Source organism: Lissotriton helveticus, chromosome 5_1, assembly GCF_964261635.1.
Source record: "Lissotriton helveticus chromosome 5_1, aLisHel1.1, whole genome shotgun sequence".
Classification (NCBI taxonomy): Eukaryota; Metazoa; Chordata; class Amphibia; order Caudata; family Salamandridae; genus Lissotriton; species Lissotriton helveticus.
Window position 1 is genome coordinate 1,906,150,402 of NC_136065.1, and position 144,179 is coordinate 1,906,294,580.

Here is a 144,179-nt window from a genome sequence, read left to right on the forward strand (position 1 = left end):
CAGTAAACGAGAGGGCAGAATGCAGTATCAAAGCATCAACAGGGCATTGTGGAGTACAGAACAGGTACATCATAGGCAGTAAACGAGAGGGCAGAATGCAGTATCAGAGCATCAACAGGGCATTGTGGAGTACAGAGCAGGTACATCATAGGCAGTAAACGAGAGGGCAGAATGCAGTATCAGAGCATCAACAGGGCATTGTGGAGTACAGAGCAGGTACATCAGAGCAGGTAACGAGAGGGCATAATGCAGTATCAGAGCATCAACAGGGCATTGTGCAGTACAGAGCAGGTACATCAGAGCAGGTAACGAGAGGGCAGAATGCAGTATCAGAGCATCAACAGGGCATTGTGGAGTACAGAACAGGTCCATCAGAGGCAGTAAACGAGAGGGCAGAATGCAGTATCAGAGCATAAACAGGGCATTGTGGAGTACAGAACAGGTCCATCAGAGGCAGCACGTGAGAGGGGCTAAGTGCATCAACAGTCCATTGCACAGAACAGGCCCATCAGAGGCAGCACGTGAGAGGGGCTAAGTGCATCAACAGTCCATTGCACAAAACAGGCCCATCAGAGGCAGCACGTGAGAGGGGCTAAGTGCATCAACAGTCCATTGCACAGAACAGGTCCATCAGAGGCAGCACGTGAGAGGGGCTAAGTGCATCAACAGTCCATTGCACAGAACAGGCCCATCAGAGGCAGCACGTGAGAGGGGCTAAGTGCATCAACAGTCCATTGCACAGAACAGGCCCATCAGAGGCAGCACGTGAGAGGGGCTAAGTGCATCAACAGTCCATTGCACAGAACAGGTCCATCAGAGGCAGCACGTGAGAGGGGCTAAGTGCATCAACAGTCCATTGCACAGAACAGGCCCATCAGAGGCAGCACGTGAGAGGGGCTAAGTGCATCAACAGTCCATTGCACAGAACAGGCCCATCAGAGGCAGCACGTGAGAGGGGCTAAGTGCATCAACAGTCCATTGCACAGAACAGGCCCATCAGAGGCAGCACGTGAGAGGGGCTAAGTGCATCAACAGGGCATTGTGGAGTACAGAGCAGGTACATCATAGGCAGTAAACGAGAGGGCAGAATGCAGTATCAGAGCATCAACAGGGCATTGTGGAGTACAGAACAGGTACATCATAGGCAGTAAACGAGAGGGCAGAATGCAGTATCAGAGCATCAACAGGGCATTGTGGAGTACAGAGCAGGTACATCATAGGCCCGCTACTTCCCAGGATCTAGCTCCAGCTGAGACTGCAAAACCTGCAGAAAGGACAAAATTAGAAGAAAATTACACGGCCCCACGGTGGGGCGAGGAGCGAGCCTGGGAGCGCGGGCACAAAGAGGCCGCTTCCCGCGCTCCCCAGGCTTTTAACCCTTTCGCTGCCGCGACCCCGCCCCCTCGCCCCGGAAGCACACCAGTACTTCCGGGGCGAGGGCGCGGGGCAAGCGGCCCCGAAAGGGACGGGGTGTGGGAGGGGCCGGGCCCGCCATGCTTGCGTGGGGGCCTATTGGCCCCCCCTTGTATGACACTAGCCCAGTAAAATGGACGCCCTGTAAAAATACTCTATTAGGCGACGGGTGTAGCACAATACGATAAAAAAGAAAGAACAACATCATCGTGATGGTTGCTGAGGCGCCTTCAGAGAGTGATTTAATGGTGATTTCAATTCAGGCCTTAGGCTTATAATGATGCCTATGCCAAACACTAATCTTATGAAGATTTTTGAATAGATACAACTGGATTTGTCTTCATATTTTAGCTTGATTTTGTCTTTGGTTAGTGCGGCCAGTAGCACAGAGGTAGCGTGTCAACTCTGCACTTTGTTTCATCTGCTAGGCGCATACACACAGCCGGAAGTAGTGCTACGTCCTATGGTTTACGGTTCTAAAAACTGTTGTCTTCACGTCTTCCTGTCATGTAACATGGCGCCATCGAGGTGAGGTTTTCTTCCTATCACTTTATTATTAGTCTTTATGAAAAATAAAAGCTACTTCCTGCCAGACCCAAATATAGGCGAACAAACCCCCCCACCGCCAAATGGGGCAGATTAAAACACACAGCAATCAGTGTACTAAACATAGAGGTAACTCTTCAAGGTGAGTGTGCTACGTCGATAAACAACATTTGTTTTCCAGAGACTGCGCTGGGATTTTCAGCATGTAGACGTAATTCTTGCATATTTTTACTCAGGAGCTCCTGCTAGAGTGAGTGGGCACAGAGCTAGGAAATGCCAGGTGGACAGATGGCACAGGGGCGACGAGTACAGGTGCTGGTGATACATTCCGGAATCCGGAGCAGCTTGCAGGGGCGGGTGACGAAACACGGATGCTGTCGAAAATAGTCAATTTGCTGAGAAGGCAACATTTATATGAATGGGAACAGTTGCGTTTTTCGTTTTTTAGGTCTAGCTTGAAAGTGCATCTGTGAGTTGACCAGCTGTTACTAATTCTGTGAAATATTCATAGAGTGGGCATTGGCTTCAGCCAGAGGAGTATCTTTATCTTACCTCATGCTATTGGTATCATTGAGTGCTTGGTTTGAGATGCACGAGGGACTACTTTACATCTCAAAAGCACACTGAATCATCACACATGAAATTATTTATCTCATAGCTGCATTGCATATAGAAAAGAATAATTTGCTGCATTGTTTTTACGAATATTTTAGTCAGGACTTGAATACAAGCCAGACGTCTTGGTTGCGCCAATGGATGTTATTCTTGTTGGGTTACATTTTAATAGGGTGCAAAACATGATGGCTAACCAGGAAGGATTGCCTCAGAGCAGTGATCTTCAAACTTTTTAATGCCCCGGCCACTCCAGTGTAAAAAAAAATATCACTGCCCCCCCCCCCAACTAAATTGTATTTTTCTCAATTATTCTATAACATTGACAATCTTTGAATATGTATAAACATATTCAAACATCGCTGCTATCTGTTTTAAATATGCAATCAAATACAAGATTGCCAACATACTATTCTGGCCAGCCAGGTCTCATTAAAGTGTAAAAGTATCATTCACTGGTCCTCCTCCTTGGACCACCACTCCCAGTCATCATATGAATGACAAAAGATGTTAGTGGAGGACCATTACAAAGTGGCCTTCTGCCCCTCGGATTTCTTTCAGTAAGAACAAAGCACTGTTATCAGCATGATGATTCTCTTGGACAGTGCCTGGTGCCCACCCTGGGATCCCACCCAGTTTAAAGACCTCTGTCTTAGAGGGTTCATGTCTTGTTGTTAATATAGATCATACAGTGTCCAATAAAGTGTAATAATCATATCCACCTGCTGTGTGAATAATAACACACACTCTCTCCCTCTCTCTCTTTCTCTCTGTGTATGTATATATATATTCACTGAAAAAACCATAGGTTATAGACCATATATAGTTAGGAATTAGCATTTACAAAACCTTATTTTACTCACACAAAACCATTGAAATTCCATATATAGTTAGTTGCACTAACTATATATCGCGCACCCGCAATCCACTGCTGATGATGTCACATATTACATCATTCATGACATGGTCAGTGACATCACTGATGACATCACTGATGACATCTCAAATGACATCACTGATTACATCACTGATGACATCTCATTTGACATCAATGGTCACATCACTGATGATATCATTCATGTGACAATACAATGCATCTCCTCACCCTTTAATCTAACCTCTGTTACACCCAGTGTTAAATACAGAATATAATTTTTTAAACCATTGACACACCAATACTAGTTACTACATACGCACTCACTGATTCCTATGTATACACACACATTCACTCATTCACCCATACAATCATTCATACATACAATCACTCATCTTTACAACACTATCATATGCACTCATACACCTATACAGACACTCACACTCTGCCACTCATCCATGGAGTTACTCACACACCTAGTCAGTCCTGTAAATAATCAATCACACTTCCATTTTCTAATCTATACAGTTAAACATAGAGTACCTTACATTTTCAAACATATACTAACACATACTTACTCTCTTATACAATCATTGATACAAGTACACACTGATCTGCACAGAGTCACACATCTCCCAGCCAGCCACACACACACTCAGTCTCCCATACAAATACTTGGACAATCAATCAATAACCCATATAGTTACTCATATAGCTACTGATCAACACATGCAGCAGTTTACAGAACAACAGACATAATGATGCACAAATTAAGACAGTTTAGTCACTAACCCATGCACTCAGTGAGACACATTTAATCACTCACTCATACAGTCAGTCACGCACCTACTAAATCCTTCATCCAGACACTTATACATCTACTCATTCTTCAATATGTAAAACATATTTAAACTTTACAGAAACACACAGTCACTGGATGATGTCATCAGTGATGTCATCAGTGATGTCATTTGAGATGTCATCAGTGATGTCATCAGTGATGTCACTGACCATGTCATGAATGATGTAATATGTGATATCATCAGCAGTGGATTGCGGGTGCGCGATATATAGTTAGTGCAACTAACTATATATGGAATTTCAATGGTTTTGTGTGAGTAAAATAAGGTTTTGTAAATGCTAATTCCTAACTATATATGGTCTATAACCTATGGTTTTTTCAGTGAATTTTCAAGGTTTTGTAAATGCTAATTCCTAACTATATATGGTCTATAACCTATGGTTTTTTCAGTGAATTTCAATGGTTTTTTAATAGCAAATATCAAAAGCTTTTTTGTGGAAAATGACTAAAATTAGGTATACATAAGCGGCGTTCATTTATGTTCACCACAGCCACTGTTGAAAGTAAAGTGAAAGTCGCGAAACAGTGGCCACGGCATCTTGTCCCTTTTAGGCCCCATCATGCACGTAAGTGACAGCCATTTTGTGTGTCATGGCCTCTCTGCCCACTGCCAATAGCCTATGATCGTTCGGAATTGGTTCTCTTTGGGTGATTCTCTATTCACAAATAAGCACAGAGTTGCAATACTCTGTTTAGTCTTTGCGGATAGTGAAGGATAGGTAGTGCAGACTTTTGTCCCCTTTGTAACCCGTCATGCCTATCTCTGCCCCGTTTGTTGGTAGTTGGTTCAACCCGGACCGTTTATTAGAGGTAAATCATCCGACTCCACCGGAGGACACCCCTAATAAAAAGGACATATATATAAAATGCGGACTAGCCGCTGTATCGTGCTAGCAAACTATAACATAAAAATCGTTAGAAAAAACAAAAGGAATCGAGCAAAATCAGTAGGCCACAGATGGGATCTCTTTTTGACCTCGCTAAAATAGAAACATTAGGAACAACCCCTCATGAGAAATATGAAACTAGTGAGAGGAACCGAGCTCGACGCCATGATGGCTGCAAGACAGCTCGGCTCCGCCGCCCACCCCGCCCAAAATAACGACAAACCCTATGCAAATATTATAAATATATACAACACAGCAGCAAAGTAACAGGGTAAAACGTTTTATTAAATAACTATTTACATGGCAGGCTGCTGCAACATCGATCCAAATGCATGACGCTGTTCCTGTCCCTCCTTCCTTAAAGTAGCAATGTTGGGCTACTTTGGGCTACTTTTTAGTAGGATTTGGGCTTTAGAAAGTCTACAAAGGCCATCAGCCGGCGAGGTAGCATAGGTGGCGGCCTAGGGGTGGAGGACCGTTGTGCAAATAGCCCGGGGGCGACACCACGCGCCAAGGCTCGTCCCCAGTACATCCAGAGGTGATGTCCGACAAGTTGTGTGGGGGGATGCCTGGCTGATGCCGCCACCCCCCCCCACCTTCTTGTTGCCTGATCCGGCCAGCTCAATCGATCGAGCATGAGACTCTCAAACCCAGGGTCGTAGGCCCGGCCATCTTGTGGGGCGCCCGCAGGAGAGACGGCGCGGACGGCCCCCTCTCACCTCACCCCCAGGTGGAGCTGCAGCAGGGCGACCCTTAGCGTTTCACTCGCCGGTCATCTGAAGCAGGGCGACCCTTAGCGTTTCACTCGCCGGTCAGCTGAAGCAGGGCGACCCTTAGCGTTTCACTCGCCGGTCAGCTGAAGCAGGGCGACCCTTATCGTTTCACTCCCCGGTCAGCTGCACCAGGACTGCCATTGGCGTTCCACTCGGTTGGTTGGCCGGGGACCCGCTCCGGTGGCCGGGGTGAAGAGCGGCTGTTGCTGCGGAACGCTCAAAATGGCGGCCGACTCCCCGGATTTGGGCCTGGTCCACTAGAACGGCTCTGGACTACCCTGGAACTCGAATGCTTGCCTGCTCGGGCATGAGCCCCACTCTTGAAGACGTCCTCTCAGTTTTAAAGGTTCTACGAGAGTCGTTGGCCCTCGACTCCCGCGGGCTTCCGATGGGGGCAACCGCCACTGTTGCTCGACTATCCCCCATGGATATACCGCTGCCACGGGTGTCCGCCGCCTTATCCACATCTGGTGCCGTGAGGGAGGCTGATTCAGTGCATCGGCGGAGGGATACGCCTGCTGTCCCGCTCTCCGGAAGTGGCCACAACATTGTCACAGGATGGTAGTGCTCTCATGCTGACGCCTGTTTTTGTCCGAATTACTAAGAGACACTGTAGACTGCCAACTTGATCAGCTCCGGTGGGACCTCAGCGTGACCCGGTAGGGAAGATTTTGCCTCCCTCGCCTTTGAGTCATGGTTCATGCTGCCTGTTCTTTCTGTTGGCGCTAACAAACTTTTTGAACTGCCTAAAGGGATTCTGGTCCTGCCGCTAGTTATTGGAGACATTGAACTATACTCTGGACTGTAGAAGTTACAAGAAATTAAGAATATAAATAGGGAAATTGCTATAGTTTGAAGACAATTCTGAGGATTTTGTGATTATCAAACAATTTCAGTAATTAATGTAATTTATTGCTATCCAGGATTAGTGGCAGAGCGTCCAAAATCCACAAAAAACACCACTGCCAACTCTTCAATAACTTCCATCACCCAGCACCGCATTTCCAAAGAAACAGCATAGCAAGCTTTCGTGGCCTTTAGAGTTTTCGGAAGCAGTTTCCCAAGACCATCACTGCAGCCATTGCAATCCAACAGAGGAACTTTTTCCAAGATCGGCATATTAACAGGGCTGCTGGTGTAATCGGGGCTCTTGCAGCCATTCAACTTAATTGAAGCTTTCACAATGACAGACCGCCCACTGAACTTCGTGCCATGACATTTACTTATAACATTCTGCTGGGTCTTCGCCGAACTGAAGTCTACAAATGCAAAGCATTTCATTCCTCTTTGACATTTCTTGACATGTAGTGGGTTAAAGTCTTTAAAGAGGTCCACAATTTGCTCCTCAGTCACATCACTTGAAAGATTCCCCAAGCCAGGCAGGTCCCACACCACTTGAAAGGACCTGCCTGGCCTCGACCAAAATGGCGCCAGTATGAGAGCAACTTGCAACTCCTAATGACGTTCTAGTTACTTAGCCTTGACGTTATGGGGGATGTATGCGGTCTTTGTGCACATGGCGGGCGGGGAAGGGTACTGACTGGGCATACGGACAACCCTATTGATGTCGGTTTTTCATTATTGATTATTGTATTATTAAAGCTTCGAAGTAATGTTACTCATGATACTCGCCCTTGGTGTGCGTATGGACGATTTTATTGTAACTGATCCTGTTATGCTTTTAATTATAAAATCAACCTTCACTGATCCTGCAACCGTTTGTCACGTTTATTTTTTTCAATTAAATGGCTCGCTTGTTACATACTCCTATACCCCTGGCTTTTGACCCTTTCCTACGCGCGGTCTGTACTACTGCCCTCGGGCCATCTATGTAATGAACAGACTACCATTGCCGAGACACAAGGGAATGCATCTCAGAGAGATAAGTCAAGTACGTGGTAGATAAAAACATTTTCGTGTTTATGCACGCTGATGTGCTTTGAACACTGCCCCCCCCCCTCTTTTCTTTTTCTGCAGGTTACATTGGAATTTCAGCTGAAGTATGGAGAAGACCTAAACCGCACTGTGTTCCACGCGAGGAAAAATAGGCTAGCTCTGTGAGACGGTACATTATATGTACGAGCTATCTCTGGGAGCGTGAAAGATTGTATGGTATGAATGTGCGCATGGGCCCTGATTTGTACGGTATGAATGCGTATGTGTTGCGCACGACTGGGTCAATAAAAGAATGCTTTTTGTATGACTGAGGCGTTGATCGAACGGTTAATGGAATGAGAAAAATAAGCCCGAACATGGTATCCACATGTGAAGGACGAAAAAGAATATAGCACTTTCCTTACTTAGGAACGACTCTCTCTGGAGCTAGTGAATGGGAGAGTAGCCTACACCAGAAACTTGAAGGGTTATTTCAGTACGACGAACCCGACCCCAACCGATATCCTAAATGTACACCCAAAATAATGCGCACCAGTAAGTCAATTTATGTGCTGACTAAATAAGAGAAGTTAAGAGTACCCAGGGTTGAAGTTCATCCAAGATCCCCCTCAGCCCAGAAATTAGGGATATTGTTATGTTTTAGATTTACCCCTTCTTCTTCCACCCTCGTAGAAAAGTCAGAATTGTACCATCGCACGTCCGACTGACACCCCTCCTTTACATCAGCTTGGATCATCATTTTCTAGATGTTGGAAGGCCCCACCGTGAGTATAAGCACGACTGGACTAGTGTCCGACCAACTAAAAAAGGAGTAAGTGTTTTCGAAAACGAGGTTACCAACAAAAATTGTCTACTATTAGGAAGGAAGGAGAACAAAGAGCTCGACCCCCAAATGAATTAATTGGAATACTGAGAATACGCAACGCGCATGAAAAGTCCCTTTTCCCAAAATAGCTCTGTGTTTTGTCTTAGGTTTCCGTACTTGATGTATGTAATGTCGCACCCTGTCTGGTATTTGTGTGTACGTACACTATGAATTTATGTTTTCCCTCAGCTTGTGTTTTATACGTGAAACCGACCCGTACTGTTCTATATGTGTGTGCACTGAATAACCTATTATTATACACGTTTTTCTCTCTCTCTCTTTATGTTGTACGTGTACTAATAGCCTATTTGGTGCGCACGACGCTCTCTCCCTCTGAGGGCTCCCTTGCTCCCTTTTGAAAAAATGACGACACTGTACCTCGCCGGTACAGGTATAATTGGCTTTAGACACGACAGTGTTTGAACAAATTGATAGAAACAAAACGATCGTATTTTGCCATATTACTACCTCTCCTTTCTGTAAAATGTTGGAACTTAATTGGCTGAGAAAGAAAGGACAGGTAAGACGACTGATGTCCCCTAATCTGACCCTTAAAAGGGAACTATATGTCAGTGGTTTTTTGTTTTAATGCCTTAGTAACACCACCCTCATCATTTAGATTACCACCGCCCATTGCACAAAAGCGTACCGGGCGCTCCCCACGCAAAAAAAACGATATTTTTTTTTGGTTTTTTTTTTTTTGCCCCGCGGGGCCCTTTTAAAGCCTCCACATCAAACCTAGGGGGTCAGGGAGGATCTACTATGCCCCCTTATGGTCATTTCCCCCTTTGTTTTGGCCTCCTCTTGTCTCTCGATCCTACCGAGAGACAAGATGGCGGCCGCTCCGGACTGTTTAGAATGTTGACAGACACCGGAGAGCCAATCAGCTTCGCTTCGCGAAGTTCCTTTACGCGTCAAGTACGCTAACCGGAGCGCTACCCGGAGCGCTGTTACAGATATATATATTTTTTTGAACGTTAATTTATCAAAATCCACTGGAGCACATATATTGAGACCTAGCAAAGGCACATCGGGCTAACAGTCCCTACAATTTTGCCAAGTTTCATGCAAATCCATTCAGCCGTTCGGGCTAAAAGTGAGGCCAACCGCCCTATGGAAGTTAACATGGGAAAAACGCGTTTTGGGACCCCCCTTTTTTTCTCGGCCCCCCCTTGACGAACCCCCCCAAATTTTCAGGGGCTGCTCAGAAACAAAATGTTCCATTTTCCTGAAAATTTCAGCCAATTCCGTCCACAAACGCCAAAGTTATTAGACATAGAATTTTCCAAAATCCCATAGAGAAAAAATCCTAACTATATATACCTACTGGCGACCGCCAGTAGGTAATATATATATATATGTATGTATATATATATATATATATATATATATATATTCACTGAAAAAACCATTGGTTATAGACCATATATAGGGGCTCATTAGGATGGCGGACGGAAGAGCCACCGCGGCCCTGGAGTAGGCGGAAAAAGCCTTTTCCGTGTCCGCCTGCCGCGGATACTCCGTCCGCCATATCAGGATAGGAAAACGTGTCAAATTTTCGTCCGTGACGGAAAAGCACGCTCCGCCGCCGAACTACACACGAGACCGTGGCGGACGGAACACATCCGGAGGCCCCGCCGTACGTACTGACGTCGAAGACCGTCCCCCAAATGAAGATGGCGGAAAATACACATAAAACCGCAGCGGAAAAACAACCTGTCTGAACACGGCGGAATCCCCACTGCGAAGATAGGTGACATAGCAGAGATACCCACCGCAAGCTGACCACCACCATGGACCCAGCGCTACACGCTTTCCCGATGCTCTTCGCGATCGACCACGTCCTAGTCATGGCCCACCATGGACGACGACGCAGGTAAGGCACAAACCATTGGCTGTCTGCAGGGGAATACCAGTAAGGGACGTGACGTAGGGAGGGGGAGTGTCATGTTACCGAAACCACTGATGAGAAACAAATACAAATACACATTAGTAGTACGCAAGCAGGAATGACAACGACAGACCACGAGACCTGATAGACTACCTTTATTGTACAAAATAGGGGTATAATCACAGTGTATGCGTGAGCATGGGCAAAGTGGGCACCACAGCAGCTACATCATTGGCAGTCAACGAGAGGGCAGAATGCAGTATCAGAGCATCAACAGGGCATTGTGGAGTACAGAACAGGTACATCATAGGCAGTAAACGAGAGGGCAGAATGCAGTATCAAAGCATCAACAGGGCATTGTGGAGTACAGAACAGGTACATCATAGGCAGTAAACGAGAGGGCAGAATGCAGTATCAGAGCATCAACAGGGCATTGTGGAGTACAGAGCAGGTACATCATAGGCAGTAAACGAGAGGGCAGAATGCAGTATCAGAGCATCAACAGGGCATTGTGGAGTACAGAGCAGGTACATCAGAGCAGGTAACGAGAGGGCATAATGCAGTATCAGAGCATCAACAGGGCATTGTGCAGTACAGAGCAGGTACATCAGAGCAGGTAACGAGAGGACAGAATGCAGTATCAGAGCATCAACAGGGCATTGTGGAGTACAGAACAGGTCCATCAGAGGCAGTAAACGAGAGGGCAGAATGCAGTATCAGAGCATCAACAGGGCATTGTGGAGTACAGAACAGGTCCATCAGAGGCAGCACGTGAGAGGGGCTAAGTGCATCAACAGTCCATTGCACAGAACAGGCCCATCAGAGGCAGCACGTGAGAGGGGCTAAGTGCATCAACAGTCCATTGCACAGAACAGGCCCATCAGAGGCAGCACGTGAGAGGGGCTAAGTGCATCAACAGTCCATTGCACAGAACAGGTCCATCAGAGGCAGCACGTGAGAGGGGCTAAGTGCATCAACAGTCCATTGCACAGAACAGGCCCATCAGAGGCAGCACGTGAGAGGGGCTAAGTGCATCAACAGTCCATTGCACAGAACAGGCCCATCAGAGGCAGCACGTGAGAGGGGCTAAGTGCATCAACAGTCCATTGCACAGAACAGGTCCATCAGAGGCAGCACGTGAGAGGGGCTAAGTGCATCAACAGTCCATTGCACAGAACAGGCCCATCAGAGGCAGCACGTGAGAGGGGCTAAGTGCATCAACAGTCCATTGCACAGAACAGGCCCATCAGAGGCAGCACGTGAGAGGGGCTAAGTGCATCAACAGTCCATTGCACAGAACAGGCCCATCAGAGGCAGCACGTGAGAGGGGCTAAGTGCATCAACAGGGCATTGTGGAGTACAGAGCAGGTACATCATAGGCAGTAAACGAGAGGGCAGAATGCAGTATCAGAGCATCAACAGGGCATTGTGGAGTACAGAACAGGTACATCATAGGCAGTAAACGAGAGGGCAGAATGCAGTATCAGAGCATCAACAGGGCATTGTGGAGTACAGAGCAGGTACATCATAGGCAGTAAACGAGAGGGCAGAATGCAGTATCAGAGCATCAACAGGGCATTGTGGAGTACAGAGCAGGTACATCAGAGCAGGTAACGAGAGGGCATAATGCAGTATCAGAGCATCAACAGGGCATTGTGCAGTACAGAGCAGGTACATCAGAGCAGGTAACGAGAGGGCAGAATGCAGTATCAGAGCATCAACAGGGCATTGTGCAGTACAGAGCAGGTACATCAGAGGCTGCACAACTACGTGTCCCTACCAACCCGTCACAGGGACCACAAGAGTGCCACGCAGTTCTCAATGGACACACCATGTGAAGTAACATTTGAGTGAAGTGTACAGCACCTCACATCACAGAATCAGGGGGACTGCGTGAACTACCTGCCTCGGACACACTGGCAGCACCAGCAACAGGAGTGTGAGACACAGCCACAGCCCGAGTGACACACACATGGGCCACGGACCCAGACACACTGGCAGCACCAGCAACAGGAGTGTGAGACACAGCCACAGCCCGAGTGACACACACATGGGCCACGGACCCAGACACACTGGCAGCACCAGCAACAGGAGTGTGAGACACAGCCACAGCCCGAGTGACACACACATGGGCCACGGACCCAGACACACTGGCAGCACCAGCAACAGGAGTGTGAGACACAGCCACAGCCCGAGTGACACACACATGGGCCACGGACCCAGACACACTGGCAGCACCAGCAACAGGAGTGTGAGACACAGCCACAGATGCAGTCACTGACACGTGAGCCACTGACCCAGACAGACTGCCAGCACCAGAAACAGGAGTGTGCAACACAGCCACAGATCTCCTAACTGACACGTGAGCCATAGACCCAGATACCCTGCCAGGATCTGCTACAGGAGAGGGCACAACTGACACTGTGCCACCATCTGATACATGAGAGTCAACTGCACCAGCGCCACTGGGACAACTGAAATGATGAGCCACAGGGCTGTATGGGCCAGGAGGCAGGGTGGGCCTGGGAGCTGGGGATAGCTCACCTAGAGCCAAATCGGGGTTGGCAGGTGTCAATGGTGTGTGTCTGCGTTTCTTAGGGAGGTGTGAGTGCACCCTGGACAGGACTGGACTGCCAAGTGGTGGGGACTCCAAAGAATCACCACCCAGCATAGGTGGAGCAACTGCTGCCGGGGATCTGGTTTCTGGGGACGTGCTGGAGCCTGCTTGTCGTTTGCTCTGTGCCTGCCGCCTGGACTCGGAATGATGTGTAATGGGGGATGCAACAACAGGGGACACCCACCTCTGCTTCTGACTGGCCTGGATGGGAGTGGAGGTATGGGGGGACTCCGCCGCGGAGACATCAGTTTGGCGTGTAGTAGAAAACATCAGCCTCAGTGCAGCCAGGGGTGAAGTATGCCTGTCCTTGATAGCGCCATTGTCCATGCTAGATGCCTTGTCCGTAGGATGTGCCTTATCCTTAGGTGGAGTGTTGTCTCTGGATGTAGCCTGTGCCCTGCTCGCCGCCCTGTTCCTGCCAGCAGGCTTGTCGTCTGTGGTGCACCTGTCTCCAGCAGACACCTGCTCTCTGTGTGTGTCCCTGCCCTTGGGAGTGGTCCTATCCACTGCTGTGGGCCTGCTCTTGGGAGTCTCCCTGCTCTTAGTAGGTGCCTTAGTCTTCTCACTGTCCTTGGGAGTGTCCCTTACCTCTGCTGTGGGCCTGCTCTTGGGAGTCTCCCTGCTCTTAGTAGGTGCCTTAGTCTTCTCACTGTCCTTGGGAGTGTCCCTTACCTCTGCTGTGGGCCTGCTCTTGGGAGTCTCCCTGCTCTTAGTAGGTGCCTTAGTCTTCTCACTGTCCTTGGGAGTGTCCCTTACCTCTGCTGTGGGCCTGCTCTTGGGAGTCTCCCTGCTCTTAGTAGGTGCCTTAGTCTTCTCACTGTCCTTGGGAGTGTCCCTTACCTCTGCTGTGGGCCTGCTCTTGGGAGTCTCCCTGCTCTTAGTAGGTGCCTCAGTCTTCTCACTGTCCTTGGGAGTGTCCCTCACCTCTGCTGTGGGCCTGCTCTTGGGAGTCTCCCTGCTCTTAGTAGGTGCCTTAGTCTTCTCACTGTCCTTGGGAGTGTCCCTCACCTCTGCTGTGGGCCTGCTCTTGGGAGTCTCCCTGCTCTTAGTAGGTGCCTTTGTCTTCTGACTGGCCTTGTCCAAGGAACAGTCCATGGACATGTGAGTATCCCTTGCCTTGGGAGTACCTTTCGTGTTGAATGCCTGTGTAGCTCCGGAAGGCATGTCCCCCAACAACACTTGTGGATCCTGTGTGTGTACTCCAGTGCATCTGACGTCGTCTACCTGAACAGATTTAGCTGATCTAGGGGATGGGGTCTGTGCCCTGCGTGCCCTGACGTGCTGTCTGACGCTGCTTCTAGTGCAATGACCTGTATTTGAGTCCTGCTCAGAATAATCACTACCCCCTGAGACATCCAGCGGTGTAGATGGGGAAACAGAAGTAGCACCCTGTTCGTTCGACTGTACTATTGCAGACGACACACTGCTTGCCAATGACTGCACTGTCCTGTGTAGACCTGCAAGATCGCCATGCATCCCTTCCATGAATGCCACCACCTGCCCCAACTTCCTATCATGGTCCTGGAAAGCATTTGTCATATTGGTCTGCCCCACACACAGCTGTCGCAGCAGATCAACGGCCTCAGCACACAGTGCATTTTGGCTCACCGTGGCAGGGGCAGCGGTGCCTGCACCGAACGCCACTCTGCTCCCCCTACTCCTCCGGCCACGAACAGTACATGGTGCAGTTGGCGGAAGTGTGGGCCCTGTGTGCTGTCTTACGACAGAAGGTGATGAGTGCCCACTCCCAGTCTGTGACAACAGTGCAGGCTCACCAAGAGTGTCCGACGAGGAGGACGATGGTGTCTCCACATGCGAGTCCTCAGGGACGGTCCTGTCCCCCTCTCCGGCGCTGGCCTCCTCCGTGTCAGTCTGCGTGTGTGCGAAGTCTGAGCCGGACTCATTTCCTCGGCTACTCTCCACCGTCTGTGGCTGAGTGTCCTCTGTCAAAGCTGAAATGCACAGAAAAGATGTGTGAGTCATGGGCACACTCACGTACAGAAGGAACAGGATAGCCAACTCACATAGCAGACAAAGGTTTAGGAGCCCTCATCCTGCACATGGCCCACCCCTACCAGTCATCCTCACATTTTCTGCCATGGGGCCATGGACCACTAGGGGATGTGCTTTAACACTCAACTACTGAGCAAGTGGCGTGTCAACATGGCGGACCTGGATGTCAAATGAGTACCACCCAATGGGACCAAAATGGCATCACAGGCATACATACGCAACACGGAACTCAAAAGTGTGTCTGTGCACCAATACATGCATAGCACTCACAAGTTTCCTACACAGACAGTATGCTCACCGCTAGTTTGCTGTTGATCGGCACTCAGACGTTCGGCCAGTTCAGGATGCGTCACTGCAATGATACGGTGAATGAGAGGGGTCATGGAGCGTCGGGCCAGACGGGGCGTCCTTGGAATCAGGCCCAGTGTTACTTCCGCTACATTCTTGCTCAGCCTGGAAATGTCGTCCCAGCGTTTGTGGCAGTGTGTATGTCGTCTGTTGCACACCCCCAATGCCCGTACTTCCCGTGCTATGCTCCTCCACAGGTCCTTGCGAAGGTGCAGCTTGACCTACCATGATGGGAGACAAAAGAGTTTAAGTCAGTGGACAGGTGGCCTGTCACACACATAGGGGCAAGACGTCACTGTCAGCAGCCATGCACAATCAGGAACATATGTCTAGCCCACACTACACAGCTAAGATAGAAATAGGCCTGATCATTTGGCCCCCTCATGCACACCAACATGTCCCACACTGCACTTACCACCCGTCCCGGTGCGCCGTAGAGGCGTCCATAGTTGCGGAGTACACCGTCCACGAGGACATCAAGCTCCGCGGCGGTGAAGGGTCGAGACCGGATCTCTTTGCCACGCGACATGGCAAGATCACGGAGTATGGCACTAGAGCAGCAGTCGGTGGTCAGCTCAGCAGCAGCAGCAGGTCGAGGTGATGGTCACAGGCAGCAGTCGGTGGTCAGCTCAGCAGCAGCAGCAGGTCGAGGTGATGGTCACAGGCAGCAGTCGGTGGTCAGCTCAGCAGCAGCAGCAGGTCGAGGTGATGGTCACAGGCAGCAGTCGGTGGTCAGCTCAGCAGCAGCAGCAGGTCGAGGTGATGGTCACAGGCAGCAGTCGGTGGTCAGCTCAGCAGCAGCAGCAGGTCGAGGTGATGGTCACAGGCAGCAATGGTCCCCAGGGTAGGAAGTTTCATTTTGCCCAACACACATATATAGGGCCCTCAGCACGTGTCAGTGGCATACGTCGCCAGCAATTGGTCAGCCCTGGAAGCGTGATCGTGAAATGGGCCAATGACTGGCCCTGTTGTTGCGGTGCACAGCTTCCGCTACTTGCGATTGGCCGTATGCGGCCAGCGTCCCTCTTCCCATTGGCTGCATGTGCAGGGACCGTCACGGGCACACATCGGCAACCGCACGTGCAAGCCTCAGGCACGGATACTTCAGTAGCAACAATGTACTATCACTGGCGCCTCCATGGCGGTGCACGTACACAGCGGGGGAGGTGCAGGCCTATACACCCTGTAGATGTACTCAATGGACATGCCAGTTCATGACCCCCCTTACAGTCACCTTGCATCAGCCACCGTACACCGGCCGGAGCGGCCGGCCCATGAACAACCGCCGTGCCAGGCCCTGCCCAGGACCGCCGTGCCGGCCATGGCAACAACCGCCATTGCACGGACCGCCAGGGAACGCCGGTAGTGGAAGGGCCGTGCAATGGCGGTGGTTGCCATGGCCGGCACGGCGGTCCTGGGCAGGGCCTGGCACGGCGGTAGTGGAAGGGCCGTGCAATGGCGGTGGTTGCCATGACCGGCACGGCGGTCCTGGGCAGGGCAGGGCCGGCCGGCCGGCCGGTGAAGGCTGGATGATGCAATGGCACTGTAAGGGGCGGCATGACCTGCCATGTGCATTGACATCAGCTAATGGATGTGTTGGCCTGCACGTCCCCCGCCGATCACGTGCCCCGCCATGTTGGCGCCAGTGATACAACATTGTTGCAAATCGACCATCCGTCCCGGAACCTTGCACATGCCCTTGCCGGTGTGTGGGCGTGACGGTCTGTGCACGTGCAGACAATGTGAATGTCGAAGGCGGCCCGCGTATGCCCAGACGTAAACAGCGGATGCAGTGCACCGCCATGGCGTGGTCAATGTTTGCATCTTAGCCGATGATGCACCTTGTACCATTGTCTGCAGCTGCCTGCTCACGGTTGTGTGCGTGATTGCGTGGCTACACATGTCATGCTCCATCCCATGTGTGTCCATACCATGGCCATCGGTGAGCCACAAGTGTCCATCACGTGTGCATGTCCACATCGGGTAGTACCCTACACAAGTTTGTCGTACCTCACATGTACACAGTAGATCCCGTATGTATGGGCACCTGTGAATCAGTTGTCAGTGAGTGGTATGTGTCAGATGATGACTATGGTGGGGGTTCTGTTGTGTACTGTACATGTGTGTTGCCTATTGTGTCCCCATGCATGTGATGTCCGTATGCCCACCATTCCTGGTGTTGCCATTTGTGCATCATGAAATGGGGGGGTGGGGGGGTGTTTAATTTAGTATGTGTGCATGTACTTGCATGTGTGCATGTGATGTTGGGCCTACACATGTGGGTCATGTCACATGTCTGGTTGGCAGTGATGTTGAGGTGAGACACTGTGCATTGCACATGTTGCTAAACATCATGTTGCTAGTGGATGCACATTGTTGCTACGTCAATCCATGTTGTCCTGACAATCAGAGGAGTCACACATATGACAAGCATACAGTGGATACTACATGTTGGTAGAGGGCGTTGACATGTGATTGAGTTGCACACACATGCGTTGTATGTGATTTGACTTCCATTCCATCTACTCCCACACAGGAGGGCTCCAAATGTCCTTCGCCCATACACTGTGCTGGAGGATATGGTGGACGAGGAGGTGATCCGGAAATTCAGGCTGGATCGCCGTCGATTGTTGGAACTTGTGACCCTATTGTCTCCTCACCTGCAGCCGCGAAGAACCTATCCAGGTTCCATGACACCCACGCAAAAGGTGATGGCGGCACTCCATTTCTTTGCAACAGGCACATTCCAGTACACAGTTGGAGATGCCGGGGGAATGTCACAGGCCATGTTCAGCACGGTACTCCGGGATGTACTGACAGCCATGATGCTGTACAAGCATGACTATATACATTTCCCTCAGGCGGCGGAGTTGGCAGCGGTCAAAGCTGACTTCTATGCCCTGGGTCGTATACCACACGTTGTGGGTTCCATTGATGGCACGCATATCGCTATAATTGCACCACGGGCACGTGAGCAGGTGTATAGGAATCGGAAACACTTCCATTCCCTGAACGTGCAGGTGGTGTGCCAGGCCGACAACATCATCTCACATGTGTGTGCAAGATTCCCTGGCTCTGCACATGACGCCCACATCATGCGGAGCAGCATGGTCCCCCAACTGATGGCAAATCTGCGTCCGGCACAAGCGTGGCTTGTTGGTGAGTATGCTGTGGTGACAGGAGTGATATCTGTGTGGCATGGTGTGCCCCACAATGCAGGTTGTGATGTTTCTCTCTCTCTCTCTTCCACCAACACAGGCGACTCGGCTTACCCAAACAGGCCTTGGCTGCTCAGTCCCTTACGCAATCCCACTACAGCTGGAGAAATGAGATACAATGATGCCCATGGTAGGACACGTCGAGTGGTAGAACGGACATTTGGCCTGCTCAAGTCTAGGTTTCGGTGCCTGGATAAGACTGGAGGGGCCCTGCCTTACTCACCAGGCAAAGTATGCAAGATCGTGATAGCGTGCTGCATGCTTCACAACCTGGCTGTGCGCTATAACATTGAACTGCTCTTGGACCCTGATGAACTGCAAGTTCCTCGCCCTCCCGACCCACCCATGTCAACTGATGAGGATAGTGGTGAGGAGGAAGGTGTGGACCAGAGGCGCCAGATCATTGATCGCTACTTCCCTTGATTGTGAGTGTGCTCCTCTTGTGCTGCTTGGGTATGCCCTGTGAATGTGTGCTGGTGTTGTGGCATAGTGGTGTGCTTCATCTCTGTGTTCTGCTATGTGATGCATGCATGTGTGTGTGTGTGCTAAATTGTGGCCAATGCACGTCTCCATGATGTGTGTCGTCTCATCCATTACTGTTGTGATGCGTGTGGGTTGTTAAATGTCGCACTGCAGTGTGTTCTGATGAGTGTGATCATGTTTCCTGACGTGTCTTTGCGGTTTCTATTTTCCCTAGGTCACTCCCGCAGCGCCATGATTCTGTACCAGTTGGATACCTGTACCTAGTAACATCTGTTTCTGATGCATTCATGTGAATAAACATGGAGGCAACACATGATTGAGTGAGTAAGTGGCTTTTATTTACAAATTGTGCATGGGTGTAGGTGCATATTTACAAATGAGTGAAGGGGTGGGGGAGTGAGAGTAGAAGGTTATGGCAGATGAAATGTCCGTGCGGACACCACATAGGGTGGTGTCTGCCTAGTACAGCAGGCCTGTGGCAGGTGGGACCGGATAGTTGGCAGGGTGAATGGCATGCGCAGGTACTGGTACAGTCATTTTCTGTTCCTCTTGGAGCGTGTGGCAGCTGCTTCCACACTGCTGTCGCCCACTTCCAGCCTCGGACGGCCCCTCCGTCTTTGTGCCGCTACGGAGTCAGCTGGTTGCGCTGGGGCATCGGGTACCACATCCGCCGCAGGTGGCGGTGGCGGTGGCGGTGGCCTGATTGTCCTGGTGAAGATGTCCACTAGTTGGCCAAGCCGCCTCTCAATGGCCCCCAACATTGCAGTGTTATCTACAAAGTCCTGGTGGGCCCGGTCTGCCTGTGCCTGACCACGTTGATAGCTCACCTCCACCCTGCCCAGTGCCTCCAATGACTGTTGCACTGGATTGGGTGTGTTGGTATCCTCGCGTCTTCTTTGGCGTATGCTCCTGCCTGCCGGATCTGGCCTTGCATCTCTGCCTTGCCTCACACTCTCCCTGCGTGGCTGGGATGGCGCTGGCACGGCGTTGGCCGTTGGGTTGGGCAGGGTGGCAGGGGCAGGAGTGGTGGTAGTAGTGGTGGTAGTGGAGGTGGTGCTGGTGGTGGCTGTGCAGGTCACAGTGGCCGGTGTTGTCACAATGGCAGAGGCCGTAGTTGTTGGTGCAGGGGTGACCTGGGAGCCAGATGGCCCTGGCTGGCTGCTTGTGCCGGGATCATCCTCTGCCCCGGAGGTGGCTGGCCAATCGTCCCCTGAGACGTCTGTGATTGGCGAGTCTGGAGGGCGGGTGTTGCTTCCAGCTGTCAGATTTGGATGACCTGCAAAACCAAAATGTGAGGATGAGTAATGTGGACTTGACAGGTTGTTTTCATTTCTTTGCCGATTCTGTCTGCACTGGTACTCACCCCACCCACCACCACCACCGCCATCCCTATGGACATGGGGGCCTGTTGGGAGTTGTAGTTACATCCCCTCACACCCACCACCGCCATCCCTAAGGACATGGGGGCCTGTTGGGAGTTGTAGTTACATCCCCTCACACCCACCACCACCGCCATCCCTATGGACATGGGGGCCTGTTGGGAGTTGTAGTTCCATCCCCTCACAACCACCACCACCCACCACCACCACCACCACCGCCATCCCTATGGACATGGGGGCCTGTTGGGAGTTGTAGTTACATCCCCTCACACCCACCACCACCGCCATCCCTATGGACATGGGGGCCTGTTGGGAGTTGTAGTTCCATCCCCTCACACCCACCACCACCCACCACCACCACCACCACCGCCATCCCTATGGACATGGGGGCCTGTTGGGAGTTGTAGTTACATCCCCTCACACCCACCACCACCCACCACCACCACCACCACCGCCATCCCTATAGACATGGGGGCCTGTTGGGAGTTGTAGTTACATCCCCTCACACCCACCACCACCCACCACCACCACCACCACCGCCATCCCTATGGACATGGGGGCCTGTTGGGAGTTGTAGTTACATCCCCTCACACCCACCACCACCGCCATCCCTATGGACATGGGGGCCTGTTGGAGTCATTTCGACGTTGGTGAGTATGTGGACTGCATGCATGGGTTGGGGTCTGGGAGATGTGTCTTCACAGTTGTGTGAGGCACACCATGTAGTTGTGCTCGTGGTGGTTGGTTTGTACTTACCAGCCTCTTCTCCCTCAGGAAGTCCATCAAGGCTCTCAGGGTGGATGATGGTCATCACCTTCTCCTCCCACTCGGTGTAGGGTAAGGGCTCCGGGGGGGTTCCACCGCCTGTGTGATTAGCCCGGAGATAGTTCTTTGCTCGTATGGATTTGACTCGGGTCTTTAGATCATGCCACCGCCTCTGTATGTCCTGCTTCGTCCTCGGGACGCTCCCGGAGGCATTCACCCTGGTGACTATCCGGTCCCACATGCTGTTTCTCCTGGCTATGCTGGTCTGCTGCACTAGGGCCCCGAATAAGTGGGGTTCCACACGGATAATCTCATCTACCATAACCTTCAACTCGGTGTCAGTGAATTTTGGTTTTTTTTTTGGTGCCATGGTGTGTGGTGCTCGGGGTGTGGGTTTGCGTGGATGGGGAGGTGCAGGTGTGTGGTGTGTAGGATTGGTGTGGTGGGTGTTTGTGTGGTGGGTGTTTTTGGGTGTGGGTTGTGTGAATGCTATTTGTCTTTGGTCTCAGTTCAGTGGTGTGTCCTGCTAGCAGCTATGCTGTGATGCAGAGGAGTTGTGGAGTGGGTGGGAGTTCTTTTATGGTGTGTGTCTAGGCCGTGTCTGAATGGTTATTGGCAGTCAGGTGGTAGGTGGGAGTGTTGCCAGGTGTGGATTGTGTGGTGCTTGGCGGTGGATCATTGTGTGTTGTGATTGGTTTGGATGTTTTGGGTGGGTGGCCGTTTTTTTTCGTGTGTTTGGTGATAAACTTCCGTGGCAATGTATGGCATTGGTTTGACAGTAGGGATGTTGTTTGTGTTGTCGTTCCGCTGTGGAGCACGGATTCTCGGTGCATTGGTACCGCTGCGGACGTGGATGGCGGTGACTACCGGGGTACTTGCGGAGTTATCCTAATTGCGGACACGGACATTGCGCAGGTATCGCGGGGGTAGTGGATGTATTCGCGGTCATGTGCGTACGCGGCGGTCGGTGTTCTTTCTGTTCCGTCCGCCTGCCGCGGACTCTGGTGTACTCCGACCGCCGCGGACGGGGATTGGTGTACTCCGTACGCCGCGGTTGGCGTTTTTTGCATGTTTTATCCTAATTGCTGTTGCGGATTTTCCACGGACAGGTCCGGAGTATCTTGCCACCTTCCGCGGCGGACGGTACACGTTTCCGTCCGCCATCCTAATCGACCCCATAGTTAGGAATTAGCATTTACAAAACCTTATTTTACTCACACAAAACCATTGAAATTCCATATATAGTTAGTTGCACTAACTATATATCGCGCACCCGCAATCCACTGCTGATGATGTCACATATTACATCATTCATGACATGGTCAGTGACATCACTGATGACATCACTGATGACATCTCAAATGACATCACTGATGACATCACTGATGACATCTCATTTGACATCAATGGTCACATCACTGATGATATCATTCATGTGACAATACAATGCATCTCCTCACACTTTAATCTAACCTCTGTTACACCCAGTGTTAAATACAGAATATAATTTTTTAAACCATTGACACACCAATACTAGTTACTACATACGCACTCACTGATTCCTATGTCTACACACACATTCACTCATTCACCCATACAATCATTCATACATACAATCACTCATCTTTACAACACTATCATATGCACTCATACACCTATACAGACACTCACACTCTGCCACTCATCCATGGAGTTACTCACACACCTAGTCAGTCCTGTAAATAATCAATCACACTTCCATTTTCTAATCTATACAGTTAAACATAGAGTACCTTACATTTTCAAACATATACTAACACATACTTACTCTCTTATACAATCATTGATACAAGTACACATTGATCTGCACAGAGTCACACATCTCCCAGCCAGCCACACACACACTCAGTCTCCCATACAAATACTTGGACAATCAATCAATAACCCATATAGTTACTCATATAGCTACTGATCAACACATGCAGCAGTTTACAGAACAACAGACATAATGATGCACAAATTAAGACAGTTTAGTCACTAACCCATGCACTCAGTGAGACACATTTAATCACTCACTCATACAGTCAGTCACGCACCTACTAAATCCTTCATCCAGACACTTATACATCTACTCATTCTTCAATATGTAAAACATATTTAAACTTTACAGAAACACACAGTCACTGGATGATGTAATCAGTGATGTCATCAGTGATGTCATTTGAGATGTCATCAGTGATGTCATCAGTGATGTCACTGACCATGTCATGAATGATGTAATATGTGACATCATCAGCAGTGGATTGCGGGTGCGCGATATATAGTTAGTGCAACTAACTATATATGGAATTTCAATGGTTTTGTGTGAGTAAAATAAGGTTTTGTAAATGCTAATTCCTAACTATATATGGTCTATAACCTATGTTTTTTTCAGTAAATTTTCAAGGTTTTGTAAATGCTAATTCCTAACTATATATGGTCTATAACCTATGGTTTTTTCAGTGAATTTCAATGGTTTTTTAATAGCAAATATCAAAAGCTTTTTTGTGGAAAATGACTAAAATTAGGTATAAATAAGCGGCGTTCATTTATGTTCACCACAGCCACTGTTGAAAGTAAAGTGAAAGTCGCGAAACAGTGGCCACGCCATCTTGTCCCTTTTAGGCCCCATCATGCACGTAAGTGACAGCCATTTTGTGTATCATGGCCTCTCTGCCCACTGCCAGTAGCCTATGATCATTCGGAATTGGTTCTCTTTGGGTGATTCTCTATTCACAAATAAGCACAGAGTCGCAATACTCTGTTTAGTCTTTGCGGATAGTGAAGGATAGGTAGTGCAGACTTTTGTCCCCTTTGTAACCCGTCATGCCTATCTCTGCCCCGTTTGTTGGTAGTTGGTTCAACCCGGACCGTTTATTAGAGGTAGATCATCCGACTCCACTGGAGGACACCCCTAATACAAAGGACATATATATAAAATGCGGACTAGCCGCTGTATCGTGCTAGCAAACTATAACATAAAATCGTCAGAAAAAACAAAAGGAATCGAGCAAAATCAGTAGGCCACTGATGGGATCTCTTTTTGACCTCGCTAAAATAGAAACATTAGGAACAACCCCTCATGAGAAATATGAAACAAGTGAGAGGAACCGAGCTCGACGCCATGATGGCTGCAAGACAGCTCGGCTCCGCCGCCCACCCCGCCCAAAATAACGACAAACCCTATGCAAATATTATAAATATATACAACACACCAGCAAAGTAACAGGGTAAAACGTTTTATTAAATAACTATTTACATGGCAGCCTGCTGCAACATCGATCCAAATGCATGACGCTGTTCCTGTCCCTCCTCCCTTAAAGTAGCAATGTTGGGCTACTTTGGGCTACTTTTTAGTAGGATTTGGGCTTTAGAAAGTCTACAAAGGCCATCAGCCGGCAAGGTAGCATAGGTGGCGGCCTAGGGGTGGAGGACCGTTGTGCAAATAGCCAAGGCTCGTCCCCAGTACATCCGGAGGTGATGTCCGACAAGTTGTGTGGGGGATGCCTTGCTGATGCCGCCCCCCCCCCACCTTCTTGTTGCCTGATCCGGCCAGCTCAATCGATCGAGCATGAGACTCTCAAACCCAGGGTCGTAGGCCCGGCCATCTTGTGGGGCGCCCGCAGGAGAGACGGCGCGGACGGCCCCCTCTCCTCTCACCCCCAGGTGGAGCTGCAGCAGGGCGACCCTTAGCGTTTCACTCGCCGGTCAGCTGAAGCAGGGCGACCCTTAGCGTTTCACTCGCCGGTCAGCTGAAGCAGGGCGACCCTTAGCGTTTCACTCGCCGGTCAGCTGAAGCAGGGCGACCCTTATCGTTTCACTTATCGTCAGCTGCACCAGGACTGCCATTGGCGTTCCACTCGGTTGGATGGCCGGGGACCCGCTCCGGTGGCCGGGGTGAAGAGCGGCTGTTGCTGCGGAACGCTCAAAATGGCGGCCGACTCCCCGGATTTGGGCCTGGTCCACTAGAACGGCTCTGGACTACCCTGGAACTCGAATGCTTGCCTGCTCGGGCATGAGCCCCACTCTTGAAGACGTCCTCTCAGTTTTAAAGGTTCTATGAGAGTCGTTGGCCCTCGACTCCCGCGGGCTTCCGATGGGGGCAACCGCCACTGTTGCTTGACTATCCCCCATGGATATACCGCTGCCACGGGTGTCCGCCGCCTTATCCACATCTGGTGCCGTGAGGGAGGCTGATTCAGTGCATCGGCGGAGGGATACGCCTGCTGTCCCGCTCTCCGGAAGTGGCCACAACATTGTCACAGGATGGTAGTGCTCTAATGCTGACGCCAGTTTTTGTCCGAATTACTAAGAGACACTGTAGACTGCCAACTTGATCAGCTCCGGTGGGACCTCAGCGTGACCCGGTAGGGAAGATTTTGCCTCCCTCGCCTTTGAGTCATGGTTCATGCTGCCTGTTCTTTCTGTTGGCGCTAACAAACTTTTTGAACTGCCGAAAGGGATTCTGGTCCTGCCGCTAGTTATTGGAGACATTGAACTATACTCTGGACCTGCCTGGCCTCGACCAAAATGGCGCCAGTATGGGAGCGACTTGCAACTCCTTATGACGTTCTAGTTACTTAGCCTTGACGTTATGGGGGATGTATGCGGCCTTTGTGCACATGGCGGGCGGGGAAGGGTACTGACTGGGCATACGGACAACCCTATTGATGTCGGTTTTTCATTATTGATTATTGTATTAATAAAGCTTCGAAGTAATGTTACCTATGATACTCGCCCATGGTGTGCGTATGGACGATTTTATTGTAACTGATCCTGTTATACTTTCAATTATAAAATCAACCTTCACTGATCCTGCAACCGTTTGTCACGTTTAGTTTTTTCAAATAAATGGCTCGCTTGTTACATACTCCTATACCCCTGGCTTTTGACCCTTTCCTACGCGCGGTCTGTACTATCTCTGGGAGCGTGAAAGATTGTATGGTATGAATGTGCGCATGGGCCCTGATTTGTACGGTATGAATGCGTATGTGTGGCGCACGACTGGGTCAATAAAAGAATGCTTTTTGTATGACTGAGGCGTTGATCGAACGGTTAATGGAATCAGAAAAATAAGCCCAAACATGGTATCCGCATGTGAAGGACGAAAAAGAATATAGCACTTTCCTTACTTAGGAACGACTCTCTCTGGAGCTAGTGAATGGGAGAGTAGCCTACACCAGAAACTTGAAGGGTTATTTCAGTACGACGAACCCGACCCCAACCGATATCCCAAATGTACACCCAAAATAATGCGCACCAGTAAGTCAATTTATGTGCTGACTAAATAAGAGAAGTTAAGAGTACCCCGGGTTGAAGTTCATCCAAGATCCCCCTCAGCCCAGAAATTAGGGATATTGTTATGTTTTAGATTTACCCCTTCTTCTTCCACCCTCGTAGAAAAGTCAGAATTGTACCATCGCACGTCCGACTGACACCCCTCCTTTACATCAGCTTGGATCATCATTTTCTAGATGTTGGAAGGCCCCACCGTGAGTATAAGCACGACTGGACTAGTGTCCGACCAACTAAAAAGGGAGTAAGTGTTTTCGAAAACGAGGTTACCAACAAAAATTGTCTACTATTAGGAAGGAAGGAGAACCAAGAGCTCGACCCCCAAATGAATGAATTGGAATACTGAGAATACGCAACGCGCATGAAAAAGTCCCTTTGCCCAAAAAAGCTCTGTGTTTTGTCTTAGGTTTCCGTACTTGATGTATGTAATGTCGCACCCTGTCTGGTATTTGTGTGTACGTAAACTATGAATTTATGTTTTCCCTCAGCTTGTGTTTTATACGTGAAACCGACCCGTACTGTTCTATATGTGTGTGCACTGAATAACCTATTATTATACACGTTTTTCTCTCTCTCTCTTTATGTTGTACGTGTACTAATAGCCTATTTGGTGCGCACGATGCTCTCTCCCTCTGAGGGCTCCCTTGCTCCCTTTTGAAAAAATGACGACACTGTACCTCGCCGGTACAGGTATAATTGGCTTTAGACACGACAGTGTTTGAACAAATTGATAGAAACAAAACGATCGTATTTTGCCACATTACTACCTCTCCTTTCTGTAAAATGTTGGAACTTAATTGGCTGAGAAAGAAAGGACAGGTAAGACGACTGATGTCCCCTAATCTGACCCTTAAAAGGGAACTATATGTCAGTGTTTTTTTGTTTTAATGCCTTAGTAACACCACCCTCATCATTTAGATTACCACCGCCCATTGCACAAAAGCGTACCGGGCGCTCCCCATGCAAAAAAAAACGTTTTTTTTTGTTGTTTTTTTTTGCCCCGCGGGGCAATTTTAAAGCCTCCACATCAAACCTAGGGGGGTCAGGGACGATCTACTATGCCCCCTTATGGTCATTTCCCCCTTTGTTTTTGCCTCCTCTTGTCTCTCGATCCTACCGAGAGACAAGATGACGGCCGCTCCGGACTGTTTAGAATGTTGACAGACACAGGAGAGCCAATCAGCTTCGCTTCGCGAAGTTCCGTTACGCGTCAAGTACGCGAACTGGAGCGCTACCCGGAGCGCTGTTACAGATATATATATTTTTTTGAACGTTAATTTATCAAAATCCACTGGAGCACATATATTGAGACCTAGCAAAGGCACATCGGGCTAACAGTCCCTACAATTTTGCCAAGTTTCATGCAAATCCATTCAGCCGTTCGGGCTAAAAGTGAGGCCAACCGCCCTATGGAAATTAACATGGGAAAAACGTGTTTTGGGATCCCCCTTTTTTCTCGGCCCCCCCTTGACGAACCCCCCCCAAATTTTCAGGGGCTGCTCAGAAACAAAATGTTCCATTTTCCTGAAAATTTCAGCCAATTCCGTCCACAAACGCCAAAGTTATTAGACATAGAATTTTCAAAAATCCCATAGAGAAAAAATCCTAACTATATATATCTACTGGCGACCGCCAGTAGGTAATATATATATATATATGTATGTATATATATATATGTATGTATATATATATATATATAAATATTCACTGAAAAAACCATAGGTTTCACACCAGTTATAGTTAGGTGGAAATTTTACTCGCATAAAACCATTGAAATTCCCACGGTATAGTTAGTTGGACTCACTATAACTTGCGCGTGCAATGCACTGCTGATGACGTCACATATTACATCACTCATGACATGGTCAGTGACATCACTCATGACATCACTGATGACATCTCAAATGACATCACTGATGACAACATCCTTGTGACAAAGTGGCAGACCTCCTATCAGCATAAAATAACGTTTGACACACACATTCAAAAATAGAAACTAACATTTTCTTAAAAAAGGAGAAACCAATACCAATTACAACAACTTATTAGGTAATTCCAACATCTACATACACATCCACTCATTCACCAACAGTTCTATATAGTCACTCATGCATGTACTTACTCATCATATGTACTCATACACCTATACATCCTGTTACACACTAATACTCATCCATATAGTTACTCACACACAAATTCACACATGCAAATAAACTATCAAAAAACCATTTACTTGGTTATACTGCTATATACACACCACTACACATACTTCTACAGAAACGGAAACATATTTACTCTCTTAAACAATCAATTATAAAAACACATACTCACTAACCCACCCATACACACAATCATCCACCCATACAGTCTTGCACACATGCTGTCTTCAAAATACATACAAATAGTGAGTCCCTCATTCATGCATCTGTGCTCTAAGTAATATCCCCCACCGAACCATACAGACACTGATACTGATACTCAAAAAAACAACTAATAACCCATATACACACTCATGTAGCTACTCACCAACCCATGCAGCCACTTATACACAAAGTGAGACACAGATACAGATATTTAAATATTTAAACATTACTCGCTAATATATGTATTCACTAAGATACATTTAATAAGTCAGTTAACCAATCAATTTTACACAAAAAAAACATCCATTTAGACATTTATTTACCCATTTATTCTTCCATCAACCTTTAGATATACATATATAAAAAATATTTATTTTTCAGAAAGATACACATTCACTGGATGATGTCATCAGTGATGTCATTTGAGATGTCATCAGTGATGTCATGAGTGATATCACTGACCATGTCATGAGTGATGTAATATGTGACGTCATCAGCAGTGCATTGCACGTGCAAGTTATAGTGAGTCCAACTAACAATTTCAATGGTTTTATGCGAGTAAAATTTCCACCTAACTATAACTGGTGTGAAACCTATGGTTTTTTCAGTGAATTTATTAGGTTTTTTAAATGCTAATTCCTAACTATAACTGGTGTGAAACCTATGGTTTTTTCAGTGAATATATATATATATATATATATATATATATATATATATATTCACTGAAAAAACCATAGGTTGAGACCATATATAGTTAGGTGAATATTTTAATCATACAAAACCAATGAAATTCCATATATAGTTAGTTGCACTAACTATATATTTCGCGCACCCGCAATCCACTGCTGATGATGTCACATATTACATCATTCATGACATGGTCAGTGACATCACTGATGACATCACTGATGACATCTCAAATGACATCACTGATGACATCACTAATGACATCTCAAATGACATCACTGATGACATCATCCAGTGACTGTGTGTTTCTGTAAAGTTTAAATATGTTTGACATATTGAAGAATAAGTGGATGTATAAGTGTCTGGATGAAGGATTTAGTAGGTGCGTGACTGACTGTATGAGTGAGTGAATAAATGTGTCGTACTAAATGCATGGGTTAGTGACTAAACTGTCTGAATGTGTGCATCAGTATGTCTGTTGTGATGTAAACTGCTGCATGTGTTGATCATTAGCTATACGAGAGGCTATATGTGTTATTGATTGGTTGCCCAAGTATTTGTATGGGAGATTGAGTTTGTGTGGGGGTGGCTGGGAGGTGTGTGACTCTGTGCATAGATGTGTGAGCAGTTGATTCACTAGGTGTATGAGTTCAAGAGTGCATGTGGAAACAGCTACATGGGCGGTTGACTGTGTGCATGAGTGTATTGATGAGTGAATGGATATCTCAATGCTACATGTCATAGTAAGTACATATGTAAAACTCAGTACATGTGAGAGTTGGCATATATAAATAACTGTGCATGAGAGCCAGTGAATGTGTGAGTGGCTGTATGGATCATTGTGAACTTGTATCAGGGATTGTATAAGAGAGTAAATATGTGTTAGTATATGTTTGAATAAGTAAGGTGTGTATAACTGTATAGTTGAGGAAATGGAGGTGAGATTGATTCTTTGCATGACTGACTGTGTGTGTGAGTAACTCCATGGATGAGTGACAGTGTGTGAGTGTCTGTATACACCGAGTGTATCTAAGGTTATATTAGAGTCTGAAGAGGTTCATCGTATTAGCACATGAATGATGTCATCAGTGATGTGATCAATGATGTCAAATGAGATGTGATCAGTGATGTCATCAGTGATGTCATTTGAGATGTCATCAGTGATGTCATCAGTGATGTCATTTGAGATGTCATCAGTGATGTCATCAGTGATGTCATCAGTGATGTCATCAGTGATGTCATTTGAGATGTCATCTGTGATGTCATTTGAGATGTCATCAGTGATGTCATCAGTGATGTCACTGACCATGTCATGAATGATGTAATATGTGACATCATCAGCAGTGGATTGCGGGTGCGCGAAATATATAGTTAGTGCAACTAACTATATATGGAATTTCATTGGTTTTGTATGATTAAAATATTCACCTAACTATATATGGTCTCAAACCTATGATTTTTTCATTGAATTTTCAAGGTTTTGTAAATGCAAATACCTAACTATATATGGTCTCAAACCTATGGTTTTTTCTGTGAATTTCAAAGGTTTTTTGAATGCTAATTCCTAACTATATAAGGCCCGAAACCTATGGTTTTTTCAGTGAATTTGCAAGGTTTTTTAAATGCTAATTCTATTAGCGGATAACGTTTTTATAAATTCAAACTTTTTTTAATGCTAATTCCTAACTATATAAGGCCTGAAACCTATGTTTTTTTCAGTGAATTTCAAAGGTTTTTTAAATGCTAATTCCTAACTATATAAGGCCTGAAACCTATGGTTTTTTAGTGAATTCGCAAGGATTTTTAAATACTAATTCTTAACTATATAAGGCCTGAAACCTATGTTTTTTTCAGTAAATCTCAAAGGTTTTTTAAATGCTAATTCCTAACAATATAAGGCCTGAAACCTATGTTTTTTTCTTTGAATTTCAAAGGTTTGTTAAATGCTAATTCCATTAGCGGATAACGTTTAAATGTATTAATATCCTAGTGGGACCACCTGAGCAGCCCTAAGGGGTCAGGGTGTTTCTACCCTGCCCCCTTTTTGTGTTCTACACGTTTTTTTTATGCTTTCTTGTGCCTCAGTCTACTAAGACCCAAGATGGATGCCAACACCTCCTGGTTTGAAGTGTTGACAGCCAATGAGCATGCAGCTTTCTCGGGAAGGCATGCTGATAGGCTGTCACTGTCTGTCAACACTAGCACAAGATAGATGCCAACACCTCCTGGTTAGAAGTGTTGACAGCCAATGACCATGCAGCTTTCTCGGGAAGGCATGCTGATTGGCTGCCACTGTCTGTCAACACTCAAAAGCAGGAAGTGTTGGCAGCCATCTTGTGCCTTGTTAGAACCAAGGCACAAGAAAGCAGTGAAACAAAGGTGTGAAACTCGCAAAGGGGCCAGAGTAGAATCACCCTGACCCCCTAGGCCTGCTCAGGGGGTCCCACAAAGACCCCAAAGGCAAAAAAAAAATGTTTTTTTTTAAAAAAATCGGGGTACGCGTACCGTGCGCGTACGATACGCGTACCCCGCGACTTTTAAAAAAAATATATTATTTTTGCCTTCGGGGTCCTTGTGGGACCCCCTGAGCAGGTCTAGGGGGTCAGGGTGCTTCTACCCTGTCCCCTTTTTGAGTTCTACACGTTTGTTTTTCTGCTTTCCTGTGCCTCAGTCTACCGAGGCACAAGATGGCTGTCAACAGTTTCTGTTTTGGAGTGTTGACAGACATTGGCAGCCAATCAGCATGCAGCTCGTGCGCTTGAGGTACGCTTACCGTACGCGTACGTGCGCGTACCGTAAGCGCACCGGTAAGCTCACGGGTAAGCTGCTATAGATATATATATTTTTTGAACCTTAATTTCTCAAAATCCACTGGACCGCATATCTGGAGACCTAGCAAAGGCACATCGGGCTAACAGTCCCTACAATTTTGCCAAGTTTAGTGGAAATCCATTCAGCCGTTCGGACTAAAAGTGAGTCCAACCGCCCTATGGAAAATTGCATGGGGAAAACACGTTTTGGGACCCCCCTTTTTTCTCGGCCCCTGCTTGACGAATCCCCCCCAAACTTTCAGGGAAGGACCGGAGAGTAAATGTGCCATTTTCAGGAAAATTTCAGCCAATTCCGTCCATCAACGCCAAAGTTATTCAACATAGAATTTTGAAAAATCCCATAGGAAAAAAATCCGAACTATATATACCTACTGGCGACCGCCAGTAGGTAATATATATACATATATATATATATATACATATACATATATATAAATATATATATATATATATATATATATATATATATATATATATATATATATATATATTATATATATATATGTATATGTATGTATATATATATATAAAAAATTTCAATGGCAAAATGAAACCCCTCATTTTGTTCCTTTTCAAATTAAATGTATTAAGTGTTACCACTTTATTCCAATCAAGATGACTTCAGGTGTGCCATACTTTTGTCATAAGTAAGACTGTTAGCGTTCTAGTTGTTCTTTAGAACACTCTGGGACATTCTGTCATTGGGCTATAGTTGGGCTACATCTGGGTGATATTTGGGCTACATTTGGGCTCTTTTGTCTCTGGTGGCCATCTTGGGAGACTGCATATCAGAATTTCTTTAATGAAATATAAGAGGATTTGAGAAGTCACTCAAAATGTGCCCTAATTTTTCTTTCTTCAGCACTAATCATAATTTCTATGGCAAAATGAACCCCCTCATTTTGTTCCTTTGCAAATTAAATGTATTAAGTGTTAACACTTTATTCCAATCAAGATGACTTCAGGTGTGCCCTACTTTTGTCATAAGTAAGACTGTTAGCACTCTAGTTGTTCTTTAGAACACTCTGGGACATTCTGTCATTGGGCTATAGTTGGGCTACATCTGGCTGATATTTGGGCTACATTTGATTTTTTTTGTCTCTGGTGGCCATCTTTGGGCTACATTGGGCTACATTGGGCTACATTGGGCTACATTTGGGCTCTAACATATATATAGCCCAATGTAGCCCAATATATATTTTTTCAAAGTTAATTTTCGTAAAAACCACTGGAGCATATATCTTGAGACATAGCAAAGGCACATCGGGCTAACAGTCCCTACAATTTTGCCAAGTTTGGTGGAAATCCATTCAGCCGTTCGGGCTAAAAGTGAGTCCAACCGCCCTATGGAAAATTGCATGGGGAAAACACGTTTTGGGACCCCCTTTTTTATCGGCCCCGCTTGACGAATCCCCCCCAAACTTTCAGGAAAGGACCGGAGAGTAAATGTGCCATTTTCAGGAAACTTTCAGCCAATTCCGTCCATCAACGCCAAAGTTATTCAACATAGAATTTTGAAAAATCCCATAGGAAAAAAATCCTAACTATATATACCTACTGGCGACCGCCAGTAGGTAATATATATATATATATATATATATATATATATGGAAAAAGCATTCCTCCAACTGACGGGAGCCACCATCTCTACAGGGCGGCTTCGCAAAGCGGGCATGGAGCATCCCGCATTTTGGCACACCAAAGCACAAACACAAGAACTGCGAAGCCCAACTGCGTGTATCACTGGCTTTATTTGCTTCTCAGAAGTGGCAGGACATCAAAACCTAACGCGTTTCAGCCGATATTTGTGGCCTTGTTCACAGGTGAGGTGCATCACATTCAATTGGCTCACATATTTGAACACCCTCATCACGTGGCTAGGTAAAATACTACCCGTCCCATAGTGCACCTTGATCGTTACTTCACACTGCGGTATTTTTAAACTGTAAAATAGTGTCTTAATCTCACAGATAGAATACGATCTCTCACTCAGTTCTTTGTGTACTGTGATGATGTTATGCTGCATAGCGTCCTTAATCACAGTACAGCCTTACAAGTGCACTCGATAATATCAGGAAAAGTCTCGTCATGAAAGTGCCTCTGTTACCTTCAATAATGAAGTCCATTATATATATATATAAAATTTCTATGGCAAAATTAAACCCCTCATTTTGTTCCTTTTCAAATTAAATGTATTAAGTGTTACCACTTTATTCCAATCAAGATGACTTCAGGTGTGCCATACTTTTGTCATAAGTAAGACTGTTAGCGTTCTAGTTGTTCTTTAGAACACTCTGGGACATTCTGTCATTGGGCTATAGTTGGGCTACATCTGGGTGATATTTGGGCTACATTTGGGCTCTTTTGTCTCTGGTGGCCATATTGGGAGACTGCATATCAGAATTTTTTTAATGAAATATAAGAGGATTTGAGAAGTCACTCAAAATGTGCCCTAATTTTTCTTTCTTCAGCACTAATCATAATTTCTATGGCAAAATGAACCCCCTCATTTTGTTCCTTTGCAAATTAAATGTTTTAAGTGTTAACACTTTATTCCAATCAAGATGACTTCAGGTGTGCCATACTTTTGTCATAAGTAAGACTGTTAGCGCTCTAGTTGTTCTTTAGAACACTCTGGGACATTCTGTCATTGGGCTATAGTTGGGCTACATCTGGCTGATATTTGGGCTACATTTATTTTTGTTTGTCTCTGGTGGCCATCTTTGGGCTACATTGGGCTACATTGGGCTACATTGGGCTACATTGGGCTACATTTGGGCTCTAACATATATATAGCCAAATGTAGCCCAATATATATTTTTTCAAAGTTAATTTTCGTAAAAACCACTGGAGCATATATCTTGAGACATAGCAAAGGCACATCGGGGTACCAGTCCCTACAATGTTGCCAAGTTTGGTGGAAATCCATTCAGCCGTTCGGGCTAAAAGTGAGTCCAACCGCCCTATGGAAATTAACATGGGGAAAACACGTTTTGGGACCCCCCTTTTATCTCGCCCCCCCGCTTGACGGATCCCCCAGAAACTTTCAGGGAAGGAGCGGAGCGCAGCGAGGCAAAGTTAAGGAAAATTACAGGCAGATCCCTCATTCGGCGGCAAAGTTATTCCCAATAGAATGTTGCGGATTTCCTATGGAAAACAATCCTAACTATAACTACCTACTGGCGACCGCCAGTTGGTAATATATATGTGTGTTTATATATATATATACATATATATATATATATATACACATATATATTTGTACACACACACACACACATATATATATATATATATATATATATATATATATATATATATATATATATATATATATATATATATATATATATATATATATATATATTACCTACTGGCGGTCGCCAGTAGGTAGTTATAGTTAGGATTGTTTTCTATAGGAAATCCGCAACATTCTATTGGGAATAACTTTGGCGCCGGTTGATGAATCTGCCTGTAACTTTCCTTAAATTTGCCTCGCTGCGCTCCGCTCCTTCCCTGAAAGTTTAGGGGGGATTCGTCAAGCGAGATAAAAGGGGGGTCCCAAAACGTGTTTTCCCCATGTTAATTTCCATAGGGCGGTTGGACTCACTTTTAGCCCGAACGGCTGAATGGATTTCCACAAAACTTCGCAAAATTGTAGGGACTGGTAGCCCGATGTGCCTTTGCTATGTCTCAAGATATGTGCTCCAGTGAATTTTGAGTAATTCAGGTTCAAAAAAATATATATATATGGGCGGAGCCTAACCACACATCTGATCTGATTGGCTGTCATCACTTCATCCAAGAAGTGTTGGCAGCCATCTTGGGACCAATATACATGATAGCACCTCATTAAAAAGCATTGTAGTTAATAGAGGGTTTTAGGACTTTAGGTACATTATAAATCATTTGTTGATGGTACCATACTCATTTTAGGAATTGTGGTGTGTTCTAAGGTGATTTTATCACATGAAAAAGCCTTCTGCTGTGATATCATGAATCATGTTTAAAAGAAAACTAATATCTCATGATTTTCCCACAGTGGTTTGGAAGGGGATCTATAAGCTAAACTGAAAGCATATTTTCTGTAAATTCACATTATCTTTCTCAGTCATGTGAGAATGAAGTCTGACATTCTCAGTAAAACATGTACATCCAACAAGGACAGAGACTGTCAGTTGATTCCTTTGTGTTCTACTGCAGCCTCCTAGAGTGTTCTAAAGAACAACTAGAGCGCTAACAGTCCTACTTATTACAAAGGTATAGCACACCTGAAGCCACCGTGATGGGAATAAAGTGGTAACTCTTAAAACATTTAATTTAAAAAGGAACAAAATGAGGGGGTATATTATGCCATATAAAGTATTATTAGTGCTGCAGAAAGAAAAATTAGGGCACATTTTGAGTGACTTTTCAAATCCTCTTTTATTTCATTAAAAAAGTCTGACATGCAGTCTCCCAAGATGGCCACCAGAGACAAAAGAGCCCAAATGTAGCCCAAATATCACCAAGATGTAGCCCAAGTATAGCCCAATGACAGAATGTCCCAGAGTGTTCTAAACAACAACTAGAGCGCTAACAGTCCTACTTATTACAAAGGTATGGCACACCTAAAGCCATCTTGATTGGAATAAAGTGGTAACTCTTAAAACATTTCATTTAAAAAGGAACAAAATGAGGGGGTTCATTTTGCCATAGAAAGTATGATTAGTGCATCAGAAAGAAAAATTAGGGATCATTTTGAGTGACTTCTCAAATCCTCTTCTATTTCATTAAAAAAATTCTGACATGCAGACTGAAACATGCACTTTGAATACCAGCAGCAGACTTCCCTGGTGAGCAGTAGCTTTACTACAGTGATCTAATGAGCAACTAGAGTGCTAACATTCAGAATTTATGGCAAATGTGTGACACATCTGAATGCCTTCTTGATGGAACCAAAGTAAACAAGCATTGAAAATGCAATAGATCTCACCCTCGTTTAAGTTAAAGCCATTCTGTTTGTAATGAGGTGGCTTTTTAGCTTTGCTTTTATTAGTGTTTTTTAAACTTTCATGTAAATACCATGCATCTGTATGCATATATGTATATGTATGCATGCATTTATATTTGTATTTATATAGATATACAGATTATATATGTATGTATATATATATATATACATACACATACATATATATAAATGCATATGCATATATAGCAAACAAAGGAATTGATGGCTGGGTTATGATTGCGCCGGGTAATAGTGATACTACTCTAGAGGAACGTATTTACAAGCTCGAAGGATAGAGTTTAGGCCACCAATCTAAACACAGCAGGATTGAACCAGTCAATGCCCTCAAATACAACACAAGATTTATCCTGAGCTAACACAAATATCACTTTGCATTCAAATGACAAATTACAAGTCGTTATTTGTTGTCTTCTTTTTCTTTCTTTATTTCATATGTAGGTTGTTCACAAAACCTCCTAGCCGACACGTGTTTCGTCTGATAGACACGTGTTTCGTCTGATAGGGAGTTAATCCACAGACTTCTTCAAGGCTAGAACAATACAATTTTGTAATTTTTAGGAAAAGTCTCAACATGTGAATTTTTTATTATTCAAGGTCAAAATTGCCCAAGAAAACAACTTATGATATCCCAATTAAAATAGTGAGTTAATCAGCATCAGAGTGCTGTTGTGCTATCACCAAAAGACAACACAAGGTGAACTAAAACCATGTGGATGAATAGTAGTCACCACAGACAGAATGAAAAATTGGTGTGTAGTGAAGAGAAGCCACCACCATAAACTGTTTTATGTGTGCGGATCGCGTCAACAATCTATTAGGCGTCCGGTGTTCATGGTCCAAGAGTAATCTAAACAGGCCCCTATTAGCTCAGGCTAGAGAGAGATATAGCCCCACATACATCATGCTCACCCAAAGTTGTGAGCAACGCATGGATACCTGATATAGATCAGTTCAGTCTTTAGTTTCTTATTCAACACCCCTGCTACAGCGTCATGGGGGTGCAGCTCTCCTCTTGCTATCAAATAAAATCACAGTTTAAAATGTAAAGTTAACTTTGCTATCCACTTGTGTGTTCAAGGCCATACTCAGTCTATTTACATAAAGTACTCACTTTTTATCACGTTAAATCGGCCCGTGGATAGCAAGAATCAGTCTCTCTCCACTTTATATTTTAAGGGTATTTTCCTCCTGTAGTTGAATAGACAAAGTCCTATTCTTTAGGAAATACTCGTTTCTATTCGCATTAGAGACAAACAATCGGTAAGTCGGGTAAAGCGGTTCTCCGCCCCCCAACCTTGCCATGTTGCTCGTAGGGCTTAACCCTCTAAAGTAGTAACACAACGATAAGCCGGGTACAGTCTTTCTCCCCCCGCACCTTAACCATGTGTCAAGTAGGGATTAGCCCACTCGAGTAACAACAGACTATTATCAATATAATTATATGTTACACGACCCATACCCACTAGAAAAACACTACTCGTGTGCGATAAATTAACACCGTCACGGGTGCTAACCATGTACGAAGAGTCTCACCTTAGGACGGTATCTCGTCCTCCATACAGGGGTTTCTGGCGTGCAGCACCCGCGCCATGTTAGAGTTCCTTAATGTACCCATGTCCGGTATGCAACATAGAAAACGGACCGGCCAACATAGAAAACGGAACGGCCGCTTGCAGTGTAGTTTTTTTACCGAAAAAGCCGCGCCATCTTGAAATATATAAGTTGGTATATGGAAACTGCCCCAGAACCTATCTATTTCTCGTGAGAATTCTTTTTATCATATTTATAAGCTCCGATATTTAAATTCTCAGATTATGTTTATTTGCATCGTCTAAAAAGTAAAATGAGAAGGAAAGAAAGGAAGAAAAAAGGCAAGAGAGTGAAAAAGAGAAAACACCTCAGCCACCACGAGTACCCATCACCAGATAGTCACAATCTTCATTTGCGTTACCAACACCCTATGATATATTTCCTGCATAGCAATATTCACAGTTATAAATGTCTTTTTAGTTGGCGCTACAACTTGTCATTCTAAATAATTCAAAACATTAAGTTACAAGCGGTCACAATATATATCCAGGTCCGTCTTAATTCCCAGAGTATTACTAGTTCAGTCACATTCTTTGGTTTATGAAATTTCATATTAAGGTTATCAGCCCCCATGAGAATGTCACTGAGTTATGCTCCAAAGTTAGTAACACATTATAGAAAAATTGTCATTTCCCATATTGTATCAAGTATTCTATTACGTCCAGCTACAACATACGACAGATTTTTCGAACCATGATACATCGCATGCTTTTCAAGGAATTATATACATTAGACACAGTTTGTGAAAAAATGTTTGTTCTGAGATCACTGGTTCAAATGAATCAGATACAGATGATATTCATACATTTGCATATAGAGACCACCTTCTGGGATGTGTGACAAATTAATTTCCTAGAAAGAATTGAAGCTCGTCATCAAAATTAAGACCCCTCTCAACTGCATGGACCTGCATTATCCATCTAGCTTCGAGCTGTCTGAGTCTGAGCTCCCTGTCTCCTCCCCTTACATCTTGGGGCATTGTTTCAATCCCATGAAATGACATAGTTAAATGTTCACTCTGTGATCCACATTCCATGGCATGTGATGTCAGGGGATGTCTCATATCTTTGTTCTTAAGTGCCCTGAAATGTTCTGCCATGCGGTCTTTAAGTCTACGTATGGTACTACCAATGTATACTCGGTCGCATTTGCATGTTATCGCATAAACCACATAGGTGGTGTTGCAGTCAATGTGAGTTTTTATCTGATAAGTTTTAGACCCATTGTATGTGAATTGTAATGTTCCGTGTCGTGACATCCTACACATACTGCAGTCACCACACCGGAACGAGCCTTTTGCAAGTAGATGTAGCCAATTCGGGGTCTTCTCTGCTAACTTTGGGTAACTGGGGCTGATCATATTTTTGATCGTCATACCACGTCGGTAGGATATGGAGGGTCGTGAGTTAATGTGATCCTTTAGAGTTTGATCAGAACTCAGCAGGAACCAGTATTTTTTCAGTATTTGGTAAACCTTGGATGACCATGGGTTGTAACTGGTGATCAGTCTCACCTTATCTTTATTTTTCTTATTCATATGGGATTTGGCACTCAGCGTCTCATGTCTACTCAGTCTAAGGACTCTGTTTTTTGCTCTGTGTAAGACCTCGGGTCCATATCCTCTCCTGAGGAATCTCTCTTCAATGTCTGTTACACACTCCAGAAACTCACCTTCCTCACTGCAATTGCGTCGGGCCCTGTAGAGTTCTCCATATGGAATTGCATTGACTGTGGATCTAGGGTGTGCACTATCATTATGTAGAACAGCATTACAGGACGTAGTTTTTCTAAACAGCTTGCTACATAGTTTCTTATCTTTCACATATAGGGTTAGATCGAGAAAATTGATTCGTTCCTTGGAGTATTCAATGGTAAATGTCATGTTGTACACATTGTCATTCATATAGGCAAAAAAGGCCAAGAGTTCAGCCTCTAGATCCACAGTCAATGCAATTCCATATGGAGAACTCTACAGGGCCCGACGCAATTGCAGTGAGGAAGGTGAGTTTCTGGAGTGTGTAACAGACATTGAAGAGAGATTCCTCAGGAGAGGATATGGACCCGAGGTCTTACACAGAGCAAAAAACAGAGTCCTTAGACTGAGTAGACATGAGACGCTGAGTGCCAAATCCCATATGAATAAGAAAAATAAAGATAAGGTGAGACTGATCACCAGTTACAACCCATGGTCATCCAAGGTTTACCAAATACTGAAAAAATACTGGTTCCTGCTGAGTTCTGATCAAACTCTAAAGGATCACATTAACTCACGACCCTCCATATCCTACCGACGTGGTATGACGATCAAAAATATGATCAGCCCCAGTTACCCAAAGTTAGCAGAGAAGACCCCGAATTGGCTACATCTACTTGCAAAAGGCTCGTTCCGGTGTGGTGACTGCAGTATGTGTAGGATGTCACGACACGGAACATTACAATTCACATACAATGGGTCTAAAACTTATCAGATAAAAACTCACATTGACTGCAACACCACCTATGTGGTTTATGCGATAACATGCAAATGCGACCGAGTATACATTGGTAGTACCATACGTAGACTTAAAGACCGCATGGCAGAACATTTCAGGGCACTTAAGAACAAAGATATGAGACATCCCCTGACATCACATGCCATGGAATGTGGATCACAGAGTGAACATTTAACTATGTCATTTCATGGGATTGAAACAATGCCCCAAGATGTAAGGGGAGGAGACAGGGAGCTCAGACTCAGACAGCTCGAAGCTAGATGGATAATGCAGGTCCATGCAGTTGAGAGGGGTCTTAATTTTGATGACGAGCTTCAATTCTTTCTAGGAAATTAATTTGTCACACATCCCAGAAGGTGGTCTCTATATGCAAATGTATGAATATCATCTGTATCTGATTCATTTGAACCAGTGATCTCAGAACAAACATTTTTTCACAAACTGTGTCTAATGTATATAATTCCTTGAAAAGCATGCGATGTATCATGGTTCGAAAAATCTGTCGTATGTTGTAGCTGGACGTAATAGAATACTTGATACAATATGGGAAATGACAATTTTTCTATAATGTGTTACTAACTTTGGAGCATAACTCAGTGACATTCTCATGGGGGCTGATAACCTTAATATGAAATTTCATAAACCAAAGAATGTGACTGAACTAGTAATACTCTGGGAATTAAGACGGACCTGGATATATATTGTGACCGCTTGTAACTTAATGTTTTGAATTATTTAGAATGACAAGTTGTAGCGCCAACTAAAAAGACATTTATAACTGTGAATATTGCTATGCAGGAAATATATCATAGGGTGTTGGTAACGCAAATGAAGATTGTGACTATCTGGTGATGGGTACTCGTGGTGGCTGAGGTGTTTTCTCTTTTTCACTCTCTTGCCTTTTTTCTTCCTTTCTTTCCTTCTCATTTTACTTTTTAGACGATGCAAATAAACATAATCTGAGAATTTAAATATCGGAGCTTATAAATATGATAAAAAGAATTCTCACGAGAAATAGATAGGTTCTGGGGCAGTTTCCATATACCAACTTATATATTTCAAGATGGCGCGGCTTTTTCGGTAAAAAAACTACACTGCAAGCGGCCGTTCCGTTTTCTATGTTGGCCGGTCCGTTTTCTATGTTGCATACCGGACATGGGTACATTAAGGAACTCTAACATGGCGCGGGTGCTGCACGCCAGAAACCCCTGTATGGAGGACGAGATACCGTCCTAAGGTGAGACTCTTCGTACATGGTTAGCACCCGTGACGGTGTTAATTTATCGCACACGAGTAGTGTTTTTCTAGTGGGTATGGGTCGTGTAACATATAATTATATTGATAATAGTCTGTTGTTACTCGAGTGGGCTAATCCCTACTTGACACATGGTTAAGGTGCGGGGGGAGAAAGACTGTACCCGGCTTATCGTTGTGTTACTACTTTAGAGGGTTAAGCCCTACGAGCAACATGGCAAGGTTGGGGGGCGGAGAACCGCTTTACCCGACTTACCGATTGTTTGTCTCTAATGCGAATAGAAACGAGTATTTCCTAAAGAATAGGACTTTGTCTATTCAACTACAGGAGGAAAATACCCTTAAAATATAAAGTGGAGAGAGACTGATTCTTGCTATCCACGGGCCGATTTAACGTGATAAAAAGTGAGTACTTTATGTAAATAGACTGAGTATGGCCTTGAACACACAAGTGGATAGCAAAGTTAACTTTAAATTTTAAACTGTGATTTTATTTGATAGCAAGAGGAGAGCTGCACCCCCATGACGCTGTAGCAGGGGTGTTGAATAAGAAACTAAAGACTGAACTGATCTATATCAGGTATCCATGCGTTGCTCACAACTTTGGGTGAGCATGATGTATGTGGGGCTATATCTCTCTCTAGCCTGAGCTAATAGGGGCCTGTTTAGATTACTCTTGGACCATGAACACCGGACGCCTAATAGATTGTTGACGCGATCCGCACACATAAAACAGTTTATGGTGGTGGCTTCTCTTCACTACACACCAATTTTTCATTCTGTCTGTGGTGACTACTATTCATCCACATGGTTTTAGTTCACCTTGTGTTGTCTTTTGGTGATAGCACAACAGCACTCTGATGCTGATTAACTCACTATTTTAATTGGGATATCATAAGTTGTTTTCTTGGGCAATTTTGACCTTGAATAATAAAAAATTCACATGTTGAGACTTTTCCTAAAAATTACAAAATTGTATTGTTCTAGCCTTGAAGAAGTCTGTGGATTAACTCCCTATCAGACGAAACACGTGTCTATCAGACGAAACACGTGTCGGCTAGGAGGTTTTGTGAACAACCTACATATGAAATAAAGAAAGAAAAAGAAGACAACAAATAACGACTTGTAATTTGTCATTTGAATGCAAAGTGATATTTGTGTTAGCTCAGGATAAATCTTGTGTCATATGCATATATATGCATATATATATATGTGTATATGTGTGCGTGTAGAGAGAGGTAGAGAGGTAGAGGTGTAGAGGTAGAGAAGTAGAGGTAGAGAGGTAGCGGTAGAGAGGTAGAGACTAGTAGAGAGAGGTAGAGAGTAGAGAGTGAGTAATAGAGAGTAGAGAGTGAGTAGTAGAGAGTAGTAGAGAGCAGTAGAGAGAGTAGCAGAGAGTGAGTAGTAGAGAGTAGTAGAGTGAATAGTAGAGTGAGTAGTAGAGAGTAGTAGAGAGTGAGTAGTAGAGAGTAGTAGAGAGTAAGTAGTAGAGTGAGTAGTAGAGAGCAGTAGAGAGTGAGTTGTAGAGAGTAGTAAAGAGTGAGTAGTAGAGAGTAGTAGAGAGTGAGTAGTAGAGAGTGAGTAGTAGAGAGTAGTAGAGAGTGAGTAGCAGAGAGAGAGAATAGTAGAGAGTAGTAGAGAGTGAGTAGTAGAGTGAGTAGTAGAGACTAGTAGAGAGAGAGTAGTAGAGAGTGAGTAGTAGAGAGTAGTAGAAAGTGAGTAGTAGAGTGAGTAGTAGAGAGTGAGTAGTAGAGAGAGGGTGAGTAGTAGAGAGTAGTAGAGAGTGAGAAGTAGAGAGTGAGTAGTAGAGAGTAGTAGAGAGTGAGTAGTAAAGAGTGAGTAGTAGAGAGAGAGTAGTAGAGAGTGAGTAGTAGAGAGTGAGTAGTAGAGAGTAGTAGATAGTGAGTAGTAGGGAGTGAGTGGTAGAGAGAGAGTAGTAGAGAGTAGTAGAGTAGTAGAGAATGAGTAGTAGAGAGTGAGTATTTGAGAGTAGTGGAGTAGGAGAGAGTAAGTAGTAGAGAGTAGTGGAGAATATTCCAAAGTTTGGCACAGCAGCACTCGCACAATAAGCCCAATCAAATCATATCACTTAGAGTCCTTATTGAAGCGCTGAATCTTGGTGTATATTCAAATGCTTTTATTTTCCTTAAGTTTATGTACCACAGCCAGCCGAAACGTTTCGTTCTGTACAACAGAACTTCTTCAGGGCGTTCTTATTTCCTTCAAGTTATGTCGGTATCCTGTTGTCATATAACTAGATATTTCTTCCAAATGTTAGACGAGACGTAAGTACATTCTTATTCAAAGTGACTAGGTAACAATTTTACCCACACAATTCGGGCAGACTTGAGTAATTTATTAGCATCCTCAAAGTCAGTCTTTCAAAAATTCCAAAGTATAGGACATGATAATCCAAATCCAAATGTTTCTCAAGAAAAGTCATTTTCAATCGTTCGGAATATCGGTGTTTGGGCAGATATGACCCAGGGACCCCCAGTATGCAAGGGGAATTAGTCCCCCCTCTGCAAACGCGCCAGTGGCTTGCGTTGCAGAGAGGTGTAAAAAGGGGCATAGCCTCATTACACCTCTGTGCAATGCAGCCCCCTGGCGCATACTGGAGGTTCCAGGAGGGCTAGTTGGCCCCCAGGGACCCCTAGTATGCAAGGGGAATTAGTTCCCCCTCTTCAAACATGCACGGGGGCTGCATTGCAGAGAGGTGTAAAAAAGGGTGTGGCCTCATTACACCTCTCTGCAATGCAGCCCCCTGGCGCATACTGGAGGCTCCTGGTGGGCTAGTTGGCCCCCAGGGACCCCCAGTATGCAAGGGGAATTAGTTCCCCCTCTACAAACGTGGCAGGGGGCTGCATTGCAGAGAGGTGTAACAAGGGGCATAGCCTCATTACACCTCTGCAATGCAGCCCCCTGGCGCATACTGGAGGTTCCAGGTGGGCTAGTTGGCCCCCAGGGCCCCCCAGTATGCAAGGGGAATTAGTTACCCCTCTTCAAACATGCACGGGGGCTGCGTTGCAGAGAGGTGTAAAAAGGGGCGTGGCTTCATTACACCTCTCTGCAATGCAGTCCCCTGGCGCATACTGGCGATTCCTGGTGGGCTTTCAGGTCTTATATAGTTAGGAATTAGCATTAAAAAAACCTTTGAAATTCACTGAAAAAAACATAGGTTTCAGGCCTTACATAGTTAGGAATTAGCATTTAAAAACCTATGAAATTCACTGAAAAAACCATAGGTTTCACACCAGTTATAGTTAGGAATTAGCATTTAAAAAACCTATTAAATTCACTGCAAAAAACCATAGGTTTGACACCAGTTATAGTTAGCTGGAAATTTTACTGACATAAAACCATTGAAATTCCCACGTTATAGTTAGTTGGACTCACTATAACTTGCGCGCCTGCAATGCACTGCTGATGACGTCACATATTACATCACTCATGACATGGTCAGTGACTTCACTCATGACATCACTGATGACACCATCCAGTGAATGTGTGTCTTTTTGAAAAATAAATATGTTTTATATATGTATTTGTAAAGGTCGATGGAAGAATAAATGTTTAAACAAGGTAAACCCACTTGGGGAAACTGAGCCTACTCAAGGAATACTTACTCGCCTCACACGGACTACAAATACCAGCATTCTGCTGGATGTCAAAATAGTGCCACGCCCACCATGGGCGTCTCCTCATCAAATAAAAGTGGTGAAGAAAAGGAGAGGTGTTTTTTCATTCTTCCCCTGTGCCTGTCCATGAGGAAGGGGCGTACCAGCCCTGAAACGCGTCGGACCATGATCGAAAATAAAAGAATGCCATGAATAGCGACTGACAGCAGGGCTTGCTTAATAAGCGGGGAGAGCGTCGAGTGCCTTCTCAAATGCTCCAGGGCTTTGCTCACACATGTTTTCACACGGCGCCTTGGCCGTGGAGGAGAGCACCATTCTCGATTCAGGCAAACTGCACGCTGCGTGTCTGAGTGTGAGAGGGCTTTCAGAAAGGAACTGTTCCATTCCGAGATGCACGCTTTGCCTTGGGAGATGAAGGTCGCTAACATGACATTTTACCTACTAAAGGACTAAATGAAGGAAAACTCACTTGGGGAAACTGAACCTACTCAAGGAATACTTACTCGCCTCACACGGACTACAAATACCAGCATTCTGCTGGATGTCAAAATTGTGCCACGCCCACCATGGGCGTCTCCTCATCAAATAAAAGTGGTGAAGAAAAGGAGAGGCGTTTTTTCATTCTTCCCCTGTGCCTGTCCATGAGGAAGGGGCGTACCAGCCCTGAAACGCGTCGGACCATGATCGAAAATAAAAGAATGCCATGAATAGCGACTGACAGCAGGGCTTGCTTAATAAGCGGGGAGAGCGTCGAGTGCCTTCTCAAATGCTCCAGGGCTTGGCTCACACATGTTTTCACACAGCGCCTTGGCCGTGGAGGAGAGCACCATTCTCGATTCAGGCAAACTGCACGCTGCGTGTCTGATTGCGAGAAGGCTTACAGAAAGGAACTGTTCCATTCCGAGATGCACGCTTTCCCTTGGGAGATGAAGGTCGCTAACATGACATTTTACCTACTAAAGGACTAAATGAAGGAAAACTCACTTGGGGAAACTGAGCCTACTCAAGGAATACTTACTCGCCTCACACGGACTACAAATACCAGCATTCTGCTGGATGTCAAAATTGTGCCACGCCCACCATGGGCGTCTCCTCATCAAACAAAAGTGGTGAAGAAAAGGAGAGGCGTTTTTTCATTCTTCTCCTGTGCCTGTCCATGAGGAAGGGGCATACCAGCCCTGAAACGCGTCGGACCATGATCGAAAATAAAAGAATGCCATGAATAGCGACTGACAGCAGGGCTTGCTTAATAAGCGGGGAGAGCGTCGAGTGCCTTCTCAAATGCTCCAGGGCTTTGCTCACACATGTTTTCACACGGCGCCTTGGCCGTGGAGGAGAGCACCATTCTCGATTCAGGCAAACTGCACGCTGTGTGTCTGAGTGTGAGAAGGCTTTCAGAAAGGAACTGTTCCATTCCGAGATGCACGCTTTGCCTTGGGAGATGAAGGTCGCTAACATGACATTTTACCTACTAAAGGACTAAATGAAGGAAAACTCACTTGGGGAAACTGAACCTACTCAAGGAATACTTACTCGCCTCACACGGACTACAAATACCAGCATTCTGCTGGTTGTCAAAATTGTGCCACGCCCACCATGGGCGTCTCCTCATCAAATAAATGTGGTGAAGAAAAGGAGAGGCGTTTTTTCATTCTTCCCCTGTGCCTGTCCATGAGGAAGGGGTGTACCAGCCCTGAAACGCGTCGGACCATGATCGAAAATAAAAGAATGCCATTAATAGCGACTGACAGCAGGGCTTGCTTAATAAGCGGGGAGAGCATCGAGTGCCTTCTCAAATGCTCCAGGGCTTTGCTCACACATGTTTTCACACGGCGCCTTGGCCGTGGAGGAGAGCACCATTCTCGATTCAGGCAAACTGCACGCTGCGTGTCTGAGTGCGAGAAGGCTTATAGAAAGGAACTGTTCCATTCCGAGATGCACGCTTTCCCTTGGGAGATGAAGGTCGCTAACATGACATTTTACCTACTAAAGGACTAAATGAAGGAAAACTCACTTGGGGAAACTGAGCCTACTCAAGGAATACTTACTCGCCTCACACGGACTACAAATACTAGCATTCTGCTGGATGTCAAAATTGTGCCACGCCCACCATGGGCGTCTCCTCATCAAATAAAAGTGGTGAAGAAAAGGAGAGGCGATTTTTCATTCTTCCCCTGTGCCTGTCCATGAGGAAGGGGCGTACCAGCCCTGAAACGCGTCGGACCATGATCGAAAATAAAAGAATGCCATGAATAGCGACTGACAGCAAGGCTTGCTTAATAAGCGGGGAGAGCGTCGAGTGCCTTCTCAAATGCTCCAGGGCTTTGCTCACACATGTTTTCACACGGCGCCTTGGCCGTGGAGGAGAGCACCATTCTCGATTCAGGCAAACTGCACGCTGCGTGTCTGATTGCGAGAAGGCTTTCAGAAAGGAACTGTTCCATTCCGAGATGCACGCTTTCCCTTGGGAGATGAAGGTCGCTAACATGACATTTTACCTACTAAAGGACTAAATGAAGGAAAACTCACTTGGGGAAACTGAGCCTACTCAAGGAATACTTACTCGCCTCACACGGACTACAAATACCAGCATTCTGCTGGATGTCAAAATTGTGCCACGCCCACCATGGGCGTCTCCTCATCAAATGAAAGTGGTGAAGAAAAGGAGAGGCGTTTTTGCATTCTTCCCCAGTGCCTGTCCATGAGGAAGGGGCGTACCAGCCCTGAAACGCGTTGGACCATGATCGAAAATAAAAGAATGCCATGAATAGCGACTGACAGCAGGGCTTGCTTAATAAGCGGGGAGAGCGTCGAGTGCCTTCTCAAATGCTCCAGGGCTTTGCTCACACACACACATATGTATATATGTATGTATATATATATATATATATATATATATATATATATATATATATATATATATATATATATATATATATATATATATATATATATATCTGAGTGATGTGTAAGGCAGTGTCCTTCTGGTTTCGAATAGCAAGAGGCTTCTTATATGGCTGTTATAAAGTCCTCGAGTAAAGGGCATGCTTGCAATACTAGTACAGGTGAATTCAGACGGAAGGTTCTAGAAAATATTATGACCCGAACCTAGTTGCAGCGCAGGGTGCTTTGGGTGAAAACAGGAGGTCTTGATGTTGTGTGTGGGAGTGTGAAAGCTGGGAGACATACAATGGGTAGCCTTAAATGCTAGGGGGCCTCTATTAGCAGAGAGCCAGCCAGCTCGTTGATGATAGGCTTACGTTGGAGTGTGCTAAGGGTGTTTTTAACTGCAGAGTTTAAACCTGTATCCAATGGAAGAACAACTACTGAAGGAAGCTCATTGGTACACTGTTGCATTGGTTTAGTGTAGCAAAATAAAAGTGAGTTGGTTGTAGTTTTGGGTGTGTGAAATGGAATGAATTTGCAAAATCTTTGTATATTTAATACTTCCTAAAAAGCTTTGGTGGTAATAAAAGATTCAGAATAGCATTCTAAGATTTTTGGTAGTGCAAATGAAATTCAGGGTGTTAGGAGGGAGGTGAATCCGAAGTGAATCTAGAGCCATCCAGAGATGAATAGCGGTACAACCCAGGCATGCATTACCGGTGGAGGGGAGACAAGGTAGAAAGTGATATAGAGATTTGAGTGTTATCGACATGTGATATGGGAAGCTACATTATGTCACTGTAGAAGTAAGAGTGGAGAGAGGAAAGGAGAGGATCAGAATTAAGCCTTGAGAGACACAAACTGGAAGTGAAGTTGGGTTGGATAGCTTGAAGTCCTATGCCACAGAGAAACGATGGTGAGAGAAGTTGGAGGTAGCCGGTCAGAATGTGCCCTCATGGTGGGGTAGATTTGGAGGAAAGGAACATATCAAGTATGTGGAGGTGTGCATATATGGAGCACAGAGTCGTTGTCTGCCAGCGGAAATTATTTGTTCATGTGGTTGTTACTGTGGTGTTGGGAAGCGGAGTTAGACGGAACCTGTGCAGCGCATATGTTTTGGTGGGTTACGTGGGTGTGTACTGCGCAGTGGTGATGCTGTCATCTGTACAAGAGTCTGACTGCTACACAGTTTCACTGGGGAATAGTGTAGGGGGAAGCCATGCCTGGCGACTGGTGTGGTTGACAATAGTTCGACCTGGGGTTATTCTAGATGAGAGCAGTCATCGAGGGCGTTGGCCCACGATGAAATGGTCTGGGGAGGAAGCTAGATGGTCTTCATTGGATTTGAGTGCCTGGCGATTGTCTTAAGGCAAGCCATTTCAATGGAAATTGTATCGATTTTTGTGGGCTGTTCGGGGTCTGAAGGTTCAGGTGGGGGAAAGCCTTGGCTCTTGAGCAGTCGAAGTAGGTGTTAGTTCTGAGTAAAGAGTAGTTGAGGGGAATAAAGTGTGTGGAGAGAGTTATGAGATGAAAATAGTGTGGGTGATGATGGTCTGCTACGTGAACGACGGGATGAGACCGGCTACACGGGGTGGTCTGACCTAGGAATGAGCTCAGCAGACAATGAAGGGTCTGATTGGGTATTTTAAGTTGCTTTATTGCAATGGAACTGTATTATCACGTGTGGCTCAGAGGTCCAAAGTGCTGAAGCTGGCAGTGCTAATCAATATACAGATAGGAACTAATAAACACTGCCAGCTTGTTTGTGTGTGATTTACTGGGATCAATGGGATCAGGGTAGCATTTCAAGGTAGTATATCCTTTACTAGTGCTGGACGCGCTGAAGAGCCAGAGGTGCGGCTCAGACCTTGGCAACTAAAGCCATTCCCTGCTGGGTGTTTCCTTACTTCTCACACCCCCTTACTGAAGATTGTTAGTCATGATCCTGGGGTGCGAGCTGAAGGATAGCAATTAAATGCAAATTTTATCTACTTCCATCCCTTTTCTGGTCTTTGTGTGTACTGAACAGCATGATCAAGATCTTTACTACTCGCAAAGCGATGTTCGATTGATTATCAGACATGCCGTGCACTGGGATATCCGATAAGGGTATGAAAAATTAAAATGTTCCCATCCAATTTTCTGAAGATTACAAACTTTTTGAAGTTGCACAGTCCGTCCTTAGCAAAAAATGACGTTTATATGCAAGAACGTTCTGCTACTAAAAATGGATTATGTTTTATTTTAGCACACCAAAAACTAATTTTACAGGATTGTTTCAAACAATTTATATTTAATACTTCACCACCCAGGCTGAACTTTTTCAAAGGTTTTAAATCTTTAAAAAAATTTAGTAGAAGGAAAACCTTCACATCTTCACATGTCCCTAGAATACATTCACCTTCCACAAGAGTAATTTATTTTGGTGGAAATAATGACCTTTATTATGGCAAACACTGGCAAATTCAGGCTCAGCACACTGCATGGTGTATCCTGAATAGCCGGGCCACAGATGGCCAGACGGTTGGTATCATGAGTTCTTCATGGTATGAGAAGGCAACAAAAGGGCACATGGCGAAGAGAAGGTGAAGAGAGCGTAGAGTCATGGCTGGTGTGTCTTAGGTATAGACACAGCGGCTCACGGCTAGTAAGGGGGCTAACCTGCATAGCAGAGGGCAAAATGAGAGTCATGGTGAGGGAGGAATGGCAAAATATACAGGAACAAACCCATAACATAGCAAATATTGCAGAAAGCCCTGGTGACATAAAGGAGTTCAGAAAATGTTGTCCACAAAACCAGTAGTAATGAAGATCAAGGCACACATTCCACCTTCTACAGCCAGCCAGCGCGTCACTCTTTGCTCCCACAAACCACCTAGATATAAGTCTCGAGGACCAGGGGATCATTCACAATAAGCTGATTGAGGACACAGAATATAGCAATTATTGCACGTAAATGCTGAAAACGCTGCAGGATACAGCAAGCCTCGCAAAGAATGTAGACCAGAACAAGCATTGTACTTTTAGCCCTAGATATAGCCCTGAGTTTAGAGGGCGGTGTATGTAAAACTAGCAGAAAGCAAGAAATTCAAGTTTTGTTTCCCAAATGCATTGCCCCCTGAAAGTAAAGAACAGGCTTTCAAGAAGAGCTTTGTTGGCCGAGTTAAGTGCTCAGCAAGATGGCTACTTGATGGAGACTAAAGGAAGAGCTCCGCACACTAGGAGCCGAACTGTGGTGAATTTCCCAATAGAATGTCAAAGTTGGGCAAAAAGCTCTATTGAATTAATGCAAAGTGTTGGGAGGGTCACAAGGTGGGGTGGAAACTCCATTACTTTGCGGCAAGAGTCACCAGGTTGGTGACTAGTCCGGGAGTGGGAGGTGTTGGTCATAAAGTTGGGTGGAAAGTACTTGAGGTGGGAGGCAGCGGTCAAAAGGTTGAGTGAAAAGTTCTTAAGTGGGGACGTAAAGGACTGGGTGGAAAGGTTGGTGATACGGAATGGGCACTAATCACAGACTCTGCAGTGCCGCAGGCAAGTAAACATTGCTTCAGAGACCCAAAGCGGTTGAAATACGGAACCTGAAGGACTGTGATCTTGGGAACACACATTTGCATACTGGAATGCCTGATTTTGGGGCCGATCGTGGTATATAAATGCTGGTAATAGAATGTAACCCAACATATGCCACCAACGCTGCTTTTGTCAGCACAGCCAAGCACAAGATCAGCCAGGCTACAGCACAACAATAAAATATATGAATAAAATAAAGACAAGCCCCGCCTATTCCCAAATCAACACAGGCCCAGGTCGAGCTTAACCATGTTTGAAAGTCTCCAGCTCAAATTCTCCTCAGAGTGGACTGTTCCTAGTTTAGGTTGTATCCAGCTGTCATTGTCCCCAACAGGGATGTCCCCAGCTCAGCCTGAAGTCACTTAAGGCCTGATTTAGATCTCGGCGGACGGGTTACTCCATCACAACAGTGATGGATATCCCGATCGCCGAAATATAAATACCATGATATCCTATGGGATTTATTATATCGGTGGACAGAATATCTGTCACCGCAATGACGGAGCAATTCGTCCGCTGAGATCTAAATCAGGCCCTTAATTCTGTACCCAGCTAAAACTTTAACAAGCTCAGGGTGTGCCCACTTCAGACTGTCCTAAGCATACACTGTCCCATCTCTGAGTGCCCCAGCTCACATTGCACTCACCTAAAACTACATCCATGTGAACTCCAACATGCTCAGATGGTACTGAGCTCAGACTGTCTCAGAAACCACAGCCCCGGCTCATGTTGCACTCATCTAAAACTTTACCCACCTAAAACTCTAACAACCTCAAAATGTACCCAGCTCCGACTGTTCCAAGTATAGGCTGTCTGGAGTTCTGAAGGTGAATAAGCAATAAAGAGACCTTTAAACTTTGTTTTTTTTATCTTATTGCATTTGTGGTGCGTTCACAGACGCACCACAAATCCTGAGGAGATGATGTGGTTTCACGGCTAGAGCTGCCGATTTTGGAGCTGGGAAACCAAGGTTCGAGCCTCAGGGTCGACTCCACATCCTGAGATACAGGGCAAATCATGTGCCTACCAAAAAAATTAATGTGTCCTTGTGTAACGTAACTGGTGCAAGTTTGCGCTGTATAAATCTGCAAAAATAAAGACAGAGGTCAGAATGTCAAGCTTTGACTTCTGACAAACTGCTGCTCATACCTTCAACATGGAAATTGGTGTTTACTTTTCTTACTGTGACTTCATTGTTAATATTGAAAAGTGATGGAAAGAAAGATCTTAATAGGATCGAGCTACTTCACTTGGTGCTGCACAAATTAAAAATATCAGCTGAAACCCGATTTCCACACATTATTGTTTGCGTGCTATATAGTTTATCAGTAAAACTGCATATCAATGCGAATTTAGTGGCCACTTCAGGAAGAAGGTTTGTCTGTAAATGGCATATTACTAAAACATGGTGTGGTAGTGCACTATGCACGACACTGTGCTCCACAATGCACCACCCACTACATACCACACCCTTACCAGAATGGGCGTGACTCATTTGCTGAACTTGTTCTTTGTCAGAAACTTGGATTTTTCAAAATCCCTATGACTTCAGTGACAGAACATTGAAAGCAGCGCCCCATTCTGAAAACTGTTTCAGCATCAGTGCCAGCACCTTCAGACTTCACCCAGAGCAGACTGCCCAAGCAGAGACTGTCCCCATCTCTGACTGTCCCAGTTTACATTGTACTCACCTCAGGCTGTACCCAGCTATGACAAGCTCAGACTGCCCTAAGCACACACTGTCCCCAGTTCAGACTGCCCCAATTTATACTGTACTTACGTCAGACTGTACCCAGCTATGACAAACTCAGACTGCCCTAAGCACAGACTGTCCCCAGCTCAGACTGCCCCAATGTATACTGTACTCACTCAGACTGTACCCATCTATGACAAACTCAGACTGCCCTAAACACAGACTGTCCCCAGTTCAGACTGCTCCAATATATACTGTACTCACCTCAGACTGTACCCAGCTATGACAAGCTCAGACTGCCCTAAACCAGACTGTCCCCAGTTCAGACTGCCCCAATGTATACTGTACTCACCTCAGACTGTACCCAGCTATGACAAGCTCAGACTGCCCTAAGCACACACTGTCCCCAGCTCAGACTGCCCCAATTTATACTGTACTTACCTCAGACTGTACCCATCTATGACAAACTCAGACTGCCCTAAACACAGACTGTCCCCAGCTCAGACTGCCCCAATGTATACTGTACTCACCTCAGACTGTACCCAGCTATGACAAACTCAGACTGCTCTAAACACAGACTGTCCCCAGTTCAGACTGCCCCAATTTATACTGTACTCACCTCAGAATGTACCCAGCTATGACAAACTCAGACTGCTCTAAACACAGACTGTCCCCAGTTCAGACTGCCCCAATTTATACTGTACTCACCTCAGAATGTACCCAGCTATGACAAACTCAGACTGCTCTAAACACAGACTGTCCCCAGTTCAGACTGCTCCAATGTATACTGTACTCACCTCAGACTGTACCCTGCTATGACAAGCTCAGAATGCCCTAAGCACACACTGTCCCCAGTTCAGACTGCCCCAATTTATACTGTATTCACCTCAGAATGTACCCAGCTATCACAAACTCACACACGGCTAAAACTGCACTTAATGAAGAATAGTTCACCCACGGTTCATACTGTCCAAACTCAGACTGCCCAGATTATACCTTGCTCACAACCCTATTCAAACGAGCCAAGATACAGCAGCACTTTCGCTCCTGTGCAGACCGAGTGTGTTCACTGGAAAGCATGTCCAGCCCTTCCCTGCCAGCTCGGCGAGTTGCTGGGCAGACTGTTGGTTTTATGGTACGGAAGTATCCTTCCCTGCAGTGGACTTTGAACTTGTTGTTTTTATCTTCACAATTTGATTTCAGCCGTTTTATTTGCAACTGCAGTAAGTTGTAAGGTCGGGCCTTAGGCCCTCATACTGACAATAACTGCAGGCACAGGCAGGGTCGGATTGGGATTGAAAATCGGCCCTCATTTGCATAATGCCTTTCCTCAAATCACTGCTTCAGCGTAATTGCATAAAAAAAGAGGGGGGTTTAAAAAAAATGCACGTATTAGTTTACACTAGTGAAACACACCTGAAATAAAGTGAGGCCTCTTCTACTGAGGTCCCCTGCCCCGCTCAGTATGTGCACACACTAATGTGCCGGCCAGCGAGACAAAGGGAGTGTTACCTCTGCCTGTTGCTAAACGGGGGTGGGGGACCGGCGGTGTTGCGGGGGGGGGGGGGGGGATGTCAATGAGCACCCATCTGCCTGAAAGGCCACTCAGCCACCCACTGGGCTGCTGAAAATAGAGACACCACCCAAATCGGCACCAGACTGCTCAAAAAAGCAGCCCACAGCAGGAACTCAGACACCGGCCCCTCGGGCATTGCCCGAATGCCCGTGTTACCAATCCGAGGCTGGGCACAGGACACACTGGATACTGGGTGCAACTGGCCCAGAGCACGTGCTCTCGTCCACTTTTATTATGGCTGTGTCACCTGACTGGTGACATCAGTGGTGGGTGGGTGTTCAGTGTAATTGCATACAGAACACTAGAATGCTGATTGTGACTCTGGGTCACTATAGACTACATTGTTTGAATGTTACACAGACCACGTGACCACTGTCACAGCTGGACACGCCCAATGGTCTCCTGGATTCTCTTATTAATAGCTCCGAAAGGCCTTGTGCCACATGTGCGCAGTCAGTCAGGACATTTAGCTATCAGAACTTTGCATGCTGGGACTTGTAGGCCCACACGTGTAATCACGGAAGCAGCACTCAGCAGGACCGCAATACAAATCTAGTTGACTAAAAAGCAACATAGCCAGATAAAGGCATCCATCTTCACATGGGCCCATTTTGAACCTATTTTTATTTATCCGTATGTTGAATTCGGGGTGGCTAATTTGTACTTCCTGACGCATACTACTTTTAAATGTAAATTCAGAAGGATTTAAGGCATGGAAAAAATATAGATAATTTGAAAATAGCTCGATTGAGTAACAACAGGGAGCTACAGTAGGTGGAAAATAGTTATATAGGTCAAATAGTGGTAGCCATAGGTAATAGCTGCTGCCCTTGACGTACTACCCTTGATGACCTACAGCTTACTCTGGCACTGCCTTACTATTCCGGGTTTACGGGATTATGAAGGTTGTGGCAGGAACAGAAAATAAAAAGTCGCCTTAAAGCCCAGTTTCATGGATGTCATTCAGGGGTCTCCAGTGGTAGCAGCTGTGACCCCAGGCTTGCCCCTTGCGAACCCTGACAATGCATTTGTGACTCCTGGCGCTTAAAGATGGCAAAATCAGTGCTAGGAACACTGGGGCAGCTCATCCTTATGGACATCGGTTAGGGGGTGACAATCTCCATGATTTTTGTCAATTTTTATTACACTAAAAGTTATTGAAATATGTTATTCATTGTTAGTGTAAACAAATGGAGTACAATTGGCTGGAATATGACCCTCCCTAGCAGCTGAGGTAAGTAAAAAATTACTTTAAATGTATTTTGAGGGCCTGTGTGCAGGCGAGAGTGCTATTATGTGAGAGTGTGTGTATGTGTGATTTTGTGTGTATGAGTAAGCGTGTGTGAGTAAATGTAAAGGCCAAATGGCATGTGATGTCACTTCCGCTACCCCTGGCCTTTTGGTGAATTGAAGCTCATGCCCAGTTTATGTGTTGTAAAGATGACACATTACCCTACTCCCTCAGCAGCAAACACGAGGCTGTTGTGGGGTTTGCGGAACAAGGCGCCAACCCTGCGACAAAGATGGCAAATGTTCTGTGATGCCACTTTTTCTATTCCTGGCATTTTTGTGGCTTGGTGTCTGCCAATACTAGTCTTCATCTGATACAATGGGTGAAACGGAAGTGACATCAAGCACTACGTGATCGAATCATGAAATCACAGGATGTGACATCGCACAGACTTCAAACCCCATCCTATTGAATCTTCCACCACTTTCTCGTGCTTGTGAATGACACTTATTATCAAAACATTATTAATTGGGAACTGTATTCTGTGGCACAGTAAGAGGAACACACTAGTATTACTCAACAAGCATTGGCATAGCCAATAGGTCTCGCCTTTGGGACCTTATAAGTGTTTATCCATGCATGTAAAGGGGGTCTCTCTCTCTCCTTCTCAATGCCCCTCCCCCCCACCAGCCCAGGTGGCAACGGGAACGCAATATCCTCTAATTCTATACAAATCAGTTAATATCTCTGTGCCTGAAATTTAAAACAAAATGAATGTTATCTTGAGCAATGTATCTGTTGCTCATGCAAACGTTCTGGTGAAATTCGCGCTTTATAAGAAACTGCAATTCTTTGAACTTGAGAAATACAGTGCCTTGCGGAAACATTTAATGAAGCAAACTGTGTTGGAGGTATCCACTGAAATAGAAACAGTTGAACACTAGAGACGGATAGAAAAGTCACGTTTAAACAAAAGGGTTCTACTAGCGGCAGTCGGTCCCGCAAGACAGAGCTGGACCGACACACAGCACTGGAGTAGGAGGGGAGGCCGTCCTACGGCAGGGCATGGGAAGGGCCTGAATGGGTGTAGGCCTAGGGTGGGTCAGGCAAAGCCAGGACAGGCGGTGTCTAACTTGTGCTGGGCGTAAGAGCTCAGGGCTTAGTCATGGTCTTCTCAGGTTAGGAGGGCTGGGGGGTGAGTAGAGCCTTCCAGCGTGCATGCAATCTGGAGGCTGGGCGTTCACACAGGAAGGTTGACCAGAACACAGGTGGGGCTTGGCGTAGGCTGGGCCTAGTTGCATATAGGCGGGATAGACTCGGGGTAGGTGTGGTGTGCGGCTTCTGGGCTGTGGGAACAGTGACTCTCAGCTGCCCCACCTCGCCTCGCCCACTTGTGTTCGAAGAAATACGCTCAGGCCCGGGCTAGGCTGCGGTAAGTGCTTCCAGTCCAGCCCTGGGTGCAACATGAGAACCGGACGGAGCTGCAGAGCGCACTGGCAAGGTAAGGGGTGTCCTGAGGTGTACTAGCTGATGGTGTGAGGGTCTCACCAGAACGTGAGGACCACAGAGAGGGAAATAGACTGGGTAACGGGAGTTTTTTGAGGTCCTTGGTGAGAATCAGGATGTCTGGACCACGAGACGGATGTGAGGGTTCATTGGAGGATGTGCGGCCATACAGATGCATGGTGAATTATAACAGCCCCCAAGGAAAGCGCCAGCCTGTATCAGACAACTTCAAAGAGACTAGATGACATGGAGCGCGTAGTGATGTTGTGAGAACCCCTGCTGGCTGTGGCCTCCCAGGGATGCCATGATTGCACAGTGAAGATATGAGGACCCGAGGAAAAGTTGTGAGGGTCTCTGCGAGAGCTGAGGGACTCGTAAGGTGTACTGGAGACCATATACTTATGAAACAAGCATTGACGCACGGCCGCAAACGACTGCGCGGCCATGAAAGCGAAAGTGATCGCGGTGAAGGCGATCGCGATCGCAAGGATGTGCACGCGCAGCAGTGATCACACTGGAAGGGAGGCAGATGGCCTCTGCGCACGTGCACTGAGCCATTACAAGCCAGATGGCAGCTGTGCACGTCACGCGCGCTTGTGTGCGTAACAGCAAGCTGGTGGCCGGCAAAAGCAGCACTTTTAAAACCCAGCTACTAAATTTCTCACCATGTCTAGCGAGACCTAAAATAGGGAATAGTCGCCCTCCTGGATTTTACAATCAAAAACCCACACGTGTGGGTTTTGTTCTGTGGGCCACCATGCCTAAGTAAGTGAACATCTACAGTCTCCTGAGTTTGTGGGATTTGAACTATCTCTTGTAGGAGGCCTCCCATCCCCGAAGCACGCACTAATCTACTGCTGTTACATGTAGGAGTATGTGCTTCTTAGCTGTGGGAAAGAAGACCCTGCGCATTTTATTGATTGTGTAATGGAAAAGGTTTGATGGTAATTCACAAAAGGACAGTTCTGCATGAAGTAGCCTTGAAGCATTCTCAGATAAAAACTTCGGTGGCATTCTCTCTGTATAATATAAATGACAGAATTATGCTCCAGAGTAGAAGTAACTCTGCATGAGTAAGTTATCGATTTTTAAAAAATTGTTTTTCCGACTAAGGCCAGTGTCCCTTAAATAGACCGAGGAGAACACTAGGCACAGACCGGAAGTTCAAGAGCATGTGAGTCACTATCGTGCTGCACGTGTCTGGGCCCCTTCTCTCCAAACACGCACCCCTGTTTGTGTCGAAAAGAAAATAGGTTGTCTAAGTTTGGAAGTCTTTTTTCCATTGAAAAAGACAAAATCCAAGCACACTGTCGTCAGACGAGGCAGCTGTACGGACTGCTTCAAAGTAATATTACAGGGGCCTATTAGCAAGAAATAGCGATATTTATCGCTAAATGCGCTTAGCGACTTTTTTTAATTGCTGCCTATCACTGGATATTTTAGCAGAGAAAACATGGTATTTGCAATGTTTTTCTCCATTGTGCTAAAATATCCAGTGATAGCTCGCATTAACGCCAATGGGGGCTCAATCTGATAATCCACCCCCATTGACTATAAAGGTTAGTCAACTTTTTAGCAGGCGTTAGATTATAGCGATAATCGCGTTTAGTGCAATATTTTTTATCGCTTTGCCTGCCTTGCTAATAGGCGATAGCTCTGTTAGCGACTGTTTTCAGTCGCTAACAGTTTGGGTACGCCCACTTTGCATGTCATTAGCGATAAATATCGCTGACATGCAAAGCGGGCACCAAACCTGTAGCTATCGCCTAAAAGCTGTCGCTAACTGCGACAGCTTGCTAATAAGGCGATAAAAATATCACTGCTTTAGCGGGAAAAAGTCCCGCTAAAGCGGCGATATTGCCCTTGCTAATATGCCCCACAGTGTTTTGAAAATGGCGTAGGTCATACCAAGGGTTTTCTTACAGGTGTGTGTACCCAGGACAGCTTTAAAATTCCTACGGATTGCATTATATGAACTCCAGGTAAGTACCTGTTGTCAAAATATCATTTAAAAAACACACTTTGCAGTCCAAAAGCATTCAGGCTTTATGGCATGCAAATTTTTAAATACAGACTGAAAAGTTCTGGCGTTTTGTTAACATCACTAAGCTCTGCTTGGGGCGAAAATCATTGCAAACATGTTTACCCTGATTTTTTTTCACAAACCCATGTTTTGCAAGATTTGTTTACATCACATTGGGACTTGGTTGCAGGACAATATGCTTGATGGTGTTATGATGGCTCTGACAGGCCTTTCTGGGTTCAGTCAGTGTTTTTTTCTCGCGCTAAGGGCCTTTCTGGTTTCAATAATCCTTCCTTGATGACGCTGCCCGTCCGCAGCCCTCATGTGGCGGGTTCGGAGACCTGCTTAGCTGGCATCTAACGCCCCCTCGGTTTGTAAAAGGCTCCCTACTCAACATGTTCCGGGAAGAGACAGTGAGGGGCCAACAGCTGCTCGACATTCCTAAAACCGGGAAACCGCTGCCAAAGTGATGTCTCTGCTGGCGGCCGCGAGGCCAGCCGTCTCCAAGGGATTCCACGGCCACGGGCTCCGCATAGGACAATGCGCAGCCTGTGCTGCCTGCCAGAAGCAAAAGTGCGCCAGAGGGGTCGCAGCCCTTCAAGAACCCGAACAACAGAGCGCCGCCGCCCGCAGCTTGTTGCAGCCGCCTGCCTGGCGGTGTTATCCGGCCACCAGGGACAGTGATCACTTTGAAGCGACAAAGGAAGCGTCAGCGGCAGCGTGTGACGATGTGCAGTTATTGAGTGTTCTATGTTATTTTTAATAGCGTCACCACATCTTCAACACAACGAAATTCTAGTCTGGGTGTAATGCAGCTATTTACTACTGTTCCGAAATGTAACTCTACACCAGTGGTCCCAAACTTTAGACCTAAGACTCACTTTTTAGAACGACAAACGTTGGCGACCCAACTACCTTTAATAAACTTGACGTGGGCGGGTTTTGAATGTAACTAAAGCATCATGTAGTAGCGCACTGTCATTTACAGACAGCACTTTTTCCAGTGAACTGGCCACTAACTTTGGACAGATTTACAGTTTAACTGATAAAACTATACAGCAGGCAAATGACTGTGTGGAAAGTGGTCATCTGTCGAATCCCTCCCCCTGCCCCGAACCCGGCCCCAATGCTCTTACCTTACTCCTGTGTACAGGTATTTACATTTTGGTGTGTGTTGCATAATAATGACAGCCGTTTCCTTTCACACACCCTGTGCACTAGCAACATTGTCACATATTTCACCTTAAAAACTCCTCTTACTTTGTAGTCAGAGAAAGAAAAGTAAACTCCTATGCATGTTAAAAGAAAAGGCAGCCATTTTTCAGAAGACATAGCCTGACATTTGCCCTCTGTCTTTCAAGCACGGCAAATGTGAAAAGATAAACATAGAATGTAAAGGCATTTTTATTTATTGCTCGAACTTTCCTTACCCACCAAAAATCAGCTTGGGACCCATCAGTAGGTCAGTACCCACAGTTTAGGAAACACTGCTCTACACTGTTTGCTATTCACCATTTCCGAGTGTAGACATACACCCCTCCAATGAAGGGGTAGCGTTTCCTTTGATGTATTTATGAATGAAAAGTTACTACTAGTAATTTGTTAGCTGTATTTTATATTCTGCTTACTTGGTAGACGTGCAGATTTATTTATTTAATTATTTATGCGAACCCTTCCGCTGGTGGCCAGTGCCATCTAGGTGGAAACCTTTGTATGGAACGAGATGTTCAAAAACACTAAGCGCTTTTCTCAAATCATGCACCTGGCAAGCATTCACTTTAAACCACAGAAATACATCCCACACTGTTAGCTCTGCCTTTTTATCTTTGGACTATATGACCCTGCAGCCAGAGGAGCCACCCTCAGCTTGGTGACACTTGGCAACATTGAAGAGGACTTTTACTGAGAAGAAGACATCCCTTTTAATTAAGTATGTGGTAAAACACTGCCAACAACTCCATGGCCTGCCCCAATTCACCAGAACTGAAGCACGAAGGGGAGCCTAGTTGCAAACGGTCACAGGCTCTGTTAATAAACTGAGGGGATGCTCGCACCATTAGGGACATTAAGAAGAAATGACAGGATGGGAGGAGATGGGTGGAGAGGAGACGGTGGAAGAGAAGTTCTCTAGTATTCGGGTTGCAAATGCTATTTCTGGAGGCACCCCTGGATCCTGTCACCATCTTAACCCTCCAAAGTCTGACCTTCCTATAATGCCCGCTTGTCTGCTATATACATGGCTTCCCATTGCAGACAGCCCTAATGTAATAACAAAACCCTTTCTTTATCCCTGAAACTTATCTTACAACCACTCATGCAACTCTGCCCCTCCCCCAAACATACACTTATGCAGGCATCACATACATATCCATCAAATACAGGTACTAACACACATATTTTAAATCAATTACTATTTATATGAATTAACGTTTATACATCCATCTTGTCATACATTCAACATTTCAAGTAAATTGGTTGCTACTGCTGGAGCTGGGGTACTTTGTAATGCAGCAGGACAATGCATACGGTCTGTCTCTAAATGGAACCAGACAACTTACAGATATGTATTTATGGTATGAATGTCACTACCACCCTAAGTCAGCCGCAGCCCGTGCAGGTAAGAGCTGTGGGGCCCGGTGGGTGGGAGGGGGGTAGGGGGATGAGGATTTCGACAGACGATTATGAGGGGAAATTAATTATTTAATTTTCCCTCGTCATTGTCCGTCGAAATCCCCCCCCCCCCCCCCACGGGCCTCAACGCTCTTACCTGCACGGGCCGTGGCTGCCCTATATGGGATTTCCATACCTCTGATTGTTACACCCTAACACTTTCATCTATGGGATTTTATTCTAATGAATTACTACACTTACCTCTAATTTATATTGTCATGTTTAATCACCATTATGCTCATGCACATTTTATTCTCCTCCACTTGTAAGAGCCTTTGTTGTTCCATCTGTCACCACCACTACTTCTGTTTTTAGCAGTGTACCAAAACCAGGACTAGTTGTACAGAACAGACCAATGGTAGAGACTGGTAAATACACCTCCTTTTGTTTTGTTTGGCTTTGGGTCAAACCTTTCTCTTCGTATTTATAAATGAAAGGATAGGTTTATGTCTATTGTGCCAAATGCCTATCTTCACCCATGTTTCCAATTTATTCAGTTATTGACTCTGGGAACCTTTGTCATTTTCCTTTAACCTAAGACTTGGCATTGTAGTTTCCGAATGACATTTCCTTTAGCCCCTGTGTTAACATCCAAGCATCTGTGTGTTTTTACATCACCTTAGCATCACCATGAACAATTCTGAGTGTATTATTCCTCTATGTTTCTCTGGTCAGCTAGAGATGAACATAAGCTCCTGGTGTTTACATCACTACCAACACAACAGACGACGTGAGAAGACATCCGGGCAGCAGCTATTCAAACCTCAAATTGCCATTGATCGGGTGTGTGAACATCTTAACTTTACTACTACATCTAAACATTTTTCCTCAGTCTCTTTTGTATATTCTTTCGCTGTCAGATTTATATATACATTTTATCTACATTTATAATTTGTTTTAATTTAATAATATATCACATGAATATCTCTCTGTGTTGACATCATTGGTGTCAAATAACACAGCTATCCTTATATTCATAACTCTTTTATTTCACCTCAAACTTCTCGCCAGCTGCTGGGTGAGGGGATATCAAAGTAAAACCACGCCGGGAAAAACGTGGGCACATACTCCGTTGTAGATGCAAACAGAAAGATCTATTGCAGTATCATGTCAAGATGGCTCGTTTCGACCGCAAGCCTGCGGCCTTCATCACATAGTGCGCCGCACTGTTGCTGGGGTTTATATAGGGGGAAGGGTAGTGACTTTTCAGTATCCACAGTTGTTGAACAGTAATGCTATGTGCTTATGTCATGCTGTAAATTGACTGAGTCATCTGCTAATGACTTCAAAAAATGCCGTAGAGCAAAACGGAAAACAGACACAGACAATAGACTGAAAATAACATATCAAACAGCGATCATGGAGAGAGGCAAGGTTAAATCAGGCGAATAAAAAACAAAAATGTAATCCAGGCTAAGGTGAGTTATGGCCTAAGGGAATGAAGCACAGATAGTGAAATATAAAATAGGGTACATATCAACATCGCACAGTCGTTATGTTGCTTGTGTGTCTGACGCTGGAATTGCGTGGATGCTGACAGTCATATGATGAAGAGACTGAGCTAAAGCAAGGAAGCCGTGTGATATCGCACTCCAAGTAGATAAATAACAACTGACTCCAAAACACAGCCAAAAATGCACACTTCCATTGAAACACTGGAATAGGAAATACCCCGCCTGATGATACGCCGTCACTTGGTCTGCTCAAATCCGATATCTCATCCTGCCAGTGATGGCCCCTCCAGGCACACCTATGCGCTCTATTGTGTGTGGTCGTCTAGGAAGAATACACAGAAGTCCAACTCTCAGCTATACGCAGTCATGTGACTCTGAGACAGGCTGCAGGCACTGACTGGATGAGGCAAGAAAATGCTAACTTTCTAATAGTTTTTTTTACACATGGGGTTGTGTCCTGCACTGTGGCCGGGTTGGACAACATATACTATTTTTCAAAGAAAGAGGAAACACCCGGTCACTGTTTTTAGTTCTGCAACTTTATTTTTTAGAGCAGAATTGCACCCTAAGTGATTCAATCCTTGGGCGCTTGACTTGTTTTGTATGAAAAATAAATAGAAAGTTTTTTTTTAACCATATTTAAGGAAAGGTCCGAGGTTTACTCGTTGTCCTGCACAGAGGCATATATTTACAAGTACTGAAAACAATAATTTACAAATATCAAGCACAATTATTACAATACAAAAGACAAAACATTAAATACTTTTGACCGAACAAATCAGAAATGTCATTTCTTGTGATAGTACCCTACTAACTATTTCAACCAGGCCACTATAATACAACTTTTATTACAACTCTGGTCTGGTGTCATAAAGGCATGCAGTTCGTTTGTATTCACTTTGTTTCATATGACATATTCAACAAGCCTTATATGAGAAAGAAAGTGAAAGAAAAACATTCGGAATTAAAGCGAATGTATAAGAAGCCGACGCGTTTCCGAGTCCGTATTTTACTTATCGGGCTCTTCTTCAGGGCTTTGAGTTGGGTACCTGTTTGGACATAAGCGGAAGGGCTTTTAATATGGGACCTTTATAGACGTCGTCACTGTTTAGTTCGATTTTGCAAGTTATTGTTACCTTATCGTGGAATTTTGTGCTGATTTGATCCGTTTCTTAAGGGATCTTGACTGAAACAATTCCCTGTGTTCTGCAATACAAACGATTGAATTGTTTCTGTTTGTTGTTCACGGGGACTGTATGATAGTTATTTTATAAAGAAATTATAAAACGTAACTCACATAATTTTGGAGCGATACATGTCTTCCAGTCAGTATTTCTTATTATTTGTTTGGGCAGTTCATTAGTGTCTGTAAAAATAATGGAGCGTTTTTTTAATTCCAATGGTTTAAAAAATATATGAATGCAGGTAAAGCTCGTAGGCAGGCCGCCCAGGTAATGTGCACTTACTTATTGTTGTTTGACAAGGCGAGGTGCACCGTACTTTTCCCAGACGGGGGGAAGAGGAAGTGAAATCCGCCACCTCTTTTTACTTTGTTTGTAGATCACCGTTTATCTGTGAAGGTGAGGAGGATCTTAACTTAGCAAAACGTATTTCCCACATTTAAAATACATGTTATGCGAAGTTTGCCAAAATGGCATACACATACTTCGTTCGGTTCGCATGCATGCCTGATGCTGGGTTTTTCGGTAGGTGGGGATGCTACCCTTTACAGTCTCAATTAAAAGTTGCCGAGTTTGCTATGGATACAGAAATGAAAATTAAATTGTGTCGTCTGTACCCTACATGTTCATGCTGTTTTTTTTCGGCGGGCGCGAGCGGCGTTTTACCTGCAGTTTTCAATGGTGCTTCCATCTGCCACAAAATCACTCGTGTGAGTGAGTATTGCGGTCACATGATTTCTTAAGACTAGTCATGTGACTTGATGCTTCTGGGACATGTAGTTTTGAACTTCAGTTGGTCTAAAGGACATTTGGTTTGACACTTCTGGGACATGTAGTCTAGAGACTTCAGTTGGTCCGTGGAGTATTTTTAATGAAAGGCAAACTTTTGACGGTGGTCAAAGTTACATGCGGCCCGTTTACAGATTATAGCATTCTCCGTATTCATTCAAACCTGTACTCACGCAGTCATATTTTAAAATCAGATATGCTTCTCTCTTTAGTAGTAGTGCTTCAACATTTCCACCTCGTGGAGGAGCCTTTATTTTTGACAATACTGACCATTTTAAATCTTTTTCTGAGTGACCTTGATCAATGCAGTGTTGGACCATTGGTGCATTCAATACCTTTTGTTTGATCCTTGATCGGTGTTGAGCCAATCTTTGTGTGATTTGTTGTGTGGTTTTACCAATGTATAGTTTGTCACAAGGGCAAATAATCACATAAATGATGTTTTTACTTTTACAATTAGTGAACTCTGTGTGAGTCCATCTAATGGTGTTGTGTTCAAACATGGAGCCTTCAATAGTGCTTGCGCACGATATACAGGTTCCACACTTGTGGTGGCCCTTCACTGGATCAAACTTCCATAGTGTGCGTAAGTCACTCTTCATTTGGGGGATGCCCAAGTCAGCCCTGATTATTTGCTGTCCTATGCTTTTGTTTTTTCTCAGTGCAAACATCGGTTTGGGAAATGGAATATTCAAGTTAGACAATAAATGCCAATTTTTCAAGATTATTGATTTGAATTTGTTGGTAAGTGGGCCATATGTGGTCACACATACTAATTGTTCTAATGGCTTTTTGTCTTTTTTCACTAGTAAATTTTCCCTGGGCGTGAACCATGCGCGTTTAGTCGCATGTTTTAACATTTTTTTGGGGTATCCTCTTCTGGCGAGTTGGTCGCACAACACTTCTGCATTTATGAGATAGTCTTCTTTTCTCGAACAGTTGCGTCTGATTCGTAGCAACTGACTGTAAGGTAAGTTTTGCTTCAGACTCTGTGGGTGAAAGCTCCGATAGTGGAGAATGCTGTTCTTATCTGTTTTTTTATGATATAGAGTTGTAGCCAACTCACTGTTTTCATGGAACACTTCTACATCAAGGAATGTTAATCGTGTGTTACTGTTAGCCATACTAAATTTGATGTCAGGGTGTCTGGTATTTAACCATTCATGGAACTCTATCAGTTGAATCTCGGTCCCTCGCCACTGGCACCAGACATCATCAATATAGCGATGCCATCTGACGATGTGTATGCTATATGGATTATTCTGGAAGATGAATCGTTCTTCATCCAGTGCCATGAAGAGCACCGCCATCTCTGGGGCATAAGGACACCCCATGGCGGTGCCCTTCACCTGCATGTAAAAAGTGTCCATAAATCTGAAAAAGTTTCGTTTTAATGCCAGGCTCGCCAATTCAATTATAAATTTTGTTGGAACTCCATGGGGTCTGGGCCTTGTGTCTAAGAAGAATTCAATGGCTTCAAGTCCCTCCTCTTGGGGAATTTGTGTATATAAAGAATTGACATCGAATGTCACCATTAGTTCTTGTTGATCATCAAAGGGTAAACCTTCAATTTTGGTGATAAAGTCTGCTGTATCTTTTATGTATGACCTGACCTCACACATGAATGGTTTCAGGAACACATCGACATATTTTGCAAGTGGCTCTAGGATGGAATCACACCCGGAGACTATCGGTCTTCCGGGCGGTTGTTGTAAGTTTTTGTGTACTTTCGGTAAGACATAAATCACCGGTGTTCGCGGATTTTTCTTACTCAAGTAGTCAAATTCTTTTGGACCTAATATGCCTTCCTCCAAACCTTGCTTCAATTGTGTTTGAATTTCATATTGAATCATATTGGATGGATCTTCAGTTAGTTTCCTGTACCATTCCGTGTTTTCTATTTGACTTTTTGCCTCTTCTACGTATTTTTCTTTTTGCCATAGCACTAAGGCACCCCCCTTGTCGGCCGGCTTGACCACTATTGATGTGTCTGCACTGAGCTGTTTAATGGCCAACTTTCTAATAGTGGCATTTTCAAAATTTCAATTTAAAATCTGACTTCACCATAAGAGAGGATTTTTCATTCAATACAATTCCAAACACACCAAATATGAACTGGTTACCTGCTCTCTGGGGTTAATTACAGCTTATTAAATGTAATAAGGTAACTCAAATGGTATCATACGGGAGTGGCAGGCCTTTCAGTAGTTAAAAACAAGTTTAAGAGTTTTTTCATTACCAGGACATGTAAATCTTAAAAGTACATGTCCAATTTTTTGAATATATTGTACCCTTGCCTCTGGGCTGTCCAGGGCCTAGCCTAGGGGTGACTTACATGTTTTAAAAAGGAAAGCATGGGCATGGCAAAAAAAGTTTATTTTGCCGGGTCGAAATCAGGGTTGGTCAGAATTTTTAATTGTGCTGGAGGAATTGAAGGAATTTAGTAATTTTGTTTTTCTTTTGTAACACGGAATTACTCCTATATTCCACCTCTCCGCCAGTGGAATTAATCAACACTGTATTGTTTTTTAAACAAGTCTGGAAGACGGAGCAGTCCCTCTATGTTTAAAAACCACTGCAGATTGAACTTGAATCTGCTGGGATTTTTAAATTTAGAGGGACAGCTCCCTCTTCCAGCCTTGTTTAAAAACCACTCACTGCACTGCTGTGCAAACCCCTCGGTGCCCTTACATACTCAGAGTATATAAGTCTTATATACTTGAGTATAAAAGGGGGGCGAAAGGTATGCACTGCAAGTGCATTTGGTATTTGACACTGCTGTGCATACCCTTCGGCGCCCTTATTCTGCAGTAATGAATGAATGAATATAACATTTATGGAGCGCTAACTTAGCCCAAGGGCGTCAAGGTCGTTGCAGAGTATGTAAGAGCACCAAGGGGAATGCACTGTAGTGCTAAATACCAAATGCACTTACAGTGTATACCCCACGGTGCTCTTACATGCACTGCAGTTATCACTGCAGAGTATGTAAGGGCGGCAAGGGGTATGCATTGTAAAGGCATTTGGCAGCACTATTTCTCATTCTCACATCCATTTTTGGACCCAAGGGTGTATTTGGCACTCAGAAAATAGCATAAAATGCCCACCCTGGCCCCCCTTGAATTCTGTGACATTTTAATGTAATTCTGCAGATTCAAACTCCTCCAATTCTGCCCACCCCTAGTCGAAATGGCAGTTTTAAACTGCCCACATAGGCTGCAATGGCAGACCGGAGATATGTTTGAAAGGCCTACTTTAGTGGGTAGCCCAGTCAGTGGTGCAGGCCCACTGGTAGCATTTAATGTATAGGCTCTGACTACATGTAGTACAACTTTACCAGGGACTTCCAAATAAATTAAATATGCCAGTTGTGTGTAATCCAGTTCCACTAAGTTTAGAGGAGTGAGCAGAAGCACTTTAGCGCTGGTTAGAAGCGGTAAAGTGTACAGAGTCCTATGACCAGCAAAAATACATTCAGCAAAAAGTGGAAGGTAGAGTCAAAAAGTTTGGGGGTGACCCTGCAGAGAGGACCAAGTTCATCACTACACAAGAGTAATATGCTGAACTATAAAAATAAAAAATAAAAATAAAAACACAATGTCCTGGCAATAGCTAACACTCTAATGGAGTGCTAGATTTAATAAAACATGCGAAAAATAAACAGGAACTAAACTCGTGAGATGAAGTACCTGAATATTTGTAACATTTATTGTTCAGAAATTGTCTCTGTTTTACCCAGTAAAGTTAAGGACATGAATATAGGGACTGAAAGGGACCTGTTTTAATGTCCGTTCTAAAATATCACTGTATCTGAGACCCAGGGGCAACCGGCCCACTTAAAACCGTGGTACATTTTTTCAGATGTGTATCCACTGGAAGCATGTATGTGTTTTTCAGCCGCGGTCGGTAATGGGTGTGGCTGCAGGGCGGTGACGCGGGGAGGGGCAGGGTGGGGGGGGTAGTAATCTATGGATTACGGAGCTTTACAAGTAAGTAAACATTTAAATAAATATAACGAATTTCGTTGCACGACTGCATCGCATTTGGAGATGCAGTGCACACAACAAAATTCGTTTTATTTATTTAAATGTTTACTTACCTGTAAAGCTCCGTAATCCATAGATCACTACCCCCCATTCTGCCCATACCCCTCCCCACGTCACCGCCCTGCAGGTACACCTATTACCGACCGCGGCTGGTGTTTTTGTCATGACACAGAATCCGATGAGGAAAAATATTGATTTCGAAGTAGTTTAAATGAAAAAGCAAAGTAGGCCTTGTCAATTAACTTACATCGATGATATTTTAATTAGATAGGTCAATAAAAGTCTTTCATGTGAAGGGCTAAGAGAGAAACCAGCTTCCAGATGAAAACTAAATTGCCCTTCCTCACTTGATCATTATGAGCAACAGCTGAAGTGCAATAACAGTATGGGAACTGGGATCCAGAGTGCAAGGGGGGGCGGGGTCAGTTGGGCCAGAGTTGAGGGTAAAAAAACTAAATATTAGCAACAATTCTGTTCGAGTTTCACCTTCAGGTAAATACAAAAAAAATATAATGCACACTTTACATGAAAAATAAATGCAAGTTTCAGTAATATGTGCTAAATGCACTCTAATATGCTCTGATAGCTGTCTATGTGCGTAACCAGAGAGAGTCACATAACTGAATCCTGGCTGGTACAGTACGGGCAAGTGATGTGTTTTGTAGTGCTGAGAGGTGCCATCCTCAGTGCTTAATCTTAGCCTCTGGTTTCCGGTTCTCTGCACCAGCACATAATCATCAACACTGGTGCTTTTCATGAGCAACAGTTAAGAACACATTCATTTATGGTAGGCATGGAGAGATTAAGTGATTTGCCCAGAATCACAGGATGTTGAGCGGACGCCTAGACTTGAACCAGGTTCCCAAGCTGCGAAGTCGGCAGCTCTGGCCATTATGCCACATCTTCTACCCACGTTCGTGGTTAGTACTTGGTTCTGTTTTAGGCGACGCCAACAGGAGAGATGTGGCTGCTGCAAGCTGCCTCCTGACGGGAGCCCCGGCACTTATCTTTTTTTACATATTAACCACTGGCCAGCCTGCAACTAAAAGCACAGTGAATATGCAAGTCATTACTTTAAAATTGTATTAGACTCAATATATGATAGGCTGCCACAAAATGTGGAGATTCAGAGTTTTGAATAAAACAAGTGCTTTCAAAACATATATATATAGTAACATGCAATCTGACGATACCCAATGCAAATGTTTTTATACATTTGCATTAGAAAGATGCACCCATAATTCAGCTGGCAACATCCTTAGTTACATTACTTCTAAAAAAGAATGCATCTTTGCCACAAGGAAGCTTCAAAGTACTCCATCAATAAAGCCTATACTGGTTCACAAGCAGTGCTATATTTGTAAAAATAATGCCAGTGCTCTTGTAATGTGGCCACTGTAGCTCGAATCATGCACTGATTTTGCCTGCGCTGCCAGTCACAGTACCAACACAACTACTAACCATTACACTGCTCCAAGTTTGCCAATTCCGACTATTTCAAGTCCCCAAAGCTATTAGAATGGCTTGGGCAGCAGGTAACAATAGTTTTTAATGTTTATTGAATTTATAATTAACTGTTGTGGTACTCTCTAAATTCTCCAGACAGCGCCACCTTGTGGCAGGCTCTCACAAGTGCCGGTGTTGACAATTATATGCCAGTGTTGAGCACTGGAAACGACCGGCTCAAATGAAGCACTGCTCACAAGCAGCCTTTTGGCTTGCTGACTAAAAAGTCGCACACATTACACTTCTTTCAGCTAGGAGGCACCCTGACGAGAAGGTTTGTTTCTTCTTTCACTGTCTCCCACTCCCTTAGCTTCACAGTACAGGAGACCCCTCTCCCTACCCAAACGTTGCTACCAATAGATCCCACCCATTTTGACCTTGAAGTGGGTTTATGCTTTTTACTATGTTTCCAAATACAGCTGTTCCATCAAAATGGCTTCGATTCAGAACTGTTACCATTTAGTGCAGATATATTTTCCAAAAACATGGAGCTGGACCCAAATAAATCCAGGCTACAGCCAGGAACTTGCTTGTTTATGCTCCTTATAACTATTCGTAGCCTCCCAGTTTACAAACATAACCCATGCATATATGTAGTTGCACCAATCTGCACCACTAGTGGACCTGACTTCTACCAACACTTTTCTCCGACCCTTCCACAAAAAACGTAATAATTGTGCACCTAACTGCCTGGAAAGTGTTTTAAGGCCTGGACAAAAGGTGGGGAAGCGCTACAGAAACTTACAATGCAATGTACTGGCTGCACCACTGCCCTGAATCACCATCTGCCGACGTACTGAGCAGTGCGCTTTCTCTAATGCTTTCTACTGTGGCTTGTTGGCAGCACTTGGCTCCAGGGGCCTAGTGATGGCTTTGTGCAGACAGCAACCTGCCATGGACGGCAGGACATCTTGCGTGAGACTGAATGTTGGCCTGAGTGCAGCGATGGCCGGCCTCTCCATCCTGTGGTCTTCTCCAGGATGGAGGCCTGGTGCCGGTTACAGTGCTTTGCTTCTTTGTCCTCCAGTGCACACGCTGAAGTCAAAGCACTTGTAGAGTTCATTAGGGTCTGCAGAATCCTTATCTAAGATTGTGTCTTGTAAGTCCAAGTTCACCTTGAGCACATCAAGCTATTTCTGAGCCAATGCCTCCTGTCTTGCTTTGAACCTGGCATCTCCCTGGGCCTTCTGAAACAATAACACACTCTCCATCATGGTCCCGCGATGCTGCGTGAACATAACTGAAAGTAGACAACAGTGTCAGCTGACCACGACCTACAGGTGACCTTGTGTTCAACGCCTCAAGACCGCCAACAAGTGTAGGCTGCATTGCAGCCAAGACACGTCCCTGAATTTGGTTGGTGGTCGCAGGGAGCCGACCCTAGGCTCTTTACCTTCTCCCTTAAACAATGACAGAGGTTGTGCCATCTCTTTAAACCTCAGATGAAACACTTGGAGGTAGCAACGCCCCACCCCCTCCCAAAAAAATATATTAATCTTGGTGGCAAGAGACCACGTTGTTATTCGCTCTTTTGGCAAACAACTTTTGCCTTGAGCGGCAGTACTTAACAAAACATTCTAGTGGCTGCACAGATGATATAATTCGGCATTTTCAGAAATCCATATATTACACGCGAGGAAACAGAGCAGTGAACCGTCAACCTCTACATACCTTCCATTATACCGAACTGTAGGATTTAAAGCATTCGAGACTTGGAAAAGATAATGTTTGTAACAGGTAGCAACCCCTTCTATATGAATTCACGAGCAGAAATACAAGGTTGCAAAAAAGTAGTCAAAAACAATGAGCGCGGGACCACAGTACAGGGTTATGCTGATACATACGTACTACAAACCCCGACAGCAATGTAGAAAGTACACGTCACCCATGTGTGCCATAAAGCTAACCCTTATTTAAGGCTATCACAATCAAAATGGGGCCCTCATTTGGGACTGCTGGCTAGTAATCTGCAGATTACATATCTCGGCAGTGAGTGGTCAACCCACTGAGCTGTCCATCCACCAACTGCAGAGCCTCGAGGTGTTGGTGACTAAAATGGACCGAAGGGGAGAATGTGACCTGTCAAAATGGCTTGCAAAGAGTCAGTTGCATGTCAGGAATAGCCTGGCACGTAGGAACTCCTCAGAGGCACCAGCCTGGTGGGAAACCTGCCCAGGTGTCCTTTACTCAGGAGGTTATTTTCTCCCAAGCCTTTCTCAAAGGTAGAATTGCACTACAATGCCCGAAAAACACCATTGATGGGCAGATCTTCTGAAGGCATAGAAGTGACGTCATTTCCATTACTCTTCCTTGGAGAACACACGTCCACGGTGAATACCATGACAGGGTGGGCACGTTCACTTCCTTTCTCCCAAAACCTGAGGCCTGGCTTTTGTGTGAAGGGTTGGAAGGTATCAACGCTGGGTTCTGCGTACCTACTACTAAGGCCTACGCATTCACGAAATGTGGGCTCTCTGGCTTAAGCAGGGTCGTGGGGGATAGGAGGGGGCGTTTGGGTGTTACACCCCATATACATGTTTTTCCTCATAAATAGTTGGGTACAAATGCTTTCAGTCGGGTATGGAGAGGTGTCAATCGGATTTCACCACTAATGATTACGTACACACAGACAAAAACACACACACACTCTTCACACTCTTTCCCTCTCACTGTATTAAAAGTTTACGAAAATGTTGGTTATTTTACAAATGTTGTGTTGTCTCTCACTTAGTACTTAGTACCCGTAGCAGTCCGCAGTTGTCTCCCTTTCTACTGCCTCGCTTAGCCCCTCTCATGCACCAGGCTTGTCGTGTAGTGCATGCCAGCATGATTGTTGGAAAATCTGAAGCTCACACCCCTCAATCTTACTGACCAAGTTGCCCCCCTGGTTGAGATAAGACCTATTGCGCAGGACACAGAAGGTGCCATATCAGCACTAGGGTGGCCACCTGTAGGTAATATACACTGTGGCAGCCTATCTTATACTGTTCGTAATGCATATTTTAAATCGTGACTTACACATTCACAGAGCTTTCTGAGATGAACAGGGACCTGTTAGCACTAAAAATACACAGGTCACAATTCCTTGCTAATAAACCAGTATTCAATTCCATGTGCCTCTGGTTGTCCACACATACATCTTTAGTGATCACATTAATCAACAGAGGCTTTGCATTGATTTTTTATTTAGGGTGGTAATTATTTTATTTGCAGGTACCTGATGGTGAAAGATCAACAAAATAGTCACGAAATATTTTGTTCTTTTTAGCCGCACCAATGATTTTACCTCCACACTCACTGACTCTGTCCAAATTGCACTTAGGATCATAGTAGCCATACTTTTATTTTTAATGCACTACAACTGCTGCATTGACTAGCTATGTAAAGTCTGAGAAATCCACAAAAGTTACCATATGGTTTCCTATTTTCCATCACCTTCACTATGTACCTTTTTGATATATTGTGTCATATTCACCTATGATCTGTATTTAGTTAACACAGTCTACTATTCATTTGACAGAATAGTACAAAGTCTGTGTCATCTGGTGCTAAAGGAGATTGAGAAAAAGAAAATAATCTAGTCAGTTGGCCATAATATAAGGGACACCAGAAACTTGATTCACTTTGTTCAGTCATGACTCTGTCAGGGGGGAGGTTTAATACTGTTTTAAAGTTCATACTTAGAAACTTCCTCTTCAAATAAATATCAATGTAATGTTTTGATCTAATATACTAAATTGAAGCACTTCCATGTGTTAAAGAAACACTTTTATTTTAAAGTATTTATCACAATCTTCTATTTTCTTTGTTGTGTAATGTGCATCTCAAATATTCTGAAGATTCTACATGTTCTTTGGGACTTGAGGATGAGCTAGACCATTGGTTCTGGGTTGGGTCTGCTGCAGAACCATTTCATTAAAAGCAGGCCCGGACTGGCCGTTGCGGGCACCGGGCAATCCCCCGGTCGGCCGCATGGGTGGGGGCCGGTTTTGGGCCCCAGGGGGCCGATTTTGTTACAGGGCCGTTTTTTGCAGCATAGCTGCAAAAACGGCCCTGTAACAAAATCGGCCGAAAACCGGCCCTCGCAAAGAGTGCGGTCGCACCCCCAGGGGAGAGGGGGGGCCGGCGGAGCACTTTGCCAGGGCCGATTTCGGTCCCCAGTCCGGCCCTGATTAAAAGGACTGAGTGGACAATTGCTCAGGGCCCAACTTTCCATGGGGCCTGCTCCTGCCTGCCCTCCACAAGCGGTACCATCGCACCAGCAGATTTTGCTGGGGTGGAAAGGGGGAGCTGCTTATTCTACCACTTGACAGTGCTTAATCTCTTTCTGGCCGCTCTGCTGAGGCTACTATCCATGTACCCATGCTTGCAGATACTCATGGAGGGCCCATCTATTTTAGGAATTGTCTTTCTTTGCTCTTCTCTCCCTTAATTGTCTTCTCCTTAGCAATGACCCTTTGAATCAGTTGCTATGCATCTTGCATCTGATCTTAATTTCATCCTGCTCTTTAATTCTCTGTGTAGTGATCGGGCTCCCAAATCTCATATAAATCTAGAGTCCCTAGTGCACACTCTAATGCATCAGTTGGGGCATCTCGATGCTGTGAGACGACAGACAAGTTGTGCGTACCCCACATCCTGAAATTAGGTGTGAGACCATCAGCCTCACCAGTATCACTGACAGAATTTCAGAGCCAAAAATATTGTGTGGACAGAATATTGTGTCCAAAATATTGAGGACCAAAATATTGATTAGGTAAGTGCAAATAAGTAAGTATAGATTTACTCTTTTTAACTCCACATCTAGGTATCTTGAAGATATATGTATATATATTGTCAAAGTACCTAGATGTGGAGTTTTATATATAGGAAAACTTTACTTTCCTATAGAAACTTACCTTTACAATATTATTGTCCTCAATATTTTTGACACTATTTTGACCCACAATATTTTTGGTTCTGATATTCTGTCTAAACACCCCACAACAACTGCTCTGCCTCATTAATTATTTTTAGGTTTCATATCTAGTTGATGATGAACAGAATGTGAAATAGTCACTTATTTTAATGTTTCCCAAACTGCTTGCCATGGGTATTGTAATGTTTAGAAACATAATCAAAATTGCTGTTGCTTTCTCTCCAAGAAAGATTGGGTAGATTTGGGTTGGGGTGATGCCCGTGAAACCGAGCTCAAGGGCATCAATTTATTGTTGAACAAGGGCATAATGCACAAGCTGCTTGTAGCAGACGTCGAGGCACAGTGCATACAAATAGAAAACAAGTGCAATATAAAAAATAGTATATAAATACATTGAGAAAGTGGTGGGGTATGGTCACACCTCGGATGTGTCTTTAAAATTGACGTTTTGTCCACATTTTTCTTTATTTTAAAAGATTTTATTGGAGTGTATGCATAAAACACAAAGGAATACAATTGACATGATACAGCAGTGTAGAATACATGTTAGAGTAAACAGTTAAGGCATACAATTTCTTAAACAAAAGTGCTTAGTACAACGGAAAGGAAAACAAAGAAATGGAAAGAAAGCAAAGCAGGGAGTCAGCTAAATGCAGACTCTAACACGAACATAATATAAGATACAACACAAAGTCAAAATGTCACAGTCGTAGACTTGACAGTACAGTAGATAAACAGAACGTAATGACACACCCCAATGTGAAATTGACACAACCACACAATAGAAGGTGGGTAATATTGTAATGAGTAGTGGTTACTCAATAACATGTCTCAATAGGAGGCTTATTTAGGTTTTGTAACAGCAAAGTAGTTGTCTAGTGTTTTCCAGAGTGATCTGGATTGAGGCCTCCAAGGGGAGTTTTGAAGTGAAATATTGTCTGTGCTTCATAAGTAGGAGAAACAGTTCATCCAGGATTTGAAAGAGGTAGAAGAGGTATTTTTTCCAGTTAGAGAGAACAGATTTACAAGCGGCAACCCGTAATATATCTAACAAAAGTTGTCTTAAATTGAGGAGGAAGGAAACCGTGAATAATTGAGATAAAATCTCGTCTCAGCTGTATAATCTGACTGCTGGGAGAACGATAGTGATCCTTGTTTGGCCAAGAAGGTGGTTTGGTGTTTCCACAAATCTGCCAGATTAGTAGGAAGGCAAAGTTTTTAATGGAAATTCAAGGACGTTCATTTTGCTAAATAAACTTTGACAGTAACTTGTCACGTTTTTGGTGAAACTCAACAAGTTAGAACAAAGAGGAGCATACTTATATACTTATAAGATAGTTAACTATTGGGGTCACCATCATTTTAATAGTCTCTATACAGCCCCACCAAGTAATGAATTTAGGGTTCTACTATCTAAGCGCGTTTCGATTTTGTTTAGAACCAGTTTTTTCGGTATGATGAAGAGTTTGTAACAAATCTAAATTCCAAACCCAAGTCATAATGAATTTCAATTGCCATGATAGTCCTGAAGAATTTAATAGATCAGAGGTGCCAAGATTGTTTAAACCCTTAAAAGTAACCGCAGAGATCAGGTTGTTGGACTGAATGCTAAGAAGAAAGTGTTCGAGAGACAGAATAAAGAAGGTGTTGGAGGACAGCCCTGTCTAGTACCTCTCTTTAAACTAAAAGTGGGGGGGAATAAAAGACTACCAGTTCACACTTTTGCAGAGGGACTGCTTAAAAGAGCCATAAGCATTTAATGAAAACTTCACCAAGGTTCAATTTTAGAAGAGTTTCATGTAGGAACATTCAGAAGACTTTGTTGAATGCCTTTTCAGCGTCTAAATTAATCCCAACAGTATGCAAATTCATAGATTTAGCTTCTTAGCATGAAATAAAAGGCAAATATTATCGTTAGACATTCTTTTTTCATGAAACACACTTGTAAACAGCCAATCAAGTTAGGTAAAAGAGGTTCTAGCCTTCTGCATAAAAGTCTTGCATAGATTTTTGCCTCTAGGTTAATCAAGGAAAGGCCCGTGCAGTTTTTTGCCATCTTCGGATCTATTCCTTCTTTCAAGATTACTACAATGGTGGCCTCACCAGCGGTCCCTGAGACAGAGCCTGAATGTGAGAAATGGAGGAACTGGTCAAGTATAGGACCAAGGATGGAAGCAAATTCTTTATAAACGTTTGCAGGGAAACCATCGGGTCCCTGAGCTTCGTGAATTTTAAGAGAATTAATCACCACAACAATTTCGTTTATGGTCACAGGAAAGCTGAAGGATTCCCTTTCTGTTTCTATGATAGTAGGTAATTGTATGTCATTCAAATAATCTCTACATTTCTGTGAGGTTGAATCTGTATCGTCCACTTAAAAATATTTTTAGAAGTCTTTGAAGATGTCTAAAATCTTTTGGCGATCCATGTGAATTACATTCAATTTGCCCTTAAGTGCAGTGATGTTTATTTTGGTCTGCCTATGTTTTAAATATGAAGCCAGTAATTTACCAGCCTTGTTGACCTCACATAATTTTAGGCTTTATATTTTGTAATCCAAACTCCAGACCTCTCACTTAGAGTTCTATTATATTCATATTTTTTATTAGTAAGAATGAAGAGAATTTGTGGATCTGAATTATAAATGTATTTGGCTTCAAGGTGTTTGATTTCTCTTTCTAGTTCCCTGCAAGGGGTCGTTATATGATTGTTCAGTTAGGACTGAATCTCAATCAAAGAACCTCTAGCAGCTGTTTGAGCACATCCCAAAAGGTGGAGGGTGAGACATTAGCACTCAAGTTATCTTTAGTATAGTTAACTATAGTATGTTCGATAATGTTTTAGAGGAGGCATCCAGAATTGATTTGTCATTAAATCTCCAGGTTTTACAGGATGGTCTTGGGTTTATACCCAATAAAGATAAAGAGATAGCTGAATGGTTGGAGCTTAGGCATGGCAAAATGTCAGATTGGTCAATCAGATGTGTATGAGTTTTCAAAATGAGGAGATGATTTTACCTCCACACTCACTGACTCCGTCCAAATTGCACTTAGGATCATAGTAGCCATACTATTATTTTTAATGCACTACAACCGCTGCATTGACTCGCTATGTAAAGTCTGAGAAATCCACAAAAGTTAGCATGTGGTTTCCTATGGTTCATCACCTTCACTATGTACCTTTTTGATATTTGTGTCATATTCACCTATGATCTGTATTTAGTTAACACAGTCTACTATTCATTTGACAGAATTGTACAAAGTCAGTGTCCTCTGGTGCTAAAGGAGATTGAGAAAAAGAAAACAATTTAGTCAGTTGGCCATAATATAAGGGACACCAGAAACTTGATTCACTTTGTTCAGTTATGACTATATCAGGGGGAGGTTTAATACTGTTTTAAAGTTCCTACTTAGAAACTTCCTCTTTCAAATAAATATCAATGTAATGTTGTGATCTAATATACTAAATTGAAAAACTTCCATGTGTTAAAGAAACATTTTTAAGTATTTATCACAATCTTCTATTTTCTTTGTTGTGTAATGTGCATCTCAAATATTCTGAAGATTCTACATGTTCTTTGGCCCGGACACGGAAAGGATTGACAGATTGATAGCTCTTTCTCGATTCTGTGGGTGGTGGTGCATGGCCGTTCTTAGTTGGTGGAGCGATTTGTCTGGTTAATTCCGATAACGAATGAGACTCCTCCATGCTAACTAGTTACGCGACCCCCAGCGTCACCATCACAAAACTTTCTCTCCCATCACTTACTATCTAACAATCTTCTCTCACCCCCTTCCTTTTTTCCCCTTCTGGACACCACACATTTCAATGTGATACCTTGTTAGGTTTAAAAAAAAATCATGAAAATACATTCCCAATGTGATTAAATAACATTGGTTGAACATTATTGTTTCTTCTCTTATGTTGTTTCATGATTTATGTGCTTTTGCTTTTAAAAAAAACAATTATTTCCTCCCCTCCATGTGAAAGCCAGTAACACACTGGGACCACCTTAATATATACTGTCTAGTACCCAGGTCCCAGTGATTCCGGGTTTACCCTTTTCTGTAACCGTGGTTATTTTTTCGGCCATGGTGCTGGTATCTGTACCAACTGTATTACATCTGGTCTCTGTGCCAATGGTATTGATATTTGTGCCAAAAACAAGAGTTGAGAGATACACCTGGTGAAGGTAAGTGCCTGTCCAAACAAAGCAGTCCAAAAAGCTCTTTGACCCACCTGATATTGGGTAGTGGTTGTAGATGTTTGCAGGTGTTGCAGATGTTTGAAACGATTTTGCAAGTGCAACACTTGTGGTTTGTCTCCACTTTTGATATTTTATATTGGGCACTGAAAGATAAAGTGGACATAATAGGCACAGAAAAATAAAGATTAATATTCATTCATCGAACTGTAGCAGTAGCACACAGAAAAACGTCCAGGAAGCCCTGTAGGAACCCAAGAAAGAAACAGCTCGCACCTGTGTGAACAATGCTATTAGAGCGATTTGTGAGGCTGCCATCTTAGGGTCAGGCAGAGCAGATGGCACCATTCTTAGTTTAGTGGTTATGGAAAAGCCCAAAACAAAAAAGTAACAATACCCATGGTGACTTGTTAGACAGTAGCTATCTGGCAAAAGGTATTAGCAGGGATACCGTGGTAGATCGTACTTGTAGTCTGACTCAGTACACGTGCCGGTGTTATAGATTCGAGATGCCTCGCCCTGTTGGCCATTTTGGATCTTGGTGACTGACTGCTCCAAAGAACCAGGCCAAGCGGTGGAAAAATGCTGATAAGCAGCGTCAGTTTTGATCGTAGATTGGGGAGAGGAGATAGCCTTGCGGCTAGAGCGGTCGACCTCGAAGTTGTGGAGCCAGGTTCGAGTCTCTGCACCAACGCTCAACAACCTGTGATTCTGGGCAAATCACTTAATCTCCCCGTGCCTAACAAAAATGAATGTGTCCATCTGTAACGAATCTGGTGCTCATGTAAAGCGCTCTGATACCCAATGTCTCGGGTCTAGTTAGCGCTATATAAAACTATTTAAAAAATTGTGATCCTAGATGCTCCTGAATCTCCCATGCTTAGGATTATCACAAGTGAAACTGCAGAGCCTGGGAGCTCTGTGTGCAGTCTGTAGTGGCAGGAGCAGCGGGATCAAGCCGTCCAAGCCACGCCCCCTTGCCCTAAATCTTTTACTGAATTTTTAACCTTTGTCCTGCTCTTTTTACTGTCCTATCCTGAAATTGCCTCCATGCCAGGTGGCCATCCTTAGCGCCCGAGGCTCACAAAAGTTAAGGCCCCAGAGGCACCCACAGCAGAAAACCTGGCACCAGAATATGCCATGGCCAGTGTCATAACAAAAGCCTCCGCAGGCCCTGCGGTGCGTGGGGCCCCATGAGCTCTGGGCTCCCTCCTGCACTGGCAGGCCCCTGGCCTGAGAGCAACAGCCTGGGTCTGGAGCACCAGGGGCCCCCTGCATGTACTTTGCAGGAGGGCCCCCACAAGTTTTGTTATGCCACTGGCCATGGCCCACAGAATATGCCCACAAAATATGCAATGGATCATACCCCGCGGTCCTTATGCCCACAGAACAGCGTACGGGGCCCTGTGGCAGTGCAGCTACCCCTTCAGTGCTTAATCTGAAAAAAAATAACTGGCAGAGCCATCATCAGGACGCCGCTGCAGCTTCCACCATCCATTGCCCCTGCAGCCAATGACAACACCAACTCAACTACTAACCATCTCTCTCTAACGTGTGACAATTGCCTCCCAAAGCTATACCAATGACTTGGGTGGCAGTTATTAGTCATTGTTGATGTATATTCAATTAATAAACAGCTGTTGTTGTGTTCATCCCTAATTAGGCAGATAGCGCCACCATGTGGCAACATTTAAGTAAGTGCTGGTGCCCAGCACAGGAAAACACCGGCTCAATTTAAGCACTGCTTGAGCCTAAAGAAACAAGGCACTCAGAGCACTAATCAGCTCCCACTCATGAGGCCTAGAGATACTGAGAGAGGGCGTGCCATGGCAGTGCCCCCACATCTGGGGCCTACAGTTCAAGGCACACAGGACAGCGTGGCAGTGGTGCCCCCTGCCCCAGAGGCCTGTGCCTCATCTGTATGCTGGCGGTAAGAGCCGCTCTGGAGGGAAAGACAATTACCTGCCTTGCGCTGACACTACTTACAAACCAATTAAAGCCATTGTGGCGGCGAAAGGATACACAATCCGCCCGCCGCAGCCGGAAGAGTCCGTGAATAAATCAGGGGCGATCGATGCCGGAGCCCAAGAAAGGATGAGTGCGCGTCTCCGACGGCATTGATTATTGAGGGTGGGGGCGGGGTTAATTGACACACCGTTGTACAGATGGGTTCAGATAACAGACGAATTCCCCCTTAGAAGAGATCCGTCGCTCTCTGCTCAGTTAGTGCTTTAAATAAATACTGTAGAAATATTGGCACAAGCAACTTCCCGCCATGGTTCCATCTAAACTGAATTTACAAAGTGAGAGAGGTAAATAAAAAGTACGTGAGAAATGTTGAAAGTTCCGGTCTATCTAACGAAGTGCAAGTAATTCGTCTGTTTGAAGGCCGGAACAACGTTATTTTGTTAGCATTCGTGTTGCGCACGGCTATTTAGTTTTGTCTCTTGGACTTGGGGCTGCCCAGTGTAGAGTTTAAAATATATTCTATGGGGAAAATGGCATCACACCATCTTGGGTAGGAAACTCTGACAACAAACAATGGAAAGGCAACCATATTGCTCATGCATGGATTTAAGAATATCCATGCTTACAGGAGGATGGCAATTCTCGAAAAAATGGCAGGCAGAAGAAGAACTTTAGGGCATATTTACAAGGGGTTAGCACCACCAGAACATCACTTTTTGATGTTCTGGTGGTGATAAACCCTTTGCCTTATTTACAAGGCGGCGTTAAGCCACTTAAAGTGGCTTAACACCGCTCTGTAAATAATGCCCCTATTCAAGCAGCACTTAGTGAGAAAAGGGCGGGCAATGGGTGTTGCAGTGGACATCCCGGATAAACACCCATTGCTTTTTTGACGCTGCCCCCTATTTACAAGGCTGGCGTGAATATGGGGCAGCGTCAAAAATAAGACCAGGGAAAAACCTGGTCTTAACCTGGCGCAACAAAGAGAGTTTTTGTTGTTTCAATGTGTGCTGCAGCAAATTGCCAGTCGAGATTGTTCTACAGCACACATAGAAGTTACAAATTACCATTATTGATTGTTTATTTGCAGGAAGGGCCACCTTCCTGCACATGAACAATCATTCCCTGCGTTGGCGCTAGGCAGCTAAATCAAGGGGTGTACCGTATAATTATTACGCTTGTGGCACCTCCCCCTGCTCCAGAAGGCCTCCTTGACGCTACTGAGCCCTTACCTTGGGGGACCGCCTTGCCTTCAGTCCGGGAGGACTGCTACCCTCACGCTGCTGGGCTGCTGGGCTGCTACTGACGACGCCACCAATTGAGGACTACGTTACCCAGCATTCCATACCGGCGCCTGCTATCGGCGTCATCTGCAAGTGCCAGCAGGTGCTTATAAACCTCTTGAGACTCCAGCAGCCCGGGACGCTTATGGCACCTACTCTTGCTTCAGAAGGCCTCCTTGACGCTGCTGAGCCCTTACCTTGGGGGACCGCCTTGCCTTCAGTCCGGGAGGACTGCTACCTCACGCTGCTGGGCTGCTGGGCTGCTACGGACGACGCCACCGATTGAGGACTATGTTACCCAGCATTCCCTACCGGCGCCTGCTATCGGCGTCATCTGCAAGCGCCAGCAGGTGCTTATAAACCTCTTGAGACTCCCGCTGCGCGGGACACTTGTGGCACCTACTCTTGCTCCAGAAGGCCTCCTTGATGCTGCTGAGCCCTTACCTTGGGGGACCGCCTTGCCTTCAGTCCGGGAGGACATCTACCCTCACGCTGCTGGGCTGCTGGGCTGCTACGGACAATGCCACCGATTGAGGACTACATTACCCAGCATTCCCTACCGGCGCCTGCTATCGGCGTCATCTGCAAGCGCCAGCAGGCGCTTAAAAACCTCTTGGGACTCCCGCAGCGCGGGACGCGCGTGGGCATGCACGGGCGCTGCCTGGGCGAAGCCCGGGCCCGCCTTTGGTCCGCGCCCGTCATAGCCAGGAGTAGGCTGGGCTGGGCCACCCCCTTTAATTTGGACTTTGAGCACCTTCAAGGACTCGGTTAGTGGCATTTATTGACTCTATTCATAACTATTTTTTGTAGATTCTGATCGTTTTATTAATGGCCACCAAACGCAAAATAACCGGGCAGAGGGAGGGGGGTGGTGTGGTAGGTATGCTGGGTGCATTTGTAACTAGGGCAGAATCTGTTTTGCAGCATGAAATACTCTTAACAGAGAAAAGACTCTCCTTGGGGCCATATATGGGGCAAAAAAGATCATCTTTTGGGGCTATTAGTACGGCCAAATAACCAGTAGTAGTCCCCCAATCTATGATTTGCCATAGTATAGAGCCGTTTGATGTAGGTGCGGCTAATACCCTTGCTATCGATCCTAACTCTGAGGTGGGAATTGTAGAGGTGGCAAACCTGAGTGGTCTGGGTATAGCTCCCCGGGTAAGCGCCCAGATGGGTTTGGCGGTTTCACCTCAAGTACTTGATTCAGATTGATTCAGATTCTCCTGTTGTCTTGACCACCCACCAAGTAACTCCACCGAAATCGCCCTGGGTAGACAGAGGTGACTGAGTCACTAGATCTAAAAGATCGACGCGCCTCTGCTGCTGCAGCTAACTTTTAAACTCGTGTATTTTAATATTGCTCGCGCTGCTGATAACTCGCCCCCAGAGCTGCTAGAGCTCATTCATTTTGCGCTGCCTACTTAGGTGTCGGCTCGAGGCCGGGGAACAGCCAGGCTTACCTGCACCTTAATTGGCATTTCACCCGCATCTGGCGGGATCTAGACAGCCTAGTGGGTCCGTCCGCCATATTGGGTGGGGTTGAAGGCTGGGAGCACTTCGGGCGCCATCTTGCGAAGGGCAAGGGACGCAGGAGGCGGACTCCCGCTCGGTCCAATACTATAAAAAGAATGGAGGTGCAAACGCGCAGCGGTTGCGCGCAGCGGGCGCGACGTAGGCGCGCCGGAGGTGCGCCAGAGGTAAACCCGTTTGCGCCCCTCCGCGTAACGGGCGCGCTTAGGGCCGCTACCTCTGGCCCCTCGCGTCCTTCACGCATAGTCTACTCTCGGTCTGCATTATTAGATTGTAGACCGAGTCAGGCACCCGTTAGTTGGCATGTTACTACTCCCAAGCCTAGCCCTATTTCATGTGGACTGCTCAATGTTCGTTCCTTGTGTAAGCACCACACTGAGATCGCCTTCCTCATTGAGTCCACGGGGCTTGATGTTTTATTCCTAACGGAAACCTGGACCCGGGAGGACTGTGAGGTCGAGCTGGGCCTGGCCTGCCCTCCAGGTTATAAAATCAACCATACCCCTCGTGTGAAGAACCGGGGTGGTGGGATTGGCTTTATTTTTAGAGACACGCTAGCTCTCTCTCAGCTCAAGATCAGAGAGGTACCGGGCTTTGAGCTGATGGGGTTTGCTCTTAAAGGCCATGAAAAGACACTCTGCTCGGGGGTCCTGTGCTATCGTCCGCCGGGCAATGCACCCTCCCTCCCCGAGTTCATTGATCTGATCTATGATCTCTCGAACACCCACTCTAAGTTGGTGGTTTTAGGAGACTTTAATCTGTGGCCGGATGGTCCACTGGACAGTGCCTTCTCCACTCTGTGCCAAGCCTGTAATGACATCCAGCTGCAACAGCTTGTTCGTTCTGCTACACATCGGAAGGGTCACGCCTTGGATCTTGTATTTGTACTAGTGACAGTGAATGACATCTTCTGCCAGTACTGGACGGATCACTCACTGGTTGCCTTCTCCCTGTATGTGGAGGATGATATCTCGGCGGAGGCTGGGTCCAGACAGGCCAAGTTGAGTAGGCCCTGGTACCGCCTGTTAAAATCATCGCCCTTGCCAAGCCTACTACCGGACAATTTTAGTCTGAGTGACTCGGCCGAGGAGAGTTATACTTCCTTATGTCGATCCATTTCGAACTCTCTGGATAAGGTGGCACCACTCCGCAGGTCTAGAGGTAGACGGAATCGGGCTTGCCCCTGGTACACGGACGACCTGCGGCAGTTAAAGCTGAGCTGTAAACGTGCCGAAAGGGCATGGAGGAAGCAGTATTCTGACTCTTTGAAGGCCATTTTTAGACAGTCATTGCAGGAATATAAGGCACAGATCAAGGTGGCTAAGGCGTCCTATTTGGAAGCCACCTTGAATCAGGCTTCTAACAAGTCGCAAGCACTGTTTAAGATTGTCAGGGACTTGACCCATCCTTCATGTGCGGCCAATAATGCACCTGCATCGCAGGTTCTGTGTGACTCCCTGGCGAATGCCTTCGAAGAGAAGATTGCCAAAATCTTGGAAGGTTTACAGAGTCCAACACCCACCCCCTTCGATCTGGGAGTTCCGGATAGCTCGCCCAGTCGACCCCAGCTGAGTGGCACCGCTCTCAGACTGGGAGCTCCGGACGAGTCACCTAGTCGACCCCAGCCGAATGGCCGTACTCTTAGCTTGAGAGCTCCGGCGGCCTCATCCAGTCGACCCCAGCTGAGCGGTCATGCTCTCAGTCTGGGAGCTCCGGATGTCTCAGTCAGTCGACCCCGAAGGAGTGGGCCTGTCTCTGGTCTGGGAGCTCTGGGCACTTCGCCCAGTCGACCCCAGCTGAGTGGGTTTGCCCTCAGTTTGGGAGCTCCGGACGTTGTGCCCAGTCGACCCCAGCCGAGCTGTTTCCCTACCCCCTCCTTGGAGGAGTTCTGTAGTGTGGCTCAAATGGTGTCATCTGGCTCCCCTCTGGATCCACTGCCACCAAAATTCTGGAAAATATTTCAGGACAAACTTTTCCAGCCTCTGTATTCCATCTGCCTCCAGTCATTTGACACCGCAACGGTTCCGGAGTGCTGGAAACTGGCAGCTGTGTCTCCCCTCCTCAAGAAACCCACCTTGGACCCCGCCTGCGTGTCTAATTACAGACCGATTTCCTTGCTCCCCTTCCCCATTAAGATCATGGAGAAGTTAGTTCTCTGTCTGGCTTCCTGGAAGAAAACAACTGGTTCGATGAGGTACAGTTTGGTTTTCGCCCAGCACACGGGACGGAATCGGCGCTGGTGACCGTGCTTGACAACTTACGTTCGCGGGTTGACAGTGGGCGGGCAGCCTTTCTGGTGCTGCTCGACATGTCGGCCGCGTTCGACACGGTCTGCCATCGTATCCTCATCAGGAGACTGGAAGAGTGCGGGGTCACGGCAGGTGCAAGGGACTGGTTGGTCTCCTATCTGAACAATCGGCAGCAGGTGGTGGCGTTGCCTCCTTTCAGCTCGGAGGTGCGGAGAGTGGGGCAGGGGGTACCGCAGGGCTCGGCCATCAGCCCTATACTCTTCAATCTTTACCTCCGACCTCTGTTCCAACTAATTAAATCATTTGGCATCTCCGCATTTAATTATGCGGATGACACCCAGTTGGTCTTTTCGCTGGAAGGGAAGAACGCGATCCCGCTGGAGGCTTTCCACCGATGTATGTCGGCCACAGTGGATTGGCTCCGGTCCAACTCTTTGCAGTTTAATAGTACAAAGACCGAGGTGCTGTACTGCTCTATGGACCGGATTCCTCGTGATCTTCCGGAGAATTTCTGGCCCCCGACCTTCCCCGAGATTGTGTCAGCTGCTGAGTCGGCACGCAACTTGGGGGTGATTTTTGGCCCCAACTTGCAGCTGGATATGCACGTGAATAAGACCACATCCACGTGCATGATGCTGCTTCGTATGCTGCGGAAAGTTCTGCCCCTTCTCCCCGAGCAGGCTAGGCCCGAAGTAGTGCGTGGTACCATCTTGAGTCGTCTCGACTATTGTAATGCGCTGCTTCTGGAGGCTCCAAAAACACTGCTGGGGAAGTTGCAGCGGGTGCAGAACCTGGCCGCCAAGCTGGCTCTTTCCCGCCCCACTCAAAGCTCTTCAACAGCAGCCCTACGAGACCTACACTGGCTGCCGGTGCACCTACGTGTCTGTTACAAAGCTGCATGCTTAGTGTTCAGGGCGGTGCATGGACAAGGCCCGGTTCCATTGCAGAATATGTTTGTTTGGTACTCCCCTGCGCGGTCCTTACGCTCTTCTTCGGATCACCTGCTCGTGGTACCGAGATTCCAGAGAGTAAGGATGGGGGGCCGCTCGTTTAGTGTCGCAGCGGCCAAGCTCTGGAACTCGCTACCACTGCCCCTGGGAGCCAAAGGGACCTCCTTCCGTTTAGAAAAGCCTTGAAAACCCATCTTTTCCCCAGGGTTGCCTGAGCAGCGTATGTGGTGTGAACATTGATTCAAGCGCCAGGATGCCCTTGGGGTGACAGGACCGCGCTATATAAGTATACATACAAATACAAAATACAAAAACAAAAGATCTACTCGAGATAATGAAGCGGTGGGAGCTGCTTTTAAACCCGGGTCAGACACCAATCATGAGGGGGGAACTAGAGAATCTTCTGCAAAGCGTGCAAGGGGCGGAGTAGCCCTGAGGTCTAAAGCTAAAGCCAAAGATAAATTTTAATCTCAAACCTAAGGGGGTAAGCGGAAAGCCATCTCTGAGATCCGAAAATGTAGCGCTACTCCTAATGCCGATATTCCCCTGATAGGGGACTATGGAGGTAATACGGATCATTGGAAGCATATGGAGACCCTAATTACTGTGCTTTTAGCTCCTCTTTTGAACAGATTAGGGGGGATTGAAGAAAAACTCTCTCTTTTAACACAGGGTACACATTTGACGGTGAACCCAGAGGTGACAAGGGGCCATAGCAAGGCTGTAGGGGGGGTGTGTGTTCAGAAGTGTCTGCCCGGTCAAGTCCCAGTGGACGAAGTAGGGAAATGGCCCATGGTGCGGTGAAAAACGGTGTTGCTCATGTGCGCACTGATTGCGTGCAAGTCCCAGTTCCTCTCTACCGATTCTTGGGCACAGCTGAGGAATAAAACTGCTGATTGGCTAACTAGACATAAAGGTTTTAGGGCAGCCATGTTCAATAACATCATAATGGTGCGTAGAGTTGCGTGGGTGGGGCAGTCCCCAAAGAATATAGGGGGGATTGTGTGGTTGTTAATTTTCGGAGCCCATCTGTTGCTTAAATGATCCTAAAGGCCGAGGATCATTGTCCATTATCTGTTACTTCTATTTGGGCCCTGCCACTTGGCTATTTTTATAAACCCTCTCCAAGAATCTTGACTGAGACAGCTTCCTTCACTACGAACAGAAACCGGTTTGAGGTGCTGTCCGGGCTAGATTCCCAAGACTGACTAACTGTTACCAACATAGCCTTAGCGAACACATCAAACTTATGGGCAATGACAGAGGACCCAACACTAATCCCTGTGCCCAGTGTATCACTTGTAGCCCCCCCTCCCCCTGGCTGCAGAGCCTAGCCCCACCCTACGTGACCCTCCCAATTCTTACTCCATTGGGTGTCTACCCAAGGAAGATTCTTTAAAAGTTTTATCTTAGAACATAGCAGGTCTCAAGACCAAAAGGGGAGATAGCAACTGGGAGCAGTTTCTCGCTGGCTCCCATATTATAGCCCTCCAGGAAACATGGGACTCTAAAGAATCCTATTTTCTGGACGGTTTCTTAACATTTTGTAAATATGCCACACCTTCCTGTATGGGGAGAGCTAGTGGGGGGCTTCTATTGCTAATTAACCTCAAACTAACATATAAAGTCAAGCTAATAGACTCATGTTCTCCCAACATTTTAGCAGTTGAACTAACAGCGAAGAATTTACCGATCCTGTTAGTGATTCATTTTTATAATTCTTTTATGAGAGATGATGACTTAGAGCACTTAAGATCTCTCTCTACTTGTTTGGTTGAGTATGAGTCCAAGGTTGATACGCACTACCACATACTAGTCCTAGGTGATTTTAATATTCATATGTGTCCTATTGATTGTTTATTAAAATTAGACGATGAGTATGGCCCGCAGGGGCTAACGCATTTTGAACATACCCCCTCGAGGACCTTTCTAGAGAGTTTTTTATCAGACCATAATTTGATCTGCCCAACTCAGAGGTACATGTCATCTCCCATACCTACATACATTGGTCAAGGCCACCATAGCACTATTGACTATATTTTAGTCTTTGGTTCTATGGTGGACCATTTAGGCACATTTGGTGTAACGGACAATTGCCTATGCGATCATAACCCACTGACATTGGATCTCAATATTTGTGCTACTGACATAGCTAGCCCCTTGGCCCAAAAAAGCAATACCAACATTGCCCCAAAAGACAGGTTAAGATGGGATTTAATTACCCCGGATAGTTTTATTGAAAATCTAATCGGTGCGTGTGTAGAGGAGTTTGGTATCTGTACAGACTAGGACTCCGACCCATTATCAGTCCTGGATACTTTTGATCGTATCACAAGACAAGTGGCGGCTAACCTGACAGTTCCTTGCAAATCTAGGCCTTTAAAACATAAAAAATGGTTTGATGATACTTGCATAAGTGCCCATAAAGCATCATGGATGAGCTTAATGGGAAACCAAGATCCACAGTTAGGATTAAGGATGCCAGGAAGGCCTATAAAGCCGCTGTGGGGAGCAGGAAGAAACACTTAAGAGAGATGGCATGGGAAGAGCTTAGGCAAGCAAGTGTTTTATCAAATAGTACCAGATTCTGGAGCGTGGTGAATAGTCCTATTTTCGATGAATCGTCTAACCCCTTTCAAGATTGTCTCATTTCCCCTGAGAAATGGGTACAACATTTTGGGGGTGTTTATAGTGATGTTAGTCAAGGTTCTCCCCCTTGGACAGTGGACAGTGGTTGTGTTTCGACTCCTTTGTATTTTACCAAGGACAAAGTTATAGAAGCGATTGGGTCAACATCAAGGGGGAAAGCACCGGGACCTGATGGTGTACTGCCTGATCTTTATAGAGCAGATCCCATCTTATGGTCAAAAATCTTAACCAAGGTTTTTAACGCAGCTGCCCAGGTTAGATTTCCCCTGTCATGGGCCAAAGCACCACACACCACACACTACGCACACGCCTACACGACGCCGGGATCCAAGAGAAGACCCTGGCCTGGTCAACATCCTTCCTCTCCTGCAGAACTAAGAGTGTCCGCCTCCCCCCTTCCGCTCCATGGCCACTGAAATCATCTGCGGCGTACCCCAGGGCTCCTCCCTCAGCCCGACGCTGTTCAACATCTCCATGGCACCCCTCACCCACGTCGCCTACGCTGACAACACCCAGCTGATCATATCCCTCACCAAAGACCCTCACACCGCCAAGACCAACCTCCACGTAGAAATTAAGGCCGTCGCTGAATGGATGAGGAACAGCAGACAGAAGCTGAACTCCGACAAGACAGAGGTCCTCATCCTCGGCTCCACCCCCTCAGCCTGAGATGACTCCTGATGGCCTGCAACCCTAGGAACAGCCCCAACACCCACCGACCATGCACGCAACCTAGGGGTCATCCTCGACTCCACCCTCTCCATGACCAAACAGGTCAACGCCATCTCCTCATCCTGCTTCAACACCCTCTGAATGCTCCGCAGGATCTTCAAGTGGATACCCACCGAGACAAGAAGATCAGTCACCCAGGCCTTCGTCACCAGCAGGCTGGACTACGGAAACGCCCTCTACGCAGGAACGGCCAAGCTCCTGAGGCGATTGCAACGCATCCAGAACGCGTCAGCGCGTCTGATCCTCGACATCCCCCGCCGCAGCCACATCACACCACACCTGAGAGATCTGCAATGGCTCCCCATCAACAAGAGGATAACCTTCAAGCTCCTCATTCATGCACACAAAGCTCTCCACAAGACCGGCCCAGCCTACCTCAACTCTCGACTCAGCTTCTACACCCCCACCCGCCAGCTCCGCTTGGCCAGCCTTGCCCTCTCCACTGTCCCCCGCATCCAAAGAGCGACCACCGGTGGCAGATCCTTCTCCCACCTCGCCGCCAAGGCCTGGAACACTCTCCCCACCAACCTACGGAAGACCCAGGACCTACTGGCCTTCAGGAAACTCCTCAAGACCTGGCTCTTTGATCACTAGCAGGACCCACCCACACCCCACCGCCTTGAGACCCTCACGGGTGTGTAGTGCGCTTTACAAGTGTTATGATTGATTGATTGAAAGCAGTTATTATCCCAATCTTTAAAAAGGGAGCCAGTGATGACCCGGCCTGTTACAGGCCAATATCGCTCTTAGATTCCGCTGCCAAAATTATGGGGAAAGTTGTCCTTGCCCGCCTAACGGTTTGGTTGGATCAAATAGTATAATCTCAGAACTCCAATGTGGCTTTAGGCAGGGCAAAGGTACCGTGGGTCAATGTCTTACTCTTCATTGAATAAAGTATACGGTTGCAAAGCATGGGGATCTGCATCTGGCCTTTATGGTTTTAACCTCCGCCTTTGATCTTGTCAATCGATCAAAGTTATGGGAGACATTGCATAGTATGGGCTTAGATGCAGACTTGATTTCTTTCTTGGCGGCCATGCATGAGAATTCCACAGCATCTGTAGGCTACAATAAAGATGGTAGCCTCACAGATTCCTGGCCCGTTAAAAGAGGGGTGAGACAGGGGTGCATTTTAGCCCCCCCTGTTGTTCACACTCTACATTAATAACTTAGGGACCGCTTTAACTTCCAGTTGTAAAGACGTCACAAGAGCCGGCACCAAACTAATTCCCGCTCTGCTTTATGCAGAGGATGCGGGTTTGCTGGCAAGGACTTCAAGAGGGCTTCAAACTTTTTAAAATTGTTTTATTGATTTTATGGACTCTCTAGATTTGGTCACGAATTTTAAAAAGTCCCATTCCATGTCTATTGGCTCCGGCAGAGCAAGGAAGGCTAAATTCTATTGTAAGAATATGGAACTAACAAAGGTCCCCGTTTTCCCCTATTTGGGGGTTCTCTTCGACGATAGGCGCTCGTGGGTCACACAGCGTGTGCATAAAAGGAATACTTTAGCCCGAGCCTTGGGGGCCATTGTGGAATTCGCTAAAAGAATTGGCTCCAAACCACTCCCTGCTCTTATGAAAATTTACAACACCAAGTGTCTTCCAATGGTGACTTATGGGAGTGATATTTGGGGATATTCAGAGACGGGTGAAATCCAGGCGGTTGAAAACAGTTTTCTTCGTAATTTCTGTCGGTCCTGGCCTCTACCCCGATTTTTAACATTCACGAGGGTCTTGGAACTGGTTTCATTTCAGATCAGATCACGGTTGCCCCCATAATGTGCTGGCTGAGAATTTGGGCCCAACCATCACCCAATCTAAATCAGCTGATCATACAAGACTGCATTTTGCTAGACAAGGGCCTAGATATACCTTGGGCACACTACATCAAGTCTCAGATGGCTTCTCTTGGTTGTCCTGAGCTATTCTCGAGTCCAAGAGCTCTGGGTAAACCAGCCATTAGAGACTTGAAGTGGCAGTTTTTGGATAGATCAATGCTGACCAGGGAGGAAAGGGAATTAGTTAAACCCACAGTGAGAAGTTTTGTCACATTGAGCTTAGGTAGACTGCTGCAACCATATCTAACATACATAAATAGGTCTTATCACTTATTTGTTTTAATTAGATTTAAGCACAACATGGTTCCCTGGCTACTAGCCTTCCCGAAAGGGTTTTTTAAAGAAGGTTCGTTAAGACCCTGTCGTTGTGACAACTTCTCAGAACAGAACATTCTTCACATGATATTTTTCTGTGATTTCTATATCTCGCTACGTAGGAAATTTATTATCCCCCTCCTAGAAAACCAAAACTTTGAGAAAGGAGGAGGAGCCAAGCCGGCATCGAAGATGGCTGCCCAGTCCCCCGGCTCCGTGTACCATCTCCTCCTGGAGGCGCCCTCGGCCTGATGTCCTGTTTCACAAAGTGCGCACACGGGCGCAGGAGCGGCTCCGGTGCTCGATGGAGCGTCCCCGGGTTTTCTACCACCTCCACACGGGGAGAAACGGACGGCGGCGTTTGCGGCCTGGGGCAGCCTTAAGACCGGGACCTCGTCTAACTGCGGGGCCGGTCATTAATTCAACAACAACGGCCACCGGCCACAGTGAGGGGCCGGCCGGTTCCGGATTGCTTCGGACCGGCCGATTTTCGGATCGCTTACCTGTCTGATTGGGGGCATGAGCTGGAGATCGCCCCTTCCTGATTTCCCTGGGTCGTTTGTCCCCCTTTTTTGGACATTTCTCGCTTGCCGCCGAGGACCGTGGTCATTCCTGTCCCGCTATTTGCGGGAGAATCCCGAATTTGTGCCCGGTCGCGATTGATAACACGGACTCCCCCGGCGGCTGTGTTTTGGCCATGTTTCCTCTGTTTGGGTGCCCAGCTTGTGCTTCCATGACGCCTGATGCCCTGCTGTTCGTGCCCCGGCCCCGATCTATGATGGTGCTCCCTCGGAACGTAGTGAGGGAGGCATAGTGCTGTATCCGTGCTACCGAGTCCTGACCTGTTTTCCATCCTGTGGAGGACGGGAGCTTTAACAAAGAGGACATGGAGCGGAACTTCGTCTTGGTGATCTCCTGGCTGCCCTAGCTGTCCTTCACACTACCTTGGAGCAGGATGTCCGTTCACTGTGTGATATGCTGGATGGTATTGACTTTGTGGTGGAACTATTGAGCCCGAGTGGTTTGTGGGCGCACAGTGGTATGTTTCACTTCTTACCCAGACGCGACAATATGGCGCCTGCGCTGCTATCCTGAACTTCTGTACGCGGGCTCCCGAGAGATCCCCAGTTTGTGACATTCTTGATCTAGAACTAGCCGTGGGCTCCTGCTTGGAACTGAGCGATGGCATTCTTTCCACACCATGCTGTTGGTGTCTTCAATTCTGCTCCAACCACATTTTCATTCTGCGACACTTTTTCCCTGCTCTGCTTTGCTGATTGCGATGTGGCAGTCATGTTGTTGCGACAGGTTGGTCATTCGCGCTGGCGGGCAGCGGGCTCGGATGGGGTCCGATCGCAGCGCAGCACTACAGACTTGCTGCTCTCTGGACTTGCTCCAATATTCCTCTTCCTTACGTTTGCGGATTTGGAGTGGGACAATTTGATGGGCCATCGTAGTATGTGCGGGACAGAACAAGGGTAGACGATGTTTCCTCCGTTTCGATGCTTCCTGCTTGCGGATTCATGTGGGATGTGTGACATACTGTCCATATTGTTGCCATGTTGGGCTGCTCCTGTGCCTAGTGCACTGACCTATTGTATTGCTTTGGGCGAAGGTGTTTTACATTCTGTCCGTCTACGATATTTGCAGAGGGAGAGGCCGGGGGACTGTTAGAGGGCTCCCCTCCCGTTTTTTCTTTCTTTCTTTCCTTCCCTCGCTTGGGTTCTTTTTAGTCTGGACGGGTGGTTGTTTCTTTTCTCTTTCTTCTAAATCTCGGGTTCATACAGCGGGCGACAGGCACACTGCTGAGGGGGAGGCCGTAGCCGGAGGCAGGGGTGCAGGGTGGGGGGTATTCTCTGTTTTTCTTTTTCCTTTTTCAGTTTCTAGGGCCTCTTTCTCTCTCTTGCTTTGCTTGGGTTTCTTTTTCCTCTCTTTCTTTTCTTACTTTTGGGATTCCGAGTAGTAAGTAGTTTACCGGCTGTTCTTATGTCTCAAGCCAATATGAGGGATGTTCTAATAATTTCTCGTTTCAGGTATGGCGGGCTTGTGCTGCATTGGAGGGCGTAATGTGCTGTTTGTTGTCTATCCTGTTTAGTGCGCGTTAGTGTCTGCGCCCCGCCTGCAGTGGTCCCAAATGTGCATATCCTGATTTATGATGTCCCCTAGCTCTGTTGCTACTAGATTGTATGATGTCGGATCCTGCTTTATCTCTGAACCCCCTTTAAAAAACGAAAACAAAACCTCTCTTATCCTGGTGCCGTTATGGTGCAACAATATCCTGGGTGTTGAGGTGGACTTTAGGAGGCGGGAAGTATGTGTTTTGACTTCTTGATTTGCATTGACCGTCTCTGTGATTATGGCCGGCTGTGTTTTTGCTAGCCTGTAATTGTATCTGCCTTATGTCACAATAAAGGTTTTTTCAAAAAAAAAAAAAACTTTGAGAAAGTCAGACCAGCGCTAGCATACCTACAAATGTTGGCAGCACCCGTGGTGTGTTTTGGGGTTGCCAGCTACATCACATGCGCAATCAGGTCGAGGAATAGGCTCATGGTATCATAGATGGGATCATGTTTTAAATGAAGTTATTTATTTAATATCATGTGTTTTTATTAATAGCATATTATGTAAATAGTAAATATTTTTGATTAAGGTAGATTTATAACTATGTGTTTATCTATCACTGAGGACATATTGTGTTGGGTAGGAGTGCGTAACATATGATGGTTTTTAAATATTGTGCAGTATTTTGAGAAGTGGACTAACACATTAGGTATTATTGCATTGTTTTGTATTACAATGCTCTGTTATGCACTTTGATGGTTTTAATCTAACCGAATAAAGTTAAACTTCTCTTGAGTTGATTGTTTATTTGCAGGAAGGGCTACCTTCCTGCACATGAACAACCATTCCCTGCGTTGGCGCTAGGCAGCTAAATCTAGCATCATCGCTAGGGGAACCGTACCGTATTATTGTAAATACATTGCTTCCTTGCACTTTCAGATTGTCGGAGTGCGTGTTACCAATCTTGGGTTAACACCGCGCTCTGCCATTCTGTAAATATGCCCCCTTATGTTTTACTTCCTTCGTAACCTCCATTTGATGTCCTCAGTCTGCCATACCAGGGCCGGACTGGCTACTGGGCAATTTGGAATGCTGCTGAGCTGGGGGCTGATTTCGTTAATGGGGACCTGCATGAGAAAAACAAAATTCGTTTTGCTTTCAGTATTTCGAAGCACACGCAGGTCTCCATGAACAAAATCAGCCCCCACTGCAGTAAAATCAGCCAGCAGCTCGGCAGCATTCCAAACTGCCCGCTAGCCAGTCCGGCCCTGTGCCATACTACCCCACTCTGCGAGCCGACCCTTCAGCCCTGCAGACTGCCTTGCGTGTGGCAAAGCCTGATGCCAACAGGGAATCTTCCAGGCTGCTGCGACTGTGAGAATGCGGCTGCCCGAGGCCACGCAGTGGCCATTAGGAGGGCGGCCCCCTAGTCACAGTGGGCTTCCTCCGCCCCCCTCTAGCACCCTCTCCTCCCCGGGGCAGGAGGAGCCCCGAAGGGAGCGTGGGAGGAGCTGTGTGGTCACGTCCGGTGCGGCAGGCAGGGCGAGGGGTACTTAAGTCCCCCTCGCCATTTTCCATGCCTCTTTGCCACACCGGACGCGTCGTGGTGACCTCGCCAGCGGGGACACACATTTTCCCTCCCGACCTCTCACCCTGTGTGTCAGCTTGGGGGGGACAATTTGAACGTTTTAATGTTTTAATTCTCGTTGCAGGCGGAGTTACAGGGCAATCCGGAAGCAGAGAGGTGCAGCACTGTACCTCAGCGGGCACATAGGGGTGCCAGAGCCTAAGACCTGGGGCCTCAGGGGAGGTTCCAGGAATCCGTGTCGGCGCCCCAGTAGTCCTTCGGGTGGTTGTGGGCCAGTGCAACCGGGGGTTTGCCTAGCTAAGCCCCGCAAGGGGCGTGAGTATAATCATTACCATAAGGGGCAGCACATAGGTGGTTCGCCACGGTGCTGCCTGGCTCAGCAGGCGATACAAAAGGGGATGATGGACGGAGCGTTTGAGCAAATCAAACTCTCACCCCCAGTCAACTGATCTGGGTTTAATCCATCACCATTCTTTAGCCCACTCAGCCACCCCAGTTCAGACATGGCCATATGCAAATCAGTCTGACCCTGTGCCTCATGGGAACAGTCCAGCCCGAACTGCCAAGCCATGTCTTCCCTGGACCGGAAACAAGCATCCTGGGACCGGTTTCGGATTCATAATCCTCATCAGCCAGGCTATCTTGAATCCAGAGGCCAAGTGAGCAAGGGACTCACGTCTGAGCATACCCTGCCACACTTAGGGAGAACAAAGCGATACAAAAGGGGATGATGGACGGAGCATTTGAGCAAATCAAACACTCACCCCCAGTCAACTGATCTGGGTTTAATCCATCACCATTCTTTAGCCCACTCAGCCACCCCAGTTCAGACATGGCCATATGCAAATCAGTCTGACCCTGTGCCTCATGGGAACAGTCCAGCCCGAACTGCCAAGCCATGTCTTCCCTGGACCGGAAACAAGCATCCTGGGACCGTTTTCGGATTCATAATCCTCATCAGCCAGGCTATCTTGAATCCAGTGGCCAAGTGAGCAAGGGACTCACGTCTGAGCATACCCTGCCACACTTAGGGCGAACAAAGCGATACAATAGGGGATGATGGATGGAGCGTTTGAGCAAATCAAACACTCACCCCCAGTCAACTGATCTGGGTTTAATCCATCACCATTTTTTAGCCCACTCAGCCACCCCAGTTCAGACATGGCCATATGCAGATCAGTCTGACCCTGTGCCTCATGGGAACAGTCCAGCCCGAACTGCCAAGCCATGTCTTCCCTGGACCGGAAACAAGCATCCTGGGACCGGTTTCGGATTCATAATCCTCATCAGCCAGGCTATCTTGAATCCAGTGGCCAAGTGAGCAAGGGACTCACGTCTGAGCATACCCTGTCACACTTAGGGCGAACAAAGCGATACAATAGGGGATGATGGATGGAGCGTTTGAGCAAATCAAACACTCAACCCCAGTCAACTGATCTGGGTTTAATCCATCACCATTCTTTAGCCCACTCAGCCACCCCAGTTCAGACATGGCCATATGCAAATCAGTCTGACCCTGTGCCTCATGGGAACAGTCCAGCCCGAACTGCCAAGCCATGTCTTCCCTGGACCGGAAACAAGCATCCTGGGACCGTTTTCGGATTCATAATCCTCATCAGCCAGGCTATCTTGAATCCAGTGGCCAAGTGAGCAAGGGACTCACGTCTGAGCATACCCTGCCACACTTAGGGCGAACAAAGCGATACAATAGGGGATGATGGATGGAGCATTTGAGCAAATCAAACACTCACCCCCAGTCAACTGATCTGGGTTTAATCCATCACCATTCTTTAGCCCACTCAGCCACCCCAGTTCAGACATGGCCATATGCAAATCAGTCTGACCCTGTGCCTCATGGGAACAGTCCAGCCCGAACTGCCAAGCTCAGCAGGCGGGCAGGTGGCGAGAATGCGGCCTGCCCTTGGATCGCCCGTAAGCTAACCCACTATGATTACATAACGTTGTATGTAATAAACCTGCAGCAGTTTTTCCCAATCTAACACTGGTGTCTTGTGTGTTATTTGCGGGATGCATTCTTATGTTGTGGGGTGGGGGGGTCCTGTTGCCATGATGTGACTATGGCGATCCTTACTGGGAGGAATGTGAGCATAATCCTCACCTCACTGTGAGCGCAGAGGCCAAATATGCCCTGCCTTTTCCACTGGAGGCTCAAGGCTCAATAACCAATTAAAAAAAACTTGTTATTTAACTTTTTGTTTATTTTTACGCTCAGTTAAGAAGCAATGCACATCTATTTATGAGCAGTCAAGTCAGTTTAGGTAGAACAGTTATTACAAGCATTTTCATTACATGTGCGCAACAGGGTAGCACTGTCTCAATCTTGCAGAAAATGGTACGGTAATAATAAGGGTAGCATCGCAAGCAGGACTTGGATGGACTTTGTTGTGTCGCCAAACCGCCCTCTGAAGTGGCCTTCCTTGTCATAGATGCTAATGCTATCCACAATAAGAGGGAAACAACAAAAATCAGACTGTGGGGGTCAAAATACTTGAAAGGGAACAGAACTTTGGCCTAGCACAGAGGGCCGAAGTAGACGGGACCAGCGATTAATGAAGACACTCCCTCCATATTGTCGGTGTACATTAGGCGTTCTGGTAAACAGCTGGGGTCAAAAGTGGAACATGTGCTGATTTTGATTTTTGTTTCATCACTATTGTAATACATGTGTCAGAAACAATGTGAAGCAGTGGACTGAGGAAGTAGATGAAAATTGGAGATGACATAGTGGAGCCCTGCAGCTGCCACAGGTGAGTGAGTGGAGTTTAGAGAAGACTAAATACTATTATAGTCTGGCACACTCAAAGAATGGCATCCAATTTTGAGGCCTGTATTTCCTATTTGTTCTAGGCTAGGAGTGTCCAACGTAGATCCAGGAGGCTCACACCCAGTCCAGATTTGCAGGATCCACTCTGTAAACAATTGGCTTTCAAAGTCACTGTCTGTAAAGGTATCTCTTGTGGATAATCCTGAAAATCTGCCATGGATCCAGTCATGCTGGACCTACAGGGGACACACCTCTTTGAGGTGCTTTTATGTTGTGCCAGTAATAAAGCCAAGGGGGAGGTGTGGAAGTAGAGGTAGCAACACACTTTCCCTATCCACAATTGCCCATAGTCGTACCAGTTGGAGATCCTGGCTAGTTCTATTTTTCTACATATTGTAAAACCTACCTATGCTTGGTGTAATTGTTTGTTGAATTGAAAAAAGCCAAAAAGTTGATAAAAGATGGAGATTAGCTTAGAAGGGTAGGGAATATCTAGGCTTCATGCGTAGTTGTTAGAATCTTATGAGCTCTAGCTGGGATTTGTTATATGGCCAGGTATTGCTGAATCCCCTAACAGCAGGTTGACCCAAACCTTCCCTCCAAAGACCCGAGGGTACTCCCCCCCTTCCCCTGAGGCATAGATAAGAAATCATTCAACACAGATCTTTGATTCGGGGTCATAGAACCCCGGCCACATCTTATTAAATTAAAAATAATAATAAAAATGTTAATAACACATTTCAATACGCAGAAAACCCACACATATTCAATAACTTTATACATTTCATATACAATGTATTAAACATATTTCATGGCTAACCTTAACAGATGTCTAATACATAGCCATACCTAACCTAAACTGAAATATGTATAATTTGTTTTCTGCGTATCCCGGATGAGCCTACGTGCAAGGTCATGACTGGTCCCAACTACTTGCTAGGTCCCCCTTCTTACTGGAGTGACCTTACAGAGGAGGCCCAGTTGCCCATCAGATTCCTTCACTCGGGCACCCCCTACGCCCTCCAATACTACCTTCCAGGGACTGATGTTATGCCAACTTGGCACCCATGCGCTTGTGCGGGGATTGGCCCAAAGGCCTGCCGGAAGCAGAACTTCCTACCCCGCACCCTTCAGCCTACCGGCCGTAAACGCCCCCTGGAGTGTGATGAGAGACCCCTGTCCCACGCCTTCCCGGCGTCCCCTATCAAATAATGGTATGCCCACTAAGAGATGGAAAATTTGACTGACCAATCATGACCTTACCGCAGACCAAGGATACTCAAACATAAAATACGACAAGCAAAATGATGTCGCCCTGTAATGAAAAAACATATCGATATGACATACTTAGCACAACATTGCAATACCTGAAAAGAAAACCAACAAATTCACACCTGCAAGAGAAAGCATTATACAAAGCCTCCACATGAAACATTTCCTAAACTGCTACCTCAGGGAATGGTGGGTGGGTAAACAAAGGTGCAATATGGAGACCTCTGCCTCATGGATGGAGACGTGCAGATCTTCCTTGAAGCAGATCGGCGAGGAAAAGAGCTTGGCGCCGCTCCGTGCTCCTTTTTAAAGGACTTTTTGCCCCGAATCCGGTTGTAACAGGTCCCGGCAGGATCCGGGACCTGTTCTTCCTACTTTGCCCCGGAAGTGCTTCTTACACTTCTGGGACAATCACTGTTCGTGGGGGGCAGGCGCCGACCACGTCATCAGCCTTGGCTGACCCCGCTCCCTGCAGGAGACACATCCTGAGGACCAGCACAACCGCCATATGCACGGCTTGCCCGAGTTCCCGGTGGCGCCTGTGGAGTAGGGGTTTTATTAAGGTGGTTTTGAATTCCATGGAAACGTCTTGTGTTGTCGTGAGGTGTTTAAAGCAAAGAGGTATAGGAAGACGCTGGATGTTAGCGCCAACTCCCTGGACACTGGGTGCTACAGGACTGTTTTTCATCAGGAAGGCATTCTCAGTGGCCAAACCGCTATCGCTTCAGGAACGTCACTTTTAACAACATTCCTGTGACAATAGGGGCTTCACCCTATTTACAAGGTGGCGTTAAGCCACTTAATGTGGCTTAACAACGCATTGTAAATAAGGCACCCTTCAATCTTTACTTAGCGTGAAAGTGGTGGGCAGTGGGCGTTCCACCGCAAATAAACACCCATTGATTTTGACACTGGCCCATATTTACAAGTGTGGTTTAAATATGGAGCAGCACCAAAATTAAGACCAGGGAAAACCTGCTCTTAACGTGGTGAAACGAGGAGAAATGTTTAATTTCTCCTCATTTTTGCTTTTTCTATGTGTGCTGCATTGTGCATCACACATAGAAACAGCAAAATGTTATGAATGATTGTTTATGTGCAGGAAGGTGTCCCTTCTTGCACATAAACAATCATTAAAAAAAATGACGATTTGCAAATTGTATGTGTGCTGCACAATACCGCACCCATAGGAGTTACAAATCACCATTTGTGATTTTTTATGTGCAGAAAGGGACATCTTCCTGCACATAAATAATCATTCCCTTAATGCAGGCACCTTTGCACTATGGTGCAAGGGTGCCTGCGTTGGCCCTAGGCAGCTGAATTTAGCCCCAGCGCAGGGAGAAACGCAGGGGTGCATCCCTGTGTTTCTAAAGTGACGGAGTGTGGCGTGAGCTATTTTGGAGCTAACCCGTGCTCTGCCACTTTTGTTATAAATATGCCCCTATGTTTTTCATTCATACAGAATAATTTAAATGTTGTAAATTAGCACAATGTAGATTTTCTCCTACAATCCGTTCACATTAACAGCTTTATTTAATGGGTTTCTCAAGAATTCACATTAGTACATTTGAAATTGTATGTAAATCAGAGTTTCCTGCTCTGAAGATAAGTATCTCAGACATGCATTAGCACATTTAACAATTTTTTTTTCACCTTGTATATTATTTTTTCAGGTGGGAAGATCCAGGCCATTTACACCTCCTTAAAAGTTGAAGATGACTACATGTTTTTCACACCCAGTTTGCACAGTTGCAGCAGGTGTTTTTGGGACTCAGCTGGAGTTCACTGAGTACTTAGCAGAAAAAAAGATTACCGTTTGTCCTGGCTGAAAATTAAATTACGCTAGAACATTTTTTGAAATTAGTGAAAGTTAGCAATTTCACATAGTTTTCACCACCTGCCCTAGTGAATGGTTTCCACAGAAAAGGTCTGGCTGAGAGACAATTGTGCTCAAACAATTCTCTTGCCGGTATCACGTGTTATTTTTTGATGCAAGATTTGCCCTCACTTGAGAAAAATAACTTTTTGCTGTAAAAGTATAATTTTGCAAAAATTAAAAAAATACACAACCTTAATTATTATTTAGTTCTCGATTTTAAGGGACAGACCCAGATTTCAGTGAGGTGCCAGCATCTGACATGTTGCCTTTCTGGACCTATGATAGCACATCACACACTTTCCTGGCAGCATAATAGCTGACATTAGCAGGATGTGGCAAAGGCCACTGAAGTGTGATGCTGTTGCCAGCTCAGCCGCTGGGATGTTTCATCCAGCTGTGGCTGTGATTCAGAGGTAGGCTGAACCCAGCCAGAGAATGTGAAAATCTGGAACTCCACTTTTCAACAAAAAGTACATCTACAATAACTTGTAAACATTTAAAATAAAATAATGCCTCCAATGTTATTGCAGCTTCGACGTGAGGAGAAATAGCACACAATTGCCCCGAATCTAAACCCCTTTGAGCACCTCAGTGGCATGTTATGTGCTAACGAAAATATTGTCCATATCATATATATGTTAACCCAGATATTCAGCCTTATAGTCACCTTACACGGAAGTAATGCAAAGAGGCATACTCAATATCTATCAAAAAATACCATGAATGCAGCGAGACAACTGCAAACCACCCCATAATGTGCCCTCCTGACATCCTTCTTGCTCCTGTCCATTGTCTTCCACCTAATTCTTCAAAGGAAAATTGTTCCGTTTTAATGGATTTTTGTATGTACTACTTTGTAATTCATTTTTGCACCACCATTAAAGGACATAGTGATTTGCCTTGGATCACACGTTTTGGTCAAGCCGAGAAGCTGTAATTCAGAAGCAGGTCTCCTGATGCTGTAGCATTCAACTTTCTAATTAGATCACATCTCACACTCTTCCTGTTCTCCTCATATTCCTATTTCTGGAAATATTAAATGATGATTCAGGTTTATAAAAACTGGTGCCCATGACCCCAGTTCCCTTCCCACAATAGTTATAAAATGCGTTTTAAAATTCACCAGTAGACCCCTTTTCAACACACCTCCAGGAGTATAGATGTTCCCAAATTTACTCCCCAAGCCTACCCTCGATTTTATGATTACGTAAAATCTACAATACTTGCTGATTTCCCCAGTGATAAATTCCATCTTGTGACATAAATGAACTTCTCAGAAGCAAAATTGTGCACCTGCAGATCACACGTTCTACAACACATAGTGCAGGTGTGAAAACATATTTAAGATTTGCAACTCTGTAATTAAGATTTATTCTATAATACTAGAGTGTGAGAGGTGAATTAAGATTGCACTTTACACCAGGGCCCTCGGCAAAAATGCCAAACTGAGAGACGTTCACAAATGTACGGAAATTGAATAATAATAAGGAGTTTTAATGAGTGCGGGTGGCCTGGGCGTCTCAGCTGTATAACTGGGGAACACGCTGCATGTCTACTTCTTGATCAAGTACAATAGCCAGCTGCAAAGCTAATGTAGGCCTCTTTGTAGCATCCCCCTGGAAAACACCAGCATTCACTCTGCACCCATCTAGCTTTATACACAGTTGGGGGTGCTGAATATTTTACATTCTGTCTCAGTTCCATCTACAAAAGATGGTGGTGCTTAGAGGCAGACTAGAATATGAGCAACATGAAAAGACAAAGCCCAGCTTCTTCACTCCTGAAAGAACCTACTAGCCATTATGAATGCCCATTATTCCTCTGGGTATTCACCGTGTACCCCCATTACTGGTGGTACCGGTAACTCCGAGGAGATGGAAAAGCCAGAGGATTATAAGTGGGACCCTGGGATCACTTTGGAAATTAGAATTGGTAGGGGATTGGGAATGCCACACCTAAATACCCACAGTAATTCCTAATGTCTTCCCAGTGTTTCACCCAAGAGTTTGAGTTTTCAGTAGCTCAAGGTTCTGCACTGTTGCAAAGGCTCGCGTAGGTGCCCAACACATGTGACATGGAAGGAACAATGCAGAAAAAAACATTGAAATGAGAAAACCAGCTGTCTTCCAGTTTATAAATACTTCCGAAGCTCTAATCCGCGTAACATTACAACCTATTGTGAGATTATAAACGATCATCTGCCCCATCATTCATACAATATGGCACCAGACTTATAAATGTGAATATGCGGTGCTACCTCCGCAGCACACCCACATACAAGTTTATTTATACTTTGCTCTATGTCAGCAGAACAAATTAGACACACCCCACTGACACTACGATGCAATCAGCAGAGCACCAAATCCACGCCCCTTTGGCTAAACACTGCCACCTCAACAGCTCTTTCACTAATAAATAATTAAGAACCCTCTGTGGAAATTAGCTTCACTTTGCAACACCCACATAACATTGCATCCTGGTGATACAATCAGATATGGGTGTTCCTTAGGCCAAGCAATAGGTAAGCATAGACCCCACATTCATTCCAGCACCAAATGCACTATAAGAATTCTGTTGCCAACCAGCAGGGCTGGACTGGCCGTAGTGGGCATCAGGCGTTTCCACGAAAGGTTGGAAGGGTGGAGGCCGGTTTTGGAGCGGTGTGGGACGGGTTTGCAGCAGTGCTGCAATATCGGCTCCCAGTAACCAGGGCCGTACTGGGAAACAAAACCGGCCCTGGCAAAGTGCTCGGCCGGCCGGTGGGTGGGGGGGTGGGCGGGGTCCCGGAGTGCAGCTGAGCTTGTTGCCAGGGCCGGTTTTCGGGTGATTTTGTTACAGGGCCGATTTTGCAGCTATGCTGCAAAAACGGCCCTGTAACAAAAACGGCCCCCAGGGGCCCCAAACCGGCCCCCTACCCATGCGGCGCACCGGGGGATTGCCCGGTGCCCGCAACAGCCAGTCCGGGCCTGCCAGTAACAAAAGCAGCAGTGCTATGGGCCAGTTTATTTAAGCACCAGTGCTTCACACTTACACCCTTGCCCCCATGCGGCCCCACGGGGGCTGGTCCTATGAAATTGCCAGGGCTGATTTGTGTTCTCAGTCAAGCCCCCCAAATACGGTGAACCACCTTTAGACAACATATCGGACTAATTTATTACTGTAACTAAACAAATACTACAGACCACTTTGATTCCACGCACACAATTCAGCGAAACCATCGCCGATTTCGACCGCCCGCATGCACTAACATGACCAGAATACATACTCCTAGGGGACCTGAACTTCCACCTAGAGAACAACAACGACAGCAACACTACCACCCTACTCGACAACCTCGCCAACCTCGGACTCAAGCAACTGGTGAACACCCCCACCCACTACGCCGGCCACACGCTGGACCCCATCTTCTCCGCCAGTAACCACGTCTCCTTCAGCCACTCCACCGGACTACACTGGACCGACCACAGCTGTATCCATTTCACCTACAAGAAGACCACAACACACCACCGCACGCTACAGATCCCCCGCAGATGCTTGAGCAAAGTCACTACAGACCAGCTCACCACAGCTCTGAGCCAGAACCCACCAGCCAACTCCCCCGACACCAACGACGCAGCTCACAACCTCACACAGTGGATCACCAACTGCGCCGACAACCTCGCGCCGCTGAAGAACCCCCCAGGCAAGAACACCAACAGAAAAACCACATGGTTCACCGACGCCCTGAAAGACTCAAAGAAAGCATGCCGCACACTCGAAAAAACCTGGCGCCACGAACGAACGACAGAAAACATGACAGCCCTCAAGAGCGCCACTCGCGAACACCACCAGCTGATCCGCAGCACCAAAAGGACATCATTCAAAGAGCGGCTGGACAACAACACCCACAAGAGCAAGGAACTCTTCAGCATCGTAAAAGAGCTCTCCAACCCCAACCCCAGCAACACCGACATCACACCATCACAAGACCTCTGCAACTCCCACGCCACGTTCTTCTACCGCAAGATCGCAGACATACACAACAGCTTTGACACCCAGACTCCGCCTCCAGTCTCCACACCAATGACCCCCACCACCACCCTCAGCGACTGGACCCCCATCAGCACCGAAGACACCACCCACGTCATGAACACCATCCACTCCGGATCAAACCTTCGACCCATGCCCCCACCACATCTACAACAAAGCAGACGCCATCATCGCACCCCACCTCCGGAACGTCATAAACAGCTCCTTTGCATCAGCCACCTTCCCAGAGAGCTGGAAGCACGCAGAGATCAACGCCCTTCTGAAAAAACCCACAGCGGACCCTAAAGACCTCATGAACTTCCGCCCCATCTCTCTCCTTCCCTTCCTGGCTAAAGTCATCGAGAAGACCGTCAACAAACAGCTGACTGCATTCCTCGAAGCAAACAACTCGCTCGACCCATCCCAGTCCGGATTACGAGCCAACCACAGCACCAAGACAGCCCTCATCGCAGCCACCGATGACATCAGGACCCTGATGGACAACGGGGAGACAACCGCCCTCATCCTCCTAGACCTCTAAGCCGCCTTTGATACCGTCTGCCACCGCACCCTAACAACCCGCCTCTACAACACTGGGATCCAAGGAAAAGCACTGGACTAGATCACCTCGTTTCTCTCCAACAGAACCCAGAGAGTCCGCCTCCCACCGATCCACTCCGAGGCCACCAAGATCATCTGCGGCGTACCCCAAGGCTCCTCGCTCAGTCCAACCCTCTTCAATATGTACATGAGCCCCCTTTGCCGCCATCGCACGCAAACACAACCTCAACATCATCTCCTACGCCGACGACACCCAGCTGATACTCTCCCTCACCAAACCAACCTCCAGGAAGGAATGAAAGAAGTCGCGGAATGGATGAAGCTCAGCCGATTGAAACTGAACTCAGACAAAACGGAGGTCCTCATCCTCGGACAATCCCCATCCGCCTGGGACGACTCCTGGTGGCCCACTGCGCTGGGCACCGCACCGTCACCCACAGACCATGCACGCAACCTGGGATTCATCCTGGACTCCTCACTCACGATGACCAAATAAGTCAATGCCATCTCATCCTCCTGCTTCAACACCCTGCGCATGCTCTGAAAGATCTTCCGGTGGATCCCCACAGAAACCAGAAAGACAGTCACGCAGGCCCTCGTCACCAGCCGACTGGACTACGGGAACGCCTTATACGCAGGAACCACAGCCAAACTTCAGAAAAGACTGCAGCGAATACAGAACGCCTCCACACGACTCATCTTCAACGTGCCTCGGCGCAGCCACATATCGGCCCACCTGAGAGACCTGCACTGGCTCCCCATTAGCAAGAGGATCACGTTCAGGCTCCTCACCCACGCACACAAAGCACTCCACAACATGGGCCCCGAATACCTCAACAACCGCCTCTCGTTCTACTCTCCCACTCGCAAACTCTGCTCCGCCAGCCTCGCCCTCGCAGCCGTCCCACAGATTCGCAGAGCCACCGCCGAAGGACGATTATTCTCCTACCTAGCCGCCAAGACATGGAACTCCCTCCCCGCGCACCTACGACTGACCCAGGACCATCTCACCTTCAGAAAACATCTCAAGACCTGGCTATTCGAGCAGTAGCGCCCCCCTCTTTCCCTCAGCGCCTTGAGACCCTCGCGGGTGAGTAGCGCGCTCTATAAATTTACTGATTGATTGATTGATTGATTGATTGATTGATTGATTCCAGGCAACAAGAACCCCAGAAGAGTAAAGGATGATGAGATTTGGGAATAACTATGGGAGGTACAAATGGTAGATGTTCTCAACAAAGATGTGCATAACATAGCCTTTGGTCATCAGCTGCCAACCTGACTCAGCAATGGTAGCTGAGGCAGGTAACACAGAGGGATGTCATATGGAGTACAAGGCCAGAGAGACTGTAGAATTATTTTTTGTGTTGACATTTTTTATTGGCTTTTGCAATGAAAATACATCAAAAGAATAATGATAAAGAGGCATTAATAAATTATTAATAAATAAAAGGATATTTCTATAAAGAGTTAAAGAGGTGATAGATACATGACATTTGCTGATGAAGAAATGCATATAAATATGGAAGATATAAATAGACATAATTTGAATAAATAATTAAACAATTAAATATATAAATAGTTAAAAAGCACGAAAGAAAAAGAAAGAAGTAAGGAGAGGGGGAGGGGAGGGAGAGACTGCAGAATTCTCTCAGCTTCTCCAGGACGTCTGAACCAAATCACATCTGCTTTATGGAACTCCTGAAAACTGAACATTGAGACTCGCCTTCTAATCAGGCCTTCCAGATTTTGAGGGGCGACGACCACAGAATGTAATCTCTGGGAACCTACTGTTGTACTTATCCAGTTATATTAAGGTGTCCTGCATAAATACAAACTTTTGTTAGCACCTACTTACCTATAGACTTTATCCCATTACCAATTCTTTTGGTCTTTCCCTATCCACGTCCTTCCCTATTTGCCCCTATGTTGTATACAAAATGGAATGCCCAGGCGCCTGCCCTAGAATGTTGGGGACTGAACGAGGCCATTGTTGTGAAGTGACTTGGAGGTGTCAGTTGGCAATAAACCTTCTCCAACATACTGTGTTACAAAACTCCTAAATAAATAGTATGACATATAAACAATATTCAATGTCTAAAAACTCTTCAACTTCCTAGATCATATTTTTGGAGGTTTTTCTGGACTTAAAAAAAAGCCAAAAAAGAGCTTGAAGGAATCACTGCCTGTAGAGAACTTGAATGCTACATGTTTTCAATCAATACTTTTTAGGAGCGCCAAATCGAAGCTTACAATCTCAAGACCCTGGAAAACATTGATATGCGGTGCGCTACACTGGAAGAAATAACCAGTTCTACAAATGGCGCTGATTTGACAGGCTGGGAGAAGAATGTGATACACAAAGCGTCTTGCGCCCCGTAAATCATAGTTCTCAAGTGTGTTAGCTCATTTGCTTCAATTTTACTGAGCCAAGACAATATGTTCGACTTATGTGGCATAGATGGCCTAAATTATGTAGCAGGTTTGATCAATTTATGAGACAAGAAAAAAATATGTAGAAAAATGCTGCACTTTCTATGGCAGGACTATATTTCTATTTTCTCATTTACTGCACAATAATACTGTCTGGTTGAGGGTTTCACCCAGGGCTTTAAGTGGGATAAAAAATATGGGTGCGTCCCTAAAAGTAGGACTGCCTACACAATTAAGGGTGTGGATTAAACAGCTTAGCTGAATTTCTGTGATTCCCATATTGTTCCACCTGACTGGTATTTTGGTTCCTCTATGAGTCTTCTGTTTTTGCATCCTGATATATAACACAACAACTGACAAACAACTAAAACCAGCCAGAACTATTGGCTTTGCCAGTGGTTGTTAACTGTTTAAGATAAATGAGTAACAAGAGGGATTTTGTTGTAAATGCTACTGAAAATGTTTCAATTCTGAAATTGTGATACTAAATTAAGCATTAATGGGGACTCATGAGGAGTTCTTCAGGGTTTCTCACGCACTCTTGTTATGTTCACTCTATGCTTAGACGTGTGCACCCGTTTTTTCTGCACTTCTCTTCCATCTGCATATCTCACATCACATCTCTTTCTTTTTCAGCACCCTCTTTTCCCTCTCTCTTGAATGCACTGCCTTGAATCTCTTCCACTTCAGCAGCCCCCAAACAAACAGCACACCCACTCAACTGCAAGCATTGCATTTTCTATTTTCTTGTCAAAATATTGAGAAATGTGTACCACCTTCCCACACAACTAGAATCACAATTGCATCTGGAATATGTAATCATTGCTCTGTGCGCTCTGCAGAGAGGCCAAGGATTGGATGACCATGCATTCCAAACACATTTCAGATCCACTGAAAGGCACTGTGAATAACTTCCGCTCAGATTCAACTCCAGAGACCTCAATCATGGCTAGTTATAAGAAGCAATTGCAATGCAATAGGTCTCGCATTAATTAAGTTTGAGCTATTGGCATTGCTAAATATTGCAACACCAATTGCAACAAAAGTCTATAAATTTTAGGCGAAAAAAATGTGTCTTTATTTTTGTAGCAATGGTGGCATGCTGCGATTTAAATTAATATATGTAAAAGTAAAGTGCGCCATACTGCGATTGCTACAATAGTTAATTGTGGATGCGTTAACAATTGATGTGTGCACTGATGGCTGGTGGTGTGTGTGCCTGTAGAAATTGTGCACTGATGGTTGGTGGTGTGTGTGCCTGGTGGAAGCGTGCACTGGCGGCTGGTGGCGTGCGTCTGATGAAAGCAGCCACTGACGTATGGTGGTGTGTGTGTGCCTGGTGAAAGCGTGCACTGACGGCTGGTGGTGTGTGTGTGCCTGGTGAAAGCATGCACTGACAGCTGGTGGTGTGTGTGTGCCTGGTGAAAGCGTGCACTGACGTCTGGTGGTGTGTGCCTGGTGGAAGCGTGCACTGACGGTTGGTGGTGTTTGTGCCCAGTGAAAGCGTGCACTGACGGCTGGTGGTGTTTGTACCCGGTGAAAGCGTGCTCTGACGACTGATGGTGTCTGTTGAAAGTGTGCACTGACAGTGTGGTTGTGGGTGTGGTTGTCTGTGTGTGTGGTTGTGTGTGTGGTTGTGTTTATGGTTGTATGTGTGGTTGTATGTGTGGTTGTGGTTGTGTGTGTGGCTGTGTGTGTAGTTGTGGTTGTGTGTGGTTGTGTGTGTGTGGTTGTGTGTGGTTGTGTGTGCGGATGTGTGTGGTTGTGTGTGTGGTTGTGTGTGTGGTTGTGTGTGTGGTTGTGTGCGGTTGTGGGTGTGGTTGTGTGGTTGTGTTGTGTGTGTGGTTGTGTGTGGGTTTGTGTGTGGTTGTGTGTGTGGTTGTGTGTGTGGTTGTGTGTGGCTGTTGTGTGTGTGTGGCTGTGGGTGTGGTTGTGTGTGTGTGGTTGTGTGTGTGTGATTGTGGTTGTGTGTGTGTGGTTGTGTGTGTTTGTGTGTCTGGTCGGGTGTGGTTGTGTGTGGTTGTGGTTGTGTGTGTGGTTGGGTGGTTGTTTGTGGTTGTGTGTGGTTGTTGGTTGTGTGTTGTTATATCACAGCATAACCATTAAACCTGGTCGTTTTAACTCATAAAAAGTTCATACAAACTGATGATAGGGCCTTTTACTGGCTTCACAAACACTGCCTCCTGCACGTGTCACAGAGCTGCCTCGGTGCGGTATCCTCAGTGCAAAACCTATTAGCATTTTGCAGGACGCCTTGATTTTATTTCTTATAAAATGCCAAGAATCTTTTAGAAATCCAAACTTCTGTTCACTAGATCAGGGAAGGTTATGGTGGTGTGTGTGCCTAGTGGAAGCGTGCACTTGCGGCTGGTGGCGTGCGTCTGGTGAAAGCAGCCACTGACAGTTGGTGGTGTGTGTGTGCCTGGTGAAAGCGTGCACTGACGGCTGGTGGTGTGTGTGTGCCTGGCGAAAGCATGCACTGACAGCTGGTGGTGTGTGTGTGCCTGGTGAAAGCGTGCACCGACGTCTGGTGGTGTGTGCCTGGTGGAAGTGTGCACTGACGTCTGGTGGTGCGTGCCTGGTGGAAGCGTGCACTGACGGCTGGTGGTGTTTGTGCCCAGCGAAAGCGTGCACTGACGGCTGGTGGTGTTTGTACCCGGTGAAAGCGGGCTCTGACAACTGATGGTGTCTGTTGAAAGTGTGCACTGACAGTGTGGTTGTGTGTGTGGTTGTCTGTGTGTGTGGTTGTGTGTGTGGTTGTGTTTATGGTTGTATGTGTGGTTGTATGTGTGGTTGTGGTTGTGTGTGTGGCTGTGTGTGTAGTTGTGGTTGTGTGTGGTTGTGTGTGCGGATGTGTGTGGTTGTGTGTGTGGTTGTGTGTGTGGTTGTGTGTGTGGTTGTGTGTGGTTGTGGGTGTGGTTGTGTGGTTGTGTGTGTGTGGTTGTGTGTGGGTTTGTGTGTGGTTGTGTGTGTGGCTGTTGTGTATGTGTGGCTGTGGGTGTGGTTGTGTGTGTGGTTGTGTGTGTGGTTGTGTGTGTGTGATTGTGTGTGTGTGGTTGTGTGTGTGTGTGTGTGTGGTCGGGTGTGGTTGTGTGTGGTTGTGTGTGTGTGATGTTGTTTGTGTGGTTGTGGTTGTGTGTGTGGTTGGGTGGTTGTTTGTGGTTGTGTGTGGTTGTTGGTTGTGTGTCGTTATATCACAGCATAACCATTAAACCTGGACGTTTTAACTCATAAAAAGTTCATACAAACTGGTGATAGGGCCTTTTACTGGCTTCACAAACACTGCCTCCTGCACGTGTCACAGAGCTGCCTCGGTGCGGTATCCTCAGTGCAAAACCTATTAGCATTTTGCAGGACGCCTTGATTTTATTTCTTATAAAATGCCAAGAATCTTTTAGAAATCCAAACTTCTGTTCACTAGATCAGGGAAGGTTAATAAAACATTCTTTTACATTGCGGCCAGCCTTCATGTAATCCTCGGCTGCTCTCTAGGTAAACACATCCCACACTCGCACTATAGCCACCGGGTTGCGCGCACTGAAAGAACAAGCACTGGCAAAATCAGCAAGTTAAGTGGGCGCCTGCTAAAATATGGTGCCCGTGTTAATAATGCTGAAAGTTTAGCGTGGCGCCCGGGGGCAGGACAGCAATGAGAAAGCTGCCTGATGCGTGGCCAAACAAACAAGCATAGTCTGATAACCCTTGATAAAGAGGCCGGGGAGGATCGGTGAGGAAGTGAGTTCACGAACCAGCGGCGAAATTTGCAGGAGGGGCTGCCACTGAAGCATTGCAGGTCGCTCTTTCTAGCTGAAAAACAGCACGCCATGCAGCACAGATGGAGCTTTCACCAAACACAGTTTTAAACAGGAAGAGAGCCCTCTTGTATAGGAGCCTGGGAGAGTGGAGACATTGTGCTAGTCCAGCTGCCGTACTTTAATTTAATGGCTTGCTGAGAAAACAAGCATTTGCAATGCAATAGGTCTCGCATTTACGTGAGTTTGAGCTATTGACATTGCAAATAACAATGCTTTTTATGTTTGTTTTTGTTTTTAAAACATAAATAAAAGGCATTGTCATTTACAATGGCAATAGCTTAAACTTGCGTAAATGCGAAACCTATTGCATTGCAAATGCTTGTTTTTTGGTGCAGTTCAATGCTTAAATTAAGTGCAGTTATTATTTAAGGGTTGAAGTGTGCCCCGTCGATTGTTAAGAATGCCACAGCACACGGAATATCCTATACCGTAGTGTGGGAATGTGTTGCGCCAAATTGGAGTGTTCCTATTTACGTAAAACACCATGGACTTGTTACAGTGGCACGGTTTCCAAGTGCGCAGTAATCACACTGGGAAGTTGGGCCCAGAATCGGACCCGAGTCCTCAGCCAATCTGGTTCACAGGCCGTTATTTTGGTGCGTATTTGTTTTGTTGTGTGCCTGGTAGGTTGGTTGAACCTTGAGGCATTTTGGAGTTCTGCCACAAATGACGGCTTGATTGAGCACAGTTAATTTGGGCAGTGGTACTTGGAAGGGCAGAGCAAAGAGCACCTGTTATTTACAACGCAACAAAACAACTGTACGCCTGTTATTTACATCACTCAGAAACAGCAACACGCCTGCTGTTTACAGCGCTACGGAACAACCGAAGCCTGCTATTTACAGCCCAATGAAACAGCACGACGCCGCCTATTCACAGCTTCATAAAATGGAAACCCACCTGTAACTGACAGCGCTACGATGTGGCAAAGAATAATACAGGGCTACAAAATGTCGGCATCTGTTATTTACAGCCAATGGCAGAACTCCTAAGTGCGTATAGTGTTACATAATCGCAATTAACTGTGGTCACGAGCGCCATATAAATGCACAAGGCTTTATTTTTATTGTGATATATGACAAAATCATGCATTTTTCAGTAAGAGATGACTGACTGTTGTTCAGTTGCTTTGAAAAGATCAAGGGGTCTCAGGAAAAAATGCCTCGTACAGAGTTCAGTTTGCCAGATAACTTTTACTATTATTTTTCTTAGAAGGACGATGTTGCCATACATCCAAAGTCATTTCCTAAAAAAAATGTTGCTGAGTCTGCATTTATGGAGTACAGTGAGGTATGCAAAAAAAACAAGACGTGCGCGCGCACGCGCACTGGCAAAAACGAAACCTATCGTGGGGCGGGACTTCCGTTTTGTGAAGCCCACGCCCACGGAGTGCCTGGCCAGAGAAAGAGCCCCGCGGAGGCTGCAGATGTCCGGAGTGGCGGTAAGTGGGCCTTAGTTGTAGGGGGTGCGCTTCTGTGTATGTGTGCGGCGGGGCGGGCGGGGGCCGGGGGTCTCTGTATGTGTGTGTGCGTGCGTGTGTAGGTGCGCTGGTGTGTGTGTGTGTCTCTGTGTGTGCTGCTGCGGGGGCGGGGGGGAGGGGGGGTGTCTCTGTATGTATGTGCATGTGTGCATGGGCGCTCGTGTGTGTGTGTGTGCGCATGCGTGTGTGGTGTTGGATTGCGAGAGCATGTGAATGGCAGGCAGGGGATGTGCACAGCGCCGTGCGCGCCCTCGAGGGCAAATCGGAGACGGCAGAGGCTCGTGCTTGTACACCGTCTCACATTCCCCCAGACACGCCAGCAAAAGATCTTTCGCAGACAAAAGCATGCTTCGCATGCTTTTTAGGTCTGCTCGACCTAACAAAAGCATGCTTCGCATGCTTTTTAGGTCTGCTCGACCTAAAAAAACCTGGTAGGACGCAGCACACAAATATGAAAGATTGGCACGAATTTAGAACTAAACAATTATTTACTTTTTATCTTCTTGGCAGGCAACATCCAAGGAGGGATTTGGGGTGTGATGTATTCCTATAGGTTCTGTATCGATCCCCCTATTCCTGACCCTATTCTGGTTAACAAGTTAACTAGCAGCCATCCCATGATGCAGAAACCGTTATCTGATTACGCCAGACCACGGCACAGGAGCGCGTTATCTGATTAGGTCATAACGCTTGCCATCTAATTAGGCAAAGCAATATTCCTCCAGCCCCTGATAAGGCATACGGAGTTCTCAAAACAAATCAAACCTATGACAACCTGGGAAAAACCCTGCGGCCATTGTTTTGATTTCACCGAGAACTTCAGCAAAAGAATGTGCTAACGACCAGTTCGTATGACATCCTTATTGACGTATCTATGTCCATCCTTACGTCAATCTCGGCACCTTACAGGTATAAATATTACCGGTATTGCCTTAAGCAAACACACGCGGTGGTGACGAGATCGGAGCAGCCAGACTTGCCGAAGCCCAGAGCAGAGCAGACCCCGCTGGCGCAGCCCCGCCTTCCTGACGCGCTGAGAACGAGACGCTGCTTTCTCCTGCCGAGAAATCCAGCTCCGGCGCTTCCGGGCAGCCCTTGCAGGCAGCCTGGAATATCGAGACCAAAGACGAGAGATACCATCCCTCAACCATCCTAGATTCCAGGTACAGAACTGAATAACCCCTTGCAGAGAATTCTTGAATCAGTCACTTGGCAAAACAAACTTAACTTAAACTGCTACTTTCTATTCCCGCCCAAGTATTAGGCTTAGGTGAGGTACACTGGGGTAGGCGTAGTTAGAAGCACCAGTTGAGTACGATTAGTCAAATGTTTATATGTATGTATCTATTTTATCCATTTTAAACCACCATATGGCTTAGAAACCATATAAATGTTTTTACAGTATTATTTTATACTTCTGCTTTTATTGTATGCACTTTACTTAACCATAAGTATTGCGATAATATCGATTCATTTCTCTTGTATGAGAAAAGAGACTGATCAATAAATAACATCTTTTATTGAACACGCCCGTCTCTTCCTTTTCTCTACAATCTGGTGAGACTAAGAATGCACGTACTGACTGAGTAAAATAAGTTGTCTTTTGTTTTCACACGACTCTAGAGATACACTCTTGATTAGGGGAGAGCAAAGTTGTCATGTTCTATGGTTGTCAGAAACTAAATCCCTTCTTGTCTATCCAGGGAGGTTCAACTCCTCCTTGCCTATTCGAGAAAGTTTCTAGTGAACTCTGAGCTAGCTGGCAAACCCAAAACTTTAAGTCTAATATCGACAATAGAAGACCTAGTTAACGTCTGGTCTAGGCCTATACTATTGAAGGTATTATTCCAATGCGCAGAGCCTATTGGGATAATAGGAACTACACTACATGGCGCCCAAACGTTTGGAAAGGCGATAAAACTAACGCAAGACATTAGAGTAACTCAGTCGTGCTTTTTCACACAGAACCCCTTTTTTCCCATAATACTCCAAAGACGTCTGGAGTGGGTGAAAGGTCATATCCGCCAAACCTCGCAGGAGGAAACTCCTATGTATGGTTCTTGGTTTAGTCAACGTTGAAGGATACACTGTTCCAAAATATTGTGCATCTAATCTTTGTTTCCATAAGAAACCTGATCTGCAAACAAACGGAATAACCTTCTGGACAGTACAATGTCAGACAGTGAAGGAGAAAGAGAGACAGCTAGATTAGCAGCTGAACTCGTAGCAGCTGATACTACTATGCAAGCAGCAGACCCGGAGATAATACTCATCCCGGTCAACATAAGAAAATCTATAACTTTAAAACTTATAGAAAATGGACTGACACCGAGAGGTGGCACAGTCATATTCGTAATTGAGGCACACGAATATCGGCAGACAGAGGTGTTCTATTCATGGATACACTTTCCAGCAGCAAACGCTGTAACAAAGCACTTCCACTATTATAAAATAGAGGAACCACCGGATACCTACACTCCTTTCGAGGAGGTGGAAGTACCACTTAAATTTCAAGAGCACCTGCTCTTGTTTAATGGCGCCCTAAAACATAATAATCACATCACCAGGCTCGGTCCATTAGGTAGACCAGGAGCAACGTGGCCGGTCCTAGCCGGATACACACCACATCCAGACATCGAAAGAATGTCTGCAGCAGATCTTTTAATACAACTAAAACAATTAATAAAAGTACATAGACAATTAGTCCAATATGTAATGCGGACTTCAACAATCCAACCAGCAATTAAAATTCCACAGCTGACCCCTCATCAGGGGAACACAAATAAAATTACACCACAGAACATACAGTCCTGCCTAGGTAAAGTACCAGCTAAACGGGAACAAATACCATTCTGGTTAGCACAAAAAATCACCCAAATAGAGGCGGTGTTTCCAGACACCACCCCTGTGGATAAACACAGGATTCTGACTATCTGTCTTCCAATGGGAATCGCACCACACGTGGAGGACTGTGACACTTGGGGTACAGTCTTTGCTTCCATTTACACGAAAATGCATGGTGTTCCATCCATCTCGGTAATACCAGATGTGCTAAAACAAATTCAAGATGAATACGGTCCAGAACCCGCTTTAACTCTTGGTATGAAATTACTAAAAGACTTCAAGCAGGTCTCGGCTATATTACTAGCCAACATAAAGGGAGAAGCAGCAAACGTGGCGATCTGCCAAAGGTTGAAAGAGACAGATTTAGCAGACCAACCAGCTGAAATTGCCAGAATTATAGAAAAATCCTATGAGGAACTAGGTAGAGATAGTTTGGGTGGAATACCAGTGAAGCCCCAACTAATTGAAAGTCCAGAAAAAATATTTATTAAAAATAATCTAAACGGTCAGAAAAAGAGCTGGGATGGAAACAAACAATCCAATCCTAAAGAAAAGAAATTCCAGTCCAGAGGAAGGTCTCCTCGGCGGAGAGAAAGATCTCCGAACCAAGGACGCAAGTCTCCCCAAAGGGAGCCCTCTGTGAAAAGATACGACCTTAGAAATAGGGATAACATAAAGAAACCGGATAGATATCAAGATTTTGATACACGTCCCTCTCAATCTTTTCAGACTTCCTCGCAGAAATCGGAAAGAGGAGGACGATCGGAACCCAGGGAAGGGCAAGTCAAGTCCAAAGACAAGGAACCTGCTCATCCAAATAAAAAATTACAGTTTCCCAAGAAGAAGGTAGCCAGCATTAAAGTATTCAACAATGCCGAGAATACTGAGGACACAGCTGAAAAACGGAGAGTGGGCTCAGACAATGCTAGACAGCGCAGCAGAAGTGAGCATAGCACGCAAAGTCCTTATGAATCATCTGGAGATAGTGGACACGAATGAATACCTTCAAGTGGAAACTGCAGACACCAGAGTTAGCAAACCTCACAAAATATATGAAATAACTTTACGTATAGAAGGGGATAAGACTAGAAAAATAAGGGGACTATTTTGGGATAATCTCTCCAAGGGCTATGACATCCTTCTAGCTGAAAAAGACTGGCCACCAGAGTTTGTCAGGGACTGCCCTCATGGCGAAGAAATAATTATGCCTGCCTTCTCAAATCATATCCCAATTCATAAAAAATATACACTTGCAAGAAAGTGGGCAGTAGCTCAAGCCCCTGCTTTATATAAAAATCATGTAGGATGGGATGAGGACTCTCCTCCTCACAAAATCCAGTTAAAATCACAACCTACTGCACAAAGGCAGTATCCAATCAAGCAAGAAGCTAAAAACAGGTAAAAGAAATTCTAGATCAACTAGAATACCAGGGGGTGATTAAAACTTGCACCTCACAAATGAACAACCCTTTGTTTCCGGTCTCCAAACCAGACAATTCATATCGTCTAGTTTTGGATTACAGACACCTTAACTCATGCTGCAAAACTTTTGCAGTGCAAAACTCGCATAGTGCTGCACTAATGAATAACATAGTGCGCAAAAAATACAAAACAACATTAGACATCTCTAATGGATTCTTTTGTCAAAATATAGCACCAGAGAACAGATATTTGTCCGCGTTCTCAATAAATGGCGCTCAAAAACAATTCTGTCGGTTACCCCAGGGGTACAAGAATAGCCCAGGATTATTCTCAGCAAGAGTAACAGAGTTACTACAAACATATGATGACGAAGCATTATCGTATGTCGACGACATATACCTAACAGACGATGACTTGGATACTCACTTGAAGAGAGTGAACACCATAATACTGGGTTCGCAGCAGAGGGTTACAAATTCAACTTTAAAAAATCTAGAATTGCCCATCTAACAGTCCTGTTCTTAGGATATGAATTATCAAGTGAAGGCAAAAGCCTGGCTGACAATTTCCTAGAGAAATGTGCCGTACTCCAAGCACCTAGAACACTAAAAAACTTACAGTCAATTCTAGGCTTCCTAAATTTTGGAAGAACATACATAGCAAATTATGCAGAAAGGGTCAAACCCCTTTATGATCTAATAAAACCAGATTTTAAAAGAACGAATTGGACTCAAATACACACAGAAATTCTGAGATCCTTACAAACAGACATGTTAATTAAAACAAAATTAGAAACACGTGATAACACACGCAATCTTGTGATTCGAGTCATCCCAGGAAGATGCGGATTCACATACCTAACCTCTAATGAGGGAGAAAAGGTACCAATTGCATTCAAATCACACTTGTACACTAAAGCTGAAATGAAATTTAGCCCAACGGAAAAAATTCTAACTGCAACACAGACAGCTATAGCAAAAGAACGAGCCCTGGCACAAGGTAAACGAATAATAATCGTGACACCGATACCAGCCCTAGAGGCTGTAACAAAAGCAAGCATTCCGAATGCTAAAGCGCTCCATCCGAGATGGATACAATGGGCTAATTCTCTTGCTGCAACAGACGTGGCATACGAATTTGATCCTAACTTAAAAACACAAGAGTTTCTCCAATATGAATTCGAATGTCCTCCGCCGACCGAAATTCTGCCTCTGGAACATTACGGCTGTATAATATATACAGACGGATCAGCACAACCCGCAGTGGGGGGTAAACAAGCTTACAGTGCTGCGTGCGCGATTGTTAAAGGTCGTTGGCACGAAGGAAAATTTAGACCACTGGTCACTAAAACCCAATCTCTAGGAGATTGTACAGCTCAGCGAGCTGAACTACTAGCATTCAAGATGGCGCTTGAAAATACCGATCGAGAATTCCCCACACTCATAGTGTGCGATTCGTATTACTGCGTTCAGTCTTGCAATGAATACTTGCAGATCTGGCTTCAGAATGGTTTTAAGGATGCAAAAGGAGGCACAATCAAGCATAAAATGCTTTGGGAACAAGTAGCTCTTTTACAAAAAGAACTACCAAAGACTCACGTGATACATACACTGAGTCATCAACGTGATGGCGTTCACGTTGCAGGGAATTCATTGGCTGATGAGGCCGCGAAGGCAGCTGTGCAAACGGCTTCCGTAGCTGCCATCACACGGTCAAAAACAAAAATAGACAGCGATATATTACAAGCTGTCAGCGCTACAGAAAAAGATTCGATAGAAACACTCCCGAAAGGCTTTCCAGTGAAGTACTCATACATTACTGATGCAAACAATGTTCCATTTGCCCGAATCCCTGGAGTGGGGGATAGGGCAATTCCAAACATGGAACATAGGTTAGGACTAATCATAGCGGCACACGAAGGGCTTGCTTCTGTACATGCTGGCGTCTCAGCCACAGTATCATTATTAAAACAGAGATACTGGTGGCCACAAATGAGAAGACAAACACGGAACTATGTTCTAGAATGTGAAATATGTCAAAGAATGAAAGTATCAACGGTGAGACGACCAGCACAGACGCCCCTTCTAATCTCAGATAAACCATTAGCCTGTGTTTATCTGGACCACTGTGGTCCCTTACAAAGGGATGGTAACTATAAATATATCCTGGTCGCAGTGGATTCATGCACGAGATTCATATGGATGTGGCCCCAGCGATCGGCTGACGCCAGAACTGTTATAAAAGATTTGCGAGTCTTTATCGGCACATACGCAATTGGCATGCTGCATTCTGACCAGGGTTCTGCTTTTAGCTCGCGAGCTTATAAGGAGGCCATGACCAGCATGGGCATTGCATTGCGGTACTCTTGTCCATTTCATCCCGAGGGAAACGGAATCGTAGAAAGAAAAAACCGTGACATAAAGCAATCTATAACAGCAAAGGTATTAGGTTCGGGAGCTGGGTGGGTCAAACATCTAATAAGTGTCCAACGTAGTCTAAACAACCTGCCAAGAAATTCTCTGAAGGGATTCAGTCCGTACAAATTATTGTTTGGAACTAGGATGTTGGTCTTAGATCTTGACAGTCAGACTTCAGTGGTGAAGGAAAAAAGCTTTGATATCAAAGATCGTTTGGCTATTTTGCAGGACTTAAACGAAACAAGAAAAGACCTGAGCAACATAAAGTTGAAAAAGCAGCCAACAACCACTGAAGAACCACCACCTGTCCCAGCAAGACCTGTCTGGATTCCAAAAGTCGGGGATCTAGTCAGAGAAAAGATCGCGGTAAAGAAGGAATTTGGGCCTTCTTACAGAAAAGCAGTTCCTGTCTTGTCTATCAACGGGACAAGATCAGTTGTACTACCGCCGCTTGCTGGTAAAAAGGAGAACCGAGTTGTATCCATCGACCTGGTAAAACCACAATCATGTGGCCGATAACAAACAGTTGGCCAAGTGGACTCCCGATAAGTAGCAGAACACCAAGGTTTGCTACCAATACAGAGGTCCTAACTAAGAGGCTAATCACATTCGAAACACCTACAGAACAACAACAAGGACTATGCAACAATGCAATGGAACTCACACCTCTGAAAACCCAAATAAAAACATTTAGTAGAGACACACCAACCTATAATGAAGTAACAAACGAATATGCAAGAAACAGTAATCCTGAAGCAATTGGAACAATTGACAGAACGGCATCCGGCTACTTCATAAACTTCGATGATTCCTCTGAAGACCTCAGTGAATCAAAGACACAGCCATCAACAAAAACCTTTAAAGATAAAGCTAAGGAACTTTTGAAACAACTGAAAGAAACCTATCTGATTTCTCCATGGATTGAATTTTGGGTGGCCTTTGGTGCATTTATCCTCATACTTTGGCTCATCATGATACTATGCTTGGGACGCTTCATTGAGGGAAAATACGCTAAAATGGACACAGCAAGCCAGAAAATCAACTTGATCCTCAAGCCACACACGTCTTCACACGTCAAGAAAAGAGAACTTTCTTCAGTCAATTTCACAGCCAATCCTATACCGGGTGGGGTAGCATGGGACAATACTGACTATGAAATTTATGGTCCGGTCGAAATCCTCAAATATCCACACCAAATCAAGATCTCGTTGAGTGACTTTGTAAAACCAAGCTCATTTGCTGATGATTGGGATTTTGAAAGTATAAATAATATGATGTCTGACCTAGTGATGTCTGCTAAATTTACCAAACATGATTATTTGCAGGGGTTCGTCTAATTATGATAGTATGTACTGTTACAACCACTATGGTAACCATTTTTTACATAAATCTGCACAACCTAGAAATGTTTTAAATTATAATCAATGGGAACATTGTGCAACCCCTCCAAAAGGAAGCTCAAGAACCTTTTTTGACAAATATTCATACTTTTCAGGGTTCAACACAAGTAATGCTGAAACATTTTATTTCAAATTGTCAAATAAGACAGGGACAAAGACCATGCTTACAAATACGAAATTGATATATTCAGACTCATTTTTTGAACAAATGAATACTTTTGGTTTTGATTATTGGGACAAAAATGTTGAAGTAAAAAGTGTTTGGGGTACAAAAGAATGGCAAGTACAAGGTATAGAATCATTGTTTAGAGCCTGCATGATCCCAGAACAAATTATATTTCTGAATGACACTGTTCAACAAACTACCTGTCTTGGCCTAGCCAAAATCAAAGACTTAAATAAACCGTCTATTCCAAAGCCAACTATGAACAGCAATAGCTCTACAGATGAAGAGATAGACGTAAACTATGTATTAAACCAAAACAGAACACATCCTGATTGGAAACAATGGTTAATCTGGCCCACAGATACTAATAACTGTCAAGACAGATTCCTGAACAAAATACAGGGGTTCACATTGACCAGGCCAGATCCTAGATATTCCCAAAGACAACACCCAGGGATAATAACCACCTACAGTGTGGGCAAACTTTGCCTTCAATGGCTACAAACTTCCACACTGACAGAAATTAAGCAACACCTAACTTTACTTACTGATGGTGCTGACTTGCGTGATTTCATTATGGGACCACGCAAACAGCGTCAAAAACGCTTCATAGCAGCCTCTGTATATGCAGCTTACAATGAGGCCTGGAAGGTAACTCAAATTGAGACAGCAGAAAGTATACGGGAAATTGACCGTATTAATTTGGAAAAATCGCTTTCTGTAGTGGACAATGGGTTAATGACTCTGTCCTCCAGAATTTTTTCTTTAGACAGCATTGTGTCTTCAGCAATCGACATAATATCGCAAGACTTACTGTTGTTACAACACGGTCAGTCTCAATTGCGTTCTATTGTACAGCTTGGCTGGACGCTACAAAACCTGCGTTCAGGCTATGTGCCTTGGCGTTTAATCAACACAACGTCACTATTCAATATCTTTAACCTTACTGATAAACAAATCAGTATGGCACAAAAGGGTGCTGATTATACAATCCTGAGCATTGAGAAACTCGAGAGATTACCAGTGACAATGTCAGAACGACCTGTCAGTGAATGGATAATACATGGGATAATTAATATTCCAATATCAACCTTCAGGTTTCAATACTGCCAAAAATATATACAGGCTGGCATGTACGAAAAATTGGGAAAAGGGTACATTAAGACAACATGGAACTTGCCCTATTCACATGCATGTGTCAGTAATAAAGGACAGAAAGTGTTTCTTAGTGGCAATAATTGTGCGATGTCACTAAGCGGTACACTTCTGTGTAATGGAATTAGTTTGCATGGAGCCTGTGAAGGGAACTCAAATAACCTTTCATGTCACCAGCTAGGCGCACCTGCAACAGAGATAGAACCATTCTTTAATAGACTCTATAACGGGAGTTACATTCTAATTGTGGATCGCAGATGTTGTAGTCTACTGCCCAGGGTTCCTTATCTCGTTAGTACGACTGTGAAGGTCATGTGCTGTGGACGCTTATTGTTCCCCAGCTCCTTTCCAGACAGGGAGGCAAGGGCATGGCCTAACTTGAAAATTACTTCTATTCGAATAGATACTTTAAGCAGAATGAAAACAGTGCTTCTTCAGACGCCGACCAGACTCACGTCATCAAAAGAAACGTATGATCTCCTAGTCGCAAGGACGACTGCAGAGATTCACTCATTGTTATCAACTAATTACCCCATACATTTCGCAGAAATCCTGAATGAAATCTTAAATATTTCTGATACCAGTGGAGTCTCAAAAGTATTTAAGACAGTATTTTCTATGGCATTAACACCATTCAAAGCCATACTGGGTATTTTTCCAGACTTTGTCCATTCGATTTTTGGAGGACTTCCCCTCATTTTAGGACTAATTGCAGGAATCCTATTCTTGGTCCTTATATTTCGTTATGGCAAACCATGTCACAGACAAAACACCTGCGACAAGGGAAGAAACAATCCGAGCCATTGGATACCGGGACCGGATATCAAAAATCCTGGGACTATCCCGGCTTAGAGACCTGAACATGACTTGGTTTCTTTCATTTCGACCAATGTGGCATCCATGTGTTTTACCTGTATTAAGGTGCTTGCTGTGCGGAGAAGAATGCGTGTTGGACACCTGTCTGACGCTACAATCGGATGCGCCAATGGATGCAGAAGCATTGTTGGGTCCGGTAACCGCCCATGCATTGTGCTGCTCTCAACGGCTGCCAATCCTGATGACGGCATTCGTGGAAACTTCACCACTACGATTAAGGGGTAGTGAAGTTCAAGATGAAAGCAGCATCGATCAGGTACGACCTTCTGTCAGCAATACTAATCAAAACGTCAATGGAGACAATCATGCACACGAATGCATGGTTACACCTTTTTCCGAGTTAGTGGAACTTTCACAGGAAGCTGTTGACAGCTTTTTCGACAGTCTCAATGATATGATGTTCTCACCAGAGCAGAAATAACGACTTTTGAGCAAGCTAGCACACGGCGTTCCCGACACCCTGAATTTGGCCTTCAACTTTAATAATAAAGTAGCTTGAACAATTTTCCCTCCAGTTCACGGACAGCAGTTTTTTTTCAGCAGCCCCAAAATATTTATACGATTTTCGGGACACTTATCTTCTGCTTAAAGTAAAGAACTATTCTTAGAGAACTAAAATTTCTACTTTTAGAAACTTTATAGACATTAGCTGCCCGCTGGTATGTTCATAATTATTTTATTCTGTGATGAAATGGTCTCGAACTTTTCTTCTGTATTAAGAGCCATTTCATGTGTAATTCTCATATTCAAATAGTAATTATGTATACATATGCGTGATTATTTTAGGATTATTCTACAGCTTGAGTGCATATAGTATATATGACTGTTTTTTCCGTATATTACATAAATTCGAAATGCAATATATGTATTTTGGGGTGGTAAGGTATACACGATACTCTACAGTATGTTTTACTATGCCTAGATTCGTAAATATGGCCATAGTTAGCGTGGAGTGGCTGTGATGTATTCCTATAGGTTCTGTATCGATCCCCCTATTCCTGACCCTATTCTGGTTAACAAGTTAACTAGCAGCCATCCCATGATGCAGAAACCGTTATCTGATTACGCCAGACCACGGCACAGGAGCGCGTTATCTGATTAGGTCATAACGCTTGCCATCTAATTAGGCAAAGCAATATTCCTCCAGCCCCTGATAAGGCATACGGAGTTCTCAAAACAAATCAAACCTATGACAACCTGGGAAAAACCCTGCGGCCATTGTTTTGATTTCACCGAGAACTTCAGCAAAAGAATGTGCTAACGACCAGTTCGTATGACATCCTTATTGACGTATCTATGTCCATCCTTACGTCAATCTCGGCACCTTACAGGTATAAATATTACCGGTATTGCCTTAAGCAAACACACGCGGTGGTGACGAGATCGGAGCAGCCAGACTTGCCGAAGCCCAGAGCAGAGCAGACCCCGCTGGCGCAGCCCCGCCTTCCTGACGCGCTGAGAACGAGACGCTGCTTTCTCCTGCCGAGAAATCCAGCTCCGGCGCTTCCGGGCAGCCCTTGCAGGCAGCCTGGAATATCAAGACCAAAGACGAGAGATACCATCCCTCAACCATCCTAGATTCCAGGTACAGAACTGAATAACCCCTTGCAGAGAATTCTTGAATCAGTCACTTGGCAAAACAAACTTAACTTAAACTGCTACTTTCTATTCCCGCCCAAGTATTAGGCTTAGGTCAGGTACACTGGGGTAGGCGTAGTTAGAAGCACCAGTTGAGTACGATTAGTCAAATGTTTATATGTATGTATCTATTTTATCCATTTTAAACCACCATATGGCTTAGAAACCATATAAATGTTTTTACAGTATTATTTTATACTTCTGCTTTTATTGTATGCACTTTACTTAACCATAAGTATTGCGATAATATCGATTCATTTCTCTTGTATGAGAAAAGAGACTGATCAATAAATAACATCTTTTATTGAACACGCCCGTCTCTTCCTTTTCTCTACAATCTGGTGAGACTAAGAATGCACGTACTGACTGACTAAGTTGTCTTTTGTTTTCACACGACTCTAGAGATACACTCTTGATTAGGGGAGAGCAAAGTTGTCATGTTCTATGGGTGTCAGAAACTAAATCCCTTCTTGTCTATCCAGGGAGGTTCAACTCCTCCTTGCCTATTCGAGAAAGTTTCTAGTGAACTCTGAGCTAGCTGGCAAACCCAAAACTTTAAGTCTAATATCGACAATAGAAGACCTAGTTAACGTCTGGTCTAGGCCTATACTATTGAAGGTATTATTCCAATGCGCAGAGCCTATTGGGATAATAGGAACTACACTACAGGGGGATGAGAACTAAACTAAAGGAATTTTCACTGACACTGAATAGAACTCTTCTTTCCCTGTGCATTGCTTCTTTCAAGTTTCTAAGCGGTTGTGCATTATTTAATTATGCATTTGTTATATTTCTAAAGTGCATACTTCGGATTCCAAGAGATGTTGACAGCCTAAATTTTGGTGAACTATACTGTAAGAGTTGGGGTGGAACCAATATTCCTCCACCACTTCCCCTGGGGGTTATCTTTTCAGTTCAAAAGTGAGTAAAAATAAACGTGGCCAAGGTAGGCTTTCTTGTAAATTCTTCTTTTGCTAAGCTGTATCTACAGCTGCTGTGGCGGCCGCGAGGAAGAGGGGAGAGGAAGAGGGGGGGCGGGTTAAATGTTACATGAGGACACACATTCATTTTTGTTAGGCACGGGGAGATTAAGTGATTTGTCCAGAATCACAGGATGTTCAGCGTCATTTATTGTTCCAAAATAGAACACATTAATTTTGGAAAGGTATCCAAGTGAAATAAGGAGCCCAGTAGCATGTTGCATTTATTGTTCCAAAATAGAACACATCCATTTTGGAGAGGTATCCAAGTGAAATGAGGAGCCCAGTAGCAAATTGCAGCTGCCGAGTCCTCCAAAAAGAAGGCAAAATTAAACCCAAACCGCCAGGATTGCCATCACTGTCACGCATCCTGTTTTGATAATATTCACTGTCACATAGCCTGGTATTCTCACCAACAGCACTTTGGGTTTTTGGTCATGTAGATCTGCTGTTCTAATTGCAATGCTAAAGTGCATTTCCTGATATCGGTGGTGGTACCGTGCAGCACAAAGCATGACTATGTCGGTCCCTTGAAAGTAAATAAAACTACTCGTTACACTGTGGTTCCTGGAAGGGGGTTGTTTGTTTTTTTAATCTGACTTCAATCGCTTTCCTGTTTAATGTTTACTTACAAGCCATTATAGGCAATGTGGGGGAGGGGATGCCACACTGCTTCAAGGAGAGCTGGGAAAAAAAAACTGCAGCGCTTGTAGCGGACTTACAGAATCCTTCGGATAGCAAATAGTGATCACTTTCGGGGCTGCTTTGATGTTCTCAGTGGCCGCGCGGCTCACTGAGAACATCAAAGCGGCCGCGAAAGTGATCACGCAGGCTGACAAATAAATGCAGTGTAAACGTATTTGTGTGCTTGGGGTGGCGTATAGCGTTGTTTAAGGTATTTGTTGTAAAGTGTGTGGAGCATAGCCTAGAAGTGTTTTGAATGTGTTTGCCTTAGACTGCTGGTGCGGTGAAGGAGTGACTGAAATTTAGATTTATAGAGGTTGAAGTTTGTATATGAATGGGATAACTGGAGTAGGTGATGTGGCTGCAGGGTATGCCTTGCTTGTTATGGTAAATGTGAAATAGAGAATGTGCGAATGAATATAGCGGGAACTGGCCATGAAGACATTTGTGCGTTTTAGATGCGCATTTGATTAGAATGCTGTTTTGGGAACGTAAAGAAGGGAGACAGTGTGGTGATGAGGAGGTGATGCGGCAGAGAAGGTAAAAGGTATTTAAAAACTGTATAGTAGAGTAGATTGCAGTTGTAGTGTTGGTCGGAGAGTAGTCGAAGTTAATTATTGTAGGCTGTGCGGAGTGTGTGATAGAAGTGTTTAGAAGGTGTTTCTTGGAGATTGCTGCTGCGTAAAAGGAGCGGCTGAGTAGCGACGTTAAAGTTGAATCCTTCGGATGGCAAATGGTGATCACTTTCGCGGCCGCTTTGATGTTCTCAGGGCCATGCGGCTCACTGAGAACATCAAAGGGGCCCAGAAAGTGATCACCCAGGCTGACAAATGGTATGCGCGCCCGGCGCACATGCACTGTACCCGATCCGCCTGCAGCCTTTGGGAGCACTTTCAAAAGCCCCTTACTAAATATCTCGCATAGCATCGCTTACGCGATAGCTAGGCGAGCCTAAAAATACGTAGGTGACTCAGCATAAAGTGTGCACTGCAAAATAATTGTATCTAAACAAAAAAATTACCAAATCATCGTATAATAGCAAATACTCTTGGGCAATACAAGATTAAGCAGCACGTGAAATGTAAACAGGACCTAAATGGCTGGCAGGGATTTCCGTAAATATTTTTACATTCATTGATCAGAAATTTGTCACTGTTTTGCCAGTAAAATTAAGGACATGAATATAGGGCCCAATGCCTGTTTAGGTCGAGCCTGGAATTCGCATCCAAAGGATGCGTCCAGGTGGAGACTTATAGCTAGCTGACTCGGGGGAATGAAGGACAAGAAACTGCCACGAGCTTCTCTTCGGCTGGATTACACTGCGTGCACGCGCACCCACATTCACGCATGCGCACATCACAGCCACACGCATACACAGCCACACGCATACACAGGCACACCCCCCGCCCCTGCACCTACACACACACACACACTAGCGCACCTACACACACACACAGAGACCCCCCACACACACACCAGCGCACCTACACTCACGCACGCACGCACACATACAAAGACCCCCCACCCCCCGCCGCCGCCGCCGCCATCGCACACACACACACACACTGCATACACACACGCTCACACACAGGTGCCAAGCCCCACTTACCGCCTCAGCCGCCTCTCCTTACTTCTGCTGCCATCCACTCTGTGGGCGCGGGCTTCTCGCAAAGTCGGAAGTCCCGCCCCACGACTGCCGTGAGCGTGCACATCCCAAGACCGGAAGTTTGGGAGAGTGCACGCTCACGGCTTGTTTTAAGTTCCAGGGAGCGCTCTTTATTTTCTTTCCACACCCTCCGCCTGTGACCTCACCCTTCAGCAGGAGAGGGCGGGGGAGGGACGGGAGTGGTGCGAGAGAGAGAGGACTCGCTCTGAAAACAAGACTCAGCTCCAGCAGCGCGAAGAGGACGCCCGCTCCAAGCCCCGGCACGTCACGGCAGCCCCGGGACCCCCCCAGCGCAGACTGGACACCAGGGACCCCCGGTAGGTTTGTCAGCTGCGGGCGTGCCTGGCACCGGGCAAGCGATGCCAACTGTTGCTGATCCCCCTCCCTCAGAGCAGGGAAGGATGGCACGGCCTCCAGTGATTGTCTGCCACCAGCCCCGCGCGGCTCCGGGATATTTTGCAATGTTTACACCCCTGCTCCCATCTAGACGGAGTGTGAGGGCTTAAAAGGTGGCAAGGTGGTTTCCTCGTGGAGTGGAAGAAAGCTATTTTTTTTTACTCTCACCTGGTGGAAGAAAGCTGTGTTTTTTTTAACTCTCACCTGGCAATTATTCATGTTTAAAAGGAACGTCTTGTTATGCTCTCACATCATAGTGTATAAGTTGTGAATGGACAGAGTCATCACTTTTCGTCCAGGGGTATTCGGGACTGGCTGGCACGCGGGTTTAAACCTGATTCGTAGGAAGGAACCTGCGTTTCTAACAATTTCTGCTTTGGGACAGGGACTTTTTTTTTGTGTGCATTTTTAGGCAGCTTTGATCCCTGTTTTCAAAATCTTATTATTGTAGATAACCTTGTGCCAGCCTTTAAACTTTGTGTTTCTTTGGGCAGGAGCCATCGGCCAGAGTTTAGCAATTTTTTTAGAGGACCGTGTGCCTTTTTTTTATGCCGAGTTGATTTGGGCAAATGAAGGAGCGGGCCTTTGCAAAATGAAAAACGGGCTTTTTGTGCGGAATACACAATATTTTGAGGTAGCTAGAGAGAGTATTTGTTGCTTTGTTCACAGTTATTAGGATTTCCCCACCATTTCTCTGCTTAAAAAAACATCATCTTTCTCCCATTCGCGTCACGGAGCGCAGAATATCTTCCAGATGTTCCCTCCATTTCTGCAGATGGCAGTGCTCATCTTAGAAAGAATGCTCAAGAAAAGTCGTCTGTGGAAAGGACACAACGCCGTTTCTGGTGTTGTTTAAGTGAGTTGGGGGAAATATAGATTGCCAGGTAGCGCTTCAAAGGTGTTGTGCAGGTACGTGTGCTAGCTTTACACGTCTCAGCCGAAAAGGGCTGCCCGCCTTCGAATTTGGAAGCTAACCCGGGGTTTGGGGGTGACACCGTGACAGCATGAAGGATCCGTGGAGGGAACGCTGGTTGGACCCGTCAGGGCCTCCGCGTGTGGTTGGAGTTATCTGTTTCCTTTAGACAGCAGGCCCGTTAGTTAGCTGTCATATGGGACGCAATTTGGGTAGCCCGGGCACGCGGTGGGCGTTCTCTAACGCTTACTAGGTATCTGTGTAGCATGTACTGACCTTGGGTGTAAGTGGCAGTGGTTAGATCCGCACTCTGTTACTGCAATAGTTGTGCCCACGGCCCTCCACCCGGCATGATAAACGTTTGCGGCATTAGTGGCTGAGTGGAGCCCGTTTCTAAAGGCACCCATTCACATGGTATTCTGAGTTCGGGAGCTTGAAGAAAGCAACAAATAGTTAATCAACATATGTAAATAGAGCTGCAAAAAGTGACAAGTCCGTCTCTAAAGAAAAGCCCGGACGATAACTGTACATTGTTATGTAGCTAAAAGTAAAATTAGTATAAGTTGGTTGTCTCACTAAAAGCACATCCTTTAAAATGTTTTAGACAAAGAAAGGATTCAATTTTTCATAGCTTGACATTGATTTGCCATGGTTGTAACAAGTCAGACCAACACATAATTACACGCCACACAATTACACTCTACTGAATACAACATACACTCCACATAATTATATGCTACGTAATTCCACTGTGCTCAACCCAACATACACTCCAAATACCACTCCGCACCACATAATTACACGTCACATAATTACACTGCACTCAATGCAACATACATTCCAAATACCACTCTGTGCCACATAATTACACGCCACATAATTACACTCTACTGAATGCAACACACACTCCACAGAATACCACTCAGTGCCACAATTATATGCTACATAATTACACTGCACTCAATGCAACATGAACTCCAAAAAATACCACTCAGTGCCACATAATTGCACGCCACACAATTACACTCTACTAAATACAACATACACTCCACATAATTATATGCTACATAATTACACTGCACTCAACGCAACATACACTCCAAATACCACTCAGTGCCACATAATTACACGCCACATAATTACACTGCACTCAATGCAACGTACACTTGAAATACCACTCTGTGCCACATTACAAGCCACATAATTACACTGAACTCAATGCAACATACACTCCAAATACCAATCAGTGCCACATAATTACACGCCACATAATTACACTGCACTCAACGCAACATACACTCCAAATACCACTGTGTCACATAATTACACGCCACATAATTACACTCTACTGAATGCAACACACTCCACACAATACCACTCAGTGCCACATAATTATGCTTCATAACTACATTGCACTCAATGCAACATACACTCCGAATACCACTCAGTGCCACATAATTACACTGCACTCAATGCAACATACACTCCAAATACCACTCAGTGCCACATAATTACACGCCACATAATTACATTGCACTCAATGGAAAATACACTCCAAATACCACTCAGTGCCACATAATTACACGCCACATAATTACACTCTACTGAATGCAACACACCACACAATACCACTCAGTGCCACATAATTAAGCTTCATAACTACACTGCACTCAATGCAACATACACTCCAAACAATACCACTCAGTGCCACATAATTACACACCACATAATTACACTGCACTCAATGCAACGTACACTCCAAATACCACTCTGTGCCACATTACAAGCCACATAATTACACTGCACTCAATGCAACATACACTCCAAATACCAATCAGTGCCACATAATTACACGCCACATAATTACACTGCACTCAACGCAACATACACTCCAAATACCACTGTGTCACATAATTACACGCCACATAATTACACTCTACTGAATGCAACACACTCCACACAATACCACTCAGTGCCACATAATTATGCTTCATAACTACATTGCACTCAATGCAACATACACTCCGAATACCACTCAGTGCCACATAATTACACTGCACTCAATGCAACATACACTCCAAATACCACTCAGTGCCACATAATTACACGCCACATAATTACATTGCACTCAATGCAAAATACACTCCAAATACCACTCAGTGCCACATAATTACACGCCACATAATTACACTGCACTCAACGCAACATACACTCCAAATACCACTGTGTCACATAATTACACGCCACATAATTACACTCTACTGAATGCAACACACTCCACACAATACCACTCAGTGCCACATAATTATGCTTCATAACTACACTGCACTCAATGCAACATACACTCCAAACAATACCACTCAGTGCCACATAATTACATGCCTCATATTTAGACTCTACTGAATACAAAATACACTCCAGACAATACCACACAGTGTCACATAATTATATGCTAAATAATTAGACTGCGCTCAATGCAACATACACTCCAAATACCACTCAGTGCCACATAATTACACACCCCATAATTACACTACACTCAATGCAACATACACTCCAAATACCACTCAGTGCCACATAATTACACGCCACATAATTACACTGCACTCAATGCAACATACACTCCAAATACCACTCAGTGCCACATAATTACACGCCACATAATTACACTGCACTTGATGCAACATACACTCCAAATACCACTCAGTGCCACATAATTACACGCCACATAATTACACTGTACTGAATGCAACACACTCCACACAATACCACTCATTGCCACATAATTATGCTACATTGTTATTAGTAATATCAATACATTTAAGTCACGTAAATACAACACATATTGCATTACAAATGCTATAGGTGTCACATTTGCGAAAGTTAAAACTATTGGCATTGTAAATAACAAAGCTATTAATTTCGCTATTTTCAAAACCAACACATAAATATAAAATTTGTCATTTACAATACCAACAGCTCAAACTTTCCTAATGCGAGACCTACTGCATTGCAAATGCTTGTTTTAATTAGAACTGGGTCTGAGACCTGGAGGGACCGAGCTCACCTAAAGCACTGTTTTCCCCCCAATAGTACAAATGTAATGCCCGAGCAAAGACATTATCAACACACATTTTACCGGTTATTTTGTGAAAAAGTTTCACTACTGTGCAGCACCAAGTTTGGTGCTTTTTTAGGGACTTTTGAACCGTTTGTGCTAGAAACAATTTTTTGTTAAAATCCAAATTATGCAGCAGAATGTAGATTATTAACAAGTGCGCTCAATGCATAATTTTGTGGAAAGCACAGCAGTTGCTTGAATCCAAATGGCTCCAGTTATAACCCAGAATATACATGGAACATGTCATTTTTTAGATGAAAGCCCAGAACCAGAGACCACGGTCCAGATTAGCACTTCAGCACTTCGTAGGAAAGGCGGGACAAGAGGCCTGTACCTACGTTTTACAGTGGGACAGAATTCTAGTCTGTTATAAACACACATAGCAGATAGCATGCACTAATTGTTTTGAGTTGCACTGTCCTCTACCCTGGCAATGTTTCTGGAAATCAGTGTGTCACAGTTTAGCGCTAATTTTATAGAGTACTTTGTTTTAGTGCCAAACTGCGGCAAACAAAATGGGTTGTGCTATCTGAAAATCAGTGCACTACTGCATTATACGTTATGGCGAATAGAGACAATTGTAAAGAGCTGAAGAAACTTTTCATTAAACCAGTTTAACAGTGGGAGGGACTGCAGGTTAGCGCCCCGTAAACATACAAAAGGAAGAGTCCTAATTCAATAGATCTCAAGTGTTCCGATGCCATGCAGATGATTATCAGAAATTGACTTTGATTTCTTTGAAAAGATAATCCTGTATTCTTATTGCTTTGATATCAATGGCTTATTACATCTGTTCATCACAATGTGCACTAATATATTTTATAATCAAATATGAATATTGTTTTCTTATTAATCTGGAGTGCCCTTATGTCCCTAAACATCTGCTTTTCATACCCAGTATATGGCCTCAAACTCAACAGCGACAAAACAGGAGTACTCATCTTTAGGAGCAACACATCCCCGTGGGACATCTCTTGGTGACCAGAAGAACTGGGCCCTGCACCCACACCCGCAGAACACAAGAGGAACCTAAGCATCATACTCAACAGCAAGCTCACAGTGAGGAAACAGATACACGCTGTGCCCTCAGCCTGCTTCCTCCCTCTCCACATACTTTGGAAAATCTTCAAATGGATTCCAATCAGCACCAGACGCATCGTCACCCAGGCCCTCATCGCCGGCGCCTGGACTATGGCAACATGTTATACGTGGGAATCACCTCCAGCTGCTCAACCCTTCAGACCATTCAGAACACTGCAGCAAGACTCATCCTCGACCTACCGAGGAGGGCCCACATCACCCCTCACCTCAGAACTCTTCACTGACTCCCTGTGCACAAAAGGTGCCTGTTCAAGATGCTAGCTCACACCTGCAAAACCCTGCACGACGAAGGACCGGCTGACCTTAACCACAGGGTAAACTTCCACTACCCCCGAAGACAACTGCGGTCTGCCTTCCTGGTGAAGAACCGGGTCTTTTCAGAACCGGCGGTGCCAGGGACACACCCGATGTCTTCGAGTTCTCCTGTCTTGGCAAATAGAGACACGGAATACTTCTAGATGGCGTCAGAGATCAAATTTATTAGCTGCAGCTAGTAGCAATGAACCAAGCATACAACACGTTGTACAACTCAGGAACCTGCTCAAGTTTAGTAGAGCAAGACATCTTCTTTTATGGACAGTTTCAACCCATTGCAAATGCACAACCATTGCGGCAAATTCTGACTAATAGAAACACATTTCTATACATTATCACATTCCAAAAAGCTCACTTTACATTGTACCAACCCACAAGTTAATTATTAGGACTGTCCCAAATTCGATTACCAAAAAGCCGGACAAACCCATAAACTATGTAATGAAAAATCGTAAAGGAAAGAGCAATTCAGATGTAGAGTAGGATAAGATATGTGCAAGGAACTCGAAACTAACGATGTCCTGAGCAATGATTGGTTTCCAGATTACTATCAGCTAACGAAACTGGTTTCGTGGACAGGTCAATTTCAGGTGAAGGGTCAGCATCTTGCAGTTCACTCGCAAGTCGAAAAGGCCCATGTTAAACTTTACATGGACAACGGGGCCCATGCAACTTCGTTCGTTCGTTTACTATCACGGCCTACGTGAGGGTAACACAAAAATGGTGCCTCGAACAGCGTAAAACAAAATGGAGTCCGGTCCCGTAAACCATGGAACCTCAGACCTTCTTTTGCCATTACGTAGGCAATGACCCAAACCCATGTCAATCTGAATCTAGGTCTATATCTATTCTCATCAGATCATCCAGGTGTTGCTGCAACATCATCCTATTCTCTCTCGCTTCTCTCGAAATGGGTCTCACACAGATCGTAGTACAAAGGCCACAAATGGCGGGACCACACTGGTTGCATAAACAACACGAGAAAAGGATCGCTAAAGCCATACCAAGAAACATCAGAATCTTCCATCCCCATTTGGACAGCAGTTCCCAAAACCATCCCGTCAACGACCAGTTACCTTCGTCTACATGTATAGACTCAGCAGACTTATGCAACCTCTGGATAGCTTGGTACACCGTCGGAGCATTATCTGGTATGAAAACGCAGCAACTAGATCCAATCAATTTGCATACCCCACCTCTATCTGCTAGTATAATATCTAGAACAAAGCGGTTCTGTAATGTCATAAGGCGATCCGTTTGAAGCTCAGCAGTAATATTACCAAAGGCACCTGCAGTCTCATTTATAGTGGCTTCAACCACTCTCGTAAGCTGACGAATATTCCTACTATTAGCCATAGGACCCCAAAAGGGCAGGAAACCCTTAAAGAAGTCTCCAACTTCTTGTGCAGCAGTGTCTTCCACATCAATAACACCTCTACCATATCTTGTCTTATGGTAGTCAAAAGCAGCCGTATATGTAGGGGGAAGCAAAACCGCCACATAACATGTGCCTGAAAAATCAGACGGCAACCATGTATATGCTCTGTCATAACAAACAAAATACGTGCCTTTGGCTGGCACGAACGGAGGAGATTTCTGGGACGTATAAACGTATGTGTGAACACACACACTCTTACCAAGCTGAGCTCTCGGATTCTGACCATTACCTTGCAAACAAAGATAACCTCGGTGGGGTACAATCCAAATAGGAGGAGACCTTTTCTGTCTCTCTTTCTCCGTCAGACTAACACTATATGTCGTCTTATTCCAACCGACATATGCTCGTATCTCATCTTTGGGAATAGCATTATACGCGTCGATATCTCTAATCATATCGACTATTCCCCGTATCAAAGCATTATTACTCACATTATCATTAATGGAACGCACTGGAGAGGCTTCATTCGCATAGATAAACATTGATTGGAGTGCCCAAACGGACCCATTAGGTGAAAAGGGCAAAACCAAATATGGCATTCCCTTATCTATAGTATGTGGCATAAGACCACACACCCAACAATTTGTGGTATTTACAACTAGCTGATGCTGATGCAACATCTGTATAAACGAATTATTCACAAATTCTGATCTTCGTGTTTGTTCATGTTCAGGTAACGTAGGAAACGCATGTGGAGAAACAGTAGAAAAAGAAAGAGTAGGCTGGGAGGTAGATGTAAGCGGCTGTTGTGTGGCATAGAAAATCAAACCCACACAAGCTAACGCAATATTCAAAAGCATTAGAAAACACATTATTAAAAAACATTTGCTACGAACCAATATACATATTCGGACTTTAGAATCTACTTTCCTAACACTCTGGTCAGAATCAATAAACTCCATCCTCTAACGTGCTGCTCACGGTCGTTACCTTCTTCACTTAAGTGTGCGCCAAGATCGCACTAACGACCCTGGACCACAGACCTTGTGTCAATACGTGGTTCACCCCTTAAGAACTTCCTACCGTGACCCTGCAGCGGAGTCCGGATGGTGACTCGAAAAAGTTAAAAGAAAAGCAAAAAAAGTTTCTTGATCTGCCAAAGTGTAAAATTCACTATAATTTTTTTTTTCCAATGTCACTTTTTTATTAGTCCATGTGTACAGTCTTTCTTGGTCTCAAATCATAGCATTCTTTATCAGGCACCGTAGGATCTTTGAACAAAAGTTCCGGATTCGTCATGTCAATCTTCAGATGAGGAGGCACAGCAGCTTGCAGAACATCATCATCCTCGCGTTCTGACCGAGTCCATGTCAAATGGGCATCACTAAACAGAACAAATCTAGGAACTCGCTCACATTCCGTATCAGCTATACCATCCCTTACCCACTGATCATATGGTAAAGGCAAAGGAACTTTTTTCGTATGGGTGGCATGCACCCAGTTCTTTTTACCAGCTACTCTAACAGCAGTTCTAGTGACCAGAAGAACTAAGTAGGGACCAGTCCATCTCTGTTCCAGATTCTTGGTGCGCTGGAAATTCTTAACGAGAACGTAGTGTCCAGGTTCGATGGAATGGCCTGGATCTGTAGTAGCTGTCGGTAAACTGTCATAGACCTGTTGGTGGAGAACACGTAATTTAGCAGTCAAGTCATGTAAGTAATCCACCAACATAGGGTACTCAATACTGCTGTATTCTTTCGGACGAGGCACACCCCAAACATTCGCTGGACAACCAAACACGATTTCATACGGACTAAGTCCCACTCGAGAATGCACAGTCGTCCTTGTTGACAAAAGAGCCAACGGCAAGGCATCCGGCCATGTAAGACCAGTGCTCGCTTGTACACTAGCTAATTTCAGCTTCAAGGTACCATTGTAACATTCGATTCGCTGCATGGAACTTTTGATTTATGCCCAATCCAGAACACACCTTCTTCATGATTTGACCCACAAATTCACTCCCACTTCTTTCTCTGTAGCTTCAGCCTGAATCATCTTCACACTTTCTATTGTGTCTTCACACATTCCACCAGCCATAATCCAATTAGCAGGGCCTGCAACATACATACGGCTCATCATGTCTCTCGCCGTTTCCTTCGCAACTTCATCCGCAAACGCATTCCCTCGACCAACATCGTCCACAACTTTCTTATGCGCACTACACTTCACAATTGCAATCTGCTTTGGGAGAGTGAGAGATTCCAAAAGTTCATTCACTAAATGTATGTGTAAATGTAAATGTAGTTGAGCTTATATAGCGCACAGCTACCCGCAGTGGGTTTCCCGGCGCTTGCTTAGGGAACCCTTCCTGGTATTCCCCTGTGAGATAGCAGGGTATCCACAAGGTGAAAGTCAGGCATCCCGCCGCGAGGGGCCGTTGTGGAGATTAAGCAAGCTATTGCCCAGAGTCGCAGAGTGTGAACCCGTGAGTCGAGGAGGCACCGGGGCGAGAATTATGGAGTCCGTGGAATTTTTAGCCCAAGACCCGCCGAGGCGGGGAATTGAACCCTGGTCCAGGCCCGATCTCAGCTTCCGGGTCTGCTGCCTCTAACCCCCGAGCCACACTTCTCCACAACTAACTAACTAACTAACTGCCCATGCTGTATTTTAGTACCATGGGAAGTAAGGAACCCTCGTTCTCTCCACAAATGCCCAAAACTGTGAGCAACACCAAACGCATACTGACTATCGGTTTACACATTCACTCGTTTTCCTTTTGACAACACACACGCTCGTGTTAATGCAATCAACTCTGCTGCTTGCACAGAATTCTGTGGTATGTGTGCTGTCTCAACAACTGTATGTAAAGTTGTGATAGCATACACTGCAGTCGTCTCACCATTCGGAAGCTTAAAACACGAACCATCAACCCACAGCGTACCATCAACATTCTCAAGAGGCGTATCCTTTAGATCAATCCTAGCTTTCGTTTCTTCTTCTGTACAAAGAAAACAATCATGCTGTTCTTGCACATCCGTCTCTGTAGAGATCGGCAATAATGTAGCTGGATTCAACACATTACATCTTTTAATGTGAACATGACTAGCCAACAGTGTCAACTCGTAACCTGAAAGACCTGCACTAGTAAGGTGCTGTATCTTAGTCCTGTTCAATAAGGTATCCACTGCATGCGGAACCATCACAATCAACGTGTTATCCAATACCAAACCAGCAGACTGTCGGATAGAAACCGCAGCTGCCGTTGTAGGTCTCAGACAACTCGGCAACGCTTTAGCAACTGGGTCTAACGTAGCTGGAAAAATACGCACATGGACGCTGCTTGTCTCCAAAACACTGCGTCAACACTGACAATGCACAACCTTCTCTCTCATGCACATACAACGTGAAAGGCTTGCTATAGTCTGGAGTACCCAACACAGGAGCCGAAGACAATGCATCACGTAATTCAGAAAAACTCTTCTGACATTCGTCAGACCAAGGGAGAGGATACGGAGTATCTTTCACAGTCAATGCTAACAGAGGTTTCGCTAACAATGAAAAATTGGGGATCCATTGTCTACAATACGAAGTGATACCCAAAAAGGCACGAACTTCTCTCTGTGTGGATGGCACACTCATTTGCGCAATCGCTTGAATTCGTTCTGGGGTCAATCGCCTTCCCTCCTTCGACAAGGGATGACCTAAGTAGGTTACTTCTTGGCGGCAATACTGTAACTTCGAAGGTGACACTTTATGGCGAAGGTCAGACAAATACTGTAACAACGAAAAAGTAACCTCTTTACAAGTCTTCTCATCATCAGCAGTAATCAACAAATCATCGACATACTGAATAAGAGTCGCACCAACAGGCAACACAAAACCATCAAGCTGAGTTTTCAACGCTTGACTATAGATCGAGGGACTTTCACAATAACCTTGGGGAGCTCTCTTAAACCGGAAGCTTCGTCCTCCTAAAGAGAATCCAAAAATATCTCTACTCTCCTCAGCAATCGGAATACTGAAGAAAGCATTCTTCAGGTCGATGACAGAAAACCAAGCTGCCGAAGCAGGAATCAACGTCAATAAAGCAGTGATATCAGGAACCACAGGAAACTGCGGCACGACAATCTTGTTGACCTCTCGAAGGTCGATCACGAACCGATACACAGGTGGTTGGGAAGCATCAGTACGCTTAAGGACAGGCAAAACTGGGCTATTGCACACATTTCCTCTCGTTTCCTCAACCACACCCTTCTCAACCAAATCAAAGATAATCGCTAAAAGAGCTCTCTCACCATCGCTCGAGATCTTGTATTGTGGGATACGAGGCAGTCTAGCATTCGATTTTAGCGTAACAACATACGGTGGAATCTGCAAAAGGCCAACATCATTTAGACCCGTAGCCCAAAGTGTATCAGGAAGCGAA